This window comes from Episyrphus balteatus, chromosome 2, assembly GCF_945859705.1.
Source record: "Episyrphus balteatus chromosome 2, idEpiBalt1.1, whole genome shotgun sequence".
In the NCBI taxonomy this organism is placed as follows: domain Eukaryota; kingdom Metazoa; phylum Arthropoda; class Insecta; order Diptera; family Syrphidae; genus Episyrphus; species Episyrphus balteatus.
Window position 1 is genome coordinate 8,234,072 of NC_079135.1, and position 144,179 is coordinate 8,378,250.

The 144,179-nt window shown below is 30.9% G+C and overlaps 4 protein-coding genes and 1 non-coding gene across 5 annotated transcripts; 3 read left to right on the top strand and 2 right to left on the bottom strand.

Annotated features, from left to right (window-relative positions):
- Positions 1 to 3,013: 3,013 nt before the first annotated feature.
- LOC129911724 (40S ribosomal protein S9) lies at positions 3,014 to 4,454 on the top strand. Its single transcript, XM_055989598.1, has 4 exons — positions 3,014 to 3,126; positions 3,317 to 3,563; positions 3,748 to 3,934; positions 4,204 to 4,454. The coding sequence occupies exons 2-4, from the start codon at positions 3,341 to 3,343 to the stop codon at positions 4,376 to 4,378; spliced, it is 585 nt and encodes a 194-aa protein (XP_055845573.1). The 5' UTR covers positions 3,014 to 3,126; positions 3,317 to 3,340; the 3' UTR covers positions 4,379 to 4,454.
- A 5,625-nt stretch (positions 4,455 to 10,079) lies between these two features.
- On the bottom strand, positions 10,080 to 10,669 carry LOC129908807 (protein FAM32A-like). Its single transcript, XM_055985572.1, has 2 exons — positions 10,363 to 10,669; positions 10,080 to 10,302 (listed from the first exon to the last, which is right to left on the bottom strand). The coding sequence occupies exons 1-2, from the start codon at positions 10,585 to 10,587 to the stop codon at positions 10,180 to 10,182; spliced, it is 348 nt and encodes a 115-aa protein (XP_055841547.1). The 5' UTR covers positions 10,588 to 10,669; the 3' UTR covers positions 10,080 to 10,179.
- Positions 10,670 to 12,531: 1,862 nt separating this feature from the next.
- Positions 12,532 to 25,100, top strand: LOC129908804 (kinesin-like protein Klp61F). The gene is made up of 7 exons (XM_055985570.1): positions 12,532 to 12,785; positions 12,848 to 13,148; positions 20,003 to 21,031; positions 21,097 to 21,240; positions 23,021 to 24,257; positions 24,317 to 24,444; positions 24,500 to 25,100. The coding sequence occupies exons 1-7, from the start codon at positions 12,694 to 12,696 to the stop codon at positions 24,737 to 24,739; spliced, it is 3,171 nt and encodes a 1,056-aa protein (XP_055841545.1). The 5' UTR covers positions 12,532 to 12,693; the 3' UTR covers positions 24,740 to 25,100.
- Positions 25,101 to 30,322: 5,222 nt separating this feature from the next.
- LOC129908805 (protein rhomboid) lies at positions 30,323 to 121,290 on the top strand. The gene is made up of 8 exons (XM_055985571.1): positions 30,323 to 30,560; positions 30,635 to 30,724; positions 30,792 to 30,815; positions 34,068 to 34,244; positions 106,095 to 106,325; positions 119,432 to 119,696; positions 119,782 to 119,928; positions 120,105 to 121,290. Exons 1-8 carry the CDS (start codon positions 30,408 to 30,410, stop codon positions 120,407 to 120,409), a joined length of 1,392 nt encoding a protein of 463 aa, XP_055841546.1. The 5' UTR covers positions 30,323 to 30,407; the 3' UTR covers positions 120,410 to 121,290.
- Trnag-gcc (transfer RNA glycine (anticodon GCC)) lies at positions 30,869 to 30,939 on the bottom strand. Its single transcript has one exon. It is a non-coding gene; the product is annotated as a tRNA-Gly (tRNA).
- Positions 121,291 to 144,179: the final 22,889 nt, after the last annotated feature.

A 144,179-nucleotide genomic window follows, 5' to 3' on the forward strand; every position in this document is an offset into this window, starting at 1 on the left:
ACTTTTGATACTAGTACCCGCATCAATAATATCGTTACTCGTTACTTTCGTATGCTTCGTATATTTCGTATGTATGCTTCGTGTGTTTCGTATCTTTCGCATGTTTCGTATGTTTCGTTACTTTCGTTACTTTCGCATGCTTCGTACTTTTCGTATATTTCATGTATTTGATACGTTTCGTATGTTTTTTTTGAAAAAAAAAAAACAAAAACAATTTGTATAATTTAAGCTACATTTTAAAGCCATAAACATTAATTTAAGTTGCGGAGTTCTCATGTTATAAGAGTTTGAAGGTAGCTATACTGATTTTTTTCAATTTTTTTTTAATCAAACGTGGAAACTTTTTTCATTTTTTTCTATTTTTTCGACAAAACTTTGGTAATTTTTTGTTAATATCCGTTCAGTAATCGTATCACAACTCTTTAGAGACCTTTATTTCAAAAGTACATCGCTCAGATCTCGGAATATTAACACTTTAATACAACCATGTCGAACAATTTTTCATTTTTTTTTTTCTATTGACAGTGATTTTCAAACCTCGTTTTCTCGGTTTTTTTTAGTTGAAAATTTTGCACTGAAAATTATAAAATTTTTTTTAAAAACCAAAACACTTTTGTACATTTTTAAGCTACATTTCAAGACCATTAACAAATAGGTCATAAACACATTGGTTTCGGCATGGGTATATTTCGGCCACATAGAGAAAATACTAAAACGTCTCTTTTGATATTTGTGTATAAATTATTATCGATAACTCAACTATACCTTGGCACTACTGTTATTATCGATACAAAAGTAAACTCCAGACAATTATCCGGAGTTAGCATTCCGACTACGGGAATGATATCGATACGAGAAGCTAAATGCGCCAAATTGAGTGTATCACTTCTTTTCGTATCTCATATATCGGATGATTTAGTATTGAAATTGGAATGGGGTCGTTACTCGTATGTTTCGTATCTCGTATGTTTCGTTACAAAGTAACGAAACATTCGAGTAACGATACTGTTTAGAAAGTAACGTTTCGTTACTCGTTACTGAAGCAAACACCCGCATTTTAGTAACGAATACATACGATTTGCTACAGCTCTACATCTACATAAACAAAACTTCGTAATTTCTGTAAAGCTTCTATAAATTCATTTACCAAGCTTATCCGAAAAACAAGTCTCTTAAACAGTATTTAAACAAATTATTAAAAGTTGTTAATAAGCTCGAATTTCTAAAAATTTACATAAGTCTTACAATGTACTTCTTCGCACATTTATAAGATCAAATACCTCTATCGGCTACTTATGAAAAACTTTACAGGAGTCTTACATTGTACTTCTCATATTATGTTTAATAGGAGTGAAAAAGGGGGCCTTTTTGATCCTAACGAGGGTTATATGAGTCTTTTAGGTGGGAAAATTGTCATGACGAGAATCTTCTCACCATCGTTATAAAAGCGAAATTGTTAGTTGGGATTGTTGCCATTTTCAATAAAGGTCATAAAATAACCTTTATTCAAAAAAAAAGAAAAATTTCGGTCAAGGTCTGAGAGAAACCTGTATTTTGTATTTTTTAAGTTTCGGCCAACCAGTGAGACTTATCACTGAGAGAAAAATTTTCTACTTTCCAGAAAAATAGAAAATTCCGCAAAAAGTTTAAATGAACACCCCAGCAGAAAAAAATTGAGTAAACAAGGGAAACAAACAGCTGTTTGTTGAACGTCAAATTAAACTTATAAAATTTGTTCAATTAAAAAAATAAAGTCAAGATAATTTTGCAAATACTATGCAACAATAAAAAAAATTTAATTTGCTCAAATAAAATAATATTCTCTTTTCAATATTAACATATTTTATTTGTGGTTATCTGAATAATTAGATATAAATCGCGTTCAAAAACATATTCCAGATACGGGTAACCCAGATAGCCTATCCGATAGGTGATTGAACACCCAAAGTTTATCAGATTTTTTTCTACGGTCTCTGCTCCAAATTTGTGAGATAAAATTCTATGATTTGCAGAATATTTTTCCCATACAAATTTTGACAGCTCATTTCTACCGATAGAAAATTCTACGGTTTCTGCAGTTTCTATGGGTTTTCCGCGTTTACGTGAATACCCCTAATATAAATAATATTATAAATATAATCTTGGGTTAAAGAGTTTAGAGAGTCTGCTATTAGTTGAACTTAGCAAAAAACCTCCTTTTCATATTTATTTTTGGAAAATAAAGACATTTTTGACATATTCGACATTTCCCTTTGAATTAACCATTTTTTATTTTTTTTTTTGTCATCGAAAACGATAAAAGGTTGACCTTTTCCATTTATTTTTTTGTAAAAATCTCAACCATTGAGAGATATTTAAAAAAATAAAAAATAAATCTCAACCGATAACCTTTATTTTTGATTTTTTTAAATTAATCTCAAACCTTTCTGTAGAGATTCTATAAATTCATAAACCAAGCTTATCCGAAAAACAAATTTTCTTTGGTTGAGTTTCTTTAATAGTATCTAAACAACTTATTACAATTTGTTAAACAAGTTCGAACTTCTATAAGCTATTAAATTCTAAAGCAAGCTCAAAGTTGTATAAAAAATAGTACCTGCCAGATTTCAATTTACAGAAGCTGTTGTTAATTGTTGGAAACCCTTTTAAAGAATTCAATATGCTCACTCACTGTCGGCACAATTTGGTTTATTTTGTATAGAAAAAGTGAAAATCTTTTCGATTCACTTATTCACAAAACCATAATATTTATCACCCCTAACAAGAAATATCAATAGGTACATTTTTTGGAAAATCTAATTTGAAAATTGTAGGTACGTGCAAAATTTCTCGTATCGGATTTCAAATAAAAAGCATAAAGTTTTTTTCGTTTCTCTTTTTGATTTTCTTTTAATTTAATTTCCATTCAGAGACTATAAACTGAATCCCAAATCTTAGTTTGTGAACACACCCTCCTTAAAAAATGCAGCCATTTTTAAATATCAACGAACACACCCCAAAAAAGTAGTAGATTTGAAAATTTCCATTTCAATTCCATTCTATTCCACAGGCTTCTGCCATTTTGACGTTTGACGTTTTTGCAAACGACATTTTTCTTTCTTTCATCGTAAAACACTCGAACCGAATGTACGTACATCTCTTGTTTCTCTCAAATATTAATTAAAATACATATAATTTCCACTTAATTTTTATTAAATCAATACAATCAGTTAATTTATTACCTAAATCCATTAAATATTTTCAAAACACTTTTCTGATGTGTGAAATAAATCAAGATTATTTTTTCTAACCTTGTGTATTTTTTCCCCTTTTACAGTGATCGGTTTAGAAAAGTTACAACATGGTAAACGGACGAATCCCATCCGTCTTCTCGAAGACCTATGTGACCCCACGTCGCCCATATGAAAAGGCACGTTTGGATCAGGAATTGAAAATCATTGGCGAATATGGTCTCCGTAACAAGCGTGAGGTCTGGAGAGTCAAATATGCTCTAGCTAAAATCCGTAAGGCTGCTCGTGAGCTCCTTACTTTGGAAGAGAAGGATGAAAAGAGATTGTTCCAAGGTAAGTTTCACGAAAGAATACAAAATAACCATTTTATTATGATGATTTTCTATAAATACAATAAATAATTCTGACACTTCTTGTCTGAAAAAACCCTGTCGATACTAAACATCTGAGAATATATCGTAAAATAAGAATCGACTTGGTTTGAACTTGGATCTAATGAATTTATTAATGTTTTTAGGTAACGCTCTTTTGCGTCGTTTGGTGCGTATTGGTGTCTTGGATGAGTCACGCATGAAGCTCGATTACGTGTTGGGTTTGAAAATCGAAGATTTCTTGGAACGTCGTCTCCAGACTCAAGTCTTCAAATTGGGATTAGCCAAGTCCATCCATCACGCTCGTGTCTTGATCCGTCAAAGACATATCCGGTAAATATCTCCCCAAAATCAGTTGCGCTGATTTAAGATAAATCAAAATGGTTTGTTCAGTAAGACCACTTGGGAGTCGAACAGTGGCGGCAATAGCCCGTCACTGTACCGGCTCTCAACGTCTTTTGGTATTTGCTTGTATTCTCTCGAAAAAGCAAATAGATCGTAAGTTACTGAACTTTGTTTTTGCATATTTCCCTCTTTTTTTAGCGGATTTGTTTTAAATTTGAATTGGGACTAAATTTCTATTTTGTATTTCTTTATTTTAGTGTCCGCAAACAAGTCGTCAACATCCCATCATTTGTTGTTCGTTTGGACTCACAAAAACACATTGACTTCTCATTGAAATCGCCCTTCGGTGGTGGCCGTCCAGGTCGCGTGAAGAGGAAGAACATGAAGAAGAACCAAGGAGGTGCCGCACCAGCTGAAGAAGAAGAAGATTAAGCTATTCGCTGCACGGGAAGATAGGTGATTCCTATCGGGTCTTTGATAATAAATAAAAGTTTTATAGAAATATAAATTGTTTTGGTTTGTTTTTTTATTTTGGGGGTTTTATGTCTTCTATCCAAATGAATTGCGATTATGGTTGTTTTAGGCGTAATTCTCTGGGCTGCGACTTATTAGAACTAGGTTTTTGCATAAGGATAGCTTTGAAGTTAATCATAAGTACTCGATACAATCGGACATCAGCAGCATTTAATTTGAATGGGTTTCAATAGAGAACGGTCTGTTAAACCGAATTAGGTGCTGAATTGTATCAAGTTGTACTTTTTTCACAAAAAACACCAACATTATACATACAAAAAGTTGCAAATTTGTAAAAAAAAAAAAAAAAAGTACAGATACAAATTTGTGATTGTGAATTGTATTTGGTGAAATAGACAGGTCAAAGATCTAAGGCTATCTTCTCAAAGTCAATTGATTTACACATAACTCCAGGTGAAAATCGAGTCACATATGATTTTTAAATGAGGACATTCCTAGTTCATTTAAAAGATCGGGCGCATTCATAAATGCATGGTTGCGCAAGTCTGACGAATGCAAAGCTTTCATTAATGCAAATGACAAATGTCAGGTGTTCATAAATGTAAAACGCAAATATTTGCAGCGCAAATGTGCAAATGAAAAAATTCTCATGCGCAATGAATTTAAACTTAAAGAAAGAAGGAACATGACGTAAAAGATGATACAACTTTTCTTTGTTTCTCAATTCTGTCAAAATATTAATTGGAAATTCAAAGTTCAAGTCAGAATAATAAAAATAGCCGCGAATTTCTTGGATATAATAAATTTGTAAATATTGACAGAAATGTTCAAAAATTTTTTTTTTTTTCTTAAAGGATGGAATTAAGATATATTGTTAATTTTGGAGAAGAGGCTGAATTGCAACTTAAAAATTTTGACAAATGACGCAAATCAGAAAAGTGTTCATAAATTCAAAGTAAAATACATGCGCAAATAGTTTTTCTGACATTAGTCTCATCGCAAATGACCGCATGTAAACAAAGCAACCATGCAATTATAGCTGCGTTCCTTTGGAAATATTTATCTACTTTTTAGTACTTAAAGCTGCTTTGAACTACTTTTTCAGTATAGCAAAGTAGATCAAAGTAGTTTTAAGTACTAAAAAGTAGATAAATATTTCCAAAGGAACGCAGCTTATGAAAGCACCCATCAGTCATCTTCCCAATTCAAAAAAAAGGAGCTTTGGACCCAGAAGAAAACTATCCAGGAATCTCTTTTAAATGCAAACTTATTTTTTGGAATCCTTGGCAATAGATTAGAATCGTCAGTTAACGTTCAAATTAAATAGTCTTCTCTAATGTTAAGGGTTCATTTAAACCATAAACAAAGCCAAGCTTGGAATAAAAAAAAAATACTGAGATCTTTCTTATCCTTTAAAATAATTGAAACTTTTGTATCTTCGATAGCATATTAAAAAGTACAATTCAAACCACTTTAATATTGGAGTGGAAGCCAATAGATTTCAGTTTTTCTAATAAAAAAAAGGTGGTTTACTCTTTCGAACGCTTGATAAAGTCCGTATATGTGTATGCTATCGATTTGAAACCCATTTTCCAGAAATAAATCCATTTTGGAATATGGAAGTAAAGGCGCAAAATTTTTAAGTAACTAAGCCAAAAAGCATACGGATTTCTAATTTTTAGTAACATACTAAATAGCCTTACAAATTTACTAAATCGTTTAAAATTTTGCGCTAATGTTTTGATAGTTGATAGTTTACCAATTGGGCGATAGTTTGATACATCTTGTTTGTTTAGAGCCAAATTTATGGATGGCAATAACATTAACATAAAAGATTTCCAACTATTAAGAAAAAGACTCTGTTCAAGAGAACCCTTATTAAATAACAAAGTTAATGGTTTTGAAAGGGCATCGACGCCGCTTTTCAAAATTATTGGAGGTTGCTTATTATCATTAAGTCGGATTAAGGGTAATTAAATTTCAACTGCTGAAGTAAGAAATGGGGATTAGTAAAAATGTCGATGTAGAAAAATATTTTCGATGATGTGGTTCGGATCAGCGTTACCGTTGAAAATTTTTGAAAGGTCGCTAAAAAAGTCGCTTTCAGAAAAAAAAGGTCGCTAATCTGAAAAATTGAAAAAAGTCGCTTTTTTGTCGAAAAAGTCGCTATTTGACAAAAAAAAGTCGCTAAACCGTTTTCATATATGTTTTTACATAGAAAAATAAACACAAGTTGTCTTGAAACAAATTTTTTACTAACAATAAAAATAATAACAAAATTATAAACTAAAAAAACAGTCTTCATTTTAGGAACTTAAATTTAGTTGGAAGCTACGCTTGGCCCGTAACATTTAAAGTTTGAAACATTTAATTTGAACAAAAATAAAATATTAAATGAAAAAAGGCCTTCAAGCTTTCCAACACATTTTTTCCTTTTCAAATTCCATTGAAAACTCCCTCTTTTTGTTCGGCTATACGCGTAATATCTTCTGAGCCCATGTTTTGACAATTTCTCGACCAATGTCAGTTTGAAGAATAGTGACAGCTACCGTTATTTTTAATTGTTTTAAATAAAAGTAGAAAATCGCACAAAAACCGAATGTTTTTCGACAAGAAACACAAAGAAAATTTGTTATTTTTCTATTTATAATTTTTTCAAATGACATTTTATAAATTAAAACCAACTTCCTGTTTACTGCTATTGAAATATTAAAATTAAAGGCCGACCTGACAGATTGGTGCCCATTTTTGACAAGCAAATTTTAACAACGTTCGGAAGATATTACCTTATTATGTGTACTGTGGGTATGGAAATGGATGAGTTTATGGGTAGGCGTTTTTCTTTTATAACTCAAAAAAAAAGCTCTGAACAGAGCCAGAACATTCTGAACACGCTCTGAATAGCCTCTGAACAAAGCTTGTTCTGAGCGCTCAGAATTATATTTGAAACACACCTGAACATTTGTCTTTTTACTTGTAATTTACTTTTACAGAAACAAGAAATAAAATTTTAAAATAAAAAAACTAGACCGATTATTATATTATTAGTTTTGAAATTTTTTTTCAATTTCACTCGCTAAATGCTTGTGTTCAGCATTCAACTCGGTCTGCTCAGTTATTTTATTCTGAGTCCATCGATGGTGCTCAGAATACGTTCAGAACAAAAAAAGAAACACAAATTTGAAGCTCTAAATGTTCAGAATTAAAAAAGAAATAAAATTTTTAGAAAGAAAAAAAAAGTCGCTATTATGAAATTAGTGAAAAGGTCGCTTTAAATAAAAAGTCGTCGCTTGGTCGCTAAGGCTTCAAAAAGGTCGCTAATAGCGACTAAAGTCGCTTAACGGTAACGCTGGTTCGGATATATAGATACGAGCATGAAAATATAATAATGTAATTGCATCGGTCATTGCAAAAACCTCTTAAGTCGCATTTTTTTTTGCTGAAAATCGTTCCTCAAAGGTAGATGCATATTCTGGGTAAAAAGCAGATAAGATAATATATTCCTTCCCCTTCAAATTATAACGGTTATTCCAAAAACAATTTAAGTCCAGGGACTTGAGAGGTTTTTGATGACATGTACAGTTATATCTGAATGAATTTAAAATTTCAACGTCCTGATTATTGCAACAATATTCAAGTCTTTAATTTGGAAAATATATAAATATATATAGAGGAATTTTTACAAATAGACCAGATCAAGGGGCACGGTAGTGCCCAGCCAAGTTCAGTCTGTCAGTCTGCCAGTCTGTCAGGCACTACACCCTTATTTACAGGAAACAACTCAGGCCATTTTCGACCCCCCTCTAACTTGAGCTGGTCAAAACCAAACCCCTCGCAAAATTTCAGCCTCCTACGATGAGTAGTTTCTGAGATATAGGGCTTTAAAAATCGCAAAAACCGTAACTGACTCACTGACTCACTGATTCACTGACTCACTGACAGATCATCAAAATTATGGAGAACTTCCCGATATCGTAGAAATTTGAAATTTTACACGGTGATAGGACTTGTGGTGTATACAAAGGAAAAAATCGAAAACTTGAGATTTTCAATTCAGGGGGCGTGGCATCCGCCCATTTCCGCTGAATTTTCATAAAATATTATAGAGCACTTCTGATTATCGTAGAACCTTGAAATTTGGTAGAATGGTTGAGCTGATAGTTTATACAAAGGAAAAAATTTTAAATTTGAGAATTTCAGCCAGGGGGCGTGGCAACTGCCTATTTCCGGTGAATTTTCATCAAATATTATAGAGCATTTCTAACTTTCGTAGAACATTAAAATTTGGTAGAATGGTAGACCTGGGAGTTTATACAAAAGAAAAAATTTAAAATTTGACAATTTTAGACAAGGGTGGCGGTAACCGCCCATTTTCTCTGAGCAATACCTTGCAAAAAGTAGTGAAATCACAACAAAAACATTACTGTTAAAAAAAGAGCCAAGTTTTCTTATGTTGAAGTTATGCTAGCACAAAAAGTACTGAAATGTAAAAGTGTACCAAGTTCTAAAGCTTGGCTTTAAATTTGTATACATAAAATGTTGATTGTTTACTTGGCAATTTTTCAAATAGCTTTAAAAATCGGTAATTTAAAGAAAAATTGTCAAGAGAACAATCAACATTTTATTTATACAAATTTAAAGCCAAGCTTTAGAACTTGGTACACTTTTACATTTCAGTACTTTTTGTTGTAGCATAACTTCAACATAAGAGAACTTGGCTCTTTTTTTAACAGTAATGTTTTTGTTGTGATTTCTTTTTCTTGAAACGGTTGGTGACCCAACCCAAATAAGAATGATAGAGTATATGATTAAGGACCTCAAAATTATGAAACATTCTAAATATATACATGTAATATGCAAATAAATATTTTTTTAAGAATAATTTTCAATAATAAGCCATTACAAAATTCATACATTTTATGCCACATATGTATGCTATTACAGTTGAAACTCGATTAACCGGGATGGTCGGGACCGAGCTCATTACGGATAATCGAAAATCCCGAATAATAGAACTTTCTTTTCTCAAACAAAAATTAATATATATATATAAGTTTTTATTCAAAAAATGTAATAAACAGAACGAAAAAAAACATAAGGTCCTCGAAAAACGCACTTATAACGTAACTTTCTTTTCCGTGTGCTGAATAAAAGTGAAGGAATTTGTTCGGTTCTGTTTTATGTTACGGATAGTAGAGTTTATTACGGATAACAGAGTTTAAATAATAACATTGTCTCTATTGTTGAGAAAGAATGTCAAATATTTTCATCACGGATAATAGAGCGTTCCGGTTAATCGAATCCCGGATAATCGAGTTTCAACTGTACTTGCTAAAACAATTTAAGTCCAAAACAGTTTTTCGTTATTATTTCTAATAAAATATTACGGTTATTTTACACATCAGTTTCTTAAAACTCAAATACTAAATTAAGCAGTTTTTATTGGTTCCTGAAAAATTCAAATTGTTGGACTTTTTTTAAATGACCGATTCAATTATTAATCATTAAAGCATGATGTGAATTCTTAGGAATAAGGACGATTTAAATAAATGAATTACAACAAATACAAAAAAGCTAGAAAATTGTTTTGGTTTTGTTTTTATTTATTTGTCTTTCCTTATGTCTGTCGCCTAAAAACAAAACAACTTCAAGGACAAACTTTCCAACACCAATTTCAAATTTATTTCAATCTTTATTGACAATTTAAACTCCAGTATAAGAATAAGCCTATAGTTGCAATGCAGTTGTTGCTTCCGTCTTTATTTCGTCCAAGAAACCTTGGGAATATCGAAATGTTCAGTGAGTGAATCCAAGTGTTCATTAAACTTCTCGACGCGTTGTTTGTGGGTCAATGATGCTTTTTCTGTGATTCTTTTGGTTTGCTGTCAAGAAAAAAATAAAGATTTATTGAAAAGTAGTGAAATTTTATATTAGGACGTTACCATTTTCTCTTGCATTTGTTTAAATGATTGTTCAGCTTTTGTTAGTTTTCTTTCTGCTGGTTTCTTTGTTGTTTCTTCAACATACAAAGCTGCTGCTTCAGCAGCAGCTACAGCTTGTTGGAGTTTTTTCTTTTCTTTGCTTTTTTTCTTTTTCTTCTTCGAGGAGCTATCGTCGATTTTGAGTTTTAGTTTTTTTGTTGAAACACAATCGTATTCGTCGGACATTGTTGAAATATTTTATAAATATTTTATTTATTTACAAAATACAAATTTACGCCATGAATAATACGTTTGACATTTCCTGTCAAAAAAAAAATTATTTTGTATTTGTTGTTGGTAAGCCTGAAAAATAATGGTTTTAAGGACTGGTGTGCTGCATAATTTTTGTTGGAGTTTACACGAAGCAATAATATGCATTAAGGGTTTGTCTGCATTGGTCCAATCAGAAAAAAGAAAATTAAAATTTTTAAATACCACAGTACACATAATAAGGTAATATCTTCCGAACGTTGTCAAAATGTATTTTGTCAAAAATGGGCACCCTGTCAGGTCGGCCTTTAATTTTTATATTTCAATTGAAGTAAACAGGAAATTTGTTTTTGTTTTAATTTATAAAATGTAATTTGAAAAAATTATAAATTGAAAAATAACAAATTTTTTTCATGTTTCTTCTCGGAAAATGGTGGTTTTTCGGTTTTTGTGCGTTTTTCGTTGGTAATTACGGTAGCTGGCATTGGTTGCAAAATTGGCATGTTTTGACAATTTGTCGACTAATGTCAGTTTGGAAGATATTACCTTTTTATGTGTACTGTGCATCAGAGGAGTTGTTTTTGTTTTTTGTATATTTTGGTGCTTTTTTAGAACAAAAATGAATACGAAAACGAGAGCAAAATAAAACATATAAGAAAATAGCTGTCAAATTTGTCGAGTCAAATTTTACTTCAAGCCACAAGTGCAATGACTTTTGACGTTTCTATAATGGGGTTGTTCAGTTAAAATATTTTTTTTTCAACGTACTTGAAGGTGTAGTTATAATTGAAAAAAATTTTGCACCATTGTATTTTTTTGTTGCAATAGGATTAGGGTATAACAAAAGTAAAAAAGTGTTAAAAAGTATTGAAGTCTGTTGTTTTAGTGTAAGAAAATGTTACACTTTTGCAACTATACAAAACCATTAGGGGTATTCACGATCTGGTGCAACAGGCCTAGTAAAAATGTAAAATTTTATTTTTTTACAATAGATCGTGAACGCCTCTCTTCTTATCTATAGTAAATATTGAAGCATGAATGATGTTTTTTTTCCTCCACCGTTGCTTCTTCTTTTTTCCATTTTTTATAATTTAATTCTTTGTTTTGTTCGGGTTAATTAATTTTCACTAATTATTTTACATCAAAAGAAACTAAATTCCGGGACATGAGTAGCGACAACCATTATAAACAGAATAAAAAAGACAAACTGTTTATCATGGGCGACGCGACGGTGAGCTGCCATCTGTCAAAAAAATTTTACACCATTGTATTTTAATGTTGCAATAGGATTAGGGCATTGACCTACTATATATGGACTGCTAGTCGTTTGACTTTTCCATACAAAAATTGAAAAAAAATGATTCCACATCTTTCTAGCTCTACTAGCGGTATAACCTTAGACGGCGAAAAGAGGAAACTTTTAGTGAATGACATCTGTCGTTAAAAGGTAGTGCTTTCTCTGTTTTTCTATATTTGTTCCTTTCGCACTTCGTCAAAAATGTTGCACTTATTCTCCGCTTTTTTTTAGGGCGCTAGTATCGCGAAGAAACAAGTGGAACCAACCTGAATATGCTTCTAGCAGTCCATATATATTAAGTCAATGGATTAGGGTATAGCAAAAGTGCAAGACCATTGTAAAATTTCAATCTATTATATTTTGTTGTTGTAGTGTTGTAAGATTTTACACTTTTGCACTTTTGCAATGATACTAGACCAGTCGCATCGGATCGTGAATACCCCTATTGCATCGTTTTAAAAAAATATTCTCACCATTATTTCTGTATAATGTAAGCGTAGTGTAAGATTTTTAATACAAATATCTTTTCTGGTATTACTTTTTCTTTATAAGTGCTCTCCGCTAGATGTCGCACAATACGCTAAATAGTCATATCAAACTTCATTTTTCTCATAACGGATTTGATTGTCGCCAGTAAAATAAAATTTCCAATAAACATCTTCAATAAAAAAATTGTTTAAAGAAAAATCTTAAAGCATTTTTCGTAGTTGTTTAAATATTGTTTAAAAAACATAATAATCGATTTAAAAAAAAAAGTATAAAGTCGAATTATAAACTAAAGAAAAATGGCTACGATGAATAGTTTTACAAATGTTGCCGCGAATTCAACCAGAATATCCAAACCAAATCAAAATATTCAAGTTTATGTGCGCGTTAGGTACAGTTTTACTTTAACACAAATAAATGCTTTTCTACTGACAAAATTAAATATTATTTTAGACCTATGAATGCTCGAGAACACGGCATAAGATCAGCTGAAGTTATTGAAGTCCATCCGCCCAAAGAAATTATCACTCGTCACATAGCCGATTCCAAGCTCACCAAGAAATTCACATTCGATCGAACCTTTGGCCCAGATTCCAAGCAACATGAGGTATATGAAACTGTCGTGGGTCCACTTATCGAAGAGGTCCTCTCGGGCTACAATTGTACAGTATTCGCCTATGGACAAACTGGCACCGGAAAGACGCACACAATGGTTGGCACTGAATGTGCTGAATTGAAGTCTTCTTGGGATGATGTAAGTCACACTTTTTGTAGTAATTCAGTCTTCAATGTTTTGAATAAGAGAAAATGTATTGTATACAAAACGTTTAAATTCAAAATGAGAAAAGTCTTCAATACCCCTTCTCATTTCTCAATCGTTTAACCCAAGTTGAAAACATAATTTCTGAAAACGGATTGAATCAAGGGATTTTGTGAAAATGAAAGGAAAACGACTAAACTGTTAATGTAAAATAGTTTCTATTGATAAGATTGTTTTATTATACTGAATTTATATTGAAAAAAAAACAACCTTCAACTATCTCAAAAACTCCATTAGGTTTCGGGTAGTAAAACTTTTTTAGTAATTTAAGTTTACTTTCTTCAGGCTTCTTTTATTGGATTTTTTGATTATATTTTTTCGAAAATTCTTATCTTCACTCATAGAATTCACGAACAAGAATTGTCCAATGCTTTCCAAAAAGTTAAAGATCCAAAGAATAGAATTACTATTAAAAAAAGTGCTAGATTTTACTCGTTTTTCTACAGTTAAACTGTACTGACGGTGTGAATACCTCTTTATCCTGCGGAAAAGTCTAACTAAAGAGTCGGAATAAATCACTAAACTAGAAAGGGTCATTTTGATAGTGAGCTAGCATGAATTTGCAGTGAAACATGACGACGAAAATCAAGGCCAGTCTTATCAAAATATAGAATATCGACTATATAACCAATTACTCTTCGATCTTATGGCTATAATGTCAATGCAAAAGCAGTTTGTTCCTTCCTAAATCAAATAAGAAATGATTTAAACCTTCAAGAATACACAAATTAAGACAAAAAATACTTCAATGTCCCACAGGAAGTAAAATTTTTTGGTCATTTGCTAAAAACATTAAAAACTCTTCGTCATCTGCGGTTCCAAAGCTTGTCTTCAATGACACTCCCTTTGTTAGCTCTGTTGAGAAAGCTAATCTTCTTGCAAAGCAGTTCGCTGCCAAGTCTACACTGACAGATAGTGTCATGACTCCTCCAGTACTTGAGTGTGTAAACGGATCCATGGGACGAATCTTTTTCCTGAAAGACCTTGACATACACAAATCCGCTGGCCCGGATAGTATCCCTCCCATTGTTCTGAAGAGGTGTTCTTCCACTCTGGCAAAACCACTGCGTAAGCTTTTTCATCTGTCCTACTCTACTCGACTCGTTCCGAGTGGATGGAAAACCGCATTTGTCCAGCCTGTCCCTAAAAAAGGCGAATCCTCCTCACCCTCCAACTATCGACCGATTGCACTCACGTCCCTTCTTTCCAAGGTCATGGAAACGCTCATTAATTTCCAGCTTAAGAAATATCTCGAAGAACGGAAGCTTCATAATGACCGGCAGTACGGCTTTCGTAGCAATAGGTCCACTGGTGATCTGATGGTATATCTCACCGAACAGTGGAACAAATCTTTGCATCGTTTTGGAGAAAGCAAGATTATTGCGCTTGATATTTCAAAGGCATTTGATAGAGTTTGGCATCAAGCTCTCTAATCGAAAATGCATGCATTTGGTATCGATGATTCTCTTCTATTGGATGGTTTCAAGTCTGAAACCCACAAAATAAACGCAGGTGTGCCCCAGGGCTCCGACTCTCTTCCTCATTTTCATTAATGATCTGCTCTCTGAAACTTCTAATCCAGTTTCTAAAACAGTTTTTCATATTCGTTTGAGGATTCACACCCTAGTCTTTCGGATGTGGAACTTCAACGACAAAATTAAATTCTGATCTTGACAGCATTATTCAATGGGGAATAAGAAATCGTGTAGAATTTAATGCATCAAAAACACAATGCTGCTTACTATCATTAAAACGGAACCATCCACCCATGCCACTATCAATGAGTGGCATTTGCATCGAGGAAACTGAGAAACTTTTCATTCTCGGTATGAGTGTAACAAACCACTTCCTGTGGAACGAACACATATTCGATGTCGCCAAAAACGCTGCGAAATGTTTAGGTTTTCTCCGAAGATGCAAGAAATTCTTCTTATCTTCGGATCTAGCTGTAATCTATAAAGCTTACATTCGACCAAAACTTGAATACAATTGTCACATCTGGGTAGGTGCTCCGATAACGTATTTGAGTTTCTTGGACAGAATACAAAACCGTGCTTTCAAAATGATAGATGATAGATCGATAACTGAGACAATTGCGTCCCTAGACCACCGACGTAATGTGTCATGTCTCTCCTTGTTTTATCGCTATTTTTATAAACAATGTTCAGATGAAATAGCTAGTTGCATTCCTCCCCTAAAAAAATTTAACCCTAATACTCGCGCTTCTAGGAATGCTCATCAGTTTACCCTTGAGCCCAACTTCGGACGTACGGTCAAATACAGAGATTCTTTCTTTAGACGCATCACACGAATGTGGAATATATTACCCACCTCTGTTTTTCCCTACCATTTTAATGTCCAGAGCTTTAAAACTTATGTGCATCGGTTTCTTCTTTTAAATCCCTCCCTATTTTCCTGAAGCTCGCACTGTGTTTAACATATTAAGGGTATTTAACTCCCATTAGTGCGCGTTAATTATAAAAAAAAAACCTATTTTCAATTCTTTGAGGTTTTAGCCGAGTTTCCTATTGGATTGACACGCGATCTAGGTTCAGGCATCTCATCAATCGTTCTACATTACAAAGACTAAGAGAACTTTCAAAGGAAGATTTTATTTAACATTCTAACACGTAAAAATTGAAGACCAACCAAAAGATAGTAAGCTTTTTTTCACCTCGAATCATGTTTTTATTATATAGTTTTTTTCTTATTTTTTTTTTTTATTTCCTAAAAAATTGGCCACTTATTTCCACAATTTTTAATGTTTTACATAAACGAAAATTTTGTTCGGCTTTACAACTTGATTTTTATTCGAAACTAAGGCACTTGGAATGTCCCATTTTCCCTTAAAACATGTTTAAATAAACCTCACTTTACTCCACCAAAAAACTCGCCCACTAATCTAAGTTATTTTGAACCCAAACTTACTTTAAAGTGGGTGAATCTTTCTATTGACTCATTAAAATAAGCCCTTTTTGAAACATTCCAAAACAGGATTTTTATTTGCCGTAACAATTGTTTTTTAACTAACTCTTTCTGATTTATGGTTAAGAAAAAAGACAGCCGTTGAAACTGCATTCACGAAAAGATTTTTGAAAAACTTTTTTTTAAGAGAAAAAAGCTCTCCTTTGCCGTTTATATAGTATTATATTGACCAGCAGTGTACATGGTCAATGAGTAGACCCCCTAAGATTTGATATGCAAGAGGTTGTTTTATTTCAATTTTTTGTTTAACTGAACTTCCTTTGGTGGAACTTGAAAGTGAGAGTAATTTGTGCTAATCAAGTCATCAACTATTGAAAGTGGCAGGAGGCTCCTTGGTTCCACTACTTTCAGTTCATAATTCGTAGCAGATTCTTATCCTCCACGAATCAATCCTTTTCCAACCCAATTGTGTTTGAAAATATAATTATTTTTTAAGTCAAAATTTAAAAAAAAAAAAAAATGAAAATCAAAGTCAGCTATGAATTTTTAGAATTTCAATTTGACAAATAAAATAAAATAAGTCAATGGAAAATTTTTTCTACTCAATTAAAAATATTTCAAATCAAGTTAGCATTGAAATTGATTTCAATGGAAAATTTTTCGTAGTCAAAAAATAAAGAAAAATCAAGTCAGCTTTGAAATCGACTTCTATGGAAAATTTTAGAATTTCATTTAATCGAAATAAAATTCAATGGAAAATTTTTGTTTGCCATAAATAAATCTTCAAATAAATATAGATGCTGGATATATGAATCTTTCGGTAATGAACCTTTGGAACCATCAAACAAAATCCGAAGAATACCTCAAAAATTTCAAGAATAAATGAAGCAATTTCAAAATTTTCAATCAAAATTCTATAAACGAAGACAACATTTGGGCTCATCCGTCACCGCCTCGTCCTTGGGCACAAAAGTTGGGCTCATCAGCCAGATTGTGTCTACCCTTCACTTCTTGGAAGGATACAACACCCTCTAACTGACGAGCCCAACAATCGTACCCGGGCACTACAATCCGGCTTATCAGCTAGTTAATGTCTACCCCTCGCTTCTTGTAAGGATACAACATTACCCAACTGATAAACCCAACTGTTGTGCCCGACCTGTAAAGAAAATAAATAAATATTAGTCGAAAAGAAACATCTCATCTATCATGGAGACATTTGAAAATGATGTTGATGCCACCAGTTTCAACTGCTTCCACGAAGGAATCGATGTTTAGTCGTCGTCATCTGCCAAGTTAAAACGGACGCGCCGATTAACCCGAACAAATTCGGTATTTATGGGTCCGTGAGTCACGAATGTTCTTGAGTTGACATGATATGTCAAGCCAAGATGTACAAAATATAAATGGGTCTTGCCTTCGATTGCCCTGTCGACCTCGAAAGGCATAAGTCGCCGAATACCACAAACTTCCAAGGAACTATTTTTAAAGAAAATATTTTTACCCGTATATTTGTGGATTCTTTCCATCGGATGTCGGAAAAAACATTCCATTCCCGACACGTAGAGCATTTTCATATAAGCCAGCGAATTTAAAAACATTATTATGAAAAAAACACAAACAGTTTTTAATTCACTCACTCAAAAAAAAAAAAAAATAAGCTCTCGTCGCTTTCGCTTCTAAATAGAAACTGATTTTATTCTGAATATTCAAACCTTATATAGATTTCTACGAAAGTCATAGCTTACGCTGATTTAAATTTTATTTTTTATTCTTTTCGTTTGAAATATCATAGCTGCCTTTGATTTAAAAATTTTTTATTTCGAATATTCGAATACGAAAAATTTTCCATGACAGATTGATTGTTTGAAATTTCATAGCATACTCTGATTTAAAGTTTCTTATTTCAAATATTCGAAAATACGAAAAATTTTCCATGACAGATTGAATATTTGAAATTTCATAGCTTACTTTGATTTAATGTCGAATTCTTTTCAACCACTTGCAGTCGCTACTAAAGTCGATACATTTTGGCTGTTAAGGGAATTAAAAAAGGTAGCGATCTCTAATAAAAATTATTGCAAAGCTCCCAAGAAGGACCTTTTTTCATCGGTCAATAGAATAGGTTCACTTGGAATATTTGGGAATATGAGACGAAAACGACACAGCCACACAAAAAAAAAGTTCGGACCTGGGGTTGCGACTATGATTTTCATATAGTTTTTGGGTCGCTGAACCCGAAGTCCGTTTTTCCCCATCACGTCAGGTTTTTGAGATAACATCAAAAGATATCACGAAAACAAATTTTTTTTCTTTGATCTGGATGTGCGAGTATGTTAATCATATAGTTTTTGGGTCGCTGAATCCAGATTCGAAGTCAATTTTGCTGTATCACGTCAGGTTTTTGAAATATCCTCAAAAAATGTCAAAACCAAAAAAAGTTCTTATTTGACATTTTTTGAGGATATCTCAAAAACCTGGCGTGATACGGCAAAATAGACTTTGGATTCAGTTTTAGCGACCCAAAAAACATACGACTAACATATTAACACCCCCAGATAAGGACTTTTTTTTTTTTGGTATTGATATTTTTTTGGGGATATCTCGGAAACGTGAGGTGATAGAGCAAAATTGACTTTGAATCTGGATTCAGCGACCCAAAAACTTTAAGATTAACATAGGTATTCGCACATCCAGATCAGAGAAAAAAACATTTTTTTGTGAAATTTTTTGATGTTATCTCAAAAACCTTACGTGATGGGGAAAAACGGATTTTATATTCGGGTTCAGCGACCCAAAAACTATATGAAAATCATAGTCGCAACCCCAGGTCAGAACTTTTTTTTTTGTAGCTGTTTTATTTATGTAAAATGCCTACTTTCTGTCGATAGATTGATTTTATTTTACTAAATTTATATTGAAAAAAACCCTTTAATTAACAACTATCTCAAAAAGTCGATTACGTTTCGGGTGGTAAAAATTTTTTATGTAATTTAAGTTTACTTTCTTTAGGCTTCTTTTATTGGATTTTTTGATTAGGTATATTTGATTCGAAAATTATTATCTTCACTCAAAGTATTCACGAACAAGACCTTTTCCAACAACTTAAAGGTCCGAAGAGTAGAAAGACTATTTCAGAAGTGCGGGAATTTACTCGTTTTTCTACACTAAAACTATTCTGACGGTTTGAATACCTCTTTCGAAAAAGTCTATCTAAAGTGTCCGAATAAATCACTAAACTAGAAAAGGTCATTTTGATTTTTCCATGATTATTATCATCTGTTTTTTGACCCATCTTGGTATACAGACAGTTATCTTGTTTGGATCTTTTAAAAACCAATTGAATAAGAAAACCGTTAAATTTTTTGCTCCAACATCGGGATGCTTGTTTTAAACCGTATATGGATTTTAGTAAGCGACAAACATTTTCTTCTTCCTCAGAAACCCCTTCTGGAACAGTCATGTATAATTCTTCTTTCAACTCACCATGTAAAAATGCCGTTTTAACATCTGGTTGAAAAATTGGTGAAGAATTAGATTTTTGTGAAGTCCAATTCTAATTCTAATCGATGTCAATTTTGCTAAAGGTGAATAGGTTTCTTCGTAATCTATTCCAGCCTTTTGCAAGTATTCTTTAACTACCAATCAGGCCTTATATCTTGTGGACTCTCCGTCTTGGTTTGGAAAATCCACTTGGGTTTAAAATTTTTGCGTTCTTGGGTTTCGTGACCACTTCCCAAACTTGGTTGATTTTCATTAAACAAAGCTCATCATCAACAGCTTAAATCTATTTTATAGCATCAGATCTCAATATTTAACATTTACAAACGATTGCTATAGTTTTCAATAATGATTTTATTTAGGTTTCCGAGATTGGTATAATTCCCCGTGCTTTGAGTCATCTTTTTGACGAGCTACGGATGATGGAACTGGAGTTCTCGATGCGAATCTCATACCTGGAACTGTACAATGAAGAACTCTGTGATCTATTGTCCTCGGAGGATTCTACTAAGATCCGTATTTACGACGACAGCACTAAAAAGGGTTCTGTAATCATTCAAGGCCTCGAAGAGATACCAGTTCACAGCAAAGACGATGTTTACAAGTTGCTGGAGAAGGGCAAGGAACGTCGACGAACTGCTCAGACTTTGATGAATGCTCAATCATCTCGATCTCACACCGTGTTCTCAATCTTGGTTCACATCAAAGAAAATGGCATCGATGGCGAGGAGATGCTTAAAACTGGAAAATTGAATCTAGTCGATTTGGCTGGAAGCGAGAATGTCTCGAAGGCTGGCAACGAAAAAGGCATTCGAACAAGAGAAACAGTCAACATCAATCAATCACTTCTAACGTTGGGAAGGGTTATAACTGCTTTGGTTGAACGGACTCCTCATATCCCGTATCGTGAATCCAAATTGACACGTTTGCTTCAAGAGTCTCTGGGTGGTCGCACTAAAACTTCGATTATTGCCACTATATCGCCAGGCCACAAAGATCTTGAAGAAACACTGAGTACTCTGGAATATGCCCATCGAGCTAAGAATATTCAGAATCGTCCAGAAGTCAATCAGAAACTAACCAAGAAAACCGTACTCAAAGAGTACACCGAGGAGATTGATAAATTAAAGAGAGATTTAATGGCTGCTCGAGATAAGAATGGAATTTATCTTGCAACAGAGACTTATAACGATATGACTTACAAATTGGATTCACAGAATCGAGAGTTGAATGAGAAGATGTTAATGTTGAAGGTTTTGAAAGATGAACTCGCAAGTAAAGAGAAGATTTTCAATGAGGTGAGTTTGCATTTGGTGGAGAAAGCCGAAGAGCTGATTAAGAAAGATAAGGACCTATCCAAGACACAAGGTGAATTGCAACTTACTAAAAAGGTGTGTTTATATTTTTCAAATAAGATATTTTTCAAATATTAAAAAAAATGCACTTGTTTCTTTAGGTTTTGTCAACAACAATGCGGAGGTACAAAGAAAAGAAAGTTATTTTAGATTGTCATCGTAAAACCGAAGAACAACTACTCAATCAGGCATCAAAGTTGATAGAAGTAGCTGACATTGCAACAAGCGATACATTTAAACTTCATGTAAGCAACAATTTTGTATCTTTTGCCTTTTTTAAAATTTTGTTTACCTTGTTCATAAACAAGCCTGTGAAATGACTTAATAGCAATTGTAACACTGCATTTCAGGCGATCGAAAAAAACATTCCTTATTTCTATTCGATCATCTCCCGAAAACATTGCCCCCAGAGTTTTAATTCAGAATGTCACTGATAAGCATGGACGTATTATATATTATATATTACGTTCATGCTGATAAGGATGCAAGCTATCTTCGGAGAATTACATCTATTTTATTTAGGTTACCTTGTAATTGTTGGATCTAAATAAATTTTTTTTAATTTAAAAAGGGAAAAATTGAATATTCAGCAGAAATAAAAAATATATTTCTCTTTGAAAGGTAATACGCTTCCACAAATTAAATATGAAGCCTCATCAATTACAGATTTAAAATTTTGGACAGCTGAATTTAAACCAGCTAAGATATAATGAACATTAAGAAGATTATTCTTTTACGTCCAAAATAAAAAATACAGTTCGACTGCTTATTTTTCGGGTGTGAAATAATGGCCGAAGATTTTTGCAGGTTGAAGGCTCATAATAAGTCCTATTACACGTAAGTGGTTGACATAGCAAAAATACCGGAGCTATCTTTTCAGTTGGTTAACTAGCCCTTTTACTTACGAGATCTAAACCCAAGTCATTTTATCTAAAAAAAAAACGTGCTCGGAGAACAGATATATTCGTGAAATTAGAAAATTCGTTGTGTAAGTTTTTTGCAAACAAATATCCCGGGAATCATTTGGACGGAGAGATAAGATAAATAGATAACAGCATCACGAAGAAGACAAGTAATATCAAATTTATAAAGAAAAACATTCAGCCCATTCTTCTATTCCATTCATGCCAATAGAAACATTCACTTGATTAATTACTTCAAATTGGCCTTCAAAAATGTCTGTCGTTGCTTCTGTTTCTTTTTTTGTTTTTAATTTCAAGGAAGAATATTTCTTTAAATTGAAATTTTACTGGTTTTAAATAAATCGTAAAGCAGAATAGGGCTGATTATATCAGCATTGGTCGCTATTTTCAATTAAAAATTGTAAAAATTATACTTTCATAGTTTTTTATTGTGGATTTTTTTTTTCAGAAAGAAAAAAATTGTGATTTTCTTACTAATTTTGATAAATCAGCAATATTCTTTCATGGTCATACTTCACTGATAAGCTGCTAGCTCAACATTTTTGTATTGTATTTTGTATATTAAAAAACACTTTGTTCCTTAAGGAAGAGTAGTGTTAATTCGTACCACAGAAGGCATGTTTATGTGAATTTTGGTTCGGCTTGTTTCACTGTACCTGCGAAATCAAAAACTTTTCAAAATTTTGTTTTGCACACCACTGTACTTTGGTTGAGCTGAACTGAAATATAAAATTTGCACTAAGCAAGACTGCATTTGTTGGAGTTTTTTCTTAATGCGTATTTCCATTTTGATTTTCAATTCAACGTCATTTCCGGTTATTTGGCCGAATTAAAAAATAAAGCTTAATTGTGTCAAGGAGTTTAGAAACATTTCTTAACACTTTACTTGTTAAATTTATCATCGAGTTTCAAGACTTTTTGAGTTCAATCTCTTACTTTTTGACTGCATTTTGTGATTTGACGTTAGATATTTTTCTTTGCACTGTAAACTGCAAAAATTTTAAGGAATTCTGGTTTCAACTTTGTTGAGTTATGATAGGACTAACTTAATGTGGTCTGTTTATACAAAATATAAAATAATACTTGACCTTAACTATTACAGAACACAATTGAACGACGCAGAGATATTGATCATAAAATTCAAAGTGCATGCGAGCAGTTTACAAATCGTATGAAATCCTCCTTTAATCTCATGGGTGAAAATTTAACTACCTTGCAAAAAGATCACACTTCCCATCTCGATTTGATAAATGATGAATTTTCAAATAGTAAAAAAATACAAAACACATTTCTTACAAACGCAATGGGTAAAGTCGAATCAATCTCAAATATTTACCAAAAGTCTTTTGAGTCTTTTACTGAGTGTCTAGTGAAACATTTAACCTCCATGTCAACTAGAAACACTGATCACAAAGCATTTGTACTCGATGTCCTTGCGATCCTCCGAGTAAAAGAAGATGAGTTGAAAGTGAATTTACAACAGCGTCTCAACGAATTACAACAAACTTTCGATCAGCAACGAACAAGTGTCGAGAAGGCAAATGAAAATATCACACATCAAATTGTAGAAAGCCACAAAATAATCTCGAAACATACAGAAGAGTTGAAAGAACGTCTCCAAGGGATGGCTGAAACATCGAAAATATCATTTGAAACAGAAATTGAAAAGTTAAATGCAAATATGGAATCGAAGAAGGCCTTAGCCACCCGTCGTCAAAATGCTCTCGCTGAATTTATGAAACAAATGCAACAGATGGACGAAGAAGATCAAAATCTCACACAGGCAGTAACCAGTGTTACAGGTAATCTAGAAACTAGCAAACAACAAATCCGAAAATCGATAGATGAGGAACTTAGCAATGCCGATGATTTCTGTAAGAAACGACATCAAATGCTTGGCGATATTCAAAAATTATGTCACAATTTCAAAGAAGATGCTTCGCAAAATCTAGATGAATGCGCTGCGATTAAACATTCCGTTGACACCGAACAAGTTGCGATACATCAAGATATCCAAGAACGTTTACAAAATCTCCAACAGTCGATTGAGAAGAATTGTGAGGATATTAGTTCCTCCCTTTCATCTCATCGCACAGAATTTGAAGGTATTCGTGAGGAATCTGCTTCAAAACTATCCAACGAATGCCAGGTAGTAAGGCAATTGATGAAAGATGAAAATAGTCGATTGAAAAAGCAGGACATGCAGAATATTGCCTTGACTAATTCCTTACAAAAGAATGTCAAAGATTATGCTTGTGTTTACAATGAACAAGTGAAAAGGTGCATTGAAGATATTAATACGTTCCGTGAAAGTGAAACAAAACCTTATATTCCAAGTGGTAAGTATCTTTAAGACTTAGACTTTTTCAGGTTTAAATATTTTTTTTTGTTTATTTAGGGCAAACTCCATCGAAGAGAGATTTTTCGTATCCAAGGGTTTTGGCTTCAACGTCGCCCCACAATCAAATTATCAAACGCTATCGACAAGAAACCGATTGTTCTGATTTGGATATGACAATAAATGAGGTAAAAATTTGAATTTTCATATACAAATATTTTTTATATTTTTTATTATTTTTAGGAGACTGAAATTGCTGCTATTTTAACTGATCCTGATGTAATTCTCAACTCTACGCCAATCGAAATGAATAATTCTTCAGATGAAAAAATTCTCATTAAAGACTCAAACAATAAAATTCGTGAAGGTTCTTACCTGCCTAGTTTGAAAGTTCCAACAAATAACCGAAGTAAGCCATCTTCCCGCAAAAACTCACCAGTTATTGGTCCAGCCAGAAAAGAAAATAAAGAAAATGTATTTTAGTCTTTATTTTATACATGAAAATGTTTGTTTTTTATTTAATATTAATTTTAGTGATAGTTTTACATAATAATTAAACCAACATAATTTTATTTGGAATTTATATATTAAACATAAAAAAGAAGTAAAAGAACAAAATATTCCATTGGGATATTTAAAAAATAAAAAGAAAACTTAACATAACAAAATTTATGTAAAAAATAATTTGATAGAGTTTATGTTTAATTTATGTACTCGTATCAATTTAAAACAAAAAAATATTTCATTTTAATTATTTAGTCCCAAGTAATATGTTTTATACGCAATGCCCAACTTTTGAAATAAATTTATGTTAAAAATCAAATTTATGTATTAAATCTAAAAATCACAACTTAAATTATTTATGAAGACATTACAGCGTTTTGAACGTCAAGGCAATATTTGACTGAATTTTCTAGCGATCAACCAGGGCAATCCATCCATCCATCCATACATCCGAGTAAAATTAAAATACGAAAGATGATAATTATTCCACATGGATATAATGAGAAATGTCTGCATGTGGATTTCGTTTTGTGATCATTTTTTACTGGGTCGAATACTCTGTGGAGTTGAAAGAATAAGAACATCTATGGGAATTTTTACTGAATTTAAATTCATCATTGCAAATACAAGTTAAACATTATAAAAAGTCTGAAGATGCGTTGAAGGATACATTTTCTAATATTCGTCATCTTCAGCCTAAAGGAATGGAATGGTGAGTTTGTAAAAACAATTATTGCATGCCAAGATAAAAAATGGTTATTCATGTCAGCTTATTTTAATGAAGGTTTTAAAAATTGAATGAAATCCAATTATAATAAACAAAACTGCAATAGTCAATACGAAAAGACGGTATCTTTTTGATTTGGGCCCTGATAAATTGCTTAATATTAGGGCCGGAAGTTTATTATCAACTATCTTGTAAGTCTTGGAGCCGCCGTACATAATAGACTAATTCTCATTGCAGTGAAGGAAAACTACATTAGTTAGAAGGCAATTTCAATCGTCCTAACTTAATCGTCACTTTTATACATTTTTATGCCGAAAATGTCTGCCAATAGAAAGTCTGTAAAGTGCAAGGGCTCTTAAATTTTAAATTGCAGGAGGAGGACTAAATACGACATGAATCTTTTCATGTTTGAAAGTGTTAAACTAAATATTAAATAGATGTCTCCCAAAGAATCTGCAAACATTTAGGTTTTCGGAACTAGGCAAAAATGACAGAATATTAGTTTTATTCAAAAAGTGAATCTATCCTATTTTTCTTAAAACTCGCGTTTTTTATCTTTTCAAAAATGCTCATAATGCAGCTAATAAAATCTCACATACTTTTTCAATCTTCCGATTGATTGATATCCTCTTAAGACCCAAGCATGAACCAAATAGCAAAATAGTGTTTAAAAGGATTTTGAGAACTTCTGATAAAGCCAAGCTATCTGAATTGATGTGCTAAAGCAAAGAAGTTTTCCTATATACATAATAAGTTGATCGAATTGATTGATTCGACAATCTGGACACTAACAAATGCCTTTGTGGGTTTCAACATGGAGATTCCCAAAAGCATTATGCTCTTTCCGGGAACAAACCCGTGCAAGAACAAAAATATCAATAACAAACAGTTTCTGTTAATATATAAACTTAAATCAACTTAAACTTAGTAGATGTTTACGATACCCCTTATACTTTTTATTTTCAAACATAAAAATCAAAATCGAAAATCATTTTCCAGACAACAATAAAAAATAAGTTAATAAAATTACCCTTTTAACCATTTAGGTATCTACAGCTTATATTTGTGACAAGAAGATGCCGCATGTATAGCAACTCACTACACAAAATGCGGACAACGTGTACTTATGCATCGGAACCGTCAAAACTCTTCGCTTCGAACTAGGTAAGCGGGTTGGTTGGGGGCCTTGGTCGCATTTGCTCGCATTTTCATAGACGAAAATCTCTTGGGAGACAAAAAACACTGATTGCTATGCAGTTGCCGTTGCCGTTGCCATTGCCGTCGTCGTCACCATCACTGCCACTACCGTCGTCACTGACAACTTGTGCGCATGAATACCAACCACCACCTAACCACCCACTAAACCTAGTATAGTATATGAAACATAGAGAAGCATCATCCTTGTTCCATTCACCGCTCTGCCACTGCCACCCCTCGGTTAGTGTCCATTCAACCCTTCGCATACGTAGAATAGCAAAGGCATCCCTGCAAGGGCAGTAGTTGTCATTTTGCCGCGAATTCGTTTGGGGTTGTTCCACACGCGTTTGTTTTCGATAAAGTCCTTCTAAAACCGGTTAAATAGAGAATAAACATTCGTGAATTCAGTTTAGTGAAACACCACAATTTGTGCAACTCTTTGGGTAAATTTTCAAATAACCAAATAGTTTTTATTTCTGTTTCTATTTTTTTGTTTTAAACTAATTCCGACTGAGTGCTCGCGGAGCCGCAGAGTCCGCAACGATTTTCAAATTTTGTTTTGGTCGAGAACCACATTCTGTTGGTGATGGTGGTATAGTATTAGTATCAGTGTGGCCCAAACAAATAACAAAAAAAAAAAAAAGTAAAGGGGTAGTGAGAAAGTAAAGTGATTTATCGATCCATGGGGTTATTCTGCGGAACTTCCAAGCCCCCACGAACCAACTGGAGCAACAAACAACATAATTATTAATTTAATTTTCGTAATTCATTTTTATGTTGCTACTCGACGGAACAAAACGATACAGGGAATTATATTCATCATCCCCCACTTCAGAGACTTGCAGGGATTCTGCGCTAAAAAGGAATTTCTAAAGTCCTCGCGACTTGATATGACAGTGCTAGCGGGATAGTTTAAAATATTCTTGTATGTTTTTTTTTTATTTTGTTTTGTGTATATTTTGTATCCCTTGTGTGCTTTATTAAAATATTATACAACAAGGCAAGAGTGGCTAGGAAAGAGTTTTGCTTCTGTCCATTTCCACCTACAAAAGAAAAAGGGTGTAAATCCGTTTCGACCCCCAACTCCAGCTTCAAAACCCAAACCCAACCCCCCAAGGACTTTGGCAATGGCTTCTGTCAGTTGAGTAATGTGTGAGTGTGTTTTGGAAAATTTACATCGATGTCACATAATGGCTTCGTAAGTTGTCGGTAGACATACAGAATTAGAGGTAAACTAAACACTTGGAAAGGCTCTGGCGCTGTTGTTGCCCTTAGTCATGTCTGTGAGATCAATAACCTTATGCCATGTGACTATAATCCTTGAATAGAATAAAAAAATAAAAGAGAAACCAAGAGAGAGGGAGAGAAAGAGAGAGATAAACAAAAAAAAACAAAAAAAATAGTGCGGCTGGTATGTTTACTTTTTGGTTTTGTTACATTTTTGATGTCAACGATAACGTCATCATTATATTTGTATGAAATGATGTTTTTTGTTTGTATTTAACGGTGAGTAAACAGGAAACAGAATTGGGTTAAGTCTAAGAAGCTGTTTAGAGATTTTTGTTGATAGATAACTTTCTCCAGTGAGTAGTAGAGTGGTGTTTTGTATTCATGGATAAATCGATTTTTTTAAATATTGAAGTTGTAAGCTCCATAATGTAGAGAGGTCATTTTTGCAACAATTAAACCATCTGGAACCTTAAACCCTCATTGCAATTTTAAATTTTTAATTGATAGTTGACATCAATCATACCTAATTTTTTAGATGAACCAGTTTTGGATTGAAAGCGTACTTAAAGCAGCATGTGTTTAATTTTTTGGGCGCCAAAAGTGAAATTAGTTCTCTCAATAAATTCAACGATTTTAATTTAACATAGAGAGCTGAAAATTGGTACAGAGCATTGAAACATCGATTTTAGTAAAATGTCAAAAGTCCCCAAAAATCACATTTTTGCAACAAAAGTTATTCAAGAAAATGTCAAAAATGCTAGTTGTTCAACTCTAAAAAGAGGAGAAGTTATCCAAGTTATATTGACATTTGACTTAGCTAAAAAAAAGTTGACCTAACTTCTTTTTGTAGATCACATTAAAGCCAATGAATTGAAAATATTTAAAAAAGTGCATTTTTTATAATAAACGTGCATTAATAGTAATTTGAAAATCTCATGGTCTATAAAATAAATTTAAAATATTTTTGTTTTTTGTCCAAATTGAAAAAAAATTGTTTGTTATTTTATAGGTAGCTCTGAGAAATTAAAAATGAATTATTGATATTATGTAGAAAAGCTCATAATCTACACATGCTTAAAATTTTTTTTGATAACATCGACTATTGACGAAAATAGGCAAAACGCGATATTTTTGACTTATACCACTCTTTTAAGCGCACTACCTTTCAAACGATAAATGTTACTATGGCAAATCTTAAGTTGTTTTGTTTAAAACATTAGACGCTTTAAAGTGAGTTAAAAATGTATCTAAAAAAAACTCATATTTTACGAGCTAAGCACAAAACATCGCAATTTTCGAGTTTGACCAAATTCAAAAAAAAATTTAATGATAACTTTAACAAAAACAAAAAAAAAATACAAGAAGAATAATAAAGGAGCAAATAATCTACAAATTTTTCAAATACAACTTTTCGATAAGACTCACCGTTTATGATCTGTACCAATTTTCAGCCCTATGCGAATTATTTCTGGGTTTGCACTTTTTTAAGGTCTATTTTTTCAGGACTATATCTAGAATCTTAAAGTGAACAAATTCATACTTTGAGTGTCAACTTGCTAAAATCAAAAAAGCAAGACTGGGTCGCATTTACTAGCTCTTGTAGCTCTAATTGCTTATTATGTTAGTAAGGTTAACAAAAAGTAAGTAACGACACGGTATACCGTCGTCATATTTTTCATTGAGCAAGTTAAAAAAAATTAAATTTAAAATAATTTTTTATTTTAATCGCCAACATTTCAATCAAAACCGTTAAGAGTCGGTTTTCGAGAAAATTTATTTTACCCCAAAATGTCGAATGTCGTACCTTTTCTAAACGAGTTAGTAAATTTTATTTAATTTAAATCCGCCCATCCGATGAATGCACAAGTCGACACATTATGGTTTGACGAATATCGTTTATTTTGACATCTGCATCATTGAAGTATTTTTTAAATACGACCGTGATCCGTGATATATGTAATATTTAGCCACAATAGTAGGGAAACGAACGAAAAAAAAAACATTTGTATCCAGATCATGAAATAGACTATGGTCATTAAGACCTTTACTGTCTAGGATTAACACCGGGAACTTCTTCTATCCCACAGTGAGAAAATACTCCATTGAAAGAAGTAAATTCATTAAATTGCACTTAAGGGAATAATTATATGGGCTCAGTCGGGATTCGAACTCGACATCCTTCACATGAAAACAACGCCTAGACGCGCAGCTCCACGTTGCCAATGTGTGAGAGTGCGTCTAATTTGTACATTTATAATATTAATAACTAAAACATACATAATTTTTCTTTGCATATTTCTAGGAAAATTGACAAGTTGATGTCTACTTTTAGTATTTCGAAAATTTGAATTTGAGACAAAAAATGAATAACGACAGTTAACGGCTGAACATTTTTAGAGTTTTTCGATTTTGAATATTATTGGCATTATTTTGGTGTAAGGACAATTTGAATGGAAAAAATAAAATCACTGCAAAGATAGCCGGGCGATAAGGATGTGGCCAGGATTTGATCGGTGTAGTTCGCGCGGAACCGATATTAATCCAAATCAAAATACAAGTACCAGCCAACAAGAAACACTGCCAGTTGAAGTGGAACATATTTCAACGATAGCCGGTTCTTTTGTTTCTATTGGAACTCTTTCACAGGTTTGTTTTATTAATATGAAAATGATGGATGTGATATTTTTATAATGTTTTTTTTTTTCTTTTTTTTTATTCAGTGCGGAAATGATGGAGTTTACGATACAGACCATACAGATCTCAATTCGGAATTCGACGAAGCAGAATTACGAAGAGAACTTTTACGAGACGTAAGTGAATTAAATACAAAACAAAGTTTTGACTTTTTATTAATACTATTCTTTTTTTTATCTTTAGAAATGGAAGCTTCTCTTTGATATGGTAAGTTTTTTAAATGTTTAAAAAAATAAAACAAAAAATAAAAAAAAGTAAATTGCATCGGCCGGGAATCGAACCCGGGCCGCCCGCGTGGCAGGCGAGCATTCTACCACTGAACCACCGATGCTTGTGTTTTAAGATGGTTCATAAGCTCTTGATGAAAAGAATTGAACAAAAAAAATGTAATAATCAAGTATTTTTAAATCAAAGGAATGACGGATGCAATTATTTAGGTCTGCTTATACGAACTATTAGTAATTTTATAATTAGAAAATGATTAAATTGTTTTTTGAGTATCACTAACCTGAGCAAAATTTTAAAGGAAAACATTATACATAGAGTCGTTATATTTGGTACGATGAGGTAACTATAAGTCCTTGTAAAAAAAAACAAAAATATTAAATTAATGTTGAAATTAACCACAGTTAAATGGTATCTTAAGAAGAGGAGGGTAAGATTTAAAAAATGCATGGTTAAAATTTATTTATTAAAGTATGAAGTAAAAAAAAAAATTAAAAAAGAATATTTTTTTTTTGTCTTTAACTCAAATACTGAAGTACCTAATCAAAAATATTTTATATACCAGCGATGAGTTTTAAGATAGGTATCGCATTTAGAAAAAAAACATCAACATGATTTTTGTAACTAATAGCTTTAAAATCGAAAGAGTCGTAGGTAATTTTTGTTATTTTTGTCTTTTTAAGTTTTATCAATATGGAAAATATGTTGTTCAAATTTAGTCATTACACACAGGGTCATAGCCATTGACACTGTTTAAGACTGGAGTTTATCCTATTCAAATAACATTGGATAAACGATAAACCCCAGTCTAAGAGAAACTGGGATCTAAAAATGACTATGAATTTACCCCAATACTTCAAGATAATTTTCAAAGTTGGATCCTATGAGTCCTTACATAAATCTTGAATACTAGAGCGTCTAAAATGCAAGGCTTGCTCTTATAGTAAAAGTTGCTTAGAATTTTAAAGCTTTTTTCTAGAAAAAAAAATGCAATTTTTAATTTAATTTTATCATTAATTTTAAAAGATGGAAAATTAATTATTTGTATAGCTAAGATTTTTTGTATCGTTTTTTTTTTTTTAAATTCTAGGTATAAAAAAATTTGCAAAAATTAAAGAATTGGTATATGCCATTTTGAAGAAATTATTAATCTACATTCAACATTAAAACAAATTTTTAAGAAAATTAATTTATCCATTTTGAAAAATTTTGGTTTTTAAACCAATGTTCGCCAGTCTAAATTAACATTTTATCATTGCGTTATTAACCTAAATTTTTTGATCATTATTGTGAATTAATTTTTACTTGCGATATAGGTACTATAGGGCAAGTTTAGGATTCGTAAAAAAAATCGAACTCGAGATAACAATTTTACATGACATTACGATGATGGAGAATGCCAAAAAAGTGGGTCCGGCAATTCTGTCTGTCTGTCTGTCTGTCTGTCTGTCTGTCTGTGTGTCTGTCTCTATCTGGAGCTGCAGCCTAAACGAGTGAGGTGATTTTCTTCAAACTTGGTAGTTAGCAGTTTTTGGTGATTCCCTAGAGGGGAAATTGAAATTTTTTTTTTATGACCAAAACTAACGGTACTTGCCATATAACGGAAATAGAAAAGTTAATTTTTTTCAAAAACGGCTCTAACGATTTTGATTTAAATTTTTGTGTGTAGTACTACACATAAGAGCCAACTTTGGAAATAAAAAAATATTTTTTGTACCGTTATTAACGGTACGGTTTTTTTCGTTTCTGAATATCTCGTACAACATTAACCCGATTTAAATGAAAATTTTGATACAAACGTGTGTAAGTAAAGATAATATTAAGAATTTAGAAAATTTTAAAAAAACGCATTTTTGGATTTTTAAAAAATATTTCAAAATTTTTTTTTGAAAAATCAATTTTTTGAAAACGGATCAATGAAAAATTTTGAAATTTAGTTTTTATGTGTAAATTAATTATTTCTTCAAAATGGCATACCAACTTTTTTTTTGAAAAATGTTAAAAAATTTTTATACATAAAAAATTATTTTTTTAAAAAACGGCTCCTACAATTTTCGAAAATTTTTTTCTAAAAATACCTTTTTATACAAGAAATAAAATGGCATATTTGTTTTTTTTTTTTAAGATAATTTAAAATGGAGTTTAATTAATTATAAAAACAGATTTAATTTTTTTATACTACTTATGAAATTTCTTCAAAATATGAAATTTTAAATTTCTTGAATAAAAAGCTTTAACATTATAGTTACTTTAAGCATAAGAGCAAGTACGTGCGACCCCAGTCGTGCAATTTATTTATTATTCTGTTAACGACTTAACTTCTAACTATAGTTAGCTATTAACCAATTGTAAATTATTATCTTTCGTCATTCTATTCTTTCGTTAAAATTTCGTTATTCTTTTGTTAAGCTCTGCCGTGGCTATCACGGCACAATAAAGTTGAGTTCAAGCCAATAAGGGTCGTATAAAAAGCGTGTTTGATTTTTTTAAAAGAGAAGACTAAGAAACTTTAATATAAAAACCTATAAAAAACTACAATCCACTTTAAACGAATTTACAACCAAAATTGATATTTTTGAGAATTTGTCCAAGTTTTTAAATTAAAATTCTTAGAACACTTTTTTACAAAATTTTCTTTAAAAAAGTTTAAATCGTAGGTAAGTTAGAAATTAAGGAAACGTTTCTAAATCGTTTGAGCCGTTTCTGAGGAAAACAACTTTTTCATTTTGGTCATAAAAATAATCAATTTCCCCTCTAGGGAATCTACCAAAACTGTATTAAGGGTGTTTCACTTAAAAAAATCGGTTAAATTGAAAAAAAAAAAAAAAAAAATCGATTAGATTTTTAAGTCTAAAGTTAATGGAACATCATCAGTGGTGAGCAAAAGTGGTCAAATATTTTTCCTTTAATAAAAAAAATGTAATCCCAAAGTCATAACTGTTGAATTTTTGTTTTTCAAAATGCCTTTACAATTGCTTAAAAATGTTAACAGATTCTTAGTCAGAAGAAGAAGAACGAAATTTTATTTAACTTGATATAAAATGGTACAATTTACCAAAAACCTACATAACAAACATTTCTCGCAAGGTCGAAATCATATAATTAAAAAACGGTTCTTTCACAATACCTACATAGATATCTTTTTTTTTAAGTACATAATATAAAGTAATTTAATATTCATTTAAATTATTTAAAAATAGCAAATACCAGTTCTCATTATTTTTTTTTTTTCAGTTTGATCCCGAAGGATTTGGTGAAATTCCCGTTGATGATTTCGTAGCAGCACTAAAATCACCCGAATTTTTATCACAAGTGCCTATGAATAAACGTGAGCTTTTGTATGAGAGAGCGGTTAAAGTAAAAGTACCTAATGGCCCTGGTTACGTCACTTTTCAGGATTTTGTCAATGTGGTAAGTGAAAATAAAAAAAATTACAAAAATATAAAAATGTAATTTAAGATGAATTTTCTTTCTCGGAGTGTGAAATTTATCACAGGTCACAGGACCTGTCATGTACATAAATAACCTTACACCACACCTGAATTCTAAAAAGGAAAAAATCGATTTTGTTAAGTACACTTTTGGGAACGATTTACCATCCGCTTATGGTGATGACAATATTGTCCTCTTCAATTTTACACTCTCTATGAAGACATCTCTCTTATCAGAAATAATTATTGCTCCTTTGACCGAAAAGAAGGATCTTTTTGCTTTAGAATTGCATTTTGTTCTTCAAAAACTAATCTGGAAATACCAATACGGTTTTTTGGGGTTTCCAATTTCTAACGACAACATATCACATCCACATGTTTACGATTATATTGGAATTTCCTTCCGATCACAATAAACATACCAATTCATTCTATGGTAAGGTACAAATTCTACAGGTGTGCAATATAGATACAGTAAAGTAATAGTAGAGAGGTCCTGTTGTTTTATTAAAGTCAACGAATTTCGTGTTGCACGCCTTAATAACAAACATGTGTGTCAATTTTTAAGGACACTTTACCTATTGTGATGAACCTGGAGTGATGTATTTTCCCACAATCTATCGTTTTTAGTGGACATTGTACCGCGTTTGGTATAGTTTCGTTTAATTTTGTCAAAAATGACAGAAACAAGTTAAACATTTTTATAGTCTTTTCTCATGTCAATACATGTCCTCGGTACGTGAAGAAAACAAAACAAAAAAATCACTTGCCACCTAGCTAGTAGGAATTTTTCTTAACAATCAGAGATTTTTCAGAAGCAATTCTTCAAAAAAAAAAAACATAACAAATAGGTAATGGAGACGAAAGGATTTTCTTCACGTCTTGTTATTCATCTTCTCAAAAAGAATCATTATTTGTTGGCTATTGGGAAAGTCATGAAAATTTAGGTATCACAACACAAGCAAAAATACCTGCTGGATGAACTATAAGACTTGAAATGAATTAAGTGAAGGTTATTGAAAATTCACAGGCTCATTAACGCTACCAGGATTTCGTGGGAAATTTTGAGGTTTTTTCTTCTTTTTTTTTTTTGATAATCTGATAATTCAGGTTCAGAGCACGTTGTTTTTTTATTCATTGATTGTTGTTATGGATATGTCTACTTTTAAATCTTTTAACTCTAAAAACCGTAAAAATATGAATAGGTACATAAAAAAATACATACATCTAGGTTAAGGTACCTATAAGTATGTTATTACGAAAATTTTATGCAATTAAGCTGTAATAATCTGAGTTTAAGATGATTCAAGGAAACTGAACTTGAAAAAAAAACATAAAGGTAGCTGTAATGTTAAAGCCTTTTATAAAAAAAAATTACTGAAAAATGTATTCGATTTTTTTGAGGCATTACTGGCTGAATACAATGGTGTAGCTGTGGCTGTAATTTGTAGTACTGTCAAAATTTTACTGAGGGAAAACCCTACAAAAGTTGGCGGCAGCTGAGCAAAAAATTTAGAAAATATTAAAATTTTTTAATAAAATCCTAAAAACACAATTTTAAAATGATTTGACCACCAAAACAAAGTGCATATATCATTTGGTTTCTTGGATATAAGAAACAGTTTTTAAAAGAATCAAATTGAAGTGAGAATTGAGAAAAAAAAAGTAGGTAAGGTAAAAATTCAGAAATAAACGTTTTTTAGCAGGTACTGTTACGGGATTTATTTGCAAAATTTTAATCAAGATCTTATGAGTCGTTTTTTAAAAAATAAAATTTTTCTATTTTTGGTAAATTGTAGGTACCGTTAGTTTTGGTTCTTAAAACAAAATTTAATTTCCCCTCTAGGGAATCCTTAAAAACTGTTAACTACCAAATTTAAAGAAAGTCCCTTCAGCAGTTTAGCTTGTATCTCGATGTAGGTATACAGACCAGACTTAGTGGTGAGACCCAATTTTTTTTTACGAATCCCCAAAACCTGTCTTATATGTAAGTAGTATGGGTGTTTTCATAAACGTCGGAAATCTGCGTCTGTCCAATCGTCTTTCTGCTTTGCTGCATTAATGAACACACCAATTCTGCAGAAAGTTTGCAGGCCTGCGTTGGTACAATTTTCAGCAGTCACTGAGTGTTCATAAACGTCAGAAAAAAAAAATTTTAAAAAATTACCACAGAATGAGTTTTGTTTAAGCAAAAAAATATTTCTTTTTCAGTCCCCGAAAATATTGTTTTTAATAACACGAAAAATTTGTAAACCGTGTTACATTAGGGTGGCTAAAAAAAAAAATATTTTCTTCTAAAAAAAAATAATAAAAACACCGAGTAGTTCACATTTAAAACAAATTATCTATGGAAAAAATATTTTTAATTAGGGTGTTCAAGAAAGTGTTTTTATGCGTTTGAAAAAAAAAAATGATTTTTAGTGCACAGAAAGTTTGTTAAGTGCGTTTTTGCTATAGAAATATTAAATTCATGCGGAATTAATTAAATTGAATTTGGTTGAATTCCAAGCGTAAATGTTAAATATACCATTTTTCTGAGCCCCCTTATTTCTGAGCTACCCCAATTTTACATTATATTTCATAAACCATGTTTTACAAACTTTCTCTGCAGTGAAAAATAATTTTTTTTGTAATTAATTAAAAAAAAAAAATTTGAACCACCCTAATGGAAATTTTTTTTTACTTCGATAATTTGGTCAAAACAATATCCACGTTGATTTTTTTGGAATTCTTCAAGCAACTGTGGAAGATAACATTTTTTAGAGCCACCCTAATACGAAAAAAAATTAATACAAACTCATTATCTCAAAAAACACGATTTAGAAATTTTCTGTGTCATTAAAATTTAAATTTTTCGAAAAATGCAAAAAGAAACATTTTTTGCACCACCCTAACATATTAATATGCTTGCTTTTCATTTTTTTTAACAATATTTACATTTATTAACAAAAAAAAATCGAATCAAGAGTCAAATAAATTTCTTCTTGAGTTCTGCAGCAATAAAATTTTGGCTGCGCAATCTGCCCGATGTTGACGACATACTGACGTTTATGAACAGCAGAACTGCAGTTGGACTAAGTTAGTCCGATCGCAGATCTGACTTTATGAACACGACTAACGCAGGCCTAAGTTAGGCAGACGTTTATGAAAACACCCTATCTTAATGCTCGCAAGTATAAATGATAACAGACAATCTTATATAAAGGGTGCTTTTATAAGACTTTACGTTAAGAGCTGACAAACCAAGTCAAAAACTTTATTAAGATCTGCAAATATCTGTGTTGAATAGTGTTTCGTTTCTAAAATTATGCTAAAAAAGTGATGGCTTATCACTATAATAATTATAATTATAGTGATGGCTTGTAATTTTTAAAAAAATATTTTCAAAACGAACAAGTACTCCTCTGTTTAGAACTGTAAAAAAATCTGAAATTGTCCGAAAAATGACTGAGTAAAAAATCGTTGAAATGTGAAAACATTGAAAAACGGTTTTTAACAATAACTTGAAATTTTGAGGGTCTATGAAAAATTTCAAGTGCCGAAATATAATGTACTCTACTCAGTAATACCTACAACCTCTGCTAGGTCACTTCCAAAGTAATTAACATGATGTTTATTTTGTAACACAGTGTTATTAAAGTAGTTGGGGTCAAAATTCTGCCGCGGTCAAAAACCTTTTTTCAAAATTCTGCTTTTCATAATTCTGTTTAAGGAATTTCTGCGCCCGCTTTTTAACATTTTCCAAAACCTTTTAATTTTTTGCAGAATTTTGAAAAATCATCTTCTCTCAAAATGATCTGCTTAATATATTACGTACTTACTTTCCCTATTAATATTTTTAATATTAATTTTTTTGATAAATCAACAAATTTTAAAATATTGAGAAAAGGTTTTTAATGTTAAATATCTTCAAATGATTAAAAATGTATTAATTTATGAAATAAAAATAAATATTCAAAAAATCAAATAAAAAATTGAAACACAACATCGTTTTTAATTATTAGTTTTCAAAGTCATATAGATGCGAGTTGCAAAAACGTTTTAAATGGGTCGAATTAAATATCTTTAATTCAATCTGGCGAGCATGAGTGAAGTCCTTGAATCACATAGTTTTATATATTAGCAATACTATCTCCTGCCTTGAAATTTCAAACACTCGTACATACATGCTCGTATTTCTAGGAATATGAATGTTTTTATCGCTCTGAAATAAATTAGATTACTTAATTCCGTTATAAAAATACTTTTACCACTAGCAATTTATTCCGGAATGTTTTAAAAAGAAATTGTATAACTATTCTGATGAAATGCTATAGTGTTTAACTGAGCCTTATAAAATTGGCCTCTAATCAATTAGCGCCAAGGTAAAAGTCCTAAACAAATCGAACATAATTTGATAGCTAACTCAACCAGAGGGTTTGTCAGTTTATTTGGAATATTTCGATATGTGATTAAATGTAATTGTTAAATTAATTTTGAAATTCGCCAAAATCAAATATGCATACAAATTGCATTAACATAATATTGTAAAAAAAATTAAAAATCCTAAAAGCTGATGTTAAATATTAGAAATTTATTTTTTACTTTCCACTATTACACGTTTACCTCTATGCGGTGCTGTAAATTCATTTGCATATTTACATTTAGACAATATTTTGTTTTTTTTGGTTTACCAATTTCTGTTCTGATGCGTAATCGACAAAAAAAAATTACAATTTCCTAAAATTAACAAAATAACAATAATTCAATGAACGTAATGCAAAATAATTTAATTCATTACTCATCATCATCATAATGGTTGATGATGATGATGATGATGATGGGCAGAAACCCAATACACAGGGGGCAGGAGACACGGTTTTAATTCAAAGGACCGTTTTTGACTATAATTTAAAAAACAAAAAAAAAACACCTTATATAAGGGTGATGCAAATTTGAAAAGGTAGATAGGTATATTTTGTAAATTTTCTGTTTTATTTATGGAAATTTTGGACAAGCAAATAAGTGAATAGAAAATCAAATCATCAAAATAAATTTTGAAATTCATGGCTGGTGTTCTCGGTGCCACACATTTTTCTAACGACTTTACTGCAGAAACAAAAAAAAAAAATATACAAAATCAACGCTTTTAGTGTTTATCCTTCTGCAGAAAAAGGATATATAATAACGGCCATTTGTGTGCAGGATACATATACTCATTCAGCAAAACACACTCTCTTAGTTGTTGTTTGAATTTATTTATCCTAGCGGAAGGAACGTTCGATAGCAAACAATTTCGTTAATTGATTTGAGTTTGGTTTGGTTGTTTTTTTTTGTATTGTTTTGTTTCATTTCTATTTATTTTATAATTTTTTCCCCCGTGCCGTCTGTCTAGTTGTGTGTCTTTGTTCTACAGTCGGTTTCACTATGATGGTAATACAATTTCTGAAAGTAATATCAGCCACCTGCTACTGTGATTTTTTTATATTTTTTTTTCTTCAAAAAAATGAAAAAAAAAAAAAAAAATCAGACATTGTGCACCCACATGAGTATAACTACTAATCCATGAAATGGTTTTTGAGTGGGGAAAAAATAAAGAAAAAAAAAAAAAAAATACACAAGAGACTAGCTACGTATTTTCTATGTGCAATCGTGGCAATGCATGAATCGATTGCGTTCATTTTAGTCAGTAAACAATGCTGCAATTTGTGAGATTACTTTTTGATTGTATCTATAAAGGTTTCCACACGCAAGGATCAAATAGAATAGTACCTACACATATAGGTACACATTATATAGATAAAATTTATTGATATATGAAAATTGAAAATATAGTGTTCTACATTTAAGTAAATTCATATTCATTTATTCATAAAATATGCAGATTAGAGAGGAAATATATTGATTGATATTTGATTGAGAACTTTTCTAAATGAAATACCTATCTAAATGAAACAAAGAATGTAGGTTTGATGAAAACGCATAAAATCTAGAGAAGAGAAAAAGCTTTTACAATTGTTTGATAAAATGTTATATTAATTAGAATTGTTATGAGTTTTGAATATTTACTCTTTGCATGGGTTACTTTTTATAAAAAAGTTAAACTTTAAGCTTATTAAAAAGATATTCCAGAAGAGAAAATAAATTATTTTCGGGCTGCTTCAATCACTATTTTGATGACGAGATACCAAAGCAAAAACTATTCATCAAAACGATGTGAAGCTATATTTTTTTTGTAGGAATAATTTCAAAATGTAAGCATAATTCACTATTCAATGTATGGACAAACTTAAATAAAGGGAGCGGGTCAAAATTCTAATTTCAAAATTCTGATTTTCAAAATTCTAGTTTTTAAAGAAAATTTTGTTTTTTTTCTATCATGTCTTTCAAAATTCTGTTTTTTAAAATTCTGCTTTTCAAAATTCTGCCAGCATATATTTGAACAAAAAAATTCTGCTTTTTTTTCATAATTGCTAAGGAAAAATACACCTCACTATCGTAATTCAACATTAGTACTTTAATAAAGCTTTTTTTTCTGTCGCATATATTTTTTAATGCATAAACTGAGTTTCTTTCAACTAACCTCTATGTATATAACAATTAGAAATGAAATGATGTTGTATGATACAAAATATTCCTTTCTTCAATTTTTTGAATATTTATCTTTATTTGATAAATTAATAAATTTTTAATTATTTTTCGAAAATATTTAATATTAAAAACCTTTCCTTAGATCCAATTTATTTACTCTCCATTATATTTAAAATCTATTAAATATTAGAAAACTGTAAAATCGCAAACAATTTTTAAAATTTCTTTTTTTTTTAATTTAATGGAGTGTGAATAAATTGGGCCTTAATATTTTTAAATTTATTTTTTTATCAAACAAAAAATTAATATGGGTTGGGGTCAAAATTCTGCCGGGGTCAAAATTCTTTTGTCAAAATTCTGCTTTCAAAATTCTGCTTTACAAAATTCTGCTTTCAAAATTCTGCTTTTCAAAATTCTGTTTTTCAAAATTCTGCTTTTCATAATTCTGTTTTTCAAAATTCTGATTGTGTAAAATCATCTTCTTGAAAAATTATCTACTTTTTTGATTACTTACCTACATAATTTGTCATTCTTTGAATGCATATTAACTTTTGTTTTATAAATGAATAAAAGAAAATATTAAGAAAAGGTTTTTAATACTAAACATTTCCGAAAATAATTCAAAATTTTTTAATTTATCAAATAAAGATGAATATTCAAAAATTTTTATAAGAAAAGGAATATATCAAGCTATGAAAATCAACATTAAAAAAATGTTTTTTCTGTATTATCGGGTCAAAAACATCACAACTAAGAAATGTGAATAGCAAAAATTTATTTTTCAAAATAATAAATAGCAAAACTAATGTGTTTTTCTCATGTTACATGTAAATAACATGCACTGCCTATGACCACCAAAAAAAAGTCGGAGAACTGAGAAAATAACTTTTAATGAAACTATAATGTATGCTTCTTCTTCTAAGCAAAAAAACAAAACACTTTCCGCATTAACATTTTTTATATCTTTTTTTCGGGTTGGGGTCAAAATTCTGCCGGGGTCAAAATTCTTTTGTCAAAATTCTGCTTTACAAAATTCTGCTTTCAAAATTCTGCTTTTCAAAATTCTGTTTTTCAAAATTGTGTTTTTCAAAATTCTGCTTTTCATAATTCTGTTTTTCAAAATTCTGCAAAAAATTAAAAAAGGGTTTGGAAAATGTTAAAAAGCGCGCGCTTTTTAACATTTTCCAAACCCTTTTTTAATTTTTTGCTAATATAGTTGAATAAATTTGAAAATATTAAGAAAAGGTTTTTAATACTAAACATTTCCGAAAATAATTCAAATTTTTTATTTGTCAAATAAAGATGAATATTCAAAAATTTGAATAAGAAAAGGAATATCTTGTATCAAACAACATCTGTTTCAATAAGTTATAGATTTTATTTGCAAGAAAGTCAGTCTTTGCATTTTAAAAAATATTTGCGACACTTACTCAAAAAAAATTTAGGAAAGTACCAATGTTGAATTACATTAATGAGGTGTATTTTTCTTTAGTCAGCGCATATGCCATAAAAAAAAGCAGAATTGGCAGAATTTTGAAAAGCAGAATTTTAAAAAGCAGAATTTTGAAAAGCAGAATAGAAAAAAAGCAGAATTTTGAAAAGCAGAATTTTCGTTAAAAAAGCAGAATTTTGAAAAGCAGAATTTTGAAGCCAAAATTTTGACCCGATCCCCTTTTTTTCAAAATTATGACCATATATAAAAAAAATTTTTTTTTGTAAATTTTGTGAATTTCAGTCCCTTTCTCGATAAAAAAAAAATTAAAGTTATGATATTTGACTAACTTTTTGTAATAATCCAGTAACTAGGCATTATTATCTTTAAATTAAGCCATCGTAACCTAAAAAATTGTTTAATTTAATATTTTTTACGAATTTTTAAAAAAATGTTACATGAGAGTAACGCTGGGTCCGAAAGTGTTAAGTTATATATTTTATTTGAAAGAAAGTCAGTCTACGCATTTTAAAAAATATTTGCGACACTTAAACAAAAAAAATTAGGAAAGTAACAATATTGAATTACATTAATGAGGTGTATTTTTCTTTAGTCAGCGCATATGCTATAAAAAAAAAACGGAATTGGCAGAATTTTTTTGTTCAAGTATAATGCTAGCAGAATTTTGAAAAGCAGAATTTTAAAAAGCAGAATTTTGAAAAGCAGAATAGAAAAAAAGCAGAATTTTTAAAAAACAGAATTTTCTTTAAAAAAGCAGAATTTTGAAAAGCAGAATTTTGAAGGCAGAATTTTGACCCGATCCCAATTAATATGCATAAGGAAATGAAAAATAAGTAAGTAATAAAATAATGGGTGAAGAAGATTTTACAGAATTCTTCAAAAATTAAAAAAGGGCTTGGAAAATGTGCGGAATTTTGTATGAAAAGCTGAATTTTGAAAGCAGAATTTTGTAAAGTAGAATTTTGACAAAAGAATTTTGATCCCGACAGAAATAAATACGTCATGTATCCACATAGGGAGTGTGGTGTCTCTTCCGAAATAAATTTGATGTAAAAAAAAAAAATTGTGTTCTATAGGAGTTAGAATCCCATATAAAAGGAGACAAACAAGGAAAAACAAAAATAATATCGATAAAAACAAATTAAAGATTCCATTCAAAACCTAGAAACCCTCATGAAAAGATAAAGAAAACAATTGAATTGGATATATAAATACAAAAAATTAACATAAATTTTATTCGAGTGTACCCAAACTTGTCTGTTTTTGAATCAAACCGAATAAATAAATAAACAAACAAAAAAATTGCCCGAAAACATCTCACTTCATTGTCGCAAAATCAACAAATTTATATCCAAAAAACCCAAAAAAATCCAGTGCCACTGATAGACTACTTACAGATTGGATAGGAGATGAGTTTGTCAAAGTTATTAAGTGCCTGCCGCCACTGCCGCATGTGATTTGCTTAAAATCCTCGCTCGATGTTGTTGTTTGCTAAATAAAAATAACAATCACCGTGTAAACACAGAGTAAACATCTCATTTAGCCCCAGCTAAACAATTTTGAGCTGTTTTCTCTCAGGTAAATTGTACCCAAGTCGTTTTTTGGATGACTACTACGACAACAACGACGATATGATGTTGATGCTTTAGCTTCTTCTTCTCATGTTCATATCAGCTGGCGCCTCTCGTCTTTCATTCATGTTTAGACGACATAGACCAAAAAAGAAAAAAGGTAAGATAATGTTCCTGCTTTTTTTTTCTTTTGGAATTTTGCAAGAGAAAATATATAGGCAGTAAGGCGCGTGCTGGTTAAAACAAACACAAAGTGAAAGCACCCCCTTAAGCACCTGGTAAAACATAGACTAAACACAAATAAACGAGGGTTCGAGTTAGTAGCTTAAAGGTAGAAACAAAATAATCTACTCTCGAGGACGAAACACCTGTCTTTGTGTTGTGTCCTCTAGCCGTTGCTATATTCACGTGAGTTTCAGTATGGAATTGGAGTCTAGGAATAGGCTGATTTCCGTTTCCTTATATTGCAGTCGTTTCTTATCAATGAGTTCATCTTTGCAATCGATATTTCTATTTTGTTGTTTCAAAGCGTGTTTATCGTCTATATCGTTGTTTATTTATTGGTCTTATTTTCGACTCGGTTTTCTAAGGATAGATAATAAATTTGGATAACAAAACTTACTTCTAAGCATGCTAATAGTAGTTGCATATTTACACGTAACACAGCAATCATCATCATTCGATAACTAGGCAAACATTGGTGGTCTTTCCATAGACAAAAGTTTTTTTTTTGTCATTTTAAGCTTGCGTGTTGATTGTCTATTTTGGACAGTTGATTAGAAAAAAAAACAAGAGCTAACGGAGTGTAAAAATAGTGTGTGAAATAGTAATATTCTTAAGGTTATTGTTAATCGATAACATAATTTTCTTAACAACCTAATTTGCTGATTCAAAATAATTAGCTCAATATATTCGTATCAATATTATTTTACTGTGGTTTCGTTATTATATGTATAACGCCTGGGGATAAGATTTTTAAACCTTTTTAATTAAAGATGTCCAAACCTAAAATTAACTGGCCAAAAACTACCCATACCCATAGGATTCATAAAATATTGGATCATAGGCAAAATATCATCATTACCACTTGGAGAATTGTCAGAAGAAAGCCAAGAGTGCAAAAATAATAACTCAATTCAAAAGTTTAAATGTCTACAATAAATACAGATATCAAAATTCGTGAACAGTTTCAAGGATTCGGCAAGAATAAAGACCTATTTAAGATGCTAAGAAACTAAATAAGATTAGAAAAAAACGGCACTCTTAAGAAATGATGAGTTTACTACCGATACATATCCTCGGTAATAATATATTTATATAAACTTTTAGAACACTTAATTTTTACCACTCTTTGACATGTGATCTTTTACTGATAATCTTTTTTATTGAAATCTTGTAGCTATATCAAAAATGAAAAAAAAAATCTTAAAAAAATAAAAACTCCAACTGTTTTTGAAGTGAAAACTTCTTTAGTTTCGTAGTGATTTGAAACAAGATGAAACGAAAAAGCGACACGAAAAATCAATTGATCATAACTTTTTTGTTTTAATAGATAGATAAATGAAATTTATACAGTAGATAGGTAATTATGATTTATGATTGTGCAAAATTTCAATTAATTTTATATTCAAAATTCTGGGATAACGGTGAAAAGATGTTTTTTTTTTCTAAACAAGTTACATATATCTTTTGATCAAGAGCACATAACAAATTTATTTAACTTTAGTACGCATGCTTATAATATTACCTTTCATTTAATATATCACACATAACGGTACGTGCTCTACAAGCTATATAATCTTTAATTGAAAAACTTGAAAAATACCTCACAACACCTGTGAAGATTTGTTGCCGATGACCAGCCAGCAGTAGATTAAGTACCGTAATCTCAGGTTGGCTTTAAAAAATTCTTACTTGGTAGAAATATGATTGAAGCGTCATATGAAAGGTGAAATTATAATGATATAAAATGTATTATAGGTTGTCTTTTAAAAAATGGATTTAATGGCGTTAGAAGAGAAAAGAGATTGATTGTTTTGCTTTTTTTATGAAAACTAATTGGGTTAAAAAAATTCTATCTCTTTTTGTAGATGTTGTATAGACATGGTCGATATAAATATTTTGAGCTGAAACAATAAGCTTTCAGATGGTATAAAATTTATTGTAGGTTGTCATATAAAAAAAGTGATGGAATAAAAAAAAAAGTTATATTTTGTCGATTTTTTTAAAATGATTTTTAAGGTTTCACTTCAACCACGTAAATTAATTTTTCAAACTCATCGCTTTCATAGGCTCAAATTTATTTCAAGATAAAAAAAATCATGGTGATATTTCCATTTGTTTGGAAGATACGATTTTTGCAAATAATAATGTCAAAACAGGTCAATTTGCAATTCGTTATCGTTATCTTTTGATAACATTTATTCACCGTATAAAATATTGCCTATTATTTTTAAAAGGTCCAACAATTAACCCTTGTGACTTTAACACAAAATAGTAAAGCCACAAATTGAAGGGAACAGCCAAAAACTATAGTAGTTTTCCTAAATTAGAAAAAAATCTATCCTAGAAAAAAATCTACCATACCAAAATTTATATGTCCATTTTGCTAACCAACCAAAATGTTTCACAAAATTGTAATTTTTCTCTGTATTGGTTAAAGATCATTTAAAAAAAAATCCTCAAGCACATGTTAAAAACTCTATTTCTTAACCATTCCTTTATTGATTGGTATCAGTTTCAAAAAAAAAAAAAAAAAATTATATAAAAAAAACAAATATTCAAGTGAATTAATTTAACCATCACATCGATTATATCTCAAAACGTATTACATATCAAGTGCAATGTAATTGTGAAAGCAATTATAAACCAAACAAAGAAACAACTGTGGCGACAAACTGTGAAGAATAAAAAATAAAAACTTAACGATAACTACACTCATACACAAATAACGTTCAAGTATTTCTACAATTCTTGCCTTCGATCGATCCAAACTGACCAAACACACCATATGGCCACCAATATGGTCAGCAAAAGGCGCCCATCATTGCTTGGTTTTTGGTCTGAGCAAAGTGGCCAACGAACGTCCACCGCATACCACGACTGCTTTCTTGGCCATATAAGGACACTATCAGCAGCCGCGTTGCCGCCCAATCCCTGCCATCCATTCCATACATACATATGATGATGCTACTTCTTTTTCTATATGTTGCCAGTTGATTCTACGCAACTGTTGAGTTTTTGTTTACTCCTCCTGCCAGAAGGTACACTATACACCACTCGCTTGGCGGCACAGGTTTGGTTTCCTATAAAAAGTGACATCTCTCCCCTATATGCCGCATGCATAATATGCAATTGAATGATTACTGAATTTGTAACAAAAGATCGCACGTGACAAATCCATAAATGGAAGGTTGCTGCTACCGTCCCACAGATCGCTGATCCTTCATAAGCGATATCAGAGTTTTGCCAGTTGTCTGACATCGTATAGCGCGCGGCGGCGGCGCGGCCGGTTGATGGAACGCGCGCCTCCTTGCTATTTATGCACCGCACGAAAAACCTATCCATCGATCAGATCTGCGATCGCCGATCACCATCGATCGTCGTACATCTGTTCGGCATTAATGATTTTTACAAATACAAGCCTCGTCCAATGATTGACCATCAAAAAAGTGTAAGCTGCTATAGCAGTGCAGGGGGGCGGAGAGGTCGTGCATTAAAAAAAAACCCATCGATGATGGAAAAACTTGCCAAAGTACCCTTGGAATCCGGCTGCTGCGAACATCATTGCCATTGAGTGTTGACCATCCATCCATCGACCATCCGCCATCCAATGCACCGGAGGAGGACAGTTTCCCCGAAGTTATGTGCCAAACAACGGCCTCCGCAGTCCCGGACAGATAATTAAATTCCCGCATTTTTAAGAACGTCACCAGAATGAATATCTCTCATGTGTCCTTTCATAAATAATAAATATACGCGCACTCGGATCGCAAAGCGAGTGTCGGCACTCGCCAAACCTCACCAGAGCGCAGCGCGCTCGGTTTCTCCCCAACATGATGTCCCCAACATATACCTACACCCGCCATTAGAGGTACAGAGAGATGCTCGCAAAGAACTGGTTAATTGAATAAACTTTACGTCACATTCTGAAGAACGCGATTCTTGTGCGTTTATTTTTTTGTACCTCCTCGGTACAAAACAGAACTTTATTCTTGCGCATGATGATGATCTCAATGATAACAAAACCAGATCATGTCTCGCACTTACAACCGTGCTTTCATTCCGTGCCACCTGAGCAAAGATTCCTGTGCGCTTGCGCTCGGATAAACGATCGAGTCCCTAAAAGGAATGTGGGCGCTGCTACTATATGCTACTTCTGTTTGCTTACATGATGCATCTATCTATCCATCCAGCTAACAACTGCTGATGTTGGCTCCTGCTGAACACACACTGCACCAGTCGCACAATAATTCACTCATTAATTAGAGGTTTTTCATTCATGAAATGCCAGTGAATTGTTGCTAATGTGCCTGCGCGTGCGCAATATCTCGTCAAATGTCAACGAATGGCACGTCTGTCGCTCGTGGATATTGACGAGGTTGTTTTTTGTTTGTGCTTCTGTTTTCATATTTGCTTTAAGTTTATTTTATATAAATATTTACAGACGGACGTGCCAGGATCAACAGGGAAGAACAAATGGACAGACGTGCGTTTGTTTTTTATTTTTTTCTTAATATTTTTACAATTTTTCATTCACCGTCAAGTAGTCTCTTTGACTGTCAAACCCATCTATGGTCAAGACTTGTTCTGCAACTGATGTTTGTATTTATTTAGATGAAGAATCTTATTGAATTTATCAAAAAAAAAGTATCATGAAGTAGTTGAAGAACTTTAAAATGTTCTTGTCAATTCACAAAATGTGGAAATCTTACGTGCCCTTTAAAGTGAAATAAAGTCGTATGCATGCCGTTACGAGATGGAACTTATCATTTTATGCAAGATCTTTTTTATATCTAACCCGGATTGCTTTCAATTTTATATCAAATATAAAAGAAATACAAAAAAATATTAAATATTTAATTTCTAAGTTCTTACCTCAGCTCTTTTGTTTGCATACAAAAATCCTTATTATTCAACAGTTTCTTGATTTTTACCTGTTCACTGTTCAAAATTGACAAAATTTATTACAAAACTTTAAATTATGTTCTTAATTAATAATATTTCTTCAACCTTTTATACCTGTGAACTCAAATATTTACCTGATAAATTCGAGACAAACATTCAAACAAAGCTCCCTCTCCTCTTAAATTAATTGATATTAATGTGACATTGCAAAAAAAAAAAAAACATCACATTAAAATCATTCACCCCTTCTCAGAATGTCCGTCGGTCAATTGGTCGTTCACTCTCGCATAATGCAGGTGACATTCGTTCAATTCGCAAATGTTGTTCAATCCGATTTTTATACGTCATACATACGTTACTTGTTTTACACACTGACCGCGATCGACTTTTCAGATTGTATCCGCTCTTGCCATCAATTTTAATGTACCTTCCCCGATGTACACTTGATGTGCGCACACTAATGAAGATTTAATTGATTTGGTTAACCCATCAATAATCCAGAGGCTCTGGTCGACTATAAGGTGGCCCTCGTGCATACCAGACACAAAATAAAAACACATCTCCCTCTGACTGACCACCACCGTAGAAAGGGTATGATCTCGATTGCAGAATTTATATTTCGATTGAATTGATTAATTGAACAGGTGTTCGATGACGATGTCCCAATGCACATTGAAAAGATAATACTCATCGTTCGTATATATAAATTTGGACAAGAACAGAGAATTGAACAGAACAGAGAATTGAACTGAACACATATTCAACTGTTGGGACATCAGGACGCGATTTACATTTTTAATGTGGTTTCAGATGCGCATATCCTGCTTGATGCTGTATAGTAGATGGGAAGAAATCCAATTTGCTGGACCACAAATGACCATATAAAAGAGGCAAATGACACTCAATCAAAGAATAGAGGTAGAACATGGAGAAAAATCAACATTGCAATTGGGCACATAATTCTCCATTGTGTCTGTGTGTATGCATGCGTTTATGATAGAAGTCCAGAAAAGAGTCCGTATATAGTATAACTTTGTTCCAAAAGATCAACCAAAAATGTCCTCAATATGTGTGTGTCCATTTGCAGGAGACGACATTGAATTTGGTTTCAAAGAGAAAATAATCCGTAGGCAACCACATCAAAAATGCCATCATATCTCTTTGCTGGATGATGAGAAGGACATTCAGTGAGGTTTTTTTTTCTTTCTTCTTTTGTCTTGATTCCAATTGAATCTGTATATCTTTATAAACTCCCAGCATCTTCTCTCTTATTTGGATTTTGGCTTTGTCAATCCATTCAAAGGATAATTTTTGGCCATCAGGACATAGAGAGTAGGTAAGTAAACCTGCATTTTCAAAGAGTATAAGTTTAATATATATATATATTTTTGCTGCATGTCGTTATAGGTTCATTTTGTCCTCAATAATACAGTTATTTTCTATTTCTTATTGTGTGCCATGATGAGAACATAAAGACTACGATTGTTTACTAGATATGCCATTTTCGGATTATTGTCCTACTCTGATGAGGAAAATAGTTTTAGGATAAAAGAAAAAGGATATCCTCACTAAAAAATATCTATCACATATAAACCTTTCTAGTTTTATCGTATTTGGCTTATATTTTGGTGTTGTTAAAAGTATATATTGTGCGCATTGTAGCAACACTGATTGTGTGTCCAGTCCACAAAATGCAATTATGTTGGTAATGCGCTTTGCGGATTTCCGGAAGGACGAACATGAGCAACGTGGAAAAAAAATGCACTCTTCTATGCAGTTTTCCCATACTATTGTAGTTTTATTTTTTAATCCTAAAAATTGACTTGATTTATAGAAAAAAAAATTATTATCTACCGATGCAAAATATAAAATTTTATTAAATTTCATTTCATTCCAAAAATTTTAAATTGATTAGATAGTTTTGCAAAATTTGATGATGAACGATTTGTTCTTTTGTGGATTTAGTGAATGTATAGAACTTTTTAATTTGATTGTGGAGATAGATGCAATGATGCCTCTCATGTGGAAAATTGATATTCCGTGATGGAGCAAATATTATTATTATTATTATTATATACATAGTACTTCGTACATGAATGTACGAACTACTGACACTTATCAGCGCGGCAACTGAGGCCATTTGGCTGAGACAACACCAGACAACGACAAAGAGAAGGACAGATAGACACAAAGAAAGAACATATAACATAGAACTACGTGGCACAGAGGAGGAGACATAGTTGAAAATTGTCTCATATTATCGCACAGGTGGCTTCAGTTAAGCTGGCGATTTAGAAAAAACTTCTGAGCCGACCGTTGGGCTCGAACCCACGATGTCTGGCTCTGAAGTCATCTACTTATTCCTCTGTGCCATGGCCACCTGCGGGAGCAAATATAGATTTTGAATTTTTAGTAAAAAAAAAATAAAAAATAGGAAATCCTTAGAGGGCTGACTCAAAATAATACAGTAAAATTCCTTTTTTTGATTAAAATTTTTGCTTGTTCCAAATACAACTTTACCACTGAAACTGACTTAATACTTCCTCTATTAAAAGAAAGAAGATATTTTAAAATTAATTTAGGAAAAAGAAAATAACATCGAATACACTTCTGACAAAAATATGTTAAAAAATACCAAAATTGCGGTATATTTTCAATAGGCTGTTTCCTGAAGAAAAATAGTTTTTCTTTATTTTTCTCAATTTTGCATCAGTGACATGGAAATTTTGAACAAAAAATTTAGCTTCTATTTTGCATCAGTGACACAAGTAATGCAAAAAATCTCAAAAAATCATCATTCGTCCTTTCTCCTTTAAAGAGCGATATCCCAGCGAAAATATCTCGTATCGATTTTATCTTTAAACAAAAGATATTGAAACTGTACAAAAAAGCTTCCGGTCCAGTTGGAGGTTAAGTCTAACAAATTGTTTTGAAGTCCGTACCTACACCAAAAAAATAAATTAAAAAAATTGTTTTGAAAATAGTTTAAGAATGATGATGAAGTTCAGATCCAAAAACTAAACAATTATTATACTTAGCAGTTTTTTTTGTATTTCCTGGTACAACCAAAAAGTTTAATCATAATTTTTGTCAGAAGTATATAGGTTTTAAGAAACCATTGGTAAGGCTTCTCAAATGGAAGTGCAAAAAAAAACATTTACGAAAGATCGGGGTCTTTTTTGATTTTAAAAATGCACATACCAAAAAAAAATAAATAAACGAAAATAATTTCTTGATTTTTTATTGATTTTCGATCTCCATAAAAAACGATCGTGAAGTGACCAAAAAAAGCATATTTTTAAAGCTACATTCTTCAACTAAAACTTAAAATATATAATTATTTTTAAATTGCTCAATTAAATTCTACAGAATTTGATTTTGCTCAAATAATAGTGATTAGAAGTACTTCATATACAACTGTAAAAATTTGGTGTTTTATTTTATCTCAAACGTACCATCCATTAGAAGTCAGAACAGAAAAACTGTTTGTTGAATAAATGTATTAATTTGCAGATTTATTAAAGGCATATTAAGATTGAAAAATTAAGTCTCCTTTATATGAGTTTATATTGTATCATTTCCATCCGATTTATTTTTCATTGGAATACAGCCTATCGAAAATCAATAAAAAAAATCACGAATCATTTTTTTTGTTTCTTTAATATTTTGGGCAACATAATTGTCTACATAATTGTCTTTTCAAAAAAAATTGAAAAAATATACCCAACTCCAAACAAAAACTGTAGGATTTATTTTTTCCAAATGAATAACGCAAAACAAATGTCTATTGTATATACTTCTTCACATTTTTTTCCACAACTTTCAAAGTTAGTCAACTAATTGTCAGATTTCAAATGAATTTAGAAGATAAGCAGCAAATATAAAAAAAAAAAACAAAAGAGCTGAGCAGCAAACTTGATTACTAATTTAAAACGAACATTAGGTAGGTAGTTTCGCGTCGTCCAAAAAATATTTTTTTCGATTTTCGGTCGGGCCACCCGCTAAATTTGTTCCACATATATCTATAACATTAACGTTGTGAAATTTAAATTCGCTATCTTAAGCGCAAGAGGGTGCTAGTAACAGTTCAATTTTTAGGTTTCGTAGGTAGGAATCTTGATTTTTGTTTCATTTTTTTTTTTTTTAAGAAAATATTTTATTTAAGTTTTGTTTGTCTTTATAAAGCATATAAAATATATTTTTTTTCGAAAAAAAGTGAGCAGTAATTAATAATAATACAAAATAAGCAAAATGTGCAAATAAAAAGTCTGTACTACCTATTGAAGAAATTTACTTGGAAGTGGCGTCAGAAATTATTATCTCGATATTTGTTCAGAATAAGTACAACAACCTTAACTTTAAAGCAATTTTTAAAACTAAAAAAAAATATTTATTTTTACTTTTTTCCAAAAAAATAAAATTTTTCAACATCGATCAGCACCCCCTTTTATATAAGATAGGAGGCTGAAAATCCAATAGTATGATATCAATAGTATGTAGAACCAAACTTGGGGGTGGCCCAACGTTTATTTGAACATTTTACTCTTCCCATACAAGCGTGGATCACTCTAACTAACATATGCATATGTTAATATGTTTTTATAACACTATTTGTTGTTTATTGAAGTAAAATAAAAATAACATATTTTTAAACTATTTAAGCATGAAAGCTGCTATGTTGTTACTTTTATATAATGCCAGAAATATTCTATATTTTCGTTTGTATATAATGAGCCTGCCAGTTATATCATTCCCAGAAAATGAAAATAAATTACACATATTATAAAATTATCTTTATTTCAAGGAGCAAGTCTTCTTTTAGGAAAAGACAGGAAATCTCACGTCTTTAGGCAATTCTGAGAATACAAAGAAATTAGGATTTCCTTTAAAATGATAACCCAAGGTACTTCTACTGTATTTGATACTCTCTTGCAGTAATTTCATAAGCAGTGATTTTTCCAAGGTATATTTTCTAACAAGCATTATAGAATATTATAATGAATTAATTATTATAATGAAGTAATTTGCATTGTTATTCATTCTAAGATACAAAGAAATTACTTATCCTCATATATTTGCAAACAACTTATTTATTTCTTCTCGGAAATTCCTTGATATCATATTTTTTATTGAAACAATTTGCATTTTCTATACTAAAACAACTCCTACGTCAACTTTTTAATCCTACTTTAAAACTCGGAAACACTCTTTGACTGTATAGGTATAATAAAAATTAAATCAAAACCGAATACCTACCAACGCACAAAATAAAAAATAAATCCGTTACAATATGAAAAATGTCACCTTCCACTAGTTTCATTCTCAAGGACCCATCCAATTTGCATTCACTTTTCTATATGGAAAAAGTTCAAAGTTTATTTTTCTTTTATCCTTGTTTAACAACACAACAACCTATCATGCATTCTCTGCATCTTCAATCCTTGTGTTGTGTGCAACATAAAAAAAAAAAAAACAAAACAAAAAACTGCCTCAGGTGAAGCATTATCCTTGGGAAAGAATCGTTATTCTTGTATATCATATATCCAACGTCAATGAAAAAACTTTTCTAGTATCAGTAAAAATGCAAAAAAAAAAAAAACTATACACATTTACTCGCATATGAAAAAGGGAAACTCTTGCATCGTCGTTGTTGTTGTTGCGTATCGCTATCACGTTTATTCTTTTCATCAAGAGTTAATGCAAATTTATGCATAGTATAAGTTTGCAATCATAAAACCTATGGTAAATGTTGCTTTGATACTATATGCAAACAGATATTAAACAAAAAAGATGTCCTTTGCGCGTTGAAATATCTCCCAAGAGGATATCTAGTGGAATCTATTTATGAAGTTTATACCAGGAAAAGTGGTTTTGTCTCTGCAACCACTTTGTATAATTTCCTATAAACACACACACACCTATCACCTAGTCTAGATGATGATGATGATGATGCATGATAATAATGAATCCGTTCCGATGGTGGTCTCGCATCAGGAACAGAGAAAATAGAATATCCTTTGAACAATATCCGACAAAGTGACACAAGGGCGAGGAATGTATTGAGTAAAATGTCATCGCTCACACCAACTTTTCAATTGTGTAATAGTGTTCTAAATATTGTCGTTTCAATTTGTCGCACAAGATGCCAGGATATTTTTATTTGTATCCTTTTTAAACATCTTTACCTGAAGAAGCCTCATATCCAGACCAATCCAAACCCAAGACACAATGATGACTCCTTTCTTTGTTAGTGCGAGGAAAATGGAATGAAAAGCATCACATCGTTGTTGTCGGTCGTTAGTAAACGAACTCCTGCAGAGAAGTTGGCAAAATGTCATTATCAACATGGGCACAAAGGATCCTTATATTTTTGTCGATATCTGTTATGTTTGTAATAAATATTTCAAATCGAAATGGGTCAATGCAGTTGACTGTCTGTTGTATATCGTTTGTTGTTCCTGATGTGCTGACCATGCTCAATGTTGTTTGTAATTTTCCGCCAATTTAAGGACTTCAAAGGCATATCAGCCTCTCACTTAGTTTCTCTCTCGTTCTCTCTGATATCTCTTCTAGTGTGTTTGAAGTAAACGTTGCAAAAGGATATTTCTGTCGGAATTTTTTCTTTTATGTCATTCACAAAAACGAATGAAAGAAAGGAGAGGAAAAATATTGCACACACAAGCGGTTAATATCGATTAGGGTGGTCATATAACTATGTGTCTGTATACGATATCTGAGGAATGTGACTGAACGAGTGCATGTGAAAGGCCACCACAAGCGAATCTAATGATCGATGGTCAATATTTTCCCAAGAACAATGGTGGGGGGCGTATCAAATGCACCGCCACACACCGGAAGTATCTTACGGAAGGAAATTTTTACGATACATTGATGATTTGATTGGAGTTTTACTATTTTTTATTTTGTTGTTGTAAATTTTTTCATCTATCCATCCATCCGCCCGTCCTGAATCGTACGAGTATAGTGGATATGTTTTATTTTCCGTTTTCTCTTGTGCAATTTGGAAAAATCGGTAAGAAGATTAATGGGAAAAACTATTTTTTATGTGTTCCACATTCACGTTTTTTTTTTTTTTTTTTAATTTAATTTCATCAAAGTTGTGTGTTGAGATTTGAAAAGTTATCCTGATTTATGGTCTTTTAAAAATTTAAGGAATTTTATTTTCGTTTTAATTTAGGAAAAATATTGAAAAATATACAAAAATGTGCAGGTACCTACTTGATAGAGTTGGAGTCTTTAACAAATATTAGATAAAACGCTGAAATAATAAAAACTTAATTGAAACCTAAAAGAAATTTTAAAGATGGCTACAATTTTGAAACTTATAAAAACAAGTACTCGAATTTTTTGAAGCAATTCTCTAAAAACGCCATGTTTTTTATGAATCCTTAAACTGGAGATCCGATGGATCTTTTCATCTTATTTTGAAAGCTATTCACAAACATTTATTCATTTTTCTACAATCCTCGTCAAACATTAAATTCATTCAATTTTCTTTTTGTTAAAAATTGCCAAAAAGTAAACATTATACAAACAATGCCTAGAAAAAACGATTCCACTCTTCAAATATGCCATTATCATCATCAAAAAAAAAACATCAAATCGTATCAAATTACGGGCCAAAGTTAACATCACTAACGATTGCATGAGGACGAACGACCGACGACGAGTGTATGGTGCAGATTTTAAATTCAAAATAAATCGCGGACGCGTGTCATTCTGTTTCCTGTTCCTTGAATTTCGTACAAAGTGCACACACGCAAGAAGAAAAAAAAAAAAAAAAACATCTGCATGCACATCAGCATCACAGAACCAGAACAGCACTGCACACATAACCATAATATCCTAGACGACAACGACGACGATTGCTTAGAGATGAAGATGAAGGTAAATTCCTTATTTTTCTTTTGTATAAAAACAGCAGAAAAAAAAAAAAACACAAATCTTCAATAAGGTTATATACGTCGCGCGAGATTTGCCCGCAGCAGGAGCAGTGCGCTCGCTTTGCTTAGGATTGCAATTGATTCCTGCCAGAAGCGACGTCAGTGGTGTACTTGTATGTATAGAATTCGTTTGGTTTTCCTTGTCAGGTCCAAACGGAAGTTGCTTTTGAAGGAGGAAGGAAGAAGAGTCAGCGAAATATTTTTGTGGATTTATTTGGTTCCTTTGAGACGAGAGTAGTATAAACAGATGTATTTTTGTGTGTAGTGCGTAAGGTGGGGCACAGTACAATCCACAACAGAATTTGTGCTGCAGATTTCAAAAAGAAAAGAACTCGGATTTATTTGATCTGTGGTATTATTTTACATTGGGTTTTTTTTTTGATAAGAACCACCTGAAGGGATCCTTTTTTTTGTTCTTATTCTAAGGTTATATTTTTTGCTCTTTGATGGTAATGTCGGCTGAAGTGTGCCTTAGTTTAGTTTTTGAATTTTAAACAAAAAAGAAAAAATAAAGATCCTCGGAACAGATGTTTTATTTCGCGGATGAGTTCATTAGACTCACTTATAAAATCCTTGTGTTTGTTTTGAGACATGTGACGTGTGCGAGCGGCATAGATTTGAAATATAAAGTGCTATGGCGTGATTTTACTTGATGTCTCGTGGTTTGAATTTTTGTTTTCTTATTTGATTTTTTGACATTTTTTCAAACAAAGAAACGACAAGGAAAAATGAGGCAGTCCTTAAAATTTTTTCTTTGTTTCTTTTCTTGAAATAAGAATTTGAAAAACAATTTAAAATTAATTTTTTAGGTTGACACGCCAGCTCTTTTGTTTTAGACTTTTAAAATTTATTCTAAAGTTTGTGATAGAAAGTAAGTATTTGAAAAGCTTTTTCTAAAGTTTGAACGTCAACTCTTTCGTATTACAAGGTTGAACTTCATTCTTACTACATAAATACGTAAATATTTGACTTAATATATTTTTTTTTGCTTGGAAGTTGAAACAAAATGAAATTTTAATATCCTTCCTAGCTTAATCCTGAAGTAAAAAAAAAATGTAAATCATTCCACAAATGCAAAAATTCCGTTCCTAACATAATTCTCAACATTAATTCAATTAAAAAAAAAGTATACCCCATCTGGAAAGTTCTACCAAAAGTCTCTTGTCTCATTTAACAAACATCAATCCCTCTTCTTTCTGATTCCATCCACCAACAGGCATCACCTGCTTCGTTAAAATAAATTTTGTATTCCTTCCTGGTATTCAATTAAAATCAAAATAATGACTGAACACCGATAATACTGTCAGTCCACTAATGTGGTTTCTGTTGCTGGTTGCACATCTGAAAGGCAAGAAGCACAATATTCATATCCCGCTAAATGTTTTCTGTCGTCCATTCTTTGCAACATATACACACAACCCAACATACTACAATCACTTTGGCTCGTGTGGACTTAATCACAGGTGTCTTCGAAGCCATCTCGCGTTATTTTTTTTTTTTTTTACTTTTTCAAAGTTGATGGGTTTCGTGTGAAATCAATGAGTACGCTTTTACCGCCTGATAGCATGGCGTTACTTATTAACTTGGCCAATTATGTTGCAATTCTCTCTTGCGCTTGATGTCTAACTTTTCTCTCTGCAAAACCTATACTCCGCATCCAAACAGGTAGATTCATTATTATTTTCCTGTTGTATATAGTTTTTTTTTTGTATAATGTAAGCAAGTTAATATCAAAAACCTAAACACGAATCATTGACCGTTCTGGTATTGATCATAGTTCCAATTAGTTACAATAGAGTGACTTCGTGCATCAGTCAGTCTTCAAAAACACAGCTTCAAGATTTTTGCATAGTAAGTAAGTTATTTTTAATTGTTCCATAAGTCGAGAGCGATAACGGATCTAATCATTCTAGAATACAGAAACAACAGCAACAACAAAAAAAAATAGTTAAATGCGAGCACACGCGAACTTAGATTGCATCGCATTTATAATTGATTTATGCAAATAAGCTTTGAAGCTCTAATAAAAGGTTGAGGAATTACTTGGTATTTTTTTCGTAATTTATAAGTAGTACTTGTGGTTTTTTAGACATTTCCTTGAAAAGTCTGTTAAAGTAGGTATTTCTGAAAGGGTACATCCCACTTAGTTATAAATGAACCTTTAGAAAACCAAACGAGGTAAAAAGCAAGTTAGAAAAAAAACTAACTTTTCTAAAATCTGATTGAAAGAAGGATATAGCGCACACGCACTTTTACACCAGTCCAGAATATACTCCTTTTCAATCCTGATTATAAATTTGTGACACGTTTACTAAAGCACTTTAATTCGTTGAAAAATTTTAATTTTTTGGATTGAAAACCAGTTTACAAAAACCCTATTATCCCTAAAAACTATCTAATTATATCTAATGAATACCAAAACCATATAGAAAAAAAAACCCAGACAGTTAGATAAATATTCCGCAAACAGAAACTGTGAACAGGGACATTTTCAGCTGAATAAACCAAAGTCACGGCAACTAATTAAGAAAGGAGTCACTTTTAATTACTGTCATCATCACCATAAAACTCTGCACACAATCAGACTCCTTTTCTCTGGCTTTCTGATAGCAAAAAAAAAAAAAAATATCCCTAATAACCGAAAATGTGTTTTCTCGCCACAACTCAAGATGTTCTGGCTGATTGCAAAACTCTCTTGGGACTCACAAGTTTTTCGTCCACTCATGTCATGATTAAAGCTCAAACAGTTTGCTCTCATTTAGAAATAATTTTTTTTGTCTATCATTTTCTTGTTTTTTTTTTGCAGACACTGGACATTCCCAGTTGAATTTTCTGGTCTGAAATTTATATTGAAATGATACCAAATATTATTTTTGTTCTTCGTCCTTTTTTGTAATCGGTTTTAATTTTTTTTTTACAACTCGAACTTTTTTTTGTGGGCATTAAATAAAAATTAAGTTTACTCAGCAGGGACAACCGACGAAGAGAGTGCACAGAGAAAGAGTTTAGTGATATAGTATCCCTGGTTGGGAAATTACATTTTTGGATTAAAAAAAATAAAATGAGGAAAAAATATTAAGTTTTTTTCTCCCATGTCCTATAAATAAGCTTTAATGGGGGTAATAGAGTATTTTATTATTATTTTTTTTGCAATGTAGAGTAAAGTTGGTTTGTTAAAAATGCACAAGTAATGAAAACGGAAAGAGAGAGATAAAAAAAATGTTGATGATGGGAAGTTTATTACTTTATTTGTGTGTGAATATGTCAAATAAATCCAAATCCAGGATTTATTAGTGAAATCAAGGGGTGTGTGGAGGTGTCATATTCATGATAGAAACTATACCTACAAAAAAAAAACTTCCACATATTTTCATATTTTAAATTGCATTTCCATGGCAAGCTTCAGTTGATTGATGGTATTTTTTTCTATACTGACCAGAATACCACAGCGTAATTATTATGTTCAATGACTTTCATTTATCGAAGCAAAACAAAATATACGTATATTTTTTCATCACGAAAAATCTACAAAACTAATTTTTTTTTGGTCCTTAAAATAATAATTCGGTTGTTTTTGTCAGAAAAGAATATGAATGCAATTCAATATGTTTTTAATTTATATGGTAACAAGATTTAGTTATTATTTAAAATAAAAAGAGCCAGATTCTTTTCTACAAAAAAAGTTGTTTTTAGTTAGTTCGTATAGTTTAAATAAAAAAATGATTAATTGGATATAGCTTACAGTTGATTTGCACCGAAATTTTAAATAGTTTTGACGTTTAAACATTTCAATTATCTGAATAACAAAATTTATTTTGATAAAAAAAAAACTTCTGTTACTAATGACTACAGCAAAAATTTGGGTTTCATTTCGTTTAAGGGGCTTATTGTGTTCATAATAATAAATTACAGATACATAAATTTACACTTTTTTTGTATCTATGTGTCAAAAGTAAAAGCCCTAAATTTTGAACGGTTGCCCAAAAAAAAAATTGGATTTCTTTAGATGCCAACTTAGTTCTAAGTCTATAAATTTTATACTACATCTAGTAATAATTCTACGAAAATTTATTAATAATAAAATCAGTTGTAACTTGCATGACTTTTTTTGTACATCTATCCTTAAAATACACTTAAATTGAATTGGTCATTTTAAAACACTTCATAAGTCGCACTGCAAAAAATTTGTAGGAGTCAATTCACACATGCACTGATTTTAAATTTTTTAGGAGAAAAATATATTCAGCTAAAAAGAAGAAAAAGTTTTCAGATTCAATTCTTTTTAGAAAAGAAAATAAATCCGGAAAAGTTTCAAAAGTAGAGCTTACAAATCTCGGCTAAGACAGATTTTTACCCACACTGTTGTTTAACAGTTTTTGCCTCCTTTTGTCAAATTATAGCTTGATTTAAAGAGTGTTTAGGAAAAAATGTTCAGTATACTTATACAATGCAACAATAGTGGCAAAGTTTAATTTTCCCAAAAACGACTGCTACGCATTTTATAAGAAATGTTTAAAATATTATTTTAAATGGAACAGCTTTTTATATGTTAGATTTCCTTTCAAACGTTTAGTCTAATCAAAACCAAATTTTATAAGAATTTTTAAGTGGCCTTTATATAAATCAACATTGTTATAAAACAATTGTTTTTAATTTTCAAACAAATTTTGAATGAAATTGTATATTTAATTAAAGAAAACTACAGTACCTAAATTTTTTTAAGTATCAGAAAACTTGAGGCGTACTTTCGTCTTCAATATAAATTGATTTATACACGTAGTATACATAAATGCGTTAAAATGTGTTAAAAAGACTAACAATTACATTTTTTACTCTTTTTTTTTGTTTGTTATATGTTTTTATGTTAACCCTTCAAATTGAAAAAAAAAAAAAAATTTAAAATAATAGTAGACCAGTGCCAATCCGGTTTTCAGAAGGCAAAAGTTGAACAAATTATTAGCAGCATAAGGGTGGTGGAAAAATTTAGGATAAATGGTATATGAAAGGGGAAAAATAAATTGCCCACAAAAAAATTGTTGGAAAGGGGGTGGGTGGGGAAAAAGTGGGGTGGGTGTCAAAAATCATGGTTTTTTACGATTTCTGTCAAAATTAGACGTCCTATCGAAAAAAGTCAAATGCAAAAGTTGTAGGTAGTATAAATGTCTACAACTTTTACTCATACAATTTTTTTCTATAACCTCAAAAATATTGAAAAAAATGCAAAAATACGATTTTTTTATTTATTATTTTTATCTTTTACAAAAATAGTTGGATTTAAACACAACTAGGTTAAAAATTACTTTGTCATGTTTTCTATCTACTAAAAATGTTTTTTGAGCAAAAAGTTAATTTTTGGATTTTTGACGAATTTAATTTGAAAAAAATAGCCTATTTTTCAATCAAAAAAGTTACCGAAAAAATTTTTGATTTTTGAAAAGTTTGGAATGCAATTATTTAGCTTAAAACCGTTTTTTAAAGATTGTGTGGAAAAACTATACTTTTGTTTTAGAAAATATTGAGAAAAATTGAAAAAAAAAACAAAAAAACGATTTTTAAGATTGATTTTTCCGTGAATGACAGTAATATTGGCGAGAAATAATTTTCCATAGAAACCAAATTATACTTTTCTAATGGTCATTGACCTTTTTAATTTGAATCAAGCACTAGAATAGCTCTAACGTGCAAAGTTTTTGAGATATTGAATTTTGAACGTCCCAAACACTATTTTTCTGATTTTTGGCATGGTAATATGTTAAAAACGTGATGTGATAGAATTTTTCTGACTTCAGATTCGAGCTCAGCGCACAAAAAACCATTAGAAAAATATACTTTAATTTCTATAAAAAAAACTTTTTGACTAACCGTTTTAACGTTACTCAGTTGATTTTTGAAAAATCACTTTACCCAAGATAAATCAATGTTTATAGCAGCTTACTTGCTTATCATCAACAAACAGTCTGAATTTTAAATCATATGTAATTTGCCAAAGTTTGTTTTTCAGTCTGATGGATATTTACAAACGTAAATTAAATGGAAAAAAATAATTACTTTTATTTTCTTTTTAAATCAAAAACCCATGTTAAAATGTGGAATATATGAAGTAGAGGGAGAGAAAAATTTCATTTAAACTTTGAGACATCTACGAGTATTTGATTTGATATTTCACCCCAGACAAAGCACACAAACTTTTTACATTAATATCTTTTTTTTTCTTTTGCAAATATAAGCACACATCAAAATTGTACACTTTATTAGAAATTCAATAAATGAATCTTTACTTTACCAAAGTTTCCCTCTTCGAAAAACTGCAAGGTGTAAAACAAAGAACACCACCTTTTTCGAAACAAATTGACTCACTTTGCTATTCATGGATTTCGGCTTTTATGGTTTGGGTATTTTGCTGCAGTTTCAATGCAGATGTAGGGTTTTTACGTTTCCTTTTACCTATATGATCTTGTTTTTTCTCATATAAGTACCTTTTTTGGGGTTGTTTTGGATATTATGCATCTCGAAGAACAAATACACTTTTGGGTGAGAATAAAATTAAATATTCACACCCCGCAAAGTGTCATGTAGGAAAGTACCTTTATACGTTTTAAAATACATATGCATTCATGCAACCCTATACACCTCTTCAACATCACACACAACACTCAGCACTACAATTTACAAACTCAAATGCAGAAAAGTTGTAAACTATTTCCGCACTCAAATAATTCCAAACGGAACAGCGATATACCCATTTTTGGTGCATCCATTTGTATACAAAATGTTTATAGTATATACTGTTATTGCCATTGTATATTTACCAACCTCCCCCCTGCAGCAGGATAAAATGTGTGTATCGCTTAGTGTTTGTAACGAGGTGACGGGACGATTTATTTGTGCAATACAAGTGACAAACGTTCCCATTATATCCTGTGAACTTATTCTCTCTCTTTTGGAGCAGCGACAACGACGAAAATGCAATACATAAAATCGTCCCGAAAAATTCTCATGAGGCAATTTGTTATTGCGGCATTTTTGCCGCACAAAATTATACTCCCTCTCTCACTCTTTTTGGAATTAAATTTAATGGAGGACGATGAGGTGGTTCATATATAATATAATTTCACATATTCAACAAAACTTTATTATCCGAAATTCTCAACTCGAGAAACTATAATGATTCCGGGCATAAAGCCAAACAAATACACGAGATTGTACTAATTTACCAATTTTATTATTATCATCCTCGAACAAACAAAAAAAAAAAAAACATTTTTCCTTAGAAAAGGAGACGATAAATAGACTCCCTATAGATGTATCTAATGGAATAAATAATGTCAAAAATTTGTATAGTATAGGGTGTTCCAGAGTGCGCCTGATTCTCCTATTAATAAGTTCAGTAAAATCGTAACCAAGTTTAATTTCCTTAAAAATTACATAAACATTTTTATTTATTACATTCTTCTAAAAAACCTTGATGCCAATAGCGGTTCTAGTCCTTCTAGTCCTTGATGATGTTTTGGCAGTTCAAATCTTCGACCTCTATTATAAAATGCAATTTAGTCAAAAATGGTTTCCATGAACCCAATAGTTTCCAATTGTATTGATTTTCAAAAATAAACTGTTTTTATCAACTTTTAGAACATTCGAAAAACGTTTTTCGACGCAGGCAGGTCTTAAAGCCCAAAATCCCACAAAATAATACACAATTAATGAAAACATTGGATTCGGAAAAAATTAACAATATTTAAAACGCAATATTTTGTAAAATTTTGAGCTCACAGAGATGGCCTTAATTTCAAATTAACTATTGCAATTTTTAGGATCCAACTTATATCAAAATTTGGAAACACCCTGTAGATCCTAACTGGTCAATCAATGTTTTTCTATTTCTACTATCTCTATACCAAAAATTATCATCATCAATTTGCTTTTGTTTTATTTTGTATTATGTTTACCAATTGCTAATCACTCGTCATCAGAGAATTTCGAGAGATGAATAGAAACCGCTTTTGGCAACATCACAAGGATCTACCGATATACCGAACGAAAACCGAAATCCCAGGAATAAACAATACATTTATACGAGAAGGTATCACAAAATAGGAATACAAATTCACATACAATACCCCCAAAGCGGAACAACAAAAACACACACATCATCATGATGATGATGATGATGATGATTCGAATTTTAGAGGAAGGATTTCTTTCGTTGCTTCGTTTGCCTAATGAACATATAATTGCCACCTAATCACAGAGTTCAGATCGAGTCCGCTTTTATTTGTATTTTGTATGTGGGTGGATGTGTTTCTATGTTTTGTTTGTGTGTCTTTATGTATTCAATTGAGTTTGATTTAAGGATTTTGTATTATTTTTTTTTTATTGACGATGCGTTAGTTGGTTGTGTTTTTGCTTTTTGGTTGCGGGTTTTCTGCTTCGTTTCGTGTTATCACCACTGGCGTTAGCGTTAGTGTGTTTCCAACAGACAACACTACAGACAAACAAAAAAACAAAAAAATCTCACGGGGGGTGTAGGTTAAAGTCCTTGCAGCGGTGTCGGTCATCAGAGAGCGGCTTATTTGCTTTTGGCTATGTTCCCATCATCCAGCTAACCAACATTTATGTAGGTTTAACAACTCTATGAGTGTGTATGTTGTACAAATGACCGCCAGTTGCCATCATTCATGTCCTATAATGAGGATATCAGCAGCATCGTCAGTCATTGAATATAATACTTATTAGCCTTAGTCGTCGTCGTCATCATCGTTATTATTGTCGGCATTGTTTAGCGTTTTGCTGACTAGGCCAAATTGTATATCCGGAATCATCACCTTTTGTGTTTTGGATATTTTTTTTTTTTTTTTTGGGGATTTTGGATAATAGGAAAATTTAACTTTCACACAATCGAGAGAGAAGAAATGATGACGCACAATTTGTTATTAATTAGCAAAATCACCATTGCCTTATACACGAAATTATGCCATAAAACAGGTGTGTATTCGTTGAAGAAAATTGTTTATATATTTAGCTTAATGTACACTTCGCGTCACTTGAATAGAAACAACATTTTTTCTTTAGAAAATAGCGATTGGCGCTTTGGTGAGGTAACTAAGTAGATTTTTGGTTTTGCATTTTCAAAGAGGAACTTTTAACAAACAATGTTGTAAAAACAAAAAAACCCAAAACAGAAACCGTATGGCTTCTAGTTGCGTTTTTTCGCATTACCTCACAAAAAACAGTGTTTTTTTTTTGCGTCACTTGAATAGAAACAAGCTCTTAAATTAGATAAAAATGATGAAAAATCATGGAAAACACTAATTATAGTAAAGCAATATTAAGCGTTGACATTATTTGCACATTATAATCAATTATGGGCTACGAGCTACGAGCTACCAATAGGCACCACAGAAAATACATAAATAGAATTTAACATTGAATATGCACTTCTACTGTACACAATCGTGGACCTAATTGGAGAAAGTGATAAAAGTGTTTGGTAACTTCTTACAAATTAAGAAAATGACATTTTCTACAATTTAAGGTTTGAATAAGTGAAATAAACTTTCGTTTTCATCCGGAATGCATCTGTTTTGTTTCTATTGCGTTGTTTTTTCTAAAACTATCCTTGTGCAATCTCTAAGAGGGTTGTTCTTCCACGTTCCTAAACTTGCCAAGAGCTTCTACCATTATTTCTTTGTAAAAGTTAGCATCTGTTTTTGAAGCGTGAAGCTTCAATTTTGCTATTGCACATCATAAAAACAAAGCGTATTACTATAACACATTTTAGTGCCCTTTATTGGCGATGCGATAAAGGTTATTCTTTTATAAACCAATGAAATAGGGCTAATATTAACGTGGTCCATCTGAGTTGGTATGTTTTCCTTTAAAAAACCACTCTTTACCTCACTACTTTTCAGTTCGAATGCAACTATAAAATAGTTAACTTTTTTGTAATCTTAGAAGAACTTAAAATGTTGTTATTTTGCATTTTGAGGCTTTTTCAATGTTGTGCACCTTTTATAACTTCCAGGATGGAACAAACCAACACGTTTCCATCGCACTAACACCACGTTTTTGACCGATTTTAGCGGCAAAGTGAAGAAAATTGCAGCTAGTTTTTAAGTTTTTTTTTTCTCTGCTCGTGACTTGGGTCTCACCTGTCTTATTTTTTGATTTGATCACTAGTTTACGATATTTTAAAAATTATCTCATCCAAATTTGGCAAATTTTCCAATATCTTTCTCGATTTTGCATAGTGCAGGTGCATTTCCAATGTTAGCTGCTATTTATGCATTTTCTGTGGTGCCTATTGGTAGCTCGTAGCTCATAATTGGTTATAATGTGCAAATAATGTCAAAGCTTAATATTGCTTTACTATAATTAGTGTTTTCCATGATTTTTCATCATTTTTATCTAATTTAAGAGCTTGTTTCTATTCAAGTGACGCAAAAAAAACACTGTTTTTTGTGAGGTAATGCGAAAAAACGCAACTAGAAGCCATACGGTTTCTGTTTTGGGTTTTTTGTTTTTACAACATTGTTTGTTAAAAGTTCCTCTTTGAAAATGCAAAACCAAAAATCTACTTAGTTACCTGACCAAAGCGCCAATCGCAATTTTCTAAAGAAAAAATGTTGTTTCTATTCAAGTGACGCGAAGTCAGTCAGTCAGTCATGGCGTATATATATTCTTTCATTTAAAAAAAAAAGCAAACACACTTAAAGAACAGCATCAACAATATGTAATGCAATGTATTTTATTAAGCCAAAAACAATGAATAAAAATTACTATTCTGCTATCTTCTGCGATGTTGTTGCTTTAATAAGAGATCATTGAGATCATGGTGAAAAGTCTAGCAACGAAGCTTTACGAAGGTATTGGTAGCTAAGTCCGGATGAATAAATAGGTGCCCTCTTTTTTTTTCATTACTTAATTAAAATTACTTTCCGGAAGTGGAATCGCGTGGTTTCCTTAAAATTTATTTTTTTAATGCTTTTAAATTAAAACCATATAAATACGGAAAATGAGTTATACATTTGCTTTAAACTTAAATTAGAACCTTAAACTTTTTTTAACGAAACTAAAAACTTTATTACCTACTTCGAACTTTGGAAAATGTACACACAAAATTTTCCATAGAAATCATCTACCTACAGGTATCGATTCCTTTTCGCTGTCAAAAATTATTTTAAAATGAATTGAAAAGGATTTCGATCGTATAAATGAACGATTTTTTTTTTCTTTTCTTTCACAGTAAAGGATTATACATACCTTGGATTTAGTTTTGCCTTGAAGGTCTTCTCATAAACCTGTGTTCGATATCCCTTATATCCTTATCTCTTTAACTATGTCTCTTGACTCGTTTCTTTGGCAACTTTAAATTTCAAGTTTGTTACTCTTGTCAAGAATAAGAAATAGAATAAAAAAAAAACTTTTATTCCCAAGGGAAAATGGAAACAAATTTCAATCTGGGTTTTTGCTTGTGAGCATCGCGCCGTTCGTTGTTATAATCAAAAGATATTTGCGATAAAAGTAGGTACCTTACCTTTACATTTATACTATCCCGAAGGACGACGAACACCGACTGCCAAATACCCGACAAAGGAAAATTAGGACACTCGAGTGCGAAAGCCAGAGAAATGCTAAAAAAAATAAAAATAACAAAAAAAAAAAAAAAATAAACGTGGAAATCATTAAAGATTCTCATCGTAGAGCGGAACCCATAAAATCCACCCAGGCAACAAGAAAAAACAAAAAGTAAAAAAAAAAACTCTTCTTTCGTCCTTCGCCTGGGCTTCAACAATGCCAACAGAACCGACTAACCAACCAACCAACGACACGACGTAGAAAACGTTTGTTTGTGTAGCATAGAACCGTCGGTCGTTGCTAGTGTAGTATGGCCGAAGGCAGCAAAGATACGGCGGAATAAATGGTTGCCAAATTGACCATCGGATGCAGGATATCCTGGAGGATTTCGTTGCAAATCGAATCAAGGAAATAAAATCGTGGGTAGAAATTTAAAATTTGGTTGAATTAAAATTGCAACTACTCGGACTCGTTTAAATCGATTCTCCTCTGTACCTCTATCTCGGCTACTGTGTGTATAGTACTTGGTCTTAATGTGGGATTGGTAACTTCCGTTGAACGACCAATGTCCTGCTCTTAGCACAGCAAACGAATTCTTTTTCTCTCTCTGTGTGCAATCATCCAACTATACGGCTGAACGATATCCTGGCAAAACGATAAGTATATTGTGCATTGTAAACTAGCGGTTTATGGTAGGACAAGTCGGAGGAGATTCTCTCTCGATTTACACAATCACATTCATCGATATTGCCGTCGTATAAGCTAGCAAAGTATGAACATATCCATTTCCTTTTTTTATTTTTACTGATAGTCGTCGTCGTGGTCCTTCCTCCTCTCCCAATCTAGGTACTCCTTTAAATTACCAAAAAAAAAAAAAAAAACGATTTTCGTAAATTAAATGAAGGACATTTTAATTTTTACAGTGGGTTTTTATTTTCTGACAACTACGAATCGTACAATGCTAATGTCATGGGTCCTTAATCGCTTATTTATTCTCATTAAAAATCTGAAGTGACATAACGGTATACACGATACGATCCGTATAGCGAAACAAAACGATACTTGGGGTGGCATTTGCCAAAAATAAACTCGTAGAAAGAGGGTCGATGAACTGATTTCTTTCAATTCTTGTTGACTTTTATTGGAATGGACTATTGTTTCTGTTCGAACAATGGACCAAAGAGAACTACAAGGACTACACAACTACGATGACGACGATGATGGCAATGTCTTTGTCTAGAGAATCGTTTGGAAACATCGATTGATGGGAACGATTTCTATACTATTTTCAAAAAATTAATAGACGAATCATAGGGGAATGGGATATTGGCGACTTCTCTATATTGCTTGCTTTAACTCTAGCTCCTGCTTTTTTGCTATGCACAAGAATGGTTGAATGATTTTCATAATGAATAGTTATAGAGAGAGTATAGGTATAGATTTCGGGATCTTTTGTTCTATGTGGACTTCTTAATGGTTCTAGAAATGATGAAAAAAGTGTATACAATACAATGGCGGAACTTGAAATAATAATATTGAAATGGAAAAAGCTTCAACTCAACTACGCAAATAGAATTTCTTTTTTTGTTTAAGGATATGAGATTTTGAGCAGATGTGAGTTTTTTTTTTGTAGTTTTGAATTTCAATAGTTCCGGTTTTTTCTAGGGGAAGGAAATAAAATCTAAGAATTTTTAATGAAAGAAAAAGTCAATGAAAATTTATTTTTTTTTTTTAATTAAAAAGCAAGGTTTGTGGGGTACAGCAATTGTTTTTTTTTTTTTTGGTTAGGTTCCCTTTGTAGGACACATAGTGAATTGATTTTTGGATATTTTCTGATTTTGGACTTATTATATTTCCCAAAAAGACCCTTCCGAACTGACAATAAATCTTGGGTTAGGAGTAACTTCCCACCTTAAAAAAGGAATCATACACTCAAGAAACATTATTTTTCAATAGTTTTTAAACTAACTACCTACCAGAGTTGTAAAAATATCAATTTAAAAAAAATGCATTTGAAATAAAAAAAAAAGTTATTGCAAATGAAAGAAAATTGCATAAAAAAATATTTATTGCAACTGAAAAATATTTGCATTAAAAAAAAATTTTATTGCAACTGAAAAATATTTGCATTGAAAAAAATATTTGTTGCAACTAAAAATATTTTGCATTAAAAAAAATGTTATTGCAAATGAAAAAAAATTTGCATTGAAAATAAAATTTTTATTGCAAAGAAAAATATTTTGCATTAAATAAAAAAATTTATTGAAAATAAAATATTTATTGCAAATAAAAAAATATTTTGCATTAAAAAAAATTTTATTGCAAATGAAAAAAATTTGCATTGAAAATAAAATTTTTATTGAAAAGAAAAATATTTTGTATTGAAAATAAAATATTTTCTATATTGAAAAAAAATTCAATGCAAAATGTCTGCATTAAACATTGTTTTTTTTTTTTTTTAACACTCGTCGAATTTCTTACAAATTTAATTTTTTGACCTTAAGTTTATGTATAATAGTCCAATAGCCAAAATTGTAAGAAATTCGACGAATATAAAAAAAAACATATGCATACATTTTGCATTGAATTTTATTTTCAATGCAGAATATTTTTTTTTTGCAATCAAATTTTTTTTTCAATTCAGAATATTTTTTTTCTTTGCTATAAAAATTTTATTTTCAATGCATTTTTTTTGCATTTGCAATGGCATTTTTTTTAATGCAAAATATTTTTAGTTGCAATAAATATTTTTTTTTCAATGCAAATTTTTTTTATTTGCAATAAATATTTTTTTTTTAAATTTGCTATAGAGATTAAATACATTAAGAATAAAATGATTTTTTACAATCCTGCTTACCTACTACAATGTGTAACCAAACCAACACCTCAATTATTACGCTCTGTCACCACCTACAAAATATATATTTCCAAAAGAATAAAATGTTTAAAATTTAATCAGGATCTCAAACTTCTGTATTGTCTCATCTTTTTTTATGAGGTTCACTTATTTCAAAAAAAAAAAACACAATTCAAGCAACAATAAAGTTCCATAACTGATTTAAAGAACTAGAACACTATTGTTTGCTTTAACACTACTGTGCGTCATAGTAATTTACCACTAACCTTATCTCTGTGCTACATTTCCGACAGATGGTTCCGCTTGGGGACTTTGAAAAAGATTTTGGTAAAAATTTGTGTGTGCACTCGCAGAGTTGCAATGAAGTTGGTGGCATGTGCCACTTCTTCAACCCAAAAAAAAAAAAAGGAAAAACACAAAAACAAGTCATCTCTACCGTCATGGTGTTTAGGAAAAGTTATTATGGTAAATTGCCCTTGAATTAAAGTAAGACAATGATAAAGCTTGAATGGAAGATCTACCGGAGAGCACCCCTTTTTTTTTTGTCTAATTTAGATTCTTCTTCGTCGTGTCGTCTAATGACAAATAATGACATTGTGACAAAAACAACAATAATCCCCTCTTAAAGGGTACACCTTTCTTTAAATTCACAAAAAAGAGGTGAATAACCAAAAAAATATGTTTTATTTTGTTTTTTTAAGAGCAAAAGAAGTTGCGAAATGTTAGTTGAAGATAATGATGATAATGGAGATTCAAGTGAATAATGACAACGATGATGTTGCTAGATACCTGCGACTTTTCCTAATTTAATTAATTTAATTTGCTTTTATAAATAAGAGTGATTTTGTATTTTAAGATAGTTTTAATGAGAAGAAATTTCAAAGACAATAATGGAGGGTTATTAAAGTTTGTTTAAAAATCTCACTCTCTTTTGTAAGGGTTAATAAACTTGAAGTGATTAAGGATTATAATACCTACATTTTTGAATTAACTGTAATTTGATTTATTTAATTGAATTAATCTTTATGCAAAGTACCTACATAGTTGTTATTTCAGTTTTGTATTTACTCTAAAATACCTTCCTCATTAGGTTAATTGAAAAGTAGTTACCTCAATTTAATGAACTCGTAAATGAAGATGAAGTCCTCCAATGATATTTAAATGAACACTTTGATTCTGATTGCAAATGAAATATTGTTCAATTACAATAAATTTTGTTTGTACCGATTTTGTTTGTACTACAATTTCTATAAGGAGTTTGATCATAAGAAAATAACTCTTAGTAAACCAGTTCCAATGATAGGTATACAACGGTCCTAACTACACTTAACTAGTTTTTCTAAAATATTGTTTGATAATGGCAGAACTCCAAATTGTACTGTTTTGGCCAATCAAAATGTTTAAATTTTTAAATAAGTATTGGGTCAAAACAGCACTACTCAGTTCCTTTGCTTTTTTGTGTAATGACGGAAATGACGGGAAAATATTGTAATCGATTGATTCGTTTTAAAACAGAAAAGTAAATTGTGCTAAGTCCGAAAAATTAGATATATAAAAAAAATATTCCGATGTTGGCACTAAGGACTCAACTCGAAATAATTTTATTCTTGAACGAAATATAGTAGAATCGTAGATTTTTCAAATTTCAAAAATCGATATAATATTTATTCAAATTCTTCAAGCGCGTTTTTTAACATTTTATAAAATTGGTTTTAAGAAGACATGAATCATTTTTAGAATATATCTCATTTAGATTTAGTCATCAAAATGAACTGCTGGGTTGACCCGCTCAAATTTGAAGAACTCATATGAACAAAAATATTAGCTATCATCTGATATTAAAAATTGTCTAACTTATTCATTTTCAATAACATTTTAAGCCGAAGGTTTACAAAAACAAACAAAAATTTCGAATATCCATAGCCAAAAAGTCTTTTTGTTTTATTGATATATATAGTATACCTAAGCTTAACTTATTTCTAATAAGATACATTGATTGATATAAAATTTGTTGGCATATATGGATCCTAACCTTAGTATACAATGGATTAAAGATAAAATATAAATAAATATAGTAGGTACATGAATAGGCTTAATTATACAAGTCTGCTGACTAGGTTATCCTCGGGGTGTTCCGTCCCGGTTGTCCAGTTATGGTATTGATTATTATGGTAGGCCAAAAAGTCTTTGTAATAGAGAATTTCATTGAAAAATGTATATGTATTTTGTTTCATAAAAAATTTAAGCTTTTTAAAACACAAAAATGTACCTACATTTCCACAAAATTTTGTCAAAATTGAACATCTTTGGTTAATGATAAGAATATATTAAGAACCAAAAAAAACCTTTTTTGACATTCTTCTGTTACGGTCCAATTGATGTCCCCCCCAAAAGGATGTAAATTTCCTCATCACTCATATTTTGATGAGGCATAGTTTTAATTTTTCAAAAAATTATTTGCACTAATCTAAAATAGATTGTTTTGTAACCGATTAATTGGCATTCGAAACAAATATTATGGTGACCAATTTAAATTAAAAACAAATAGGTAATAAATTAGTTACCCAGAACATAGTTTTGTTTGAGCTGTCTAAATGCAAGTTTAATTCCAGAAAGGAGTTGATTTTCATGAATTAAGGACCTGTCCTAGAGCAAAGATAATAATATAGTATCCTAAGTACCTACCTACTTACGGAAGTTACTCATAAGTTAGATTGATTTCAATGTGTTTTTCAGACAAACCCCAATTTAAAATTTATAGGTATCTAACCTAGATAATTTACTAACAGTGTTGATGGTTTAATACAGCGATGCCAACTGAGGCATAATTACCTATGCCTTTTAGGCATAATTTTATTAGCTGAGGCATTGAGGCTTATTTTTTGCCAAAAAGGCATAATTTTTTTCATTCCACTCTTAACTTGTATTTTAAAAGTTTCTTATAATTTTTTAAATATTTTAATAAATAAAGCCTAAAAATTAATATATTATATAAATGTTTTGAATAAAGGTTGCTCGAAATTTTTATTTACAGATTTAATTTTTCCATTTAACTGTTGGTAGTGTTTTTCGAAGAATTTTGTCCACACTAATCAATTTTACTACAAAACAATCTGCAAAAAGCAATTTTGTTGCTATAAAAAGGTCTAAAACGCTTGCAAATAGGCGATTATTTCTTATTTGTGAAACAAATTGGTCGCTTATTTCTTCCAATTATGCTTATGTCTTAGTTCCCTTGAAAAATTTCTTTCGAAGAAAATAAGTTGCCGTTTCGTGACAAATAAGTTGCCTTAGTGTATAAATTAATTAATAAAACATTTTTTTTGTGTACTTGCACTTTTTGTATATAATTTTTTAAATATAAACTAAGAAATCTTAATTGAGGCATAATTTATTTGAAAAGGCATAATTTTTTTTTCAAGTGAGGCATAATTTTGACTAAATGGGTTGGCAACGCTGGTTTAATATTATGTTGTTGCTTCCTTTCTATGAAGAATATAAATGTAAAATAATGTAGGTCGAGGTTACAACTGTTTCCAAGTTGATAAATGAAAATTTCTTGTCTTTAACTTTATTTCCTTTTCTTTAACCTCTTAAATGCTTTTTCTGAGTTATCACATCATAAACTTAAATTTTATTTATATGCACAAAGGTCCTTAAATACCTTACATAACTTTAACTACTATCAAACCAAACATTCTACCTATCTAAGACATTACACAATAGCAATAAAATGTTGGTGGTGAAACTCAAACTATAATAATTCCTACTCTATCCATTAAATCAAATTAATCATAAGGTTCCAAACTATTAGGTAGGTTATGTGTAGATAGATTATACATATTATTATGGGTAACAAACAACAATAGTCGTAAAAACTAGGTCATTATATTATTTTCATACATCAAAAGTAGCAGTTTTTGAAATATACTTTGTTTACCTCATAAACTCCGCCTTCAAAACCGAAATTATGTAAACAAATCCATAAAAAAAAGGTCAGAATTCGAGAATACTGAGACTGGCAAAGGACACACAGGTACCAAGGTAAGGTATGTAGTATGAAAACAAGGACATAACCTTTCTTCTAAAGAAGAATTACAACAAAAACAAATCAATGAAGGCCATCTCATTCTACCTATTCATAAATTCAACAAAAAAGAAAAAGACACATTTTTATGAGATCTTTCTTACTTTAACTGTGGTCTTGGGTGCTTTTTTAACTAAGAAGTGTAAATTGATTAAAGAGGATTGGGTTGCGTTTGCGTTACTTTTACCTTGTCATTGAAGACGAAGTGCAATTTTAAATGTTCGATGCCATTATTTATGTTTGAGTTGTTACTTGATTTTTCTCTTATATTAGTGTATTATAATTTCAAAAGAGAGTGTTTAAATTTTAAAATCGATAAATCTTCGAAGAGAAAGTTGGATGTATTGCTCTTTAAAAATTGGGACACTTTGGGACAAATATATACTCTTTACCGCAAATAAACTGAAACTATTTGCTTTCTCTTTATATCAAAGAGCTGATTCTTGTCAACTTGTTCTCTTCATATTTATACTTGTTAAAATAAAATGCATAATTAAAAGAGTTTATTTTTTTTGTTTTGTGTTGTGTAAACAAACAGAGAGTAGAGGAATTTTAAGAATTTTGTTTATGTGCATCATTTTGCCTGCTGAGGCTGACAGTTGTTCACTGTTTTAGTTGTTGTTGATTCTTGTTGTTGTGGTTGGAATAGTGGAGTTTGATGTATGATGTTGAAAGGTTTCTTCAGGCACATCTTCCGTAAAAAAAGAAGCAAAATTTTGATAACACCAACAAAAAATTAAGAAAAAAAAAATTGCAATAATAAACAGCATCTGGTATAATTTTAAAAATAGCTTTTTTAGGAAAATATTGGCATGTGCTGTTGACAAAACGAGTGTAGGCTTAGTTAATCAGGCTTATAAGAAAAAAACTGTAAGGTATGAATTCTTGCATAAACAGTTGTTTATCTGTTTAATCTACTGGAAAGAAAGTCCTTATGAAAACTTTTTTTATTTTTCATTCAACAAAAAATACCTAAAAGTTGGTTAAGAGTTTTTCAAGTTTTAGATTTTTTATTGCAACACACGTGTGCTTTTACCATTAACTGACATTTTATTACATAACGAAGACTTATTTGTTTGTAGGTATAGTCTCAATTTAACAGTAAATTTAGCAGCAACAGCAGCTGCTGTCAATTCTAACAGTGCCATCTTTATATATAATTGCCCATTTTGCCTTCTTTTAAGGTTTCATATAATATAATTCATGGATTTATCTGGTGTAACGGTGTAGGGTACCTGGTGTCTTTGATTTATTTTATAAGGAATCATAAGGAACATTGTTAGAAAATAAATCAATTTACCTATTAAAATATGCATTAGAAAAAATAAGTACCTTGGTATTGGTACCTTGATAGTACGATAGGGTACTAATTCCCCTTTTAATAAATCAAAGGGATTTTGAAATCGATTATTTCTGAAGACGGATATATTTTTATTTGATTGCTAAATTGACTTATCCGGATTATAAACTGGTAGGTTAGAATTTTTTGCAGAGAAAGTTATTAAATATTAAGTAGCTTAAACAGTAATATTTTCGTACAAAAATGGGTTATTTCATGAAAATTTCAGGAACACAATTATACCTAGATTCTAGATATCATTTCAAGTTCGGCTGTCAATGACTGAACGCTAAAATTTTCGCTGCTAAGTGTTAACACTCTGATTCACCACATTATAGATGAGACGCGGTTTTTTTTCTAAAAAGTTTGATTTGTAGCTCAAATTGAATCACCCTTTATAAGTTTATCAGTATTAATATTGTGTGAAGAAAATAGAGAAAGACGGAAATATAATTTTTTGCAGTTAATTCAAGAAAAAAGAACAATTAATTTGGCCTGGAACCATTTGCGTATTTTTGTTTGTTTGTTTAGATTAAACGTCAGTTTCATTTATTTTGTTTGGGATAAACACATTGTGCATTATTTTTTTGTGTGAAAATGATTTTATAATGTAAATATGTGCGATTTGCCACTGAATAAGCTTGAAGAACAAAGCTTATTTGGGTAAGTTAGTGTCAATTACTTTAAGAGTACCTAATTATTAAAAAATAGCATTATTTTTTTAATATAAACCACCACATTATTTTTTTTTAATGACAGTCAGATAAGCTTAAGTACTTTAAGTCTTTTCGAAAGGGCTTACTTTTTTTTGTTGATTAACATTATAACACTGCCCTTAAACTTTACTTATTCTCTTTAACTACCAATGTATATAAGTTAATTCAATATCTATACACGGAAATCAATCACTTTTATTCAATGAAATAATACTGGCTAGTTGCAAGGGCTGATGGAATCAGAGGAGAATTTTTGTGGTTACAATTTCAAACCAATTCCAAGTGCTATGATTTGAAAAAGTGCCACAAATCAAAAAGATTGATTTCCATTTTCTTAAATACCAAAATCAATATTCTTGTATCAAAATTTAATAAGCTTCGTGCACCATTTTTGTAGATTTTGCATTTCGGGAAATTACCACAAAATCAGTTTGAAAATTTTCACTTTTGAACTTTTTCACTTTTTAGGTCAATATAAATAAGGTTTAATAGGAAATTTTTGATGAAGAATGCGTAACACCACGCAATTCGTTTAGTTTTCGAAAAAAAAAAATATGTTCAAACTTCGAATTAAGGAGAACATTTTTTTCAAAAAAAATTATTAGGTTGGTACATAACTTTAATTTTACGTGTTTAGGCAATAATTTATTTTTCAAACATCACTTCAATCGATTGCAACAAAAACTATCACGGTTTTTTTTTCAAAAAAGAAACAAAATTGTTTTTTTTTTTTCAATTTATTAATTTTTCAAAATTCTGAGTTATTAATTTCGAAAATTTAATATTTTCGAAAACTCTCAAACAGGATAAAAATCTCGACTGAAAAGGTAAAGTATCTTATGTCAATTTTGATGATTTTTCAGGAGATCAAAAACAAACTTCAATCCCAAAAATTCTTTCAAGTGTAGATTTAATTGTATAAAACATTAAGATGTCAAATTTGATGATCTTTTTTATTAAATTTATTTCAAAAAGATATTTTTAATATTTTTCCCGTTATAAGGACTTAAATACGTTAAATATGACTTAAGATAGTTTGGCTTTTCTATAAATTGTATTTTATCTTAATTTCAAACATCTTAAGTAGACATAAGATGATTTGCCTTTTCACACTCTTTCGGAATTTTTTGAAATATTTTATCTTATGTCAACTTAAGGATGACTTTTTGTTTCTGCTTGCACGCGCGAAAATATCTTAAGTCAACATAAGATAATTTAAGATTTCACAATAATAAAAAAAAGTCTTAACCCAATATAATCTTAAGTCTACTTAAGGTTTTGAATATGTGTCTTTTGAACATAAGATGAAATTGTTTTTGTGCATAAAAAAGCAAAGGAGTGAGATAGAAAGATGCCGATAAGACAGAACTCTAGGCCTTTAAGATGGCACTAAGGTTCAACAAAAAAACGCGAAACATCTTAAGTCGACTTAAGACACTTTACCTTTTCGGTCGAGAAATATTGTTAAGAAGTTATTAAGTACTGTCTTGTTTTGTTGTTGGCTTTTAAGCCGTGTACCTACTCACGTTACCAATACAAAACGTCTAGATATACATATTTGTTTAATCATAAGTGGTTAATGTCTTTCTCTCTATGAACAGCATGAACTTTTGTTTCTTGAAAAATGTTAAACGGTAAATGTTTTTCAAATTGAACCCTTTAACTGAAACTTCCTTTCTTATCTCATAGAAAAGAAAATATACCAGCTCTTAAGCTAACCTTTTTTGTCTGAAAAGATCAGAAAAACAAGGGAATATTTCCTGCTACCTTATATTTATGCTCATGGGCTTTCAATGCAACAAAAACAGAAAGCATCTTTAATTCTTCGACTTTTTATTAAGAAAAAGAAATTTTATGTAATTCACTCCGCTTGTTTTCAAAATATTCCACCTTCATATTCCAACCTTGACCTCTAACCTTTCAATATTGACTCTATTCAAAATCGACTTTACCTTTTAATACCAGAGGAGAAACAAATAAATAAAATTAACCACCTTCAACGAAAAGTAGATTATTCATTAGAAAAACAAAACTTCTGTTGATTTTCTGTTAGGCAGATATCTCTGGACTAAATGTTCCTGTTTTTAAATAAAAAATCAATATTCATTCAACCGTTTCTCTCCTCCCTCCCATTCGACTTTCAAACTCAAAGTAGAAAAAATTGAGAAAATTCTTAATATTTATGAAATGAAATTGTAGGTAAAGAAAATTAAATTTCATGCCTTTTTCTTGGTTCTGTTTGATTTCAAGGTTTTTTTTTTTTTTTTATTTAACAAACCAACAACTTTATAAGTCCAATTTCTAAAGAAGCGTTGAGGAATACCATTTTAAATTCCATCTCTCCTGTGCCTTCAAAGAAACACAAATTTTCAATTAAAAATGAAATGTTTTTCAAAAATGAAAATTAATTTAAAACTCAAAACCAATAGAAAATGTTGGTTTACATTTTTTTGAAGATAATTAAAATAAATATTAAATCCTCGTTATTCCATATATACTAATGATGACTTTAAGGACTTCCTTCTTCTATCCATCTAGTTCACACAAGAAACTCGCTCCCTCTGCTAGTGCATCAACACTTTTTCCGTTACAAACAAATTCATCTTTCTTCTCAAGCTGCTTGTTTTTAATGAAACGAAAGCTTCAGAAGTAGGAAAACATCCCATCCATCACATTATGCGATATACAATAACGCGAAAGCAGAATCATGAGCTGCTTGCTCATTCTGTGGTAAGACCACATTATACGACTCCTTGACAATGCAGTTGAATTCATCTCCAAATCCCCTTGTAACGACCAAGAAAATGATAATAACTCCCTCAGGAATATTAACATTTTTTTTTTTGCTTTTGCTTGAAATAGACCACAAAAACTCATACCTACTCCACTCACACACACATATACAAAAAAACAAAGATATTTTTTGAGAGAAAGTAGTACATTCTATTTGCACATAATTGACAGGATAACAGCTTCCGTTTACATAGCAAACTTTATCCAAGGAATCAACAACCTTTTTTCATCTCTCTCTCATAATTATTTTCACTTCCAGTCAGGACGCCCCCTCGTCCGTCGAAGCGGCAGCAGTTCGGTAGAATGGTACTCTAGATGAGACAAGCCAGGCTGAGTCCCCCCACATAAACGGATTGCCAACAACATTAAAATGCAAAAGATGTGTTTTTGCCATTTTTTTTTTTGTTCGTTTTTATTTGTGTGTGATGCCTTGTCGTTCGGCTTCATTTTATTTTCTTCAACTTGTCGGCCCAGCAACATCCGCATATCTGCATGTCCTTATGTGCTTCTCTGCTCTCTCTCCTTTATGGGTGCTTAGGGAAATCTCATTAGAAGATGGTACAAGTTGACATAGAAACGAAGTATCCTGGATAGGATATAACAGTGGTATGTAGGCTCGCAACGCTCGGGAATGCTACTATACGAGAACCGAACATGTTTCCTACTATTCTGTACATTGGGGAGAGCTTAAATTAGTTTGATTAAGTTGATAGCTGTGTCTGTTGGGAGTTGTTGTTGAGGAGACGAATAATGGGAGAGAGGGTTAATGATGGTAGCGGTGTGGAGGTGGCGATGGGCCAAGCGATTACCGCAACATCCTTTAGGCCTATTCTATAATACTCCCTTATAACGTCCGTCGTCGTCTATTTGGGTCATTATGAATAATAAACTGATGAAACCATCAGCAGTTGGGACTTTTGGTCCGGTTTGGCCTAACAAATAAGGAGAATGTTATAGTTCCTCCTACGTACTCTTATTTGTAAACATGGTAGAGCAGAGGGCGGGCGTGGTTGTGGTGGCGACAGCACAGCACTTTTATTAGCTAAGATCAAGGTGGCTGTTGTTATTAAACAGGTGGTATGCCAAAAGCTGGTGGCTTGCCAAATAGTGGTATGGACGAGAGAGATGACTTTGTTGTTATTAACATTGTGTGGCTGATGGTAGTAGGTATATATTGAGGATTTTGGCAGGATGTAAGTTCCTACTTTCTGCTATATTATGCGGCCTAGTTTCTAGGTTGTTATTTGAATAGGAAAACATGGGAATGACTCCTAATGGCAATGTAATGAAAAAAGTAATTTCATGGAGAGTATTTTTTTTTTTTTTTTACTTTTTTTTCTATTTGTTAAGTAATGCACTGGTTCTTTTATGGAATTAAGTTTTTTTTTATTTTTTTTTTTGGTTTTCGTTCTAGATATTGAAGATTGAGGTTTTGAAAAAAATAAGTAGGTTGTAACAGCTGACAAAAATGAAAAAAAAATTCTTATTGATAAGTAGGAAGATTACCAAAAAGTAATGTTTATTAGAATGTGAAGGTGGATAGTGGGTTGGAAGCTGAAGGCTCTTTTTAAAATAATAAAGCAAGATATAAAAAGGTAATGGGACATTAGTTTTATAGAAAAAAAAATTGTTATAGGCAATAAACATAGATTAAAATATGCTTGTTCCAGAAAAGCCGAAGGTTGCTTGAGTAAAAAGAAATAAATTGAGTTTAAAAGAAAATTATTCAGATTTGAGTTTGTTGAAAAGATATTTTTCAGTGCTGAAGTAATTTCAAATAAAATCAAGGTCCATTAGCTTTAAACTTTTGATCTTATGTTGCCTTGGAGTTATTAATATTAAATCTATTTGGTCTTATGTCACTTTCTCTAATTTCTAAAAAAAGACTAAAATAAACCTTGATTTTCAAATTATTTGCTGGTCCTATTTTTACCAGCTTTTTCACTAGTATTGGTTCCATTCTTACCTGGTCCTTGTCAGATTTTAGTGTTGTAATCATGAAAGATATATAAAGTTCTAAATTGTTTATCGTAGATATTAAATTCTTATAAAAATATTTTGTAAATAAAATCATTTTGAAAGTTGCTAATTGGACAAAGTTTTTTCTTCTACGAGTAAGTCCGAGTTTTACCGTGCTTATTCCAATTTTTTTTTTTAATATTTATTAAATTTAGTAGGTAACAAAAAAAAATAGGAACTAAATGCGTGTTAGTCTTAAATTTGTCAAAATATGTACATTGAACGAAAATTAGAGAAACTTTCATCCCTAAATCTAAATTTTAAGGGTTTCATTTATAAGACGTTATCACGTCAAAAAATAAAACACCACTCCACTCCTTTCTATTGAATTCTAAATCCGCTTAAATTAAAAATTCGGCTTTAAAAATCTCAATTAAATTAACTTATGTTCATTTTTTTTTTCATAAAAAGTGACTTCTTAAAATTAATTTTTATTATTTGCGAGTCATTAAACATACTCTATTTGCATAAACCAGGCACACGCAAGTTTCTTTTTAACAATTAGCCTACTAATTTCTCTTTTTTAATAGTTCCTACTTAAAACTACATAAAAACTATTAAGTAATTTGTTAACGCATTAAAATTCATATATTTTTTTTTTTTGTATGAATAACTTTCGGGAGTTAAAAGTTAACGAACCATGTTTGCGAACAAAAAAAAAAATAGTTTTCTTAAAAAAAAACTCAAAACACACATTAGACACCAGTGCTTTCGAAAACAAAAGCCTTGAAAAATTAAAAGCATTATTTAAGTAGTGCGAGCTTTTAATATACTCTACCTGAGAAATGCGTGGAGTTATTTAAATTTATTCCTCATTAACAATGGATATGATTTAATAAAATTTTTTTTCTTATCAAGGGAAAATAACTTGGCGCTAACTCAAAACAATGGTCGATCATAAAGCAAAAACGAAAAAATAAAACTATACAAAACCTTTAAAGTTGCCCCAACGATTATAATAGGAAATTATGTCGTAAATGGACATCAATCTTGTGGTCAAGCTTTATTGTCCGTGATGGTCGTTCGGTTGGTAGGGTTGTGGACTAAGAGTTGAAGTGGAAAAAATTTCATATTTCATTCGTAATTAAATATTTCTGCTGACTCGAATATGAATTCAAAAAAAAAAAAAAAAAGAAAAAAACTTCTGTGCATTCTGATGGTTGCACAACAGTTATGAGAGAAAGTGGAGGGGTTAACGTCCACCGCATTGTGCACGGCACTTTTGTTTTTTTTATTTTTTTTTTTTAATTTTTTTATTCTTTGCTAACGAGTTCTAAATAAATTAGTTTTTCTAAGGCTTTTTTTATAAGGAGCAACGATTAAGTGTACAGTAGAGAAAGCGGACGAGGAACGAGAAAAGAGAAATGATAGCTTCAAGCTAAAATTAATAGGTCGGAGAGTCCTGGTAAAGTATAGCGCCAGGATAGGTAGAGTATTGTTGTTGTTAAGGTACAAGTTGATTTGTTTCTTTGAATTCAGGACGTATTTGCCAAAGCTAAGTGCTAGTCAGTGAGAAGTACATAATTTGTTTAAGTTCCTCCACCAGATGGAAATGTAAAGAGAAAAAGGGAGAAAGAAAATATAATGTGTATTGTGTAGTATCACAGATGTACTTGCAATTTGTTTGCTTAAAATTTAATTGCAATCGACTTTGTTTGATGTGTATGCTCGTCTTGTATACTTACTTTGGGTTTAAGGAGAAGAATTGAACACATTACACATTTGTGCTAGTTATTTATTCATTTGGAATTAAGCTCAAGAAAACAAAAAAAAAATAAAAATGATTCCATTTTTCAAATGGCAAAACAAACCAACTTTAAAAGTTTGTAGTTTTAAGTTTCAACAAACAAAGACAAGCTACCGCACCGGGCAAAAGAAAAATCGACATTTTTTAATTCGAGATAGTTCACTGAAAATAATGGTCATTAAATTGAATTATTAATTGTAGTAATAAAAGTGAGAAATAATGAGTAATTGAATATGTGTCGTTCAATTAAAAAATTAATCTAAATAAATAAATAATTTTTTCAAGACTTGGTTTTTCAAATTAAAATCTTTTAGTAATGTAAAAATTTGTTTTTAAAAAAATGTTGGAATATTCGTTCAAACGCTTTTGTAAATTTTTTTTTGTTAAAGTCGGTTTAGTTGTTTACAAGAAACTTTCTCCTTAAAAAAAATTAAGTTTGAAGAAAATAGCTGGAGTAGTTTCAAAAAAAATCAAGGACTCGTTTTCAAAAAATTAGTTTTTCAAGAAAATATTAATTTTTTTAAAGCCAAAAATGCGTTTTTCGAAAATTTCACTTGTTTTTCAAACAAAATTTTTAATAAAAATCAAAATTTACTTAAACACCGAAGTCAAAGTGTTGAGATTGGGTAACATTTCCTTCGATTTAATTAACTAACTTTTTGGAGTTCCACAGGGTTCTGATATTGATTCCTTTTTTATTCTGTATATTTATTAATGACTTGTCTCAAGCAAGTAAAAATGCCATGTTAAATTTCTATACAGATGATGTTCAGCTTTATTTTTCCCAACCATTTAACTTTTAGGAAGACTTAAAATGCACAACAAATGAGTATCTATGAAATTTGTATCATTGTTTAATAATTAATCAAACCAAATTTCAAATAATTGCCATTTCTAAACAGAAATTTGATATCATCATATTATGCTTAACTAATATTTTTTTTTTTTAAACGAAAATCTATTTAACTTTAATACGAGATAATTATAGCATTTTATACGTTTAAAACTCATCATGCAAACATAAAACAACAACAACAAAAAAAGCATTATTATTAAATTAATCGGATATCGAATTCCACACAAAAAAACATCATTAATTATTCACACATTAACTTTTATGATTATTAATACTAAATCCATTTATTATCCTGCTAAACGTTGGATTAAATAATTTGTATTAATTCTATGCCAATTATGAAAAATGACACTAAAGAATTGATTGATAGAAAAAAAAAAGAAAAAAAAAATATACAAAAGAACCATATTGAGCTACATTTTTTAAATGTTTGTTTTAATTTTTGTTCTTGTTTCTGTGATGATGATAAGCGGATTTCCTATTAATTACTGCACGCCATTTAATTCATTGATTTTGAATAGAAATTATAAACAAAAGAATTGAATAGAAAAGGCAGATAGAAGAAAGATAATGTAGGCAATTATAGATAATTTAATGCACATCCCAAGCATCACAGAGAGAGAGAGAGAGAGAGTTCTATATATGGTTTGATAAGAGAATAATGCATTTGACTTTTATAGCTGTTTCTGCTATTTAATTAGCTTACTAATTACCGATAACAATTTAATTGTGATGCATTGAACTTTTCCATCCAGTTTGGATGTAAATTAGTATCCTTGCGGTAATTGTGAATTAAATTTAATTATTGTTTAAAGAGCTTTTATGATACACTCACATGTCGTTACATATAAGTGTGTTTTAAACTGTTTAAATTGTTGAAAGATACTGCAGCAAAAATGAAATTTAAAATTTAAATGACTTTTTATTATGAACAATTATTGTTTTTTTTTGGTTAACCTGTGTCATATGATACCCCACACAAATTTCAAGTGAAAATGAAATTAAATCTTAAAAGTTTAAAAAAATTACATAAATTTAATTAAAATTTTGTACAAAAATCCATGAGAAGAAAATACAACAACATAACATTTAACAGCTCTCTTACCAGTTACTGGCAGACTGTAGTGTTTTTTATCACACTTCTGAAATGTAACAGAAAAAAAAGCGAACAATTCCAGGAAATCGTTCATAGAGTTGTAATCCATTAAAACCAGGTGCTTTTGGCGTTAGCTTAATAGTGTTTTTTCACACAGACAAATTTAAGGTACACGGGGAGAAAAAGTTTTCCTGCATTTGACTTGTTTAACAGAATTAATCTGAAAATACAGGTTAAAATACATAGTACAAAAAATTAATAAATAAAAATTCATAAAACTTGACAAAAAGTTTTCTTTTGCAACTCGAATGAAGGATCAAAAGAACATTTTCAGGCAGAAGGGTGTTTTTTTGCGAAATAAGAAGAGGGAGTTAAATCAACAAAACAGTCATTTTATTAAATTTCGGTTTATTTTTCGAGTTACGGCGAAAATATTGAAAAGTGACTTGTGTGACCATTTCAAGAATACTTAAAACCATTTATGAATTTTTTTTTATTCACGATAGCTCCCAAGAAAAAAATTGTTTTGTTCCTCTTTTTACTTGCGAGATAGTTACGATTCGGAAAAAAATCGAACATACAGAATTTTTATACAGAAACATTAATAGGTACAATCATTTTATAATTTTTTTTTAATAAAAACAATATTTTAAAAAATATTTCAAAATTTTTTTTTGAAAACGGGTTGATGAATTTTATCGAAATTTTGTTTTTATGCGTACCAACTTTTTTTTTTCGAAAAATGTTAGAAAATTTTTATATAGGTATAAAAAACTAATTAAAAAAAAAACGGCTCTAACGATTTTCGAAATTTTTTTTCTAAAAATTTAAATTTGATCGGCACTTTAAAGCTAAAATGACCCTAAAATGATTTTAATGCGAATTACTCTTGAAGCAAATTCTTTTTATGGGTATTGCCAAGACTGGCGCCCATAGAAAAATGGCATTTAAATTTGGATTTGTTCACTACTGCGGCGTATGCGCCACTTTTTTGTTCATTATTATAATTTTTATTTAAAATTTTTTTTAATAACCCGTTTCAAGGCAAGTATGAAATAGAAAAAAATCAGTTTTAATAAAATTCAGCTTAGGTTCAAATGGACTCAAATTTTCTTAACAGTGTTCCCATCACACAGCTACATTTCATCGTCTTAACTTACCTGACATCTTCAGTCTTTTATTTTAATATGTTTTCTTGTCTTCGTTTTTTTTTTTTGAATGAGTGAGTTGAATAAGGATGCACTCTCCTTCAGGATTTTATTGGTTTTAATTAATTACATCTGCTAGGAACTTGTTACCGCTATACAATCATCAGTGTATTTCTGCAAGTTACTGTCTCTGCCAGCCAACAGAAAAATAAAATCTTTTTCTTGTGTACTCAGTTAGCCTCTATTAAAGAGAAATTAAATGCAGGTGACGACTGTTTCTTGTTTAAATTTAGTTATTTGTTTATTTAATTTTCATTCGTTTTTTTTTAAAGAATTTAATCCATAAATCTCAAAAAGAAAAAAATAAGAAAGAGAAAAAAACGCCAAGGACAAAAAGAATGACGTTTCTAAGAAATTATATTTTTCACATTCATAGTCTGAAATGGAAGGAATGGGGTTGATTTCAATTTGCAAGCAATTTAAAAATGAAATTGACAGATAAAATGGCAAGGTCCTGTGAACCATAGCCATAGATCCTATCAACCCTAAATACAGAGTATAACATAGCATCGAACCGGAAAACGACGACTTTTAATAAATTGATTGTCACTTTGGATTTATCGATGCCAATTTTTTTTTTTTTTGCTATTTTTTCATTTGTATCCCGGAAAAAGGCGACAAAATGAGTCCTTCATCTTCACATAGTTACAAATAGTTAGCTGAAATGTTGAAATTTGCTATTCTCGCGAGTAATTTTTCTATACTTTTTTTTTTCTTAGGAAAAGAGGCATCATTATTTTTTGAGAATGCAATATAACATTGGGTTAATTCACTAGGGCGTATACGTAACCTTTTTTTTCTTGATATCATTAATTTTTCACAGAAAAAAATGGGTTTTCGGTTATTTTTCTTTTGGAGGTGGAATAGAAAATAACGAAGTCTGGAAAAATTTGTATATATTTTTCATGAAAGAATGCTCTGAATTATGAAGAATGTTCAATAACATGTTGAAGCTTCAAAGAATATAAAAATGTATTCCAAGAAATAACAAATACGATTAATTCTAGGAATATCTTTAGTAAATATTCATTGAGCTGATCAACATTCATGTTCGATCATCCATCAAAATACAAAAAAAATGTACATGTCTTCAATTAAATTCAATTATTAATCTGAGTTTACTGAATTAAGTCCATGATTGAATTAAATTCATCCACCAGTTAAACACAAATGGAGTCAGATTTTTATCATTCGTCATTGAGTTTTAAATTCTATTTCTGACAATCACAAAAAAAATGCATGACAAAAGTAAAATTCATAAAGGGACTCGGGACTGGGCTGGATGTTGCTACCATTTTAACATTTTATAGACTTTAGCACGAACGATTCTCTGCTTACCTATGAATTTTTACTTTTTTTATATTCTCCAAAATGGTTGTGGTCATTTACATTTTTTTATTTAATTTTTTTTTGTCATAATAAATGCATCTCCAATGAAATGAGATTAAAATTTAAATATTAATTCATTTTTGCTATCCACTAAAAATGAAAAAAAAAAACTTATCGATCTGCAAATTAAACAAAACAACAAAAAGAAAATCCATTTCATAAAAAATAATAATTTGCTCACCAATATCAGTACAAAAAAGTCCACAATACAATAAAATGCAGAAAAATAATAATAAAATCAATAAAAACCAAATCCCCAGGCAAAAGCCAATTACTTCCATTCGATGTCCTTGCTGCTCTTTTCACTCTGTCAGTAGATAAAAAAAAATAAATAATATCAATAAAATAAGAAAAAAAAAACGAAATTCACTTTTAGGAACGGTACCGAGTATATTAAACTAATTATATCCGGAAAATGAATGAAATAAAACTTTTTCTCTTGATTTTTCGTTCTTTTTGTTTTTTGTTTTGTTTTTTTTTTTTTACAATTTAATCGGAATATATACTATGAATGTCAAATTATTTTGTCTTTCACTGTTATATAGTAGTAGTTATCGTGACAGGTCCATCGTTAATGCCACTCTTCGATGTGATAAGAATGACTCTGACTCATTGCTAAATGAGTGTCACTAAAGAGAAGAAGTCCTGATGGAAAACTCGAAGAATGGCAAACGAGATGGATAGGAAAGGACATTATTGTAATTAAAGTTAAAATTTGTTCGATTTCGATTTCATGTAAGACTTTGTCACAAAATTGTATAAACGTGGAAATTTCGAAAAGCTAATTAATGATGTTTTAATGAAAGAAAGATGAAAAAAAAAAGAAATAAGAGAAATCTGTTCTACTTTGATGCTTTTGTCAATGCAAGGAATTAAACTTTTCAATTTGTAGTTTTGAAATATTTTTTGAAGATATTTTCAAAAGGATTTCATTTGAAACTTTGAGACTTTTATTTGAGCGGAATTAATTAAAATGCTCCTTATTAAATGTTTTGAATGGGTAGAGAACCTATATGAAAAGGATTTTTAAAATTAAGAAGAAGTCGATACACAAGTAATAATAAAGTAGCTATTCCTTAAAGAAACGTATGACTTTATTACTATTTTTTTTTTTTCAAATTATACTTCTTGACATTGCAAGGCTTTATAGAATATATATAAGGTTCGTACTTGCTCCTAAGAATTCAAACATTTTTTTTAACACTCTGGCAAATGAAAAAGTAAAAATAAAAAATAATTCAGAGGAAAAAAATAACACTTGTTTTTTTTTTAGAAACAAAAAATTCGATATTGTAATACCCTTTTTTTGAAAACTAATTTAATATACATAGGTGATTAAAAATACATATTTCTAAAATAATGTTGTTATGCAAATAATATAATGATAGAGTAAGTAGTAGTGGTAAATTTTACTGCCAAACCATTTATGAAATTTTATAATCAAATTCACAACACTTACCTTCATAGGAAAACCGTAACTTACCATCTGGTATACACATTTATTAATGTGCCCTTAACACTTAAATTACTTCCCATATAAATTTGGGGTATTAAAGCCATTCTTTCATAAAATAAAATTGTGTAATAGAAAATGTTACACATACACCACAGTGACCGATGAAGTTTAAAATTATCAATTGACAAATAAATGTCTCCTGCCATGTTGTCCAACGTTTTTGTTTTTTTTTTTAAACTGTGACAAGGGTTTTGTATGATTAATAAAGTTAACCGATTTTTCCACGATGTATAACTCGGGTTTTTTTTCCATGGAGATTCCTGTCCAAACCATGACGAAACATTTTTTTTCAACTAGACAACTGCTATCTACCCTTTCAGAGACACTCAGTTGCACAAAATCTGGTCTAGTGTAGGTTTTGGACACAATCATTATAAAAACCTTATTTATTACATGCGCAATGCCCACGCGAATTACTATTTTGTAAAATGCTAAAAAAATATTTTTTGGATTTCCTTAAAAATTTCAATTTTTTTGAAAACTGATTTTGATAATTTTTTTTGAAACTATGTTTTTATGAGTCGATTAATATTTTTTTTAATTGGCATACCAAAAAGGCTTTAACGATTTTGAAAAATTCTTAAAATTCTTTGTTATACCAAAAATTTTATGATAAAAATAATTTATTTTAATGTAGGCTTAAAGTTATTTAGATTTTATATTAATTTATATTTTTGGCTTAACGTTTCGAGGATAGTTATCCTATTACATTATTCTCATACAAAAATTATATGGTAGACATTCTTCGTTTGAAAACCAAAATTTTAAAGAGATGTTTTTGCAATTTTAAAAACAAATCTTATATTATTTTCAAGTTTTAATTAAATTTCTTATAAATCAAAATTAAAAAAATATTCTGTTATAAATTTTTTTAAAATCTTATCCTACCTATGAAATGGAGAAATCCAAAATTTTGATTTAAACAAAAAACAAATTGTAAGGTTTCGTTAATTGATACTGAGATTACTGACTTTAAATTCAAAAGAAGCATTTTTACGTGAACAATATTTTATTTACCCAAGAAAACATCTTTGATACATAGTAGAAATTTGTATACTCGTATCTTAAAATAGGAAAAAAATAATAATCAAACTGTTTTATATTGATATTTATCAAAACTTGGTGATTTTAAGCTGGTGCCCCATAGAAAAGTTTGCTTTACAAATTAAATTCATTACTTAAACTAAACTAACAATACAAAATATATTAAAGTAACAATTCATGTTTTGACAATATTTTCCATTCAAAATTTCATAGCGGATTCCAGCTAACTTTCTGTTCACAATATTGTCTTGTAATGTTATTATACTCGTACATGGTAAAACTAACACACATCCTGGAGTAAGTTACGTTCATTGTTTCCGAAAAGTTTTCCACAAAAACATTGTTTGTGTGTGTGTATGTGGGAGAAAACTTGTACCCACCTCTCCAATATTATTGCCACAGCTATTTGTAGAGGAAAAAAAAAAAAAAACTTTACAAATTACTTCATAATTTTCAATTTCACTTATCCCACTCGGTCCTGAGGTGATATTTCCAAAAACCCTCCCTACAACTCAACAAAAACCATCACTCCTCAAGTCCTTGCACAGTGCATCATCATCACCATCAAAGATGTGAAGTTTAATGTGGAAAAACTTCATACAGGTAAGTATTTCCACACCAGAAATCATCAGTCATTTGGGGCAGAAAACTTGCTTTGAAGAAAGTCGAAAATGAAAATGGAAATTTCCAAAAATTTTACCAAAAAAAAAACTCGCACTTAACAGAAACACGCAAATAGGTTAGGTTGGTAATAGTGGAGTGTGTGTAAAATGGTAGGTACTGCAAACTTAAATAGAAAAAAAAAGGTGTTACTGCATAAGCATGGTATTTCCATTAGTTTTTGAGCAGCTTCAGCTTCCCTTCCTACTTATTCTATACTCTCTCTCTCTTAGAAGCCATTATTTTGACTAATTGCGGGAAGCGTGAGGATACATTTTTCCCAAGGACTTCCTTCCTGCCTTCCTTCCTGTCAACTAGTTTTCACCACCAAACGAACGTTATAGATGGTGGCAAGCAAGTAGTATGTAAGCAAGCAAGCAAGTGGTGTCGGCTTTGACTTCACTTAATAACCGCTGTACTTGCGGTTAATTCAGAGTGAGAACTTATAATACTCAAGGTACCTACTTTTACCTTTTATACATAGGTACTATACATGGAGACCTTCTCTACAACTTACATGGAAGTATAGGTACATTAGAGGCTTTTCACATATTCATGAGCATAAATTCTGAACATTTGCCGCATATTAGTTTGAGAGCGCGGTGAATATGTTTTGTCAACATTATGTGTGTGATGCAACTTGGCTTTTCTTATTAGGTCTTTTTTTTTATATTTTGTTTAAGTACATTATGGCGTAGTAGTAAAAAAATTATGAAGTTGATTTCAAATTAATTTAAACAAGATTTAAAAATTTAAGAAAGTGCTTAAATTTTGTTTAAAATTAATTTAATATATGTTTGTGTTTTTTTATGCAACGTCACATAGCTATTGACCAGCGGGCAAGAAGGACGCTTCCAACGACACCTCATTTGTCAAACTGGGATTAGTAGTTAAGGAACAAGGATGTCACAAATGACCCTTTTCCGTAGTTATTTAAAAAGCCTAATAGACCTTTCAAACAAAAATAAAAGTGTAATTTTTGACAGAATAGCCTGAATTTGATAAAACTTTCTCAAAACTAGGTATTTGTCGAATAGATCGCTACGGTGCACAGTGGTTGGATTCAGAAATCTAGCGGGACATAATGTAAAAATCAAAGTGAACCGAACCGCTTAAAAATGATGCAGTTGACTTGATTTTTTTTTTTTATTTCTATCGCAAACAAGAAAATATTTAGCTTTGAAGTTAGAAGTTGATGAAAGTGAAAAAGCGATAGAAAAGAAAAGATTGTGTATATTCAATTAACTACTACAGCTGTAAAAATTCGTCTATTGCAATAATTTTTTTTCTTTGGAGAGAACTAAACTCCTGCTCAAAATTAACGCACACATTTTTCTTCTGAAGTTATACCCCTGCATCTTATTTTAAAAGGCTTTAAAAGTCATTGGTGCGCTTTTTGTGTTTGCTTATTATTTAGCAAGTTGAAACTGCAACAGTATTATCAACAAAAAAAAAGATAAACCAAATTTTACAATAATTCAAGGTCTGAAAACTGATTATAAAATAATTTTTGTTTTTAAGAAGAAAAATTTAAAAAAATGGATGCGGGTGACGGTTCTTTCCCATAATTGTATGCAGTACTTGGTTTAGTCTCCTCTAGCGCGTATGACAACCTGGAGTCGTTTGTCCATTCCACTAATTAACTTTTGAAGGTTTTGTTGTAACACTTCTTTCACTGAAGTTTTCAGTTGATCAAGTTGTTCTATTGAATTCAAATCCAGATTTCTGTGTGGTTAATCCGAAGCTGGAATATTAAAATCTTGAAAATATTCTCAAACTACTCTAGCATGCATTATCGTGCATCAGGCTAAACTGTGGACCAAATCTAGGGGTGATTGGAACCGGATGCTGTTCGAGGGCATCAGTCAAGTATTTGTGGGTACTTAACCTAGGTCTAGAAAGGCTCGCTAGCTCCGTAGGTGTTGTAAAGCAGATTTAACTTCATGAAATTTTATGACTCTTCTTTAAAAGGTTCGCGGGTTAGCAGACAGACTTCAGCAAATATCTCCCCAAATTTTCCCGGCAAACATTTTATTCCATACCTTGAATTTAAGATCAGTATTGTCTCATTTGAGAAAATAACAATGATACTGTGGCATAAAGTAATAGCAGAACTTTACTTTAAAATAAATAGAATGTGCGTTAAATTTGAGCAGGAGTGTAGTTTTTGGTATTATAAAACCGAATTTATATATTATGCATCGAAGCAAATAATTTTTTTAAAGCAGTTTGAGTGAAAAATTGAACTCAAAATTTTTTTATTGAATTTTCGACTGAACCAAAACTAATGAGTTACGCTGGGTTCCGGTTGAAGATTTTTAAAAAGTATTTCTGTGGAGTGTTGGTTATTTGGTAAAACAAAAATCCACTGCGCGTTCTTGCGACACCCATACAAATATTTTCAAATTTCAAAACGGTCTCCCTAATATCATGCCGAAAAAATTTTGAAACTCGGCACTAAACAGACAATTTATATAGAATTTTTTGCAGATGTTAAAGACATATTAAATGCATCAGTTAAAAATTTGGGGTTCAAAATTGGGGTAGAGTACCTAAGTTAAAAGCGGTAGGCATATATGTGCCGATTTTTGTCTTCAAATTCGACAGAAAATATATTTATTCCTGACATGAGAGACAAAATGGGATAAAAACACGTTTTAAAGAATGCTCTCAAAAATCTTTAATGAAAATTAAAGTTGTGGTCACACAAGACTTAGCAACTAACATTATGGTCAAAGATCCTGCCATACAAAGTCATACAGTTCCAACCAAAATTTTGATTGTGAATAACTTTTATAATCAAGACAAGTTAAGCGTGATATTGTTGCCAATATCACGGCATAGCTATTTTCAATAAATTTTTTTAAAAATAGGTTTATCGAGATTTTGGTAGAAAATTTTACTTTCAAAAACTAATTTTAGGAAGTCCTTTATTCCCCAATTAAACAATAGACAGACTTTTTTTTGAATGTATCAATTGTTATTGTAGGCAGTGCCGTTGTTTTTATATAATAGCCCCTCCTCAGTACAATTTTTTTTTTCTTGTCCTGATTCCACCTATTTTGTGCAGCGGGTTCTTTCTGAATTTTTTTTAAATAATATTTTGAATACATAAAATAATGTGGTCAATGCGTAAATCTTATTTACGTACTCTTTTAAGTTGCTCTAATAAATCTACAACTCATAACATAAGTACAGATGTTCTTTTAGGTCGAGCGAATTCTCACGACTTGTTAATGTGGGTTTGAAAAAATAAAACCGCTTCTATGCCATTCTTTTTATTTGTTTGTTAATTAATAGTCCGTCTGTTGTTATTTTATTTTTCATAGAAGTCCATTGCAAAAGGTCCAATTGCAGAGAGAGCCCTCTACAACGATAAACGTTTTCACCCCACGCAATCTAATATGAGAAACTAAGAACAAAAATCTTTGACTTCTTTGCATTTCAGATTCAAAAGCCATTGTTTTCAATTTGTGGAATTTTCTCACACAAAGAGTACAAAAGCATTCTACCATCAAAGACCAAAAGACTATAACCCCCATAGTATTCATATTCCTATATAAACGAGTATCTTCGAAAAGAAGCATGAGGAAATATGCGACTGAGATTAATTGAAACAATTTAATTCCACACAGAAAATGTGTGTACTTGTGTACTTGTATAAATGTGTGTGTGATAGAATAATCATAAAGAGATAGACGATTTTAACGTGTTGTTCGAACTTTATAAGTTTTGCTTAATTGCTCAAACAGGCGGTAAAATACACAAACGAATGAAAATATAGCAAACGCATTTCACAGTTAAATAGCAATTAGGGTTGAAGCTTGGCAAATAGTTTGGAAGTATACAAACTATTTGTATATGTGAGAGTGTATACGTGACGAAACGTCTTCCATCTTGAAAGAGACTTCATCAACTTCAAAGTTTATGACTTGATCGCTTTTATTAACTTCCTTCATTTTGCCAGTGCATTAAGCAGAAAGCACCGCGCCGTCATAGAGTCGTTGATGTTGATGTCGTGTCTCTAAAGGCAAAACAAAAGTTTTTGACATAAATGAGTTGAAAAGATGCGGATAATAGAGTCTCTGGATAATTTTAAATAAGTATTATTAAATGTGGTCCTGGAGCGTATTTCTTGCAGCTAACGAAAATATTCAAACGATATAGTTTTCACTCATTAATGTGTTTAATTTCAAGTTTTAGTAGAGAATTTAAAATATTTTAGAACTGGTGGTGTAGATGGCTTTGAGACTTTTGTTTGTGCTTGCACACATCAGGAAATTCTTGTTGAAAATGGAAAACAAAATAACTTTGTTAATTTAAATTAGAAATCGATATTCTAGAGATAATTAGAAATATCCAGAGACAAAAGGATAATTATTCACCTTATTTGCCTTGCATTGAAAGAAAATAAAACAAATTTTAATCGTTAGTTAGATTAAAATAAATTTCTTTCATAAAGTTCGCACATTGAGAAGAAGAGTTTTGAGATACAGGCGACATTAGCGAACCTCGTGGAATTTTCTTAGGTCCATAGTTAAGTCATTTGTTAAAATATCCTTTAATGATTTTTCGAAGTTTATTTAACAAAAAGTGACATTTTAAGATATCATGATTTGTTTTTTAACAAAATTTGGTCAAGATTGAATATGGCTTAGATTGAAAGTGTGTCCCAAAGTCACCGCCACACAAATAACCGTATTCTATGTCGAAGAGGTGATTATAAGTAGTTCTAATTCTTGTTTAAGATTTTAATTATGTATTTTCCTCTTATAACTAACGTTTTTTACCATAAAAAAAAATAAAATGCACGACTGGGTCACACGAACTTGCTCTTAGAGTTCAAGTTGCATACATTTTTAAGACTTTTTATATAGAAATTTGGTCGTTTTTCAAAGCAATAAAACAACATTTGAAATCAAATTACCCCACAAAACAAGTATGCAGTTTAATTTGATATATTAAGATGCATTTTTAGAAAAAAAAATTCAAAATCGTTTGAGCTGTTTTTAAAAAAAAAACTAGTTTTTTATAAATAATTTTTTGGAAAAAAGTTTTAAAATTAAATTAGTATGCGATTTTGTAGAAATCACTAATCAACATCTAAAACCAAAATTTGAAAAAAATTCAATGTCCCGTTTTCGAAAATTTGAGTTTTAAAAAATTTTTTTTTTTAAATCAAAAAATGGAAAATAAATAATTTTGTAGAAATCACTAATCAACATCTAAAACCAAAATTTCAAAAAAAAATTCAATGTCCCTTTTTCGAATAAAACTAACATGTGAATTTTTCTAATGAAATCGTTGGAGCCGTTTTCGAGAAAATTACACTTTTGTAGCATTTGTCTAGATTATTATTAGAAGTTGCCGCTCTGTTAGAACATGGTCAGCTTGTGGCTCGAAACAAACCCAAATTTGCTAAGAACTATTGCTTTACAGCTTACAAGTAAACAACATTATGACTCGAATTAATATAGGCTGGGCTATTTATACTTTCTCTTTTTATAAGTCTTAAGGACTTTGTGGCAAACTACCAACCTTGCTACAAAAATTACCAGATTCTCAACTATAATTTATGTTCTCAAGTCTTGGGTACCTTAAACTGTTTTTATTGCAGAATATCCGTTAACCTCGATCCTAAAATAAATTGAAAAAATTGGACCTAATAACACAGTGTTACAAAAATGAGGTTTTAAAATATACGCGGGCGGAGACCTATCACGTTTTGTAGAGCTAGTCGCACTGATTACGAAACGGTATATAAAAAGTCCCTAACACCCCCAAAATCTGGAGTTAGGGACAAAAAACGTTTTTTTTTTACCTTCACCCATTGAAAAAAGTCTAGCTTCGTCAAATTTTTACCCATTTTTTACAGTTTTTTTTTTAAACATGTAACTCGGTTAAACCACCTAGAATTTATAAGCTGTCAAAGTTCAAAAATTCCATTTTTTTCGTCATTTACCCAACTTCGACATCAAATTAAAGTATATATTTTCAGAACAACATGCTGTTTTAAAAATATATTCTAAAATAATATTTATTTTTAAATCAAACGAGGTGTTTTTTATGAAAATCAGTTTAGAAAAAAAAAATTTACGATTTCAACCCAGATACAGAAATTCGAACTTTTAGGTATAGAATAAAAATGTTGTTTTGGCACGTAGTAGGATAACTTGGACGCCAGGATTAGATAACGGGTTTTTGTAGAGGAGTTCAATACAAATATTTTTTTCTTTGGAAGGGGTGTCTATCTCCCCCCGTTCAGGCGGGAGGGGGAGTTTTCTAAAAAAAAAGTTATCAAAACAAAAAAAAATTATTAAGAAACAACGGCAACACTTACAGTAATAAATGATACCATTTCCGAAAGGCAAAATTGTACATTTAATTATATATTTTAAATCAATATATTATACCCAATAGTTTTTGAAATAATCGATTTCAAAGTTAAAAAAAAGGCGAAACTAAAATTTTAAAGACTCATTTTATACTATTTTTGTCCAGACTGTGAATTTAAATAAAAAATGTACTCACACTGAAAACTGCCTCAATTGATTCCTCATCAAACAGTGAAAACTAGTTTTTGAGAAAATTGAAAAATAAAAACAAATAAAAACAAGAAATATTTTGAAAAAAGAAAAATCTGATAAAATAATTTTTCAATTTTCTCAAAAACTAGAAGACATAGAAACATATATAGTTTTCACTGTTTGATGAGGAATCAATTGAGGCAGTTTTCAGTGTGATGACGATGATGGTTTTAAAATTGAGTTTTTTGTCGGAGCTGGTATTTTTTTTGAAGACTTGAATGAATAAACATCTTATCGGCTTTCCAATGCCAATATTTTTTTTTTTCATAATTAAAATCTATATAAAAACATAACTATTGTAAGTGACAGCTATGTGACTATTAAGGCCATGGATACACTACGAAGTGTACCGACGACGACGAAACTCTGTAATTTAAAGAAAACTCAATTTTATTGCTGAGTATCCAGCGACACAGATTTTCCAAATTAAAAAGTCCTCAAGTCCTTATAAAAAAACAAAAACAAAGCTCTCCCTTATACACTGCAAGTTTTATAGTGAAAAAAGTATTTACCTGAGTTATTATTCAAGTTTCAAGAATTTAAATTATTTAAAGAGGTCCGGAAGTCTTCACGTAAAATGCCTTTAAAGTTATTTAAAATGCAAAAAAGAACTCTTTTACCTCCACATGTAACTTACAAGTATAATTTTCATCCTCAATGCAATATAAAGGTACACTACTCGTACGTATATGACATTTTCACATTTTCTGCAAGTCAATGAGGTATAGAGCGAGAGATATGTTAAAACATGTGAAAAACAAGAGGCATTTTTTAAGTGATACTTTCAACAACTCGGCGTACTCTCTGGCTCAAAGCTTGTGAAGCATCCAGCAGCAATAGTTTGAGTTACAACAACGACGACGATAACAACTGTAACAACAACCATCATCGCTCATTCGCTGCAACGAGTGTTCTTTACTTTGACACGCTCCTTCTGTCCAAGCTTTTTTGAGGTAGCTGCTCTATACTATGGACTGTGCACTCAACTTAAAAAAAAAAAAATAGAAAAAAATGGAAAAAATGAAATAATTTATTCCTTTTTTGTGCACAAAGAGAGCTCTAGTTTTTATGTTTTGAATTCATATTTTCTTTTTTTTTTGCTCTGCTTCCTTACCTAAGAGTTAACTAACAAAATTACAAACAGAAAACTTAAATGAAATGAAACCAGAAGAGGCTGTTGCAGCGCTGCTACTGCAGCACTCTGAATGCGAAGATTGTTTCTGAGTTGTTTAATATTTTTTTTTCTTTGTTTTTTTATAAATTGTATTGTGCTTTGACAGAAAAGAACTGCAGAAAAGCAGTTTATTTTTTGCTCAGGTATCATTCATTCAATGCTGTTTTTTTTTTGTGTTTTGTAATTTTGAATTGATTATGACGACATTTTTCACTACTGCAAGATTTTTGAATTTAATTTCAAGCGCTTTTCAAATGAGCATCATTGTAAGACGTCTAGACATCATAAACAGAGTGGACTGTGTTCAATAAAATGGGGTCCTTAATTGCGAAAAAAGCCCTCTAAGTTTTGAAGAACAAAAAATGAGCAATTTTTAACCATCTTCTGATTAATCCAGGAAGATGGGAACGTTTTCTTCGGTATTCCGGATAATTAACTTTTTTGACGTGATAACGTCTATTAAATCGATGAACCATGGCAGCCACCACAAAAAAGTGACGTCATTTTCTAACGTTACACTCTCGCACCTTCGCAGTGCGGTAAAAAATTCCAATTAAAAATTAAAAATAAACTATTAGAGATACAAAAATCTTCTATAGCTTATTTGAAAGATATTAACCTAAAGCTTAATCCAAATGAAGGATTTTTAAAAATTCCGTCATTTAATAGGGTAAACAGGGGAAAACGGAAAGATGAAATTTGGGCTAAAATCTAAACGCAAAGTTGTAGAGAATTGATTTTTTTTGCTATAGATAGATGAGATTAATTTAAGAATAACTGGCATTTAAGAAAAAATTCTAAAAAATTTTGAAACTAAGCTATAACGTTTTGTTTACACGTGTTGGGGCTATAACAAAATGATGATTTTGGGTAGGGAAAAATTTTTTTTGACAATTCTAAAGGTGCTAGGTGAAAGATAAAGGAAAAAATATTTTTTTCAAATACTCTGCGTTTCGAAATATGAATTTTTGAAAAACACCTTGTTTTTTAGGGAAATTTTTGGGTAGTTTTTGATTTTTAGTTTTTTTTTTGGAGCGTTCAAATCTCATACTTATAGGACATGTAGGTTTTGGCCTTATGCATACATGTGCAAAAAAATTGGAATCGTTTAGTGAGTTTTGACTGAATAACGGAAGAAACAAGTTTTTAAATAACACGTTTTTTGACCGTTTTTAACCGATTTTCATCGTTTTTTATTTTTATCATTTTTTCTTTAATAGATACAGGAATAAAGTATATGGAGTAATGATAGACCATGGCTACGACTATATGTGTGTGAAGTTTCAATCATTTTCGTAAACACATTTTTGAGTAAAATAAAGTTTTAGAATTCAACAGGTTATAACTTTTGACTTAGAGCAGATAGAAATTTTATTAAACTTTAATGAGCATCATGATACAATTACCTTTCATTTGGTATATCACACTTAACGGTAGACTAACTACAAGCTACACAATGTAAAATCAAGAAACTTGCGAAAAACCTCAAAACACCAGTGGAGATCTGTTGCCCCCGAACAGCCACCAGTATGGGAAGTACCGTAATCTCAGTCTGGAAATTCGACATGTTTGACTTTAAAAAATTCTAATTCTCTTGTAGGCATCTTTGAAATGAGATTGATACGTCATATGAAAGGTGAAATAATAAGCTTTCACATGGTATATATTTTTTATAGGTTGTCAAACAAAAAAAATTGATTCCATAGCCTGAGAACATACAAATAAATGTTTTTTTTGCTTTTTTTAATGAAATTTGATCGAGTTCAAAAAATTCTAGCTCTTTTTGTAGATGTCTCATAGACCTGATCGATATATATATATTTTGAGCTAAGACAATAAGCTTTCAGATGGTATAAAATTTTACAGGTTGTTATGGAAAAAAATGGAATTAATGATGTGAGAAGATAAAAATTCATGTTTTTTTTGATTTTTTTGATGAAAATGATTGTTTTCAATAAATTATTTTTATACTTTTTGCGCATTGTAAAAATTTAAAAATGGTTTTGTTCTTAAGAAGAAATACTTGGCTTTTAAATTGCATATAATAAAAAAATTAATATAATGAGAAAATAAAAAAGGAATTTTTTTTAGCTTTTTCTTGTAAATTATGATTGGTTGAAATAAGTAAACGCTTCAATTGACTCATTTCAAACAAAAGCACACAACCTGTTTTCTGACGACGTTATCATGTCAAATCATCGTCCGTAAACCGACTTTACAGACAACTTCTTTTTTGTTAAAAAGTAAAGTTGTTGTTTTTTAAATCTAGTACATTTTTCTATCTTACATTATTCATTAGTCTTCTTCTGTTATGCGTTGCAAAGCAATTCAAAATCAAAGTAAAATTAAAGATTGGAAAAGTTTTAAAATTGTCTTTTAGTGTCATTTTCGAGAGTGTGCAAAGTTTCTTTGCACTTACACAATGCAATTGCCAAATGCAATAGCGACGAAAGTTACTTAAACTTATTATAGCAGTCATCTTTTCTACAATATAATACATACTATATTGTGTTTTATGTTCATCTTCTTCAAGTATTGTGGCAAACTTAATTAAATAGATAGTTACCGTAGGCAGAGAATTATACTACTATATTTGGAGACTACATTAGTCGTTTTGGTTGCTTCGCAATTAACATCCTCAAAACACACACACTCGTACATATGCATGATGTTGATTATGTCATTTTGGAAATGATACTAGTCATGCTCGTTTCATGTCTCAAGTGAATATGACAGTTGGTTATTATTTAATTATCCCACAGGGGAAATGAACAATGATGCGATGATTAGTTGGTCAATTTAAGAAGAAGGCCGGAAAGTGATTAACGTGTTTGCCAGTGAGTAAGGTTATGTGTCCCGGTGATATGGATTATTATTACTGTTATTAGTATAGTTGTTAAACATCATACCTATAATGAATTTTGCCAAAATTTTTAAGGGCATAAATATAATACAATGTTTAACAATTAATTTGATAGGTGGACTAATGAGAATATATTAGGTTTTGCATAGTAAGTTTTGAGTTTTTTTTTTTTTTTTGTAATATCAATTTTGTGAAAATCTACAAAAGTGTATTTTAAATATTTAACAATTGAATTTATATTATTATCAGTTTTTAAATTTAAAAATGAATGAATATCAATGGAAAACCCATTTTGCATGACGAAATTTTTAAACTTATAAAATAGTATTATACAACAATTTAATCGTTTAAATTTTGTAAAAAATCTTAATCTCCTCGATGCGGACTTGATTAATACCAATGACGAAGAGGAGATCCAATTTTTTGCTAACTTTGGGCACAATACCATGGCTGAAAGTCTCATCCCTCCAAGCTACAAGAACTTAATAACGATAACAAGGTTAATCACTGATCTGATCAGTAATAACATAAACAAAAAAGAATAAATTCATCGGTCACTGTGTATGAGTAACTTTTTTTAAATTTTCTATCTGCAGATATTTGTTAAATTGAGCATGAAACAATATAAAAGGAAATTAACCAATAAAACATACCTACAAAAAAATAGATAAATCTGTTTTTCAGTTATAAATTAATTTAAATAAAAGATCTTTTATGAAATTTTTATTAAAATCTAATAGGCGAAAAGCATAGCCGTAGCTAGGATTTCATTTCGGGGAGGGTAAGCTTAGACCGACCAATTTTTTTTTTACATATTTTTACATACGAGCGTAAGTGAGCAAAAAAAAAATGTAGAAGCTTTTCTTAGCCTTATAAAGAAAACTGTTTCGCAAAATATCATATAAAAAAACACTAGATACAATCAAAGGTTTAAACAGCAATAAAATGACAAATGGACTTTTCTCTTACTGATGGTTTGTATAAAAACAGTTATTGAGAAATAACCAAAAATGAATGTTCTTATCTCTAAGGCTGTTAATTGGGTTAAATATATAGCCAAAGACAAATTTTTGACATCCAAATATGTGTTGAATATTAAATTAATACATTTTTGACGCTTTGACGGCTTGAAAGTTTCCTTAAGCCGCAAAAAAAAGATTTAATGGTGTTAAAAACATATTAGCAATTCCTTACAATTTCAAACTCCCGCGTTGTGCTTTGAGTTTTATGTTTGGTCAACGTTCTTGAATTATTTTTTCAAATTTCTTCGTTTCTTAAAAATTTTGAACATTTATTTGTAAAACTACACAAAACCCCGTTTATCACAATAAACACAAATTTAATGTGCACCCAGAACATCAGGATATATCTTTAACAGCTGAAATTTTATGTTCACCTTTATAGTGTCTATATCCTTTCCTAAATATTCAACTCAATTCACACGCGACCTCAATATCGAATTCAGGTTGAAATCTTACACCTCAAAGAATTTTTTTCATTAAATTTCAATGTAAAATAAATTGTACCTTTGTATATCACGTATGAATTTGAAAAATGGAATTTTTAAACCCTAGTTCCGAAGTTCAGCAATAAATTTCAAAAAATTTGTTTCCCTTACACCAGTTTAAGATTCAAATATAGAAAGTACAAAAATAATCCGTTTTCATCAATATTATAACATTTAAAAATGAAAATTTCAAATATCTAAGCTGAAGAACAATTTTTTTTGCATTTCGTGTCTTGTTCATTATAGTCAGCCTTGTTTTCTGTGTTGACGCAAGCCTTAACAGGTCAATGGGGTGGTGGTTACAACTTAAGTGCTTAACTACATACACATTTGAAAAACTACATACATTTTTGAAAAAGTACAAAAGTGGAAATATTTTTTTCTTCTTAGCGAAATTGTTTTGTGAAAAAGAGTATACGATTTGTTTTTTAGACCAAAAAATAATCTTTCTGCATCAATTGTTTTAATTTTCTAGCCCGAAAAACTATACAAAAATGCGTTTGAAAATGTTCACTTTTGTACTTTTTCACTTTTTGAGCCAATGTAGTTAAGGCTTAAGAATGACATTCCCAAGAAAAAAAGTTTATGATGTATTATTTTAAAAGTGAACTCTTAGCAAAAACAAATTGTTTAAAAAGAAGAGGCACTCAGTTTATGCTTATCCGCTTTTGTGTATACGACTTATTATACTTTTTTCAGATATTTTTTTTTGTTCAAAGCTTTTTGAAACTTAACCGCGACAAAATTGAAATAGACTTACATAAATGGAGATTTTCGATTTATCACTAAAATATAAAATCAATCCATCAAGTTTTGCATACAAATATGTTTTACATTGTACTATGTACAATAGGGTGTCCGTTATTTCCCAAGGTGATGTTTTCGGGGGAGACACCCCCCAGATTGAAAGTTTAGGACCTAAATAAGGGGTATTTAGCAAAAAAAAATTTTTGGAGGTCATTAACCGGTGCCTCTAGGGTCATACTTTCCCCATACAAATTTGTATGGGAAATTTTTAACTCATACATAATTTTTTTTTTCTCTCGAGTTAAATCATCTTTTTTTAAAATGTTTGATAATTCTGGTTGGAAAACAGTTACTTCAAAAGATCACATTCCCATGGCGAAAAGCCGCAACAGGTTTTCTTGATAAATGTTCAAGAATTCGATTATACTTTTTTTGTTGACCAATTTATTCACTCTCCATTAAATTTAAAGCCGTCATTAAAAAGGGGAAATTTTAAAATTTGTATGCGATTTGACAGATTTTTAATTTTTAATGGAGACTTTAAATTTAATGGAGTGTGAATAAATTGGGCCTTAGTTTTTTTTTACTAAACTCAATATTAAACAAAATATCCATAGCTTCTAATATTTTCTGATGCAGCAAATAAATTAGATTACATTTTGAAAATTGATTAAGGCTCAATTATTCATTGTTAATGGACTTTGAATTAATATATTACCTAAATTGGTGATTCATTTGATCATGGGTAACTGTGGTGTATGAGTAATATTTGGTTTTAATAATAAATTTTATCGTTTAGTTGAAACAAATTAACTCTGACAATGAAAGTGCATTACTATACTGTTTATTATTCAATAAATGAAAAACAAAGAAGTATATTTAAAGGCTTGACATTTTTTTTTTACAAAAACGTTTCCGATAAGTTCAAACCTCTTTCAAAGTTCTGTCATTTCTTAGGAAAATAACTGGATTTAAGGAAATTGTTTTAGTGTCTTATTTAGACATTTTTACCTACGAGTAAAAATGAAATTGCATTAAAAAAAAAAAAATTAAAACTATTTTATTTCAATTAAAAAAAAACGCCAATTTTTGAGGAAAAATTTTACTTCCTGCCAATATGCTCAAAAACATGGCTCAAAAATATTTTTTTTAGTTGCATAGAAAACCATCCGTTTTGGGCCTATTAAATATTAATACAAAAACAATAACTAAAAATAATTTCTGGATCAATTTTTATCCGAAAAAAAAAATATTCGTCAAAAATTTGATGTTTTCAAACAAATAATACTCTTATGTTAAGTTATGTTCAAATTTCAAGTTTGTGAACAATCATATTTAAATATTTTTGTCCTCCTTTTTTTAACAGATGAGTGGTAAACGCAGTCGTAGCTTTAAATGTGCTGTCCATCAACGTGATCGTGAAATTTGTTCGGAAAATGATTTTCATCTAATACTGGAGGAGCCACCATTTTTCAAAAAAATGGTTCATGTCATTGCTATGGAAGTGCTGCCCGATGAACGTGATCGAAAATTCTATGCTGATAAATATTCCTGCTGCCCGCCACCTTTATTCATAATTTTAATGACATTTCTTGAGGTGAGTTTAAAATAGATGGCAATAAGCCATACCCCAAAAAAATAAATTACTCTTCTACTAAAAACTTTATACTCGTAATTAGCCTTATTAACCACAACATCACGTTTCATTGTGCTCTAGGATACATTAATTAATTAAAATTTATTTGCCTTCGCTATTCAACCGCAAACTTTTGTTTGTCTCTTAAAAAATATATAAAATTTGAAACAATTATAATTCCTTTATTAAAAAAAAAAACCTCTGTGTTTTAAAATAATAACAAAGTGTCAACTAATAAAATTCAATGATAATGGTGGACTTGTGGTGGTGGAAATATTGTGTCCTTTTATAAACACTCTCCACCTCTTCTATGTTCGGTGTGTATTGATTAAAGGACTCTCGCTCTATTGTACACGCTTCAGCAAAAAGCCTTTTTTATATTTGAGTTTGCTGACCCGATTAAAAATCATGACAAAACTCTAGGAGAGGTATCTCCTCCTACGTATACATTCTATGATGACAAAAAATATTATAACGGCGAACATCGTGTTCATAGAAAAACTTTTTGTATTTAATTTTTTTTTTTTTCGAAAATATGTCCCGGTTGATGAGAATGATAATGGGTTCCGACATAATTACTTTTCTCTCGCTCTATACGACAGAGTTCAAATCCCTGGGTTATTTGATGATGAAATGCCATGCCATGCCGCTATTCGTCGTTGTCGGTGAAAGGATGTTTTTGCCTTGTTGAGGATGCTTTTAGGTAATTGATGGCATAAGTAGATGAGTTTTTTTTTTTTACTCTCATTTTTTTTGCTATTTGTACAAAAAATATTTCTTGTCCTTTGAGCACAAGCGATGGAGTGAAATTGAACATGGAAATTTTCTGTCAATAATGATGAGAGTTGGAGACCTCAAAGGATTCAGTGTTAAAATGTTCAAGAGGAAAAGGATATCTATATAATAGTTTATAGGAGTATCGTCAAGTATCGTGAGAGTTGTATAAAATTTTGTGAAAAGGGTTTTTCTGTGTTTGTACAGTGTACACGCGACTAGAGAAAGAGGCTTTATGGGACAAAGTGATTGTTTTGTTCATTTGTAATTTTGTAAATGATTTTAACTATGAAATGGAACTTTTCAAACAAAAATAGAATTTTTTGTATACTGTCATGGACCTGTTGGGAGGGAAGGTAGAAATTTCAAATTCAAATTGAGGTTTACACTGGTTGCTTGAAAATCTTAAATATTTGACTTCTATTTTTAAAATGGAATATTTTAGAATATATTTTTGTTTCATAAATATGGAAGAGAAGTAAAATTATGTAAATTACCATGAAAAAAGGAAGAGTCATAGTTATAGTGGCAAATATAATTGCTTTCATAAATTTCTTAGAATTTAATTCAAAGACATAAAAGAAAAGATTTTGTTTGTAGATATAGAAAGTTGGAATTTATCAAATTAAATTCGCAGAATATTTACTTGAATTTAGTAGGGTAGGATGGTATAAGAGTGCGCAGCTGATAAGAGTGCGCAAGGCCATTTTCTACGGTTTGAAAGGGAATATAAGACTGCATGCACTTATTTTGGAAAGATCTAAATGAGTTTGATCTGATGTAAAAATTTCATAAAAATGTGTTTGTATACAGAGGTGCTAGTTAAGTTTAAGTTTTTTAGCACTTTTTTTTCCAATATTTCTTGACAAACAAATTAAATTTTCCGCTTAACAACAAAAAATAACAATAAACAAAGTATGGGACATTAAAAAGTCGACAAAAAGAAACATTTGAGGAACACGTAAGACTGGTCATAAAGTGCATTGTGAAATATATATATATTCTTCGATTACATGTCTGAGCGTGTAAGAGTGCGCACCATGATGATGTATAAGAGTGCGCGGGTTATAAGAGCAGTAAATGCTATCCAAGGCTTCAAAATAACTGGCATTTGTCCATATTCCAGCAAACAGCAGCTAGAAAAAGCAATTCCAGCCAAAAAGAAACAAAATACAAGTTTTACAAAAAACAAGCGAATGAAAGTAACTAGGAAATATTGAAATTTTCTCGGAACCATTAATCGAAGACTAAATTGATTGTTCCTCATGCAAGGAGTGATGGGTTGAAAAATACTCTGTTTATTTAAAGATAGGCAATTTTATTTGCGACTTTTGTGCGAACTTACACATGTGCGCAGCTGCGCACTCTTACAAACTAAGCCGCGCACTCTTACACAATAGGATGTATAAGAGTGCTCAAATTTCCTAATGTAGTATTTTGTTTATAACTTTTGACTTAATACATTTTTGTTACCAGTTTTAAGTTTTTTTCGTTGCTTTGATTATAAACTAAAAACTATATATAAAAAAAGTAGTTAAATTATTTTTGTTATTGTTTTATTTGGTATTTTGTCTAAAATGCGCACTCTTATACCACCTTACCCTATATTTTTAAAGAGAAGTTAAATATTTGAGTAAATTGAAGCAAATTGGTAGAAAATGTATTTATTATGGGTACTGAACAAAATTATATTTTTTTAAAATTCCTAGTAAAATGAAAAGAAAAGCTTGGCATGGATAAAAATGTACAGAACAGTATTAGGAAAAAAGATATAAACTTCAAATGAATCTTCAATTAAAGTTGATGAAAGTAAACCGTATTACTATTTTGTGTATCAAATTAGCCGAATTTAAAATTTAACAAGAGTAGGATATCCTGAAAAAATGAAATTTCAATTTTAATAAATTTGCCTTCCCAATAAAACGGTAAAACTAGATTTTGGGAACCTCATTCTATACAAAAAATAAAAAAAAATATAATAAAAAAAATTTTCGGGCCTCACACTTATCTTGTTGTTATAATTGAAATGGCTTGGATCGTTAAAATCGTTTCCACGTGAGTTTTATGATTTCCATGTCGTAGGTAATCATTTTTGAGTTTCGGATTCTTTAGAATTTAGAAAACTAAATATTTGTTTTTTTTTTTATAAAGTATTGGACAAAACAAAAAACCATACAAGATAGATTTCAAACGATTTTGGGATGAAATGACCGATATTGAGAATTGTGACCCTTCGAATGATTTGTAAATACAGCAAATCTCACAGATTTCGAAGATACACTTCAAGTTCTCTAGCTTTAAGATGTTAAAGAGATTCCAAACATAGAGATCAGAAATAACAGTCAACCTTTATTTTCAATTGGTTTCTCTCTGAGAGTTACTACATTGTTTTATATAGTTTCGGTTAAGGTTTGAGATTTATTTTTTAAAATCAAAAATAAAGGTTATCGGTTGAGATTTATTTTTTATTTCTTAAAATATCTCAATGGTTGAGATTTTTACCAAAAAATAAGTGGAAAAGGTCAACCTGTCTTTATATTGCAAAAATATATGAAGGGTCCAGGTGAAAAACGGCACATGTCCACTTTTTTTCAAAAATAAACTAATGATGAGGTCTTGTAGTATTTACTGAGCACTGGCTGATGGCATCCTTACTTTTATAAAAAAAATTTAAGCCTTGCTGAAAAAATAAATAAATTGTGTGCTTTTAGCACAACTTAGTATTGTATGGAAAACAAAATTTTAAAATGCGTTTTTCTCGAAATGAGTTGGAATGGACTTGTGCTGTTTTTTCCTGGATCCTTTAGTTTATGTATTAAGTTCAACTAAAATAGACTCTCAAAGTTCTTTAGATCCAAGATTATATCTCTTTTCGTTTAAAATACATAAATTTAAAGACGAAAATGTCTGTGATTTTAGTCGCTCGGGCGACAAGCACAACCAAAGCAATTTCGAATATTTCAGGAGACCAATGTTCTAATTGATATATTTCCAGATGAGATTTATTTTTTTCTCTCAGCGATAAATCTCACTAGTTGACCGAAACATAAAAAAATACAAAATAAAGGTTTCTCTCAGACCTTGACCGAAATTTTTCCTTTTTAAAAATAAAGGTTATTATTTATGACCTTTATTGAAAATTTCAAAAAATGAGAGTTATTAAGGAACCTTTCAAAAGGTTGAGATTTATTTCTGATCTCTGATTCCAAAGCATATAAGTGCGTAAAATTTTTTGAAACAAAAATACAGGAATCCAAACATAATGCAGAAGGTATCAAATTTAATTTGAAAATAAGCTGCTTTCTGACCTTAACAAAGCTATGAAGCAACTTTTAAGGTATAAGCATTAAACAAATATTCTATGGGGCATCAGAGAAGTTGTCCAAGCAGAATTCGAAGAGACTTTAAATTAGTGAACATTTTTGGGACAACTCATCCCAACAACTTTTTGAAGCAAGCGATAAGACTTTTTTCTAAATGTAACAATCCAAAATATTATTTAAAGAAATATTTAAGTAAAATATAAAGATAAAATGAATCGGTGATTGTTAAAACAACATAAGTAACATTTTTATTTTTTTTCAGGAGAGACAAAAAACTCTGTATTTTTTACGCCGCATTGACAATTTTAGCTTTAAATTCGGTTTAGAGGCCTTGTTGGGAGTTGAAACTAACTAAAAGTTTTAAAAAAATATCTTTATCAAAGAAGATTTAACAAAAAATAAATATTTTTTATATGTTGTTTTAACACCCAACGTTTTGTTGGGAGTCAAAACCACTTAATTACTTGGAAATAATGTTGTTTTGACACTCATTTTACATCCAAAGTATTAGCAAATTTAATGGAAATGAATAAAATACGAAAATGAAAAAAACGAAATAGAAAGAAAGGTAGGCCTAAAAACTCCTGGTACAAGCAAATGCAAAACCACCAGCATTCAGTTGGCCTTAGAAATGGAACAATACAAAACCGGGAGGCTTGCCGCCGATTTCTGAGGTCAACCCGGCGAACCCCACAGGCGGATCACTAGTGTGAAGCAGTTACGTGGGATAGTTATGATCCCCTCGACATCGAGATCATAACAGCGCCGAGAAAAAGGAAGAAGAAGAATGGAAATGAATAAAAGACCATCATAATTCAGCAATTTTATTAATACATACATTACAAAACAAGAACATTAAACAAATAGACGAAAGTGGACGTTCCACGGCCAGCAATGAATTTGTTATTTTTTGACGTAGTTACTTCAAAATAGTATAAAATGCATTTTTGCATTTAACACTTTTTATTGATTGTCTCATTGATGTAATTTTAATGTTTATTTGAATTGAAAAATATGATGGTTTGTAATTTGTAATAAGATGCATTACCAATACTAATATTGCAATATCTTACATTCTTAATCCAAATGCAGAGAAAAATTCATAGTAAAACTTTTTCCTAAGATATAGTTTTTTTTCATTTGGTACCAATTTAATTTATTAACAAGAACATTTTGAAAGATGCAATTCCATTCGAATGACCACTAACAACTGACTGACACTAAATCATCGAAAAACTGGAAGTAACAACAGTTTACTTACTTCGTTTTTCCAGCGTTGAATGTAAAAAAAACAAATTAATATGAAGTACTTAAGGTGTTTTAACACTCAAATTCAAAATTGGCAGAAGAGACATATCTCTGTTTTAGCACTAAATGCGTATTTTAACCTCGAAATTTTATATGATCCAAATATCAAATCATTTTGGTTTTTCTCTCAACGCTAGATCTACCCATAAGCAATGCAAAACAGTTATAAAAGTGGTTTCAAAAAATTTTTCACTTATGTTGTTTTAACAATCACCGATTCAAATATTATATTCTTAAGCCTTTCGAACCCAGCGTTACTCTCATGTAACATAATCTTTAAAAATTCGTAAAAAATATTCCATTTAATTATTTTTTAGTTTTCGATGACTTAGCTTATTGTTTCAGCTCAAAATATTTATATCGACCATGTCTATACAACATCTACAAAAAGAGCTAGAATTTTTTGAACCCAATCAATTTTTTCATCAAAAAAGTACAAAAATCAATCTTTTTTCTCTCATTAAATCTATTTTTTTAAATGGCAACCTATGATAAATGTTATAGCATCTGAAAGCTTATTTCACTTATTGACGTATCAATCATATTTCTACCATGCCTACAAAAAACGTAAGAATTTTTTAAAGCCAACTATATCGAAATTTGAAACTGAGATTACGGTACTTCCTACACTGGTGGCTGGTCATCGGCAACAGATCTCCACAGGTGTTTTGAGGTATTTTTCAATTTTTCAATTTAAGATTGTGTGACTTGTAGAGCACGTACCGTTATGTGTGATATATCAAATAAAAGTTTATGTTATCAGAATGCGTATTAAAGTTAAATCAAATTTGCATGTGCACTAGATCAAAAGATATAACGTGTGTAGAAAAAGAACATCTTTGCACCTTTATCTCAGAATTTTGAACTCGAAATTTTGTACAGTTATTACAGTACAAATTTCATTCAATATCTATTAAAACAAAAAAGTTATAACAAGTTGAATGTTCGTGTCGCGTTTTCGTTTCATCTTGTTTTAAATCACTACGATACTAAAGAAGTTTTCACTTCAAAATTTTTTTTTTAATATTCATATTGTTAGTTTGGGTTCGAAAGGGTTAAGAAAACCAGGTCTGAAGGAGGTCAAATCAACTCTCTGAGTTGAAGATCTTTTAAGGAAAATACAAGTTGGAAAATATTGACTTTGAAGACTAGCTATTGTCACCCTTGAACTCTCGCGAAAATTTTCATCTATATGACAATTCACATGCAGAATAGAAAAAAAAGAAAACAAAAAAAACTTTGAAAATCAATTTTCACTTTTATTCTGTGAATGTTCTAGAGATCATCATTGTACACCCAATGACTATGACATCATTGACAACCTTCCAAGTGCTTTAGAACGACCAAAGACCGGTGATGATGGGAAATGACGACGTGTAATTAAAAAAAAACGTCGCTTCGTCATGTCCGTCCAGCTCAAATCAACCAGTAGACAACTTACCTCTGCTGTCATATATACCTCCCCCATATATGGTTTCCTCTTTCATCCGTTGGTGTCGCGGTTGTTAGTACGTGTTGCGGATGTTTTTCCTGTTATTGAACATGGCGCTACCACACATCCGCAATATGTACTCACATCACAATAAAACGTGTGTTCCGGCCAACCAATATGCTGTCGACCCTACCACCTCACCGCGTCGCACCGGGACTACCACTCTAGCGTCCACCGCCCAGTGAAAGGGTGAGACTTACTCCATTTATGGAGCACATCGTCGTCGGACAATTTGTAGTGGACCAACGTCGTCGACGTTATAGTCGTCGCCGTAGTCATAGTCTTTGGAATCGTTGTCGCCTGGGGAATTATTCATGCCCGAGTATCTTGGACAGAATATACGTTTTGTGGGCGACTGATTAGAGTTTCGCGCTCTCTCAAAAAGGTAGTTGTCACGTCCATGTTGTTGTTATTTTTTTTTTTCTTCTCCCAGATTGTCGGTTGTCAACTCTACATATGTCATTTTGAATACTTAATTTATTGTGCTTAAAAGGTGTGTCCCTCTGTCTTTTTTATGAATATTTCTGTGCTTGCGACCTTGAAGAATTTGTCAGAGAATAAAAATATATATAAACTAGGACGTGTAGGCATTAGAAAGAAAATAAATTTCATCGCGTGTTTACATAATAATTATAACGAAACCATATTTTGAAAGTCATGGTTTGATGGAGTTTTTTGTGGAACAGGAAGACTTGTGTCATGGCACATTTCAATAGAGAAAAATGTCTCGCGCAAAAAGCCTGTTTTTGTTTATGAATTGGCATAAATTTTATACCTTGTCAAGGTCGTCATGTTGTTTTTATTTTTTTTTTGTTCTTTCAATTTGGAAAAGTTTACTAAGAGGTAAATAATTTTGTTAACCTACATATTTTGGCACGACCATGGTAGAAACCTCAACAATTTTCAAATTAATTTATTTCTCCAAGATTGGTGTTATCCGTTGACGGATAGGGCGGCTATGATAAATTGTTTTTCAAAGTTTTGTAATAGGTATGAAAATAATGGGAAATAGAAAATCAATAAATTCCTTTTTCGATTTAAGACACAATATTTTCTTTGAATTTAATTTTAAATGCCAACACAAAATATTCAATACAAATTCTGTGTTTTGTCAGGTGCTTATAAGGGGAATGAATCTAAGAAAAGATTTTTTTAAATTTTTAAGTAGGTATCTTAGAACTTGTTTTTCATTTTGTTTATTAAGTCTCATTTTAATTGGAAGTAAACAAAAACAAGGAAAAGGTATTTGAAATAATTCTTGGAACCAAAGTATGATAAACCAATTTAATCAATATTTATTTGTGTACTATCTGAGCTGAGGAAAATTTGCTCTTAAAGGAAAAAGCCACAAAATATTAATTCGAAGATTTAATATGGCTGACTTTTGTTGTGAGGCAATTTTAAAGTAATTTATTCATCAAGATCTATGAACAAAATTTCAAAAGGTTCACTATCTCAATTTCAAAATATTGATTTTGGAAAAAAATTTAGATAGTCCATTTTCCCTATAGGTTGGATGTTTTTAGGGGTTAAAAATTAAGGCTATCTTTTTATATCAAATAGAATGAAAGAGAAAAATATTGATATAGAGCTCTTGATCTGTGAAACATTTATTTCAAAAGATCCTTTTGTTTCCTTAGAAAAAGCTTCGCTGAAGCGATTTTCTTCAAAGTTGTTACTCAAGAGTTTTGGTGATTCCCTGGCTTTTTTTTAATCAAAAAGCGTAACCTATTATTAACATTACTGAAAAACTATATTTAGCATGCCATTCAAAAGAAAAAAAATTAATCAATCAATTAATCATTTAAATTAAAATTACTTTTCATTTTAAAACCAAAATGGAAATACATATTTTAATAAAAAAAAAATACAAAATAATAAGTATAAAACTTGAAAAATGTTAAATTTTTGAAAAATAAATAAATTTTTTAATTATTTTTTTGTGGTCATAAAGATTCTTTTACATTTTTGAGATTAAAAAAAAAAAAATAACAAAACAGGTGATTAGAAATTTTTTATCAATTTTTGTTCAAAAATTTATTTTTTTTTAGGTTTCATTTAATTTCTTGTTTTTTGTTTAAAAACTAAAATATTCCTATATTGTTGTGAATATAAATATTCAATAACGCAGGAAAAAAAAAAGAAATTAAAAAAAGATAAGTTTAAATTGTTTTTATTTTTATTCGGATGAAACGGACAATTTTTTTAACTATCACCAAACATTTACCTTCTCTATTTCTTAGGCAAATATAAATTTGAATCAAAGTTAAGAAACAAAGAAGGTACTATTGATTATAGGATTACTCTAATCAGAAATAACTTTTAGAATTGTTTCGGACTCAAGACTTTATTATATTTACTGCAATATCTATAAATTTCTAGATATTGTACAGAATTTTTGTCCAAATTATAACAAAATTAATCATACTTAGAAACCTACGAAATCATTAAAAAAAAAACTTCACCTGACTCTTATCTTCTTTAACAAAAAAAAAAAAAAAAAACACTATAAGAAGAATTATTTAATCTTAAAGAACTTATTTATTTATTTGTACACTATGAACCTTTACAGTTTTCAAGAGGCTTAAGAAAATGTATTTTGAATATATATAAACTTCTTTAAATTTCTTGATGCTTAATGTTTTAAACTTTTCTTCCAATTCGCAAATCCTTACAATAATTTAGTGTAATCTTCTTTTTTATTTCACAAGAACATCGTTTTTCTACTAAACACCTTAATGTTTGCAGTTTTCTATAAAAAAATAAATAAAACAGAAATATCCTATTTAAAGCTGACTTCTCAAGAGATAAAGGTATAAGTCGGATAGAGAAAAATTATCTGTTTAAATAATCTAATACCTTCCCTTAAACACACCAACGAATTAGAACTCCCCAAACCAACCTTTTTTTTTAAGGGTAAAAGCCCTTTGTTTACACCGAACGCATATCGCAATTTGATCTGACTATAAATTCATTTCAAAACCAAGGCTTGCCTAAAGTCAAAAGGGTTCTTATTCTTATCGATTGGCTTATTTGTGAGCTCTGTAATTTTTTCGCTATACAATTCTTTATCCGGTATTATTCTCACCATATATTTTCTACCCCACCCTGGTGGCGCCAGCACCACCGCACCGGCCCGACTTTGGCGCAACGACTTTTTATTTATTTATTTTACTACCCCAATGTTTTCCCAGAAGATAATACGTGCCCGCCTCAATACCGAACGACTGTATGGGTCATTGATCTGCAGATCAATTGATTCAATACAAAAAAAGCAACACAAAAACACCAGCAGCGCAGCGCTGCTCTGTGAGATTTTTCACCGCTAGCCGGTCCCCGGTAGTGAAACAAACAAATTGGCGAAATGAAAACAAAATTGGCGCCTATATCTGTTTACATTTTGGTCCACAGTGCAGCAATAAGCTGGATATGCTGCGGGAATATATTTTCATTCATCGCAGTTCGCAGTACCCAGTGTTGGTTTGGTCGTCGGCAGTCGTCCGTCGTCATAGTAGACGACGTTGTTTGCACATGAGGTAAACGAGACTATGTGGCAAGTGGAGAGCGTCATGGCCAATTGTATGGGACCGAGTGGTGGTGGTGCCGGTGACTCTGGGAGCAATTGGTCATGCCGACCACCATTCATAAATACAGCTTTTCAGTTGGCGTCAATGGTGTGTGCTGATGGTGACTATCCGGCTTACAAACACCGAACAGACCGACTGACCGTCGTCGTCGTTCGTCGTCGTCGGGGCTGATGCAAATTTACACAAACCATTCAAAATAATTCATGGGGAATTTACATAAGATCCAATGCCACCTGCCCCGGACTTATACGTGCAGTAAAATATTTAGGTCTACTCGTAGTATTATTATTATACAACACAGCCTCTGCATATTTTATAGAGGCTGATGGGTGGCATGAAATAGGGATAACGAATAACCCACCCCCAACAACTTTTGGTCGTAAATTTTGAAGAGGAAAAACAAAAAATAAACCTCGTGAACAAATGAAATAAACTCAATGAGAAAAGTTTATAAAGAGCTACAATTTCGTTTCCCATAAAAAATAACGATGAATATGTCTCGGTCGTGCTTTACCAACTTTTGTCATCAATTGGTTCTCTGACTCGCTCTGCTGCCATTGCCACATGGCTTAGGCAGAGTTCAATTTAATTATTAAATTTTACTTCGATAAACAAAAAATTTAACATTGTGAATTGAACCTTAAATCATAGAAAATTAAAATTGCTTACGGATATTGTTTTTAGTCTTGATGTACAGGTAAAATTCAAATGGCGGTTGCCGAAGGTCTTGAAGTAGAAAGTTCTGAGGGTTTTAGTGCCTTATTTAACAACGTTGCTTCTATAAAGCCTTACAGAAGCAACAGCAGCATCCGTAAAGCTTCAAAGAAGCAAACGTGTTAATTGCGCATGCCGTGTAACAATGGCTTCCTTAAACTGGTAAAATACTATTCAAAACTTTCGGAAAATAATGGTAAATGGAGAAATTTGGCGTTTCGGGAGAGTTAAGTATGAAAAGCCTCAGTCCAAAAATGAACTGTGTTTTATACTAGGGCAATTGTAAATTTAAAATTAGTATCAATAACTTATTTGGAAAAGGATAACATTATTAAATTTGGTAAATATAGTTAATATGACATCCGAATCAAGAGAAACCATTAAAATTATAGTTTTAAAAAACACCAAACACTCAAAATATATGATGTTTTTAAGTGTTTAAGACTAAAAAATTTATCAGATTTTAGGTGATATTATTTTTTATCTAAAAAATGCTAGATGCAATCAATAAAATACCGGCAAATACTTTGAAACCCTACTCAAATGCTCAAAAACACCAACAACACTTATTTTTCAGTCGAAATGTATGATATTTCAAAGTTTTTAAGGCTCAAACATAAATCAGATTTTAGTTGAAACTCACTTCAATCTAAAATATATCTGGTACCATTTCAAAATTACGAAAAAAACACTTATTTTTAACCGAAATATGTGATAGTTTAAAGTGTTAAAACCTAAACCATATATCAAATTTTATGTGAGACTGTATTTTATCTAAAAATCTCAAGTGCCATCTCTTAAAAACTCGCAAGTACCTGGCAACCCTATTCAAACACCAACAACACTTATTTTTCAACCAAAATATATATTTTTAGGTGTTTACGGCTAAAACATGTATCAGATTTTAGCTGATATTATTTTAATTTGTATCTAAAAGATGCTAGGTGTCATCCCTTAAATACAAAAATACTTATCAACCCTACTCAAATGCTAAAAACACCTACAACACTTATTTTTCCGCCAATATGTATGATATTTGATAGTGTTGAAGGCTAAAATAGACATCAGATTTTAAGTAAGACTGTAAAAAATGTCGGATGTCATCTCTTAAATACGAGCAAATATTTGGAGACCCTAGTCAACACCAACAAAACACCGATACAAAAAAAAAAAAAAAACAAATTATAATTTTCTGATTTATGTTCATTTCACCCCAAACCCTTAAAGTTTCTTTATAACTAAGTAATTGAAATGAAAAAAAAAAAAAATATGTTCCTATAAATTAAATTCTTCTGTATACAGTTCTCATAGCGATAACATAATTTTTTCGTCCTTGTATCCAATATTCCTATTAAACTTAGCTTATACACGTTTTGGCATTAAATTTGTACTTTATCCGACAAAAACTCACCTGAAGCAAAAATGTGTACTCACTAAAATGTACTAACTAACCCCCGAAAAAAACCCTACTGGCAAAATCTTTAACAAACAAGTAGAATACGTGTCACCAACTAATAATAAACCGACAAGCCGGAGTTCCACCTTAAATTAGTTCCATACATGACATCAGAATATTGCCGCCATACAACAACACTACACGACTAAAAGGTGTGAATCTATATGAACCTTTGAACAAAAACCAGTAAAAGTAGCTTATACAAACAGAAGTTGTGTATTTATCTTAATAATATTTCTACGTGATACTTAGTCCTGGGAACGTGTGTTAAAGGCATCTGGCAAATGGTAAACCTTTCATTTTATTTGAATTTATTATTAATTCAAAGGATACTCCACCTGAAAAGTCTATAATGTCCTTATTTTCCTGTGCCAAAATCTATCTTTAAAAATGTTTTTGATAATTTTTTGCAGTTGGGCTTTTTCGCCTACAACACAATGACGTCCGGACCAGCGGAACCAGCCGGTCCAATACCCATTGATTCGATGTTCATTTACCGTCCAGATAAACGCCACGAGGTATGGCGGTTCATTTTCTACATGGTCCTTCACGCCGGATGGTTCCACCTCGGCTTCAATCTCTGCATCCAACTAATTTTCGGTCTACCTTTGGAAATGGTCCATGGATCTGGACGCATAGCTTGTATATACTTTGCCGGTGTTTTAGCCGGATCGTTAGGTAAGATTAAAACACAATAAACACTCTCTGATGCGGTGGCCAGTCACTGCCAAATGCAAACCTTCTATGCTTTTTCCATCAACAGGCACCAGTATCTTTGACCCCGAAGTGTATCTGGTGGGGGCTAGTGGCGGGGTGTACGCATTATTGGCCGCACATCTTGCCAACGTCATGTTGAACTACCACAGCATGCAGTATGGCATCCTCCGGTTGGCAGCGATTTTCATCTTTGGTAAGTAGTCCTTTCTGCAATGGATATACTGCGATATGGTCCTTCCATATTTTCCAGAGCCCTCTATCCCCACTCGAAAGCAATTTAATTTTTGTTTATATTCGCCCACTCATCGTCATCTCATTTCACATTTTCATTGTGTTGTGTGCTTCTGTTTTGTTATCCTTTTTATATAGCATCCTGTGATGTTGGCTTCGCCATTTATGCCCGATATGCTGTGGAATCATCGTTCAGTCCATCAGTGTCTTATGTTGCCCATTTAACTGGAGCCCTGGCCGGCTTGACTATCGGTTTTTTGGTGTTGAAAAATTTCGAACAAAAGCTCCACGAACAGCTGCTGTGGTGGATTGCTTTGGGGGCGTATGCGGCGTGTACAATATTCGCGGTAATTTTTAACATCATGAACACGGTGGCTATGCAGCAGTTGAAAGTCGAACAGATTTTACCCAGGGAACCACTCTATTATGAGTTTGGCATATGAAGGCTGCTTACACAAACACATAATATGTGTGCGAATATGTCGTTAAAATAAATCAAGGATTTTCCGGGTTTTAGAGGTCCTTTGTGTGTGTTGCTGGTGTATTTAAATTGTGGGAACAAAGGAAATCCTTGTTGAATTTTTTTTGAATTATTTTTTATTTGTTATTTGTTAACAGTTTTTTTTTTGTTATTTTTCTTAATTTTAAGTTTAAATTAAATAAATTTTTTTTGTTTAATTTATTTGTAAATTATAAATAAAAAATAGTCTTTAAGCTACCTCACAATTTATACATATTTTCTACTGTTTCTAGTGGAATTCTTGATGTAAATACTATAACCGTCCTAAGTCACTGATGAAAATGTGTGTGTTTCGAAATTACTTAATTATTTTTTAATTAAAAAAAAAAAAAATAACAAAGATTTGAGTTTACTATAATAGAAATTTATAAAAAAAATGTATTCAATTTAATATTTTGGTAAATCCGGGAACGCCAATTTCTTGTTGTTTTTTTTTCGTTTCGAAACATAAAATGTTCCATCAGTGTTATCAGTCCAAAAAACTTTTTTTCTTTTTTGAAAACAAATGATTTGTAAATACTTAAGAAAGCCTACAATCCCAGGAAAAAAATAAAGTCCACATAATTATATACGTAACTTACTATCTACTCAATACTCGCTTTTATTTTAGGCTTAAAATTTAAAAAAGAATTTGTTTTTTTTTGCTATTTATTGTCAAATTTTGGTTAGAAAAAATTAATAAAATAATTTTGGTTACATATTTTTTCTTTTTTCTCAAAGACTGATTCGTTTTTTATTTTTTTTTTTTTTAAATAACTGTGCAATAAATAAAAATAATATTTTCTTGTAAATACATATATACACTCTTGTTTTTAATTTGTATACTAATTTTTCACTTAAATTAAATAAAAATTAAAAAAATAAAAATAAATTTAAATCAATAAATATCTCTTGAATGAACGTCAAAGTACAAACAAAAAAATTTTTATTGGAATATTGATAAATTAAAAAATTATAAAATATAAATAAATATGAATAAATTAAAAATATAAAATGAAGTGCTGTTTAGAAAGAAAATTAAATGAAAATAATACAATAATAAATTTGCTGATAGTTTTAAATTAAAAACAAAAAGAATGAGAAAGAAATTTAATGAATTTAAACTAACAATTTTTGTCACTGCCAGGAATCTTACGAATACAATATATTAAATAGCACTGTTTATATAAAAATTTATAAAAAAAAAATAATTATGTAAAATTGAATAAATAAGTATTTTTTACTTAATTATTGTTGCAAATAATAAAAAAAAAAAAAACATTTTTCACAAGTAACTAATGATTTTATTTTTTCGTCGTCATATCTTGAGTTTTAACTAAAATTTTGAGCAGGTAAAGTAATTCACAAATTTTAAGAAAACTAGTTTATCTTAACCCTTTCGAACCCAATCTATCAATCAATAGGTATTAAACAATTTTTTTTTTGTATTATCGTTTTAAAACCAACTAAGAAATATGAATAGCAAAAAGTTATTTTCCAAAATATTAAATAGCAAAACTAATGTTTTACTCTCATGTTACATGTAGTAAAGTAACATGCATTGCCTATGACGAGAAAAAAAATGGGACAACTGAGAAAATAACTTTTTATGGAACAATAATGTATGCTACTTCTTCTAAGCCAAAAAACAAACAACTTCCTGGATTTACTTTTTTTTTACCTTTTTTTTTTCAAAATTATGACCATTATAAAAAAAAAAGTTTTTGCAAAAAAAAAGAAGGGAATTCGAGTCCCTTTTTCGATAAAAAAAATTACAAGTATGATATTTTACTAACGTTTTGTAACAATCCAGTAACTAGGCATTATTATATTTCAATTAATACATGGAAACCTGAAAAATTATTTAATGGAATATTTTTTTACGAATTTTTAAAAATATGTTAGGTACATGAGAGTAACGCTGGGTCCGAAATGTTTTTCAATATTAAAGTTCAATGACCTCAACTCCAAAGCGTTTCGCCCAGGTACAACAGTGGGCTCAAGACGTCTTATTTTGGTCGATCATGATGAACTCACAGCATGAATAACTGTGAATTTTAATTGTTTAAAATAACTTGTTTAAAAGTGACGGATTGTTAGAAAATATTCTCTGTTTTGGACAATTTTTTTTGTTAATTTTGGACATTGTCAAAAAATTTGGAAAATCAAAGTCATAATACGGAATATTAATTTGAGGTTTTGAAAGTTCCCAGAGCAATATTGTACCCTTCCATTATTGCCACTAGATACATGTCCTCTATTACAATAGTAACCAGTTACATGTCTTCAAGCTACATTTTAATAAGTGACTTGTCACCTAGAAGATCTCTTAGCAAAATGTCCTTCAGCGACAAGGCAACAATCCCTCTAATTTCATGTGCCCAAGTGAGATTTTTCCTAGCAACATGTTCCTTAGCGATATGTTCCCTACAGAACAAAAAAGTTAATTATACAAAAGTGTGAAACAAAAGAGCTGCAAGGAAAATCATATTCTTGGAATTTGAACTCGGAATTTGAACGCGGAACTGTCACCTAGCACCCAATTAATGATGATACTTTCTATCTCTTAAATTCCCATAAAAAAAAAACATTCATATAAACTTCCAGATTAAGTCGTTCATTAAACCAGCTCAGAGCAATAATTATTGTTTTCCTCTCGCGCTCATGAGACAACAATTAATTATAAGGAACAAAAAAAAAAGTCTCACCACTATAACCTCTTTGTTCAAGTTCCATCCCAAACGCTGACTCCCCCAAATGAATCTTATCCGCCCCAGTTTCTTTTTGAAGCCCGATTATTGCTAAGAGATTGTTGTACATTTCCTCCCATTGTTGAAACCACCCACTTGGTACCACCTTTTTGCCTTCCGTATGCTATAGCCACCGCCGCCGATTGCCGAGGAACTCTGAGCAACTATAACGACGACTATGTGAGAAAATCCAGCGACTAATTAGTCGCGTCCACCCCGACGCAAACATCAACACTCATTTTAATTAGTTATACCACCCCAATATCAGGGGATAATAACCAGCTTTGCAAAGCCACAAAAAATAACAAAAACAAAAAAAAAATCCCCCAAACACAAAAAATAAGCTCCAGCTTCAAAAAACAAAAAGATGGAATATCTTCTTTTTTTGCCCACAAGTTTTATATCGTCCTCTCTTGGAGTTTCGATTAATTATAGGGTGGCGCGCAGAGTCGACTCCTATCCATGTGCAAGCGGGTGTGGGGAAAGGAGAGAACACATTTTTGGCATCTTTTCCCCAGAATATGGTTTGTTATTAATTTTCTTTTTTTGATGTTGCAATTTTTTTGCTTTTGTTTCAAATAATCTCCTCCAAAGAAATAAAAGAGAAAAAAACAAAAGGAATCTTCTGGCAGCTTCCTAAACTGCCCAGAGGTGATTTTGATGGCCTCGCCAGAAACCTTTGGCTGTTCAGTGCAGCGCTACCGCCATAATTGTCTTAAATTAACCAATCTCCCAGAACATATGGCCCAAACCGAACGCACAATTCCCCGTTTACTGTCGACTCTTGTCCGCCGTCACCGGCCGCATCCAGAGGGAGGGGGAGATATGGTTTCATTTTTTTGGTTGGATTCCGACGACGACGATTGCAAGCCAAAGGATAGAAGACTCCGTCAGCAATCTTGTTGTCTGTCCTAAGGCTGGAAATGCCAACAACGACGATGAGCGTTATGGATTTGTTAAATCGCTGCGGCGGCGATTTTAGGCCCCATACTGCTTATTAATTTTACCCCCGGTTTTTGGACGGACGACTCCGACTACGGAATGGAATGCAGATCACGCCCGCCTCGTGTGTCCGATTTTAATTAGTTTTCTGGAGCTGAACTCCGTTGCGCATCGAGTTAAAAAGGCTTGATCTGTGGCAGGACTTTCGGATCACCACTTTTTGACCAGGCTAAAACAAAAAACCGACCGAGACTCTTTCAGTGTACGCAAATCGATTAAAATTTAAAACGTACATAATACAAAACGAACACAGCCATTCGCCTTAAATTAGAGTAATTCTCATGGAACAAGGATATTTATGCGCTCTGCAGCAAATTCTGTACTGTTTAAATTACGTACCTTGCGTAGCGTCATCGTCGTCGGTCGTCTGTGCGGCATCAGAAGGAGCAGATTGTTGGGCCGATTGTTTTTGCAAGGAGCAAAACTCTTATAAACAATTATGTAGGAGCTCTCTTCTCGCGAGCGCGGCAGTGACTTTTTTGTGCGTTGCGACTTGCGAGTTATATGGTATCTTTTTCATGTATAGGATTCCTTCACGAGTATATCGGTGTACCCTTGTTGGCTGGAAAATTGATCAAAAATTCATAGCCTCCGGGCATAATTTTAATTTTTACTCTCTCGTTGTTGGATATTGGAGTTTGTGTGGAAAGAAAAACACAATATTAGTCAGAGTCAAAGTCAGAGAGTCTCTATAAAAAGAGGGCTATGGCGGTATATTCGCATGTGAGGGGCGTGGCTGCTATTATAATTAATAAGTATTTCGATTTGAAAAATGGAATTAAATTCAGAATTGCCATGTTTATGAAATAAACTAACTTTTAGTTGCAATTTTTCTAGATGATTTCATGTTTATTAAAATTTACTACCTGGGAAAAAATGTTTAAACCAATATAATATTGTTTATTATTTGACTCATGTCAAATGATATACTATAATACCATTCTAAATATGGAATAAAAGTTTTTAAATAAAGTCATAAAAATGATATCTTAAACGGTTCAAGTGTCACCAAAAAGCGAGGAGAGCTCTAAAACATTTCTCCATAACTCGTAATTGAACTTCTGCAGTATTGTCGGAGAAGATAATATTACAGTGGTTTACAGCCAAAATGGACACTCAATCCCACAATATTTTTCTTACGTACTTTGACCTCAGGGACTCAGAAATCACTTTAAAAAACTACGATGGATACGTTTTCGAAATAGAAAAATGGCTCAAAAAGACCAAAAACCAGTAGATTTTGAAAGTCCATATTTTTATCCAATTTTAGCCGTATTCAATTTTTGTGACCATTATGTTGAAAAGTAAAGTAGGTAGGTATCTTCTCATTTTCATTACATTTTCAATATCTATAAATGCTCAAAGGATAAAAATAGACTATTTAATTTATTAACAATATCAAAAATGTCGTTTTTTCTCTTTTTTGAATAGTTTTTCTTAAGATTTTTACAGTATTGCTATTTTAAAGTTTTTTAAAAGGATACATATCGCTAATAAATATAATTATTTACAAAAAATTGCTTAATACAAATTTTCAAATTCAGCTTGCTTTTCAAGTTATGGACAAAAACTCTAAAAGTAACAAAAAGAACCGAAAATATTGATCGTTACATATCGTCGGTGAAACCAGAAAAGTGTGTAACTCCATTTTAGCAAATTTTATAGGAGAGCAAAAAAACAAAATCGTTTTGAAGGCATTTGTATGAGTTTTCATTTTCTAATTTGCTAATAAAATAAAAACTATGAACTTTAAGGGGATTCTGAATTTAAGGAACGGTATATATTAGGTTTCTCTAACAGATGGCATTCAAATCAAATTTTCAAAAAATTTGGAGTTACACACTTTTCTGGTTTCACCGACGATATGTCATATCTTTATAACCTATCCATGGATCTTGACGAAAATTATCTTGTTATCTTTACCAGAAAGTGTACTACACACACAAAACTATGAGGACTCGAAAGATTTTGATTTTTTCTTTCAGTAAGAATTTTTTTTTTGTAAAAATTTCATGTATAACCCGAACTCTTAGTATGCTGGGATAAACAACGACAAAAAACTTTGAAAAATCATATCTCCAAAACCTATCAATAAACATTTTTTTTAGATAAGATTTTCTAGTTCTCTTGGCTCAAATCTATACGAAAATATAACGGCACTTGGTGTCCAAAAATTTTTTATTTTCCTCAGGAATCTATTAAATTGTCAATAATGTAAAACATGGTTCATCGAATTTTATATTTTGACGGTTTCTAGAAGAAATTTAAAAAAAAATTATTTACTACTCTTGGCCCATATTATTATAACAAAAGAAACCAACTAAATTAAAACTACCAAAATTTCCAAAATTTATGTGAAGGTAACTTTTTTCATACATTCTCGTCAAAACTATTTTGTTCTTCCTTAAAAATAAAAAAAACCTGCTTGCAGTCATTTTATTGACAAACAAGCTTTAAATTTACAGAAAATAATAAAGAAAGAAAAAAAAAAATCCGATTTTTTTTTATATAATTATTGCATGTTTACTATATAAAATTTTAAAGTCAAACAAAAAACTTTTGCAAAAGTAAATTCAAAGTTGTTGTGGAAACTTTTTACTCGTACCCTGTTTAATCTTAGCGTTTAAATAATTCTAGCGCATAATTACAGAACGCTTACTGCGTTCTGTATTGCATATTAAATAAGTTTTTCTTCATATACAAACACACACACACACTTTTATGTAAAAGTATATTTCCTTTTCCTTTTTGCCCATTCGTCTGTTGTTTTTGTTGTTATTATACTGCTTCGTCGTCATCGTTATCGTTGTCGCCTTCTTTTTATAAGCTGCTACTGTCTAAAGGAAATTCAATTCAAAACTTTCACATACAAGCAATTATTTAGTAATTAGTGTTCTGTTCACAGTTTACAAACACCACCATATTCTCCCATCCCTTACCCCAGTTGAATAGCAGCGAGTGTTTAAATTCGACGATAGGAATTAAGAACTATACTCGAGTCGTATATAACCCAGATCGAGAATCTTCTTCTCAATGCGAGCCGAGTATACAATATCCCAGAGAGAAAGTTGCTTCCTGTTTTCAAAAGGACTTTTCTTTCTTTCCTTTTTTTTTTATTTTTTGAGTCCAAAGTGTAAACAAGTTATTTGCAATTAACTCGAAGATAGAGTTGCTTCTTGTTTTTCAATTTCACTTATTAAAATTGCATATTCATTACAATTCATTTTCATTTCATCTTTTGCATCGGGCGACGAAGACCGACCGACGGCAAAAGAACAACTTTTATAATCGAATAATGCTCATGAAGTTTCTTGTTTTTGATAAGTCCTCTACAAAGTCCTTCTCCTTGTTTTGTGTGTTTCAGACCAGAAAACATTTTATAAATAAAATCAATGATAAACACTGATAAAATGGCTATAAAGGAGAGCTCTAGAATATTATGATGTGTACTTATAAATTTTTGGTTAAGTATTGGTGTTTTCAGGGTTTTAACTTCAAAAGGATTACCGAGTTTGAGAAAATATGGCCAAGAAGATTATATATAGTAAGTTTGTTATTTTCAAAATATTGCCCACAGAGAATTTGAGGGAGGGAGTAGATGGAATTAAAATTTTAAGCTGCTTTATAAAAACCGAATAAAGATTTTGAGATAAGAGATTTTGGCTTTATATATACTTGCTAGGTATTCTGCTAGAATTTCATTAACGGAATATATAAAATCTTGATAATACAAGATTATTTGAAATGTTTTAAGTTTTGAAGCAATTACTGATTTAACAAACGAGATCACCTAGTAATTTTATGTGAGTACTGTGAATTCACAAATCCACTCTAGAAATTTTCAGCAATATTATGGATTTTGGGAGAATGTCTTAAAGCCGAATTAGGTTAAAATATTTCAATTTGAAGAGTCTTCTTGAAAAATTATTTTAGAAATATTTTTGAAGGAGGGACGTTAATTTTGAAATTGTGCAAATGGCAAGATGAATTTAAGAAAACAGTTTTTCAAAATAGTTAGAATTTTTTTTTTTGAAAATTATTTTTTATGCATATGTACATATATACATAATTTGTTGAAAAAAAGGTATACGGACACAATAGTTTATAAATAAATTAATAAAATATTTGATATAGTGGAGTAGGGGAGAGTGGGGCTAAATGTAACAGGGGTAAGAATTAACAGCTAAAAAAAGCGATGTTCCTTTCAATATTAAGAAACGCGTAAAGGAGAAAAATGCTCAATTTTTGAATATCTACCGGCACATTTTCTTCAGATGAAGATTAGACGACAGGGTGAGAAGTTACACTAGTGGTGCCCAAAAAATGCATGTTTGTAACTTTTTTTTTTAATTTTATTTTTGGTCTACCTCTTTACCCGAAAAAGATAGAGTGCTAAGTGTTTTTTTGTTATATGCAACCGTGTTTTGGCTCAAATTGCGTGTATGTGTTATGTCTATATCAGTTTCGCTTTTTTTTTAAATTGATTTTATGTGCCAAATTTCATGCTGGGGCTAGTTGTAACATTTTTCCGGGGCAAGTTGTACCATGTAAAAACCTACCTATACTGAAAAACTGTTTACCTAATATAATTAACAACCCTGAATATGAATGCTTGTAATTGAATTTGTATTTATTTTGAAATTGGAAACACATTTTTGAACCACCATTTGAATTCATAAAGCTTATAAAACAATTTATGAATTCGAATAACTTTTATTTAAGACTACTGTCAAATTTTCTCTGGAAATCTTGGATTTGCTCCACTTTTTACAAATTTGCACCAAAATTTCATGACTAAGATTTGTTTTTATTGTTATTAATTAAAAACAAATAAATATAAACAAATAAAGGTATTTTTCTCTTATTTTTAGTTCTTGGTACAACCTACCCCGGTATGTGTTACACTTTGCCCCGTATGTGGGGTAAGTTGAAACAACACGATTTTTTTTTTGGAAGCTATATTTTTCAACATTACCGTTATGTTTTGCTAAATTTTTATGATGGATCTTGGAGCTAAAACATGGGTCTTTAATTTAAAAAAGGTCTGGTTGACCCACTTTCAAATTTGTAGGAGAACCATCGATTTTAGAAAAAAGTGTTACATTTGGCCCCACTCTCCCCTAACTAAAGCAAATTATTAGGGAACCCGGTCGAACAAAAAATTAAAAAATTAAAAATTACTCCAATTTCATTGGATTTTCGATAAAAACTGAATGTTTGCATAGAAATAACTGATTTAATCAAAGACTTTGGCAAATAAGAATATTAAACTTTTGCTATTTTACTTTCAACAATAAGGGCTATTGAATGAAGAAAAAAATTACTTTATATTTAAATGTTGAACTTAAAAAAAATTTGTTATTTTTTAATTTCAAAACTTCTATTAAAAAAGTTTTTCGAAAATGAAATACTTTTTAATTTTTTTTATAAATTGTAATACATATTGACATTTTTTTTTATAATTTCAAATAATAATAAATGTGGCCTAAAAAATTTGAAAAATAAATGCATTTTATGTTAGAAAAAAGTTTTAAAAGACCATGTTAAGATTTTTTCAATAATTTTTTTTTCAAAAGTCTGAGTTTAATTACAATTTTTTCAAAAAGCCTTTACTGAATTTACTTAATTTTAATTTTACAAATATGAATAAGCTTCTATATTATTAATTAATTTATTTATTTAATTCGTTAAATACTAACGTTACATTACATCTTAATATTAAATTTATATAAATTTAAATTTTTTACTTGCGATATAGGTACCTACTATAGGGCAAGTTTAGGATTCGTAAAAAAAATCGAACTCGAGATAACAATTTTACATGACATTACGATGATGGAGAATGCCAAAAAAGTGGGTCCGGCAATTCTGTCTGTCTGTCTGTCTGTCTGTGTGTCTGTCTCTATCTGGAGCTGCAGCCTAAACGAGTGAAGTGATTTTCTTCAAACTTGGTAGTTAGCAGTTTTTGGTGATTCCCTAGAGGGGAAATTGAAATTTTTTTTTTATGACCAAAACTAACGGTACCTGCCATATAACGGAAATAGAAAAGGTAATTTTTTTCAAAAACGGCCCTAACGATTTTGATTAAAATTTTTGTGTGGAGTACTACACATAAGGGCCAACTTTTTAAATAAAAAAAATATTTTTTGTACCGTTATTAACGGTACCTGTCATAGAACGGTTTTTTTCGTTTCTGAATATCTCGTACAAAACTAACCCGATTTAAATGAATATTTTTATACAAAAGTGTGTAAGTAAAGATAATATTAAAATTTTAGAAAATTTAAAAAAACGCATTTTTGGTTTTTTAAAAAATATTTCAAAATTTTTTTTTGAAAAATCAATTCTTTGAAAACGGATCAATGAAAAATTTTGAAATTTAGTTTTTATGTGTAAATTAATTATTTCTTCAAAATGGCATACCAACTTTTTTTTTGAAAAATGTTAAAAAAATTTTATATATAAAAAATTATTTTTTTAAAAAACGGCTCCTACAATTTTCAAAATTTTTTTTCTAAAAATACCTTTTTATACGAGAAATAAAATGGCATATTTGTTTTTTTTTTTTAAGATATTTTAAAACAGAGTTTTATTAATTATAAAAACAGATTTAATTTTTTTATACTACTTATAAATTTCTTCAAAATATCAAATTTTAAATTTCTTGAATAAAAAGCTTTAACATTATAGTTACTTTAAGCATAAGAGCAAGTACGTGCGACCCCAGTCGTGCAATTTATTATTTTAGTTTTGAAATTGAAATTTTAGCAAAATTTTTGGAAAATTTTTTTTTGTTCACAAAAATCTTCAATTAAATTAAAAAAATGAAAACGGCAACAGCGGCAAATTTTAATCTATAGACTTTAAAGTATTTTTAATTACCGACGTTTGAAAAAAAAGATCATCAAAATCAGAGCTGTTCGGCCGGGTTCCCTAATATTGTCATTTGTTGAGCTTTAGTTACTCTACTAATATCGATAAATTACAGGTAGTTTTAAAGTAGTGTTTTAGATTAAAAATTAAAAATTCAGCAAAACTGTAAACGTTGATAGAAAATTTTCAAAATTTGTAAATAAGCACTAAAAAGATTGCAAGAATTTTTTTTTTTTTAATTTTTAGAAAAATGTTAAGCTATAAAAAAATAACCATCAACCATTATCATGAAAACAACGAAACTATCGGTAAACATTGTTTAAAAAAATTTAAAAATAATTTTTTCGTTCACTATTTTCTTCACTGTTAGTTAAAATTTGTAACATTATATTTTACCGAAACCAAAAAAAAAAGTGATTTCAGAACATACTTCATCTTCATTTGGAGAAAGTAAACTTTTGTTTCTTCAACTTCGAAACAATTTTGAAGAAAAGTAGGTATTGATTAATGATAAAAGTTAAATTGCTCCTTTTGTCATAAAAAAGGCTTTTTCCTCGAAAACCTCAAACCATCAAGGACATATTATGGTAAATATGTATTATAAAAAAAAAATTATTGATGTAGGGTATGAACTTTCAAGGATTTCTCCCATCACAAGCTCTGCGTGATGCCCAATATTTTGCCATGCAAAATAAATTCTAACAATGTTAATCATCATCATTCATTCATACACATATACCAAACCTACCTCTATACTTACCATTAAGTCACATAACTATTACCTATACTCTTACACAAGACAAAGTTTGTTATAGGGTTGTGACTTTGGCATAAAATGCTTTTTGCAAAGGATTTTATCAGTTAATCGATATAAACGCCCTCGCCTTGTCTAGGTTTGGCCCAAATAATAATATAATATCGCGTGTATGTTAGCTTAACTCAGCACGACGACGACTAACCGACATGAATATTTAAAACAAGCTAAATGAATCCTTTTTTTTTCTTGTTCTTGTTGCCTCACCTTTTTAACAACACAACCGGTCTTTGACATTCTACAACACACTATTACAATCCTTTGGAAAAAAGTATTGAAATAACAAATCACCCGTTAAGGAAGGTTCTGTCTGGTAACTACACCTACATAACAACTTGTGTTATAGAATGAGAATAACCTAGCTTATTTTTGTATTCGATGTGTGTGTCTGTATGGCGAGATATTTAGTGCTATAATTAGCGCAGATGTCATTGTTCCCGTTCGTTGTCCTTTTATTCACAATACACACATCGGTTCATCATCATCATCATTGCATCTAGCACCACCAATCCCATTGTTTCGAGTCATCTCGCATATCCTTTCGAAAGGATATAGATGGATCTTCTATGAGTTATGAATATTGCAATCCTCTCGGTCTATAATAGCCTAGCATCAGTTTCATTCCGAACGAGTTCAACCCAGCAGAAGCAATATAATGGCCTGTCATCAGATGGAAATCAATGTGCACAACATCCAGCGAGGTGTTACTTTTAGTGTGTTTTGTTAAATCCTCGTGCATTGCACACACGCATGAAGAACCAAAGCTGTTGAGCCTTTTGCCAGGACTATATTTTGTATATATAAACTCTCTCTCTCTGAGCTGGAGCTATTTATCATGCCTCCACGCCTCGCACTCATTTCAATGAGACAGATGACAGCTGTGAAAATATCCATACACGACCGTTATTCTAATTTTCAGACGCATAACGCCTGGGGATTTTCAAACTCTATAGCATCACACTCATACACACACGAGAAACACACGAGAATTTCTGTCAGGACATGTGGATCATATTTTTTTTTTCTTCTATTTTTACTGATTTATCCCGTTGAAATTCTGTCGCGTGCTAAAGATTTATAACACTTTATCGAGGGATGGGAAGCCTATATACGGTAGAATCACTGAACTCTGTAACTGGCACAGAGATACTCCTTTAGCAGGATTACTTTTTACTCCACATTGTTCTGACTGACGGTTGAAAGTTGGTTTTGTACAAAATGTAGGTAGTTACTCTATTTTTCCCAGCTTAACTGAACCAAGTGAATTTTTGTCTCTCTCTTTCTCTCGTTTCCCTTTATATTGATGATAAATGATGTGGCAGTGATGCATTCCTGTCCATTAAAGAATAAAGTTGGACAACAACATTCCATATATCACCCCAGGATCCGCTCTGTGAAACATCCTAGAGGTTTGTGTTTATCTAATCCAATAGGCAGCAAAAACCTAGACTCCTCTGACCGCTAACAGAGTGTTGTAGCTTGCAATGAATACAAATGCTGTGCTGCACCTGAGTGTGGTTTTTGTTTAGATTTGTGCAATCTTAGAACTCGTCTCTTTTACTGGCACTGAGCCTGCATGGTTGTAAGGTAGAATGTTATTTTATTGGGTTTTGTTCTGCTGCCATTTGCATTCTGTTTTTCGATTTCAGGATGAAAACCACAAGGATATACTTTTCTTGGCTTAAAGTTAAAGACAAAAAAAAAAATGTTTACCTTAAATTGTGTATTTTTTGTGGAATCGTTCATGTTCCATTTATTTGTGGTTGTGGGTTATGCCCACATAATTGTCTTAAAGTTTTTTTTTTTCTTCTTTTTCTATTTCATAGTAACTAATGATTTTTGTAAATTTAAAGCTTATTGAAACATGCAAAATATTAAACGAAAGGGGTTAAAGTGTTTTCATTATTTAATTAAATTAAAGATTTTTTCTGGTACTGGGTTCCTTTTAGTATTGATTTTGATTGAATCTGTAATGTGTATTTGAAAGAAACTTATCTACACATATTTTATTATAGTACTTGAAAATTTGTTGTACGAGAATAGTTGCAAATTCGCAAAACTTTTTAGATATTTTACAATTTGAAAATGAATCAAGTTCGCATCTCAGCTCTTTCGTTTTATAGAATCTAATTTGGACTTGCGTTTTATACGAACTATATTTCATTTAATTGATGATAATTTCTTATGAATTGCTTATTGAAGACTTAGCCAAGTAGGGTAAAGCAACACTATTGCTCAAAACGGAAATTTATAGTGCTGGATGTGTGTAAGTACATTATTTCTAAATATGATCAAATTTCGGCCAAACTGGAGTCCAGTAAGTTTAAGTGATTCAGTACGAGTTGTGAACCAAATTTTGAAGCTGATAAATCTTATAAGTTTTCCGTAAAGTAGTTTTAATTGGAGGCTCCCAATTTGAATGTAAAAAGAAGAAAGTTGTGAATTATTTCAATTACTTTTATTTATTATTATTTCAATGGAAGTTATATCCTAGTCACCCTAATTAAGTATAAGAGTCCTAAACCTTCAAAATACCTTAAACCTTCAAAATCTTTCCTTCCAGTGTACAGAGTATAAGCTTGTTTTAGAAGTACCTTTTACGGGTATCTCAAGCTTGAAATTAATAAAGCTATATATTTTTACAAGAGTGGTTCACTTTCTTAGTCTCTTTTTCCAACTATTAAAAATGATTGTTCTTCGTGAATTTGTGGTACTACAAATGAATTTGTGTATTTCCTTATGTTTTATTACTGAATTAAATCGACAAATTTTATTTGTTCTTAAACACAAATCTGTCTAATACGTTCAACAGCTAACGCCTACCAACAATAATTATTCTCATATCTCGTGTGTTTTGGTAAAAAAAACTAACAAATTTCATTTAAGGATTCTCCTTCGCCTTCCTAATTTATGAATTCTAATCCATAATAGTCGTATCTTAAATAATCTAAAAGCCTTTTGGCTATTTCATAAACTTCTGTGTGTGTGAAAACACATCACATATCTATACAACAGCCACATTCCTTTACCTTTTTTTTTATAAATAATTTTTGTTTTTTTTTTTTTTTCTTATAATGCCTCCTGTTTGGGAATATACGGTGGCACAACTTATATACCCTACCGCAACTCTATCATTAATCAATGTAATCCGTTTACAAGCCTACGGGCGGGCGAGCACCGAGCAAGCGACCAAGGCGAACAACAAACGTGTGACTTACGAGGGAGAACCTATTTTGTGAAATTAATAGATCCATTAGGATCCTTTTGCGTGTGGTTACCCACAATGACAGATCACTCATCACACGTTGACCCCACCCTCATAGAGATACCTATGTGGCATTGAAATGGTAGTGTATATGAATAATAGTCAAAAAACTCGTATACAAGTCGTTGCCATCATGTGGGATAAATATTTTGCACAGAAATTAGCCCCTAACCTATAAGAATTAATAAAATTCCATTCCTTAATTTGCCATAACTGTGTGTAGCCATATGATGTTAACTCTGTTAAAGAGCCGCTCGTGCCTATGCTAATTAAACCATCGCTACCTGCTTATTGTGCCGTAAATTGTGTGTGTACATCTGGAATAGAAGTCCCCATCTCCATCGCCAGAGTCAATATTACCTATCCTCCTTCTTTCTCTATGGGCCAAGCAACAGCATCGCGTTGAGGTTCCCCATGGGTGATGCTAAGACTAAGTTCTAGCAGCAGCACAAGCTCTTAACTTGTTTTCCAGATTCACATTACGTTGCACACAAGTGGTTAATTGCAGCGCAGTGGTAAGCGGCAGCAGCGGTAATGCCGCCGCATCATTACAAGACGCTCAACTGGAAAATTACATCTGGAGCAGTGGCGCGTCCGTCGTCGTCATCGTCATCATGTCGATTTGGTTCATATACACGGAAGTGAATGCAAAACTTCCTAATTAACGTCCATAATGTTGTTGAAGTTGCTAGTTGGTTGGTATGTCTGCAATTGCATTGTGTTAAATGATATTCCAGGGTTGTTGTACTAATTTTTTTTTTTTTTAGTTTTTTCTTATAAGAAAAATTCTTTGTTCTATTTTGTATGAATTTTTGCTAAGCTTGCGAATTTATGAACCATTCAAGTTTTTTAACTCATAAAATTCAGGTTAAATCCATAAAAATGTCAAAAACTTCAAACTGTTTGACACCTGTCAGACAGTAAAATTCATTTAAAAAAGCTTTAAACATGAATTTGACATTTAAAAGGCACCAAAAGCTTCTTGTTCAGAATTCCCTTTTGAGTAAAATTCACTTTTAATTAAAAAGTTTTCTTTTTTAAAAGCACTTTTTTCATATAACAACCCTGACTCTTCACTGATTATGATGAGAAAACGTAGGGCACCTTACCTACCTACCTACCATATTATAGCCTGATGATGGTGATGTTTATAGTGTTCTTTGATTATCAGTTAATTGCAGCACTAGCTGAACGTTTGTTTCGATTCATAAAGTGTGACGACACATTCATACCGCTCTGCTCGCTGCGCACTTGAAGATGGGGCTATTAGAATGAGAACGACCATACACAACGTATAAGCAACGTAGCGCGGCATAACGCCGCACATATCTCATACACCATCATCCACATCTTCCACACGGAAATCAGTCACACGTGCTCTTCCAAGTGAGGACTGGAGAGATTGGAGAATGGGAAAAGGCATATGGATAAAGAACGTAAACAGACGCACACAGGTGGTGAGCCCTTAATGACCTCGTGCATCAGTGATTTGTATCTAATGAACTCCTGAGCCTAGGAAGAGAAATGTATGTACTTGTACTTCTTATAATTGCAACTCTCCTTCACTCTTTCTCACCCTTTTTGAAGGGAGAGAAAGGGAAGGTATTTCTGCCTACATGAAGTTGTGTTTAAAAAAATAGGCATACACATGCTACTTGGTATAGCTGAAGAAGTCCTTAAAGGCTATTCACTTGCAATCTAGGTGAAGAGTCTTTTCATGATGTTTGGTTTTTCTTCCGTTTTGTTTGCAACAATGGTCATAGTATATGTAGGAATTGGCTTAGGCTCCATGGGTGAAAGCCTCCAAAAGGGCTTGTATACTTCTTGTCAGGAGTTTAAAGTAAAGTAATACGGGATTTGAGTTTAAAGGTGGCGATAAATGGTGTAAAACAAGAAAAAGATTTTATAACGCACAAATGCGTTAATGAGACTATTACTACGACTTTAAGTTACTTCACACCACTTTACACGTTTTGGATTCTTAACTTTTCAAACAGGTTTTCAAGCTGTTTACATGGAATGGTTGATTATTAAAAAAATGTATACGCAACTGAGGAACATAATATTTGGCTGAAGAGCTAATAAATGCCTTTTCCAAAAAAAAACAAACAAATCTAAGCAAAGCTTGTTAAGGTGTTTTTCCGACCATATCATTTTTGATTGATAACTGATCCATGTACTAATATACTTAGGGCAGTATATTTCACAAAAAAAGCAATGCAAAGTTAAAGAGAAAAATATTTTGTTCTAGGAAATTGCAAACTCAAATTTTATAGTTTCTTCGTATCTTAAATTCAGAACCGTAAATTTCCATCGAAAAAAAAAATCTAGTAAAACATTACTTTAGCCCAAGGACTCTAGCTAGAAAATTACATCCCCTTTTATCCTACCAAAGTGCAAACAGTGATTTAGAAAACGGATTTATTATTTCAAAATTCTCAAAATTTGATTAACCTAATCGGATGAAGTTCTTACAGGAAATGATGATGATTTTTGCGAATTTCCTTCCTCCAAACAAAATAATTGATCAGAATTATTCGATTTTACTTTAAGCCAAGTACAACCTCGTTCGTATACCCATCAAAGTATTGAATTTCATTTTAATGTTCAACGTTCGAGGTTATTCCGATGAAGGACCTAGAGCTCAAAAGACTATGAAGGTGCTGCATTTAACTGGCAATTTATATAGGGGATAGAGTATTTTAGAAAGCAAATTCTGAGAGGATATCGACCATCATCATTTTCCTCTTTATACTCACCCAGAAGAACCCATCACAGAGAGGAGAAGGCAAATCCACTATATAGTCTATTCGAACAACACTTCATTTCGGATGACGTTGACCGATAATTTTCAATTTGTTATTCGATATCTTTAAAACCCGCCTAGCCAGCCAGCCAGAGTGCACAACTGTGCACAATGCTTCGCATAAATTCATAGAAAACGTTTTTCCTAATTAATCCGATTTTGATGAAGTTTCTAAAAACCCAGAGAGAGAGAGAGTGAGAGAAAATTCACTATAAAACATTACCACTCTGTTTTTGTATACCCTAAAAACTTTATGTGTGTTGGTTTATACTGGTTGCACAAATAAATTTTATGTATATTTTCGGGTGCAAAATAGATTCCATTTTTAGGTTATAAAGGTCTTTGGTAAAAAGTCAATAAATGCAAATGAGGTTATTTGTTATATTTAATCCGGAAAGGGAATGCTTCTGAAAGAGTGTTGAATGGGATTAAGATTAGAAAATTTGAGCTTCCAGAATGAGGTTGTTGCTCATGTTTTGAAGAGGATTTTAGTTTTTTTTTTTGAGAATTTTATCGATGGAACTGGGATTGTACACACTTTATAATCTAGTACAAGTTTTTGAAACAGTTTCTCCAGGACTTTTTTGTATCGACAAAATGTTTATATCAAGTTCGAAATGTTACCTGTTCCATTTTTAATTTGCACTTATCTGACTTTTTCTTAAGTTGGTTGATGTAATGGTTATGGTCAATAGCTGATAACCGATGGTTGACGATGGTTAATGACAGCTTATAACGGAGGTTGCTGATAGTTATAGTGATGGCTGGTGATGGTTGGTGATGGTTGGTGATGGTTGGTGATGGTTTGTGATGGTTGGTGATGGTTGGTGATGGTTGGTGATGGTTGGTGATGGTTGGTGATGGTTGGTGATGGTTGGTGATGGTTGGTGATGGTTGGTGATGGTTGGTGATGGTTGGTGATGGTTGGTGATGGTTGGTGATGGTTGGTGATGGTTGGTGATGTGATGGTTGGTGATGGTTGGTGATGTGATGGTTGGTGATGGTTGGTGATGGTTGATGAAAGTTTTTGGTTGATATTTGATGACTGATTGTTGATGATTGATGTTTGATGATTGGTGGTAAATGCTTGATTATTATTGATGGGGACAGTTGATGGTGATTGAAAAGAAATAAATCGACTGTAAAATACCTGTGAACTGGATTGTAATTTTATTGATGAGTAATGAAATAGGGAGTTGTATTAATGGTAATGAAGCTGTACGCTACATTAAAGGTTTTTTGGCGCAGTTAAAATGCCCATTGTAATAGAAATGGAAACCCTTCACTTTTTCTAACAAAAATATTTCATTAAATGTTTAATTTAAAAAGAAATTACTGTACAATTATTTCCGTCCTTTTTTATCTCTGTCAAACTAACTCAGACTATTACTACCATTTAATGACAATATACAGACATTTGACTAAAAAAGTAAAAAAATAAACTTTCCACCCCAAAACGGAAGTAATTACTATTCCTAAACTTCTCCTATTAACTATCTCATCAAGCTCACGTAACAACTGTAGACCGTTCGCTGCTCCATCATAAGATTTATTCATTTTTTCGTCTAAAGCGAGTTGCCTTGCAAACGTGCCAGCACACAATGAATTGACCAACAGCAGCAAGAAGTACTCTACTCGTAACTAGAACCACCCTCTACTCTATTTGGAAGCCAGCTTTATCTTCTTAATGGGAAGTGCGCTAGCCCTTCTTTTAGATTATATATACATCCAAAGCCACCATCAGCTTGGCAATGGGCTTGGTGGACAGACAGTCGTAGTATGTAGGTATAGTTGTACCGTATCTATTTCACGTGCGGTCAGCGTTCCATTCATTTGATAAAGAATTCAGAAGTGAATTCATTTAAAATCCTTCCTTTGGTATAGTTACCCCTATAGCTGCATCGTCTCGTTTCTATTGTGAAAGTTCTTTAACACCCCCTCAAACCGCAAGGAAATGGAAAATTTCCTCCTGCGGGTAAACGATGCGAAAAGATTTTGAATATTCAACTACAATATTCTGCAACTTTGGGTGCACTCGTTCCAAAGGAGGTAAAAAGAGAGTAGTTTCATTTACAGTCAACCCAGCAGACACTGTGAGACCGACTGGGTTCCCACTGTTCCCAGTCAGAAGTATAAATTAATTAAATTTTAATGAAACACACTACAAAAACCTCAGTACACCACCGACACTGAAGTAAGTTGGAATGATTTTAGATTAGACAGGGTGACACTACTGGCTGTGGTGTTGGGTTGAAATATTTTTGTACGTGTTTATATCTGTTGTGTGTGTATGAGAAAAGGATTTACTCCTGATCAGATAAACATTATGTCTAGGCATCTACCAATACCAACGCAAAAGGTAATTCACACTTCTTGGACACTTGGATTGCAGACTTTTTCATATCACGTCGCCTTCATTCTTCGTCGTTTTCATCCTCGTTCCCTTGTCATCCTGTAGTTCTTTCAATAGAAAAGCCTTGGTCCTAGGATACGGGTAAACGAAGAAACAACTGTATACCTACAGACAGAGCAGTCTTTTGGACTGAGTCCTCCATAAGTAGATTACTCTTTATCCGCGTATTATTATGGAAATCGGAAGTTAAGGCAAATAGGATACCCACAACTCGAAAGTACTCACAGATGAGCTTCGTTTGGTCCAACGATGGTGACGGTGTGCGGTGAGATACGTGAGGCAAGCAAAGGCTCTTTGTAGGAAATATCTTTTGTGAAATCATCTCCTGTGTAGATTATTTAAGGATAATAACTTTTTTCCTTTTTTTTTCAAATTTTAATGTTATTTTAATTAAATTAAAAATGTTGCTATTTTTTTTAATACTCGTAAGCTTGATTGTATGTACGTTCGAGGTATAACGTTTACTTATATTGGAAAGCTTAACAAGTGGCAGTGATGTTTTGATGAACACGGCGGATAATTTAATCTTGAATCTAAATTATGAAAGTTTAGACGTTTCTTCCTGAAGAAATCCGAAAGGGTTTTGTGTATAAAAGTTCGTTTGGCTTAAAATGTTTAATAAAGATATTTTAATGAGGTTAAACGGATTTTCATAATTGGTTTTGTTATATTTCCGTGAGTAAATAATTTGCTAAGATTCTGTAAATGTTTTTGGAATTCATTTTAATTTTATAGTAAAATCGGTATTTTCTCGTGTTTTCAGTCTCATTCCACTTTTACAGTGTACCTACTTACAAAATTTAGAAATGCATTTTTTATATTCTATGTTTGGAAATATTAAAAACTAAAGAACATTTAAAACAAATTATCTAAATTTACATTTAAAACAAATCAAGTTTTTTGCTCAGCTCTTTCGTTTCGAGAGTTCATTCCTTTTTTATCTTGAATATTTTGATTTTATGGAATTAAGCTACATTTTTTACGATTAAATAAGGTCTAATAATTTAAAATAAAATGGGTTTAAAAAAATTAAAAGTATGTTATAAAAGTAAATTTAAGTAAAAAGTAAAAACACCCAATTCAAAATTATGTGCATAATTCTATTTACGAGTATAAAGTTTTTTCGCAGCAAACAAAAAACAACAAAATTTCTTAAAAGACATTCACCCTTAACCACAAGGACACAATCCAATTCCGTGCATCGATTGGCTCCAAACAATTTTTGTATATCTTCTTCGATTTCTTCAACTTCACCAACAACTGTACCGCATCCAATTAACTTTTTTTTTTCGTCTCTCTGAAATTTTTTAGCCAAAAAAAAAAGAATCGAGTCTGTCATAACGGCGCTTGAGCATTAGAATTATACTCTGACAGCCACAAATTCTATTGTTAGCCACAACAGCTCATCGAAAATTATAGCCAAATGGTTTGGATACTTCAGATGGTCGTCGTCTCATCGAGGAGGATGAGAAGCGACGTCACGTTCGTCCCTTGGTTGGCATTTGTTGTTGGTTGGTTTTTGTTGGTCCTCCATGTCTCCTCCTAGCGTATTATAGCTGATATTCTACTACTGCTGCTGCTGGCTGCTGCTGCATCATCACCAATACCACATTCCCATTTCATGTCGTTCACATTCTCGCCTCCTTGTGTGCTGTTATTTTATCTCTCGGATGTTTTATGTATTTTTTTTTAGGATTTATTTTTTTTGCCAATCGAATTTATCAAAAAAGATTTGCCGAAACCGGCAGATACGAAATCGAAAAATTCACAATTTCAGATGTATCCGGAATATGGTGGTGGTGTGGAAATGAAAAAAAGTTGTTTTTTTTTGCTTTATTTTGCTTTCCTTTATTGATGTATCCAGCTAGCTCATCTTCTCTCCATCCCCTTCCCTCTCTATTTGAGTTATTTTTTAGACAGCAGCTATACCTACCATGAACTTGTTCAAAGGTACAAATTAAAGAACTTCAGATACAAAGTAGTTAAACAATTTAACAGGTGGTACCAGGGTCAGTCACTTTTGTGCGGTCAACATTTTTGTGTTGGTTTTAAAGTGAAGAGGACGATTTTATTTCCACTTGACATTGACACGAGAATAATACTTTCATTTTATCTGGAAATAATGCAATATTTGAGGAGATAAATATTTATCAATTGCAAAAAAAAAAAAAATAAGAGAATTTAGAGATATACAAACATTTATCAATTTCAGTAGATTTAATGGATAACAAGTAATTTCCGATTTAGTTTAGAAAAGGAAATTGATATTGAAATGTATTTTTTTATTCTGTTGGTGAATTTGTAGGTATTTGAGTTGGCAATTGTAATAATCATTAGAGCATATTTTTTTTATTTTGTCGATATTAAAAGCTGAAATGAAAAAATGGGTCAAAAATGCACCAAAAACTACAGTCTAAGACTTAAGGCTTGTCACACCGCCACCGTAAGCTGAACCGATTTTCAAAAAAAAAAAAGTACGACGGACAGTTGCTTTATGTAAACAAACTATCAATACATGTGTGCAATTCACACGTGGTAGAAGTGAAACCTTTTTTACCGTTATCTCAGGATTTTGAATATTAAATTAAATGGAATCTTGCACAATAATAGTTTATTTAATTACCTATCTACAGTAAAAATTTCATTCATCTATCTATTAAAACAAAAAAGTTATAATCAATTGATTTTTCCTGATGCATTTTCTTTTCATCTTGTTTCAAATCACTACGATACTAAAAAAGTTTTCACTCCAAAAAATTACACCATTAAAAAGCTTATAAAATTTTCTGAAATAAAGCCAAACTTAAATTTTTATAATGCACAAAAAGTATAAAAATAATTTATTGAAAACAATCATTTTCATCAAAAAAAGCGAAAAAACACGTAATTTTATCTTCTCACGCTATTAAATGCATTTTTTCCCTAACAACCTATAAACAATCTCAAAGCTTATTGTTTCACCTTTCATATGACTTATCAATTTCATTTCAAAGATGCCTACAAGAGAAGTTAGCATTTTTTAAAGTCAACCATGTCGAATTTCCAGACTGAGATTACGTTACATCGCCAACAGATCTCCACAGGTGTTTTGAGGTATTTTTAAATTGTTTTCAATTTAAGATTGTGTAACTTGTAGAGCACGTACCGTTATGTGTGATATATCAAATAAAAGGTTATGTTATCAGCATGCGTATTAAAGTTAAATTAAATTTGTATGTGCACTAGACCAAAAGATATAACGTGTGTAGGAAAAGAACATCTTTTTACAGTTATCTCAGAATTTTGAATATGAAATTAAATGAAATTTCGTACAATTATAATTTATTTAATTACCTATCTACAGTACAAATTTCATCCATCTATTTATTAAAACAAAAAAGTTATAACAAGTTGAAGTCGTGTCGCGTTTTCGTTTCATCTTGTTTCAAATCACTACGATACTAAAGAAGTTTTCACTTCAAAAATTGTAGCCTGAAACTTTGAAACTCTGCATCTTCCGTAAAACTGAATCGATTTTCAAAAATATCACGGCGATCTTTTGTTTTGGCAAAATCTCGATACAGTAAAAAATTTCGGTACTACAACAATAGAAAGATTTTTTAAATTTAAGAATTTCTCATAAACGACTAAACCGACTTCAACGAAAATTTGAAGAATAGTCAGAGTAGCCCTAATACAAAAATTTCACAAAATTTTCAAAATACACATTTTTGATGATTTTTTTTCGAAATTTTATTTTTAATAATTCCATAAAAATAGGATACCTACATACCAACCTTCTTTTGAAAAAT

Bases quoted from the DNA above. Each gene is read 5' to 3' on its own strand.
- LOC129911724 (XM_055989598.1), top strand. From the start codon at position 3,341: ATGGTAAACGGACGAATCCCATCCGTCTTCTCGAAGACCTATGTGACC. The intron at 3,564-3,747 runs GTAAGTTTCACG...TAATGTTTTTAG, and splicing joins TGAAAAGAGATTGTTCCAAG to GTAACGCTCTTTTGCGTCGT. The intron at 3,935-4,203 runs GTAAATATCTCC...TCTTTATTTTAG, and splicing joins ATCCGTCAAAGACATATCCG to TGTCCGCAAACAAGTCGTCA.
- LOC129908807 (XM_055985572.1), bottom strand. From the start codon at position 10,587: ATGTCCGACGAATACGATTGTGTTTCAACAAAAAAACTAAAACTCAAA. The intron at 10,303-10,362 runs GTAACGTCCTAA...TTTTCTTGACAG, and splicing joins AACAAATGCAAGAGAAAATG to CAAACCAAAAGAATCACAGA.
- LOC129908804 (XM_055985570.1), top strand. From the start codon at position 12,694: ATGGCTACGATGAATAGTTTTACAAATGTTGCCGCGAATTCAACCAGA. The intron at 12,786-12,847 runs GTACAGTTTTAC...ATATTATTTTAG, and splicing joins CAAGTTTATGTGCGCGTTAG to ACCTATGAATGCTCGAGAAC. The intron at 13,149-20,002 runs GTAAGTCACACT...GATTTTATTTAG, and splicing joins TGAAGTCTTCTTGGGATGAT to GTTTCCGAGATTGGTATAAT.
- LOC129908805 (XM_055985571.1), top strand. From the start codon at position 30,408: ATGTGGCCAGGATTTGATCGGTGTAGTTCGCGCGGAACCGATATTAAT. The intron at 30,816-34,067 runs GTAAGTTTTTTA...TTTTTTTTTCAG, and splicing joins GGAAGCTTCTCTTTGATATG to TTTGATCCCGAAGGATTTGG. The intron at 34,245-106,094 runs GTAAGTGAAAAT...TTTTTTTAACAG, and splicing joins TTCAGGATTTTGTCAATGTG to ATGAGTGGTAAACGCAGTCG.